The sequence below is a fragment of the Ascoidea rubescens genome (genome assembly GCF_001661345.1).
Source record: "Ascoidea rubescens DSM 1968 unplaced genomic scaffold ASCRUscaffold_8, whole genome shotgun sequence".
Classification (NCBI taxonomy): Eukaryota; Fungi; Ascomycota; class Saccharomycetes; order Ascoideales; family Ascoideaceae; genus Ascoidea; species Ascoidea rubescens.
In genome coordinates this window covers 1-134,519 of record NW_017962920.1, presented here as the reverse complement: position 1 = coordinate 134,519, position 134,519 = coordinate 1, and the positions used below count along the sequence as shown (strand labels likewise).

At 33.2% G+C, this 134,519-nt stretch overlaps 54 protein-coding genes across 54 annotated transcripts; 29 read left to right on the top strand and 25 right to left on the bottom strand.

Moving 5' to 3' along the window:
- The first annotated feature begins 1,670 nt into the window (after positions 1–1,670).
- ASCRUDRAFT_152963 (uncharacterized protein) lies at positions 1,671–4,849 on the top strand. The gene is made up of 3 exons (XM_020189308.1): positions 1,671–1,965; positions 2,364–4,560; positions 4,791–4,849. Exons 1-3 carry the CDS (start codon positions 1,963–1,965, stop codon positions 4,796–4,798), a joined length of 2,208 nt encoding a protein of 735 aa, XP_020046596.1. The 5' UTR covers positions 1,671–1,962; the 3' UTR covers positions 4,799–4,849.
- Positions 4,850–4,859: 10 nt separating this feature from the next.
- ASCRUDRAFT_76306 (uncharacterized protein) lies at positions 4,860–5,408 on the bottom strand. The gene has a single exon (XM_020193416.1). The coding sequence runs from the start codon at positions 5,145–5,147 to the stop codon at positions 4,977–4,979; it is 171 nt and encodes a 56-aa protein (XP_020046595.1). The 5' UTR covers positions 5,148–5,408; the 3' UTR covers positions 4,860–4,976.
- Positions 5,409–5,499: 91 nt separating this feature from the next.
- Positions 5,500–8,851, top strand: VMA1 (H(+)-transporting V1 sector ATPase subunit A; the record flags this gene model as incomplete). The annotated part of the gene is made up of 2 exons (XM_020191844.1): positions 5,500–5,502; positions 5,792–8,851. 2 exons carry the CDS (start codon positions 5,500–5,502, stop codon positions 8,849–8,851), a joined length of 3,063 nt encoding a protein of 1,020 aa, XP_020046594.1.
- Positions 8,852–9,195: 344 nt separating this feature from the next.
- On the bottom strand, positions 9,196–10,647 carry ASCRUDRAFT_8542 (uncharacterized protein; the record flags this gene model as incomplete). The annotated part of the gene is made up of 1 exon (XM_020194898.1): positions 9,196–10,647. The coding sequence occupies one exon, from the start codon at positions 10,645–10,647 to the stop codon at positions 9,196–9,198; it is 1,452 nt and encodes a 483-aa protein (XP_020046593.1).
- Positions 10,648–11,133: 486 nt separating this feature from the next.
- Positions 11,134–12,933, top strand: CCT4 (chaperonin-containing T-complex subunit CCT4). Its single transcript, XM_020193415.1, has 2 exons — positions 11,134–11,276; positions 11,388–12,933. Exons 1-2 carry the CDS (start codon positions 11,177–11,179, stop codon positions 12,881–12,883), a joined length of 1,596 nt encoding a protein of 531 aa, XP_020046592.1. The 5' UTR covers positions 11,134–11,176; the 3' UTR covers positions 12,884–12,933.
- Positions 12,934–13,012: 79 nt separating this feature from the next.
- Positions 13,013–14,226, bottom strand: CRD1 (cardiolipin synthase). The gene has a single exon (XM_020193414.1). It carries the CDS (start codon positions 14,155–14,157, stop codon positions 13,171–13,173), a length of 987 nt encoding a protein of 328 aa, XP_020046591.1. The 5' UTR covers positions 14,158–14,226; the 3' UTR covers positions 13,013–13,170.
- A 299-nt stretch (positions 14,227–14,525) lies between these two features.
- On the top strand, positions 14,526–16,815 carry BPL1 (biotin--[acetyl-CoA-carboxylase] ligase BPL1). Its single transcript, XM_020193413.1, has one exon. The coding sequence runs from the start codon at positions 14,596–14,598 to the stop codon at positions 16,657–16,659; it is 2,064 nt and encodes a 687-aa protein (XP_020046590.1). The 5' UTR covers positions 14,526–14,595; the 3' UTR covers positions 16,660–16,815.
- A 64-nt stretch (positions 16,816–16,879) lies between these two features.
- On the bottom strand, positions 16,880–22,680 carry RPO21 (DNA-directed RNA polymerase II subunit RPB1). The gene is made up of 4 exons (XM_020191217.1): positions 22,511–22,680; positions 22,377–22,409; positions 18,514–22,290; positions 16,880–18,453 (listed from the first exon to the last, which is right to left on the bottom strand). The coding sequence occupies exons 1-4, from the start codon at positions 22,559–22,561 to the stop codon at positions 16,927–16,929; spliced, it is 5,388 nt and encodes a 1,795-aa protein (XP_020046589.1). The 5' UTR covers positions 22,562–22,680; the 3' UTR covers positions 16,880–16,926.
- Positions 22,681–22,949: 269 nt separating this feature from the next.
- Positions 22,950–24,349, top strand: MRI1 (S-methyl-5-thioribose-1-phosphate isomerase MRI1). Its single transcript, XM_020193412.1, has one exon. The coding sequence runs from the start codon at positions 22,979–22,981 to the stop codon at positions 24,245–24,247; it is 1,269 nt and encodes a 422-aa protein (XP_020046588.1). The 5' UTR covers positions 22,950–22,978; the 3' UTR covers positions 24,248–24,349.
- ASCRUDRAFT_76297 (uncharacterized protein) lies at positions 24,270–27,065 on the bottom strand. The gene has a single exon (XM_020193411.1). It carries the CDS (start codon positions 27,038–27,040, stop codon positions 24,443–24,445), a length of 2,598 nt encoding a protein of 865 aa, XP_020046587.1. The 5' UTR covers positions 27,041–27,065; the 3' UTR covers positions 24,270–24,442.
- Positions 27,066–27,840: 775 nt separating this feature from the next.
- Positions 27,841–29,883, top strand: ASCRUDRAFT_86567 (acid protease). The gene has a single exon (XM_020194929.1). It carries the CDS (start codon positions 27,893–27,895, stop codon positions 29,867–29,869), a length of 1,977 nt encoding a protein of 658 aa, XP_020046586.1. The 5' UTR covers positions 27,841–27,892; the 3' UTR covers positions 29,870–29,883.
- Positions 29,884–30,214: 331 nt separating this feature from the next.
- CNS1 (HSP70/90 family co-chaperone CNS1) lies at positions 30,215–31,496 on the top strand. The gene has a single exon (XM_020193410.1). It carries the CDS (start codon positions 30,234–30,236, stop codon positions 31,422–31,424), a length of 1,191 nt encoding a protein of 396 aa, XP_020046585.1. The 5' UTR covers positions 30,215–30,233; the 3' UTR covers positions 31,425–31,496.
- ASCRUDRAFT_8533 (DXO/RAI1 family decapping nuclease) lies at positions 31,467–32,648 on the bottom strand (the record flags this gene model as incomplete). Its single annotated transcript, XM_020194894.1, has 1 exon — positions 31,467–32,648. The coding sequence occupies one exon, from the start codon at positions 32,646–32,648 to the stop codon at positions 31,467–31,469; it is 1,182 nt and encodes a 393-aa protein (XP_020046584.1).
- Positions 32,649–32,861: 213 nt separating this feature from the next.
- Positions 32,862–33,683, top strand: COQ11 (ubiquinone biosynthesis protein COQ11; the record flags this gene model as incomplete). The annotated part of the gene is made up of 1 exon (XM_020190647.1): positions 32,862–33,683. The coding sequence occupies one exon, from the start codon at positions 32,862–32,864 to the stop codon at positions 33,681–33,683; it is 822 nt and encodes a 273-aa protein (XP_020046583.1).
- Positions 33,684–33,858: 175 nt separating this feature from the next.
- On the bottom strand, positions 33,859–35,772 carry DBP9 (ATP-dependent DNA/RNA helicase; the record flags this gene model as incomplete). The annotated part of the gene is made up of 2 exons (XM_020190646.1): positions 33,859–35,232; positions 35,269–35,772. The coding sequence occupies 2 exons, from the start codon at positions 35,770–35,772 to the stop codon at positions 33,859–33,861; spliced, it is 1,878 nt and encodes a 625-aa protein (XP_020046582.1).
- A 339-nt stretch (positions 35,773–36,111) lies between these two features.
- Positions 36,112–38,475, top strand: HDA3 (Hda3p; the record flags this gene model as incomplete). Its single annotated transcript, XM_020191843.1, has 1 exon — positions 36,112–38,475. The coding sequence occupies one exon, from the start codon at positions 36,112–36,114 to the stop codon at positions 38,473–38,475; it is 2,364 nt and encodes a 787-aa protein (XP_020046581.1).
- A 903-nt stretch (positions 38,476–39,378) lies between these two features.
- Positions 39,379–41,739, top strand: SST2 (GTPase-activating protein SST2; the record flags this gene model as incomplete). Its single annotated transcript, XM_020189432.1, has 3 exons — positions 39,379–40,072; positions 40,193–41,317; positions 41,420–41,739. Coding segments are annotated over 3 exons (2,139 nt in total), but the record flags the coding sequence as incomplete, so codon positions are not given.
- A 331-nt stretch (positions 41,740–42,070) lies between these two features.
- On the bottom strand, positions 42,071–43,669 carry GCD11 (translation initiation factor eIF2 subunit gamma; the record flags this gene model as incomplete). The annotated part of the gene is made up of 1 exon (XM_020190640.1): positions 42,071–43,669. One exon carries the CDS (start codon positions 43,667–43,669, stop codon positions 42,071–42,073), a length of 1,599 nt encoding a protein of 532 aa, XP_020046579.1.
- A 2,194-nt stretch (positions 43,670–45,863) lies between these two features.
- On the bottom strand, positions 45,864–48,551 carry LEU3 (leucine-responsive transcriptional regulator LEU3; the record flags this gene model as incomplete). Its single annotated transcript, XM_020189923.1, has 3 exons — positions 45,864–46,075; positions 46,175–47,719; positions 48,140–48,551. Coding segments are annotated over 3 exons (2,169 nt in total), but the record flags the coding sequence as incomplete, so codon positions are not given.
- A 1,097-nt stretch (positions 48,552–49,648) lies between these two features.
- On the top strand, positions 49,649–50,242 carry MRPL27 (mitochondrial 54S ribosomal protein mL41 MRPL27; the record flags this gene model as incomplete). Its single annotated transcript, XM_020191216.1, has 1 exon — positions 49,649–50,242. One exon carries the CDS (start codon positions 49,649–49,651, stop codon positions 50,096–50,098), a length of 450 nt encoding a protein of 149 aa, XP_020046577.1. The 3' UTR covers positions 50,099–50,242.
- A 440-nt stretch (positions 50,243–50,682) lies between these two features.
- ASCRUDRAFT_47339 (uncharacterized protein) lies at positions 50,683–51,682 on the bottom strand (the record flags this gene model as incomplete). Its single annotated transcript, XM_020191061.1, has 1 exon — positions 50,683–51,682. A coding segment is annotated over exon 1 (582 nt), but the record flags the coding sequence as incomplete, so codon positions are not given.
- Positions 51,275–51,592, bottom strand: ASCRUDRAFT_17914 (DNA polymerase epsilon noncatalytic subunit; the record flags this gene model as incomplete). Its single annotated transcript, XM_020189509.1, has 1 exon — positions 51,275–51,592. A coding segment is annotated over one exon (318 nt), but the record flags the coding sequence as incomplete, so codon positions are not given.
- An 825-nt stretch (positions 51,683–52,507) lies between the features above and the next one.
- On the top strand, positions 52,508–52,938 carry ASCRUDRAFT_70804 (uncharacterized protein; the record flags this gene model as incomplete). The annotated part of the gene is made up of 2 exons (XM_020191842.1): positions 52,508–52,576; positions 52,657–52,938. The coding sequence occupies 2 exons, from the start codon at positions 52,508–52,510 to the stop codon at positions 52,936–52,938; spliced, it is 351 nt and encodes a 116-aa protein (XP_020046574.1).
- A 307-nt stretch (positions 52,939–53,245) lies between these two features.
- On the top strand, positions 53,246–53,825 carry ASCRUDRAFT_70803 (uncharacterized protein; the record flags this gene model as incomplete). The annotated part of the gene is made up of 2 exons (XM_020191841.1): positions 53,246–53,335; positions 53,424–53,825. The coding sequence occupies 2 exons, from the start codon at positions 53,246–53,248 to the stop codon at positions 53,823–53,825; spliced, it is 492 nt and encodes a 163-aa protein (XP_020046573.1).
- A 452-nt stretch (positions 53,826–54,277) lies between these two features.
- On the top strand, positions 54,278–55,339 carry ASCRUDRAFT_58784 (FAD-dependent oxidoreductase; the record flags this gene model as incomplete). Its single annotated transcript, XM_020191215.1, has 1 exon — positions 54,278–55,339. One exon carries the CDS (start codon positions 54,278–54,280, stop codon positions 55,337–55,339), a length of 1,062 nt encoding a protein of 353 aa, XP_020046572.1.
- A 242-nt stretch (positions 55,340–55,581) lies between these two features.
- NUP85 (Nup85p) lies at positions 55,582–58,566 on the top strand. Its single transcript, XM_020193408.1, has one exon. The coding sequence runs from the start codon at positions 55,612–55,614 to the stop codon at positions 58,306–58,308; it is 2,697 nt and encodes an 898-aa protein (XP_020046571.1). The 5' UTR covers positions 55,582–55,611; the 3' UTR covers positions 58,309–58,566.
- ASCRUDRAFT_152804 (uncharacterized protein) lies at positions 58,345–58,720 on the bottom strand. The gene has a single exon (XM_020189307.1). It carries the CDS (start codon positions 58,601–58,603, stop codon positions 58,382–58,384), a length of 222 nt encoding a protein of 73 aa, XP_020046570.1. The 5' UTR covers positions 58,604–58,720; the 3' UTR covers positions 58,345–58,381.
- Positions 58,721–58,771: 51 nt separating this feature from the next.
- On the bottom strand, positions 58,772–59,631 carry VMA3 (H(+)-transporting V0 sector ATPase subunit c). The gene is made up of 3 exons (XM_020193407.1): positions 59,564–59,631; positions 59,421–59,433; positions 58,772–59,294 (listed from the first exon to the last, which is right to left on the bottom strand). Exons 1-3 carry the CDS (start codon positions 59,575–59,577, stop codon positions 58,839–58,841), a joined length of 483 nt encoding a protein of 160 aa, XP_020046569.1. The 5' UTR covers positions 59,578–59,631; the 3' UTR covers positions 58,772–58,838.
- A 1,064-nt stretch (positions 59,632–60,695) lies between these two features.
- SOK1 (Sok1p) lies at positions 60,696–62,450 on the bottom strand (the record flags this gene model as incomplete). Its single annotated transcript, XM_020189976.1, has 3 exons — positions 60,696–60,851; positions 61,113–61,618; positions 61,712–62,450. Coding segments are annotated over 3 exons (1,401 nt in total), but the record flags the coding sequence as incomplete, so codon positions are not given.
- Positions 62,451–65,969: 3,519 nt separating this feature from the next.
- TOA2 (transcription initiation factor IIA subunit gamma) lies at positions 65,970–66,414 on the bottom strand. The gene has a single exon (XM_020193406.1). The coding sequence runs from the start codon at positions 66,322–66,324 to the stop codon at positions 65,992–65,994; it is 333 nt and encodes a 110-aa protein (XP_020046567.1). The 5' UTR covers positions 66,325–66,414; the 3' UTR covers positions 65,970–65,991.
- A 1,247-nt stretch (positions 66,415–67,661) lies between these two features.
- On the bottom strand, positions 67,662–72,121 carry ASCRUDRAFT_13925 (uncharacterized protein). The gene has a single exon (XM_020189149.1). The coding sequence runs from the start codon at positions 72,082–72,084 to the stop codon at positions 67,753–67,755; it is 4,332 nt and encodes a 1,443-aa protein (XP_020046566.1). The 5' UTR covers positions 72,085–72,121; the 3' UTR covers positions 67,662–67,752.
- Positions 72,122–72,469: 348 nt separating this feature from the next.
- On the top strand, positions 72,470–74,647 carry ASCRUDRAFT_70796 (uncharacterized protein; the record flags this gene model as incomplete). The annotated part of the gene is made up of 1 exon (XM_020191840.1): positions 72,470–74,647. The coding sequence occupies one exon, from the start codon at positions 72,470–72,472 to the stop codon at positions 74,645–74,647; it is 2,178 nt and encodes a 725-aa protein (XP_020046565.1).
- Positions 74,648–75,258: 611 nt separating this feature from the next.
- ASCRUDRAFT_70795 (uncharacterized protein) lies at positions 75,259–79,707 on the top strand (the record flags this gene model as incomplete). The annotated part of the gene is made up of 1 exon (XM_020191839.1): positions 75,259–79,707. One exon carries the CDS (start codon positions 75,259–75,261, stop codon positions 79,705–79,707), a length of 4,449 nt encoding a protein of 1,482 aa, XP_020046564.1.
- Positions 79,708–80,382: 675 nt separating this feature from the next.
- Positions 80,383–81,117, top strand: ASCRUDRAFT_8518 (nitrogen catabolite repression transcriptional regulator; the record flags this gene model as incomplete). Its single annotated transcript, XM_020194890.1, has 1 exon — positions 80,383–81,117. The coding sequence occupies one exon, from the start codon at positions 80,383–80,385 to the stop codon at positions 81,115–81,117; it is 735 nt and encodes a 244-aa protein (XP_020046563.1).
- Positions 81,118–81,163: 46 nt separating this feature from the next.
- Positions 81,164–82,389, top strand: ASCRUDRAFT_152786 (uncharacterized protein). The gene has a single exon (XM_020189306.1). The coding sequence runs from the start codon at positions 81,379–81,381 to the stop codon at positions 82,207–82,209; it is 831 nt and encodes a 276-aa protein (XP_020046562.1). The 5' UTR covers positions 81,164–81,378; the 3' UTR covers positions 82,210–82,389.
- Positions 82,390–82,570: 181 nt separating this feature from the next.
- THR4 (threonine synthase THR4) lies at positions 82,571–84,112 on the bottom strand (the record flags this gene model as incomplete). The annotated part of the gene is made up of 1 exon (XM_020191838.1): positions 82,571–84,112. The coding sequence occupies one exon, from the start codon at positions 84,110–84,112 to the stop codon at positions 82,571–82,573; it is 1,542 nt and encodes a 513-aa protein (XP_020046561.1).
- Positions 84,113–84,464: 352 nt separating this feature from the next.
- MRPL28 (mitochondrial 54S ribosomal protein mL40) lies at positions 84,465–84,845 on the bottom strand (the record flags this gene model as incomplete). Its single annotated transcript, XM_020189683.1, has 1 exon — positions 84,465–84,845. A coding segment is annotated over one exon (381 nt), but the record flags the coding sequence as incomplete, so codon positions are not given.
- Positions 84,846–85,447: 602 nt separating this feature from the next.
- On the bottom strand, positions 85,448–86,632 carry NFS1 (cysteine desulfurase; the record flags this gene model as incomplete). Its single annotated transcript, XM_020194595.1, has 1 exon — positions 85,448–86,632. One exon carries the CDS (start codon positions 86,630–86,632, stop codon positions 85,448–85,450), a length of 1,185 nt encoding a protein of 394 aa, XP_020046559.1.
- Positions 86,633–87,153: 521 nt separating this feature from the next.
- ASCRUDRAFT_152726 (MIND complex subunit NNF1) lies at positions 87,154–88,475 on the bottom strand. The gene has a single exon (XM_020189305.1). It carries the CDS (start codon positions 88,038–88,040, stop codon positions 87,324–87,326), a length of 717 nt encoding a protein of 238 aa, XP_020046558.1. The 5' UTR covers positions 88,041–88,475; the 3' UTR covers positions 87,154–87,323.
- Positions 88,476–90,445: 1,970 nt separating this feature from the next.
- On the bottom strand, positions 90,446–90,862 carry ASCRUDRAFT_35745 (uncharacterized protein; the record flags this gene model as incomplete). The annotated part of the gene is made up of 1 exon (XM_020190639.1): positions 90,446–90,862. A coding segment is annotated over one exon (417 nt), but the record flags the coding sequence as incomplete, so codon positions are not given.
- Positions 90,863–91,640: 778 nt separating this feature from the next.
- ASCRUDRAFT_81266 (FAD-binding oxidoreductase) lies at positions 91,641–93,155 on the top strand (the record flags this gene model as incomplete). Its single annotated transcript, XM_020194594.1, has 1 exon — positions 91,641–93,155. One exon carries the CDS (start codon positions 91,641–91,643, stop codon positions 93,153–93,155), a length of 1,515 nt encoding a protein of 504 aa, XP_020046556.1.
- A 173-nt stretch (positions 93,156–93,328) lies between these two features.
- On the bottom strand, positions 93,329–94,870 carry ASCRUDRAFT_70787 (uncharacterized protein; the record flags this gene model as incomplete). Its single annotated transcript, XM_020191836.1, has 1 exon — positions 93,329–94,870. One exon carries the CDS (start codon positions 94,868–94,870, stop codon positions 93,329–93,331), a length of 1,542 nt encoding a protein of 513 aa, XP_020046555.1.
- Positions 94,871–95,250: 380 nt separating this feature from the next.
- Positions 95,251–99,417, top strand: ASCRUDRAFT_70786 (uncharacterized protein; the record flags this gene model as incomplete). The annotated part of the gene is made up of 2 exons (XM_020191835.1): positions 95,251–95,459; positions 95,556–99,417. The coding sequence occupies 2 exons, from the start codon at positions 95,251–95,253 to the stop codon at positions 99,415–99,417; spliced, it is 4,071 nt and encodes a 1,356-aa protein (XP_020046554.1).
- Positions 99,418–99,645: 228 nt separating this feature from the next.
- On the top strand, positions 99,646–100,398 carry SVP26 (Svp26p; the record flags this gene model as incomplete). The annotated part of the gene is made up of 2 exons (XM_020190642.1): positions 99,646–100,176; positions 100,267–100,398. 2 exons carry the CDS (start codon positions 99,646–99,648, stop codon positions 100,396–100,398), a joined length of 663 nt encoding a protein of 220 aa, XP_020046553.1.
- Positions 100,399–101,048: 650 nt separating this feature from the next.
- ASCRUDRAFT_8508 (uncharacterized protein) lies at positions 101,049–104,579 on the bottom strand (the record flags this gene model as incomplete). Its single annotated transcript, XM_020194886.1, has 1 exon — positions 101,049–104,579. The coding sequence occupies one exon, from the start codon at positions 104,577–104,579 to the stop codon at positions 101,049–101,051; it is 3,531 nt and encodes a 1,176-aa protein (XP_020046552.1).
- A 457-nt stretch (positions 104,580–105,036) lies between these two features.
- On the top strand, positions 105,037–111,873 carry BRR2 (ATP-dependent RNA helicase BRR2; the record flags this gene model as incomplete). Its single annotated transcript, XM_020190657.1, has 4 exons — positions 105,037–105,585; positions 105,883–106,322; positions 106,389–110,710; positions 110,750–111,873. The coding sequence occupies 4 exons, from the start codon at positions 105,037–105,039 to the stop codon at positions 111,871–111,873; spliced, it is 6,435 nt and encodes a 2,144-aa protein (XP_020046551.1).
- Positions 111,874–112,051: 178 nt separating this feature from the next.
- On the top strand, positions 112,052–113,623 carry SNX4 (Snx4p; the record flags this gene model as incomplete). Its single annotated transcript, XM_020190637.1, has 2 exons — positions 112,052–112,928; positions 113,091–113,623. The coding sequence occupies 2 exons, from the start codon at positions 112,052–112,054 to the stop codon at positions 113,621–113,623; spliced, it is 1,410 nt and encodes a 469-aa protein (XP_020046550.1).
- Positions 113,624–114,245: 622 nt separating this feature from the next.
- On the bottom strand, positions 114,246–114,647 carry MCM21 (Mcm21p; the record flags this gene model as incomplete). Its single annotated transcript, XM_020189811.1, has 2 exons — positions 114,246–114,425; positions 114,480–114,647. Coding segments are annotated over 2 exons (348 nt in total), but the record flags the coding sequence as incomplete, so codon positions are not given.
- Positions 114,648–115,421: 774 nt separating this feature from the next.
- Positions 115,422–117,741, top strand: ASCRUDRAFT_76275 (uncharacterized protein). The gene has a single exon (XM_020193404.1). It carries the CDS (start codon positions 115,727–115,729, stop codon positions 117,629–117,631), a length of 1,905 nt encoding a protein of 634 aa, XP_020046548.1. The 5' UTR covers positions 115,422–115,726; the 3' UTR covers positions 117,632–117,741.
- Positions 117,742–117,927: 186 nt separating this feature from the next.
- On the bottom strand, positions 117,928–118,875 carry ASCRUDRAFT_8504 (uncharacterized protein; the record flags this gene model as incomplete). Its single annotated transcript, XM_020194883.1, has 1 exon — positions 117,928–118,875. The coding sequence occupies one exon, from the start codon at positions 118,873–118,875 to the stop codon at positions 117,928–117,930; it is 948 nt and encodes a 315-aa protein (XP_020046547.1).
- Positions 118,876–119,126: 251 nt separating this feature from the next.
- Positions 119,127–121,450, top strand: ECM38 (gamma-glutamyltransferase). Its single transcript, XM_020193403.1, has one exon. The coding sequence runs from the start codon at positions 119,217–119,219 to the stop codon at positions 121,176–121,178; it is 1,962 nt and encodes a 653-aa protein (XP_020046546.1). The 5' UTR covers positions 119,127–119,216; the 3' UTR covers positions 121,179–121,450.
- A 1,275-nt stretch (positions 121,451–122,725) lies between these two features.
- On the top strand, positions 122,726–127,467 carry ASCRUDRAFT_152644 (DUF1708 domain-containing protein). The gene has a single exon (XM_020189304.1). It carries the CDS (start codon positions 123,009–123,011, stop codon positions 127,173–127,175), a length of 4,167 nt encoding a protein of 1,388 aa, XP_020046545.1. The 5' UTR covers positions 122,726–123,008; the 3' UTR covers positions 127,176–127,467.
- Positions 127,468–127,758: 291 nt separating this feature from the next.
- Positions 127,759–130,855, top strand: RKM4 (ribosomal lysine N-methyltransferase; the record flags this gene model as incomplete). The annotated part of the gene is made up of 3 exons (XM_020194882.1): positions 127,759–129,213; positions 130,024–130,484; positions 130,576–130,855. The coding sequence occupies 3 exons, from the start codon at positions 127,759–127,761 to the stop codon at positions 130,853–130,855; spliced, it is 2,196 nt and encodes a 731-aa protein (XP_020046544.1).
- Positions 130,856–131,895: 1,040 nt separating this feature from the next.
- Positions 131,896–133,107, top strand: RRD2 (peptidylprolyl isomerase RRD2; the record flags this gene model as incomplete). Its single annotated transcript, XM_020190669.1, has 2 exons — positions 131,896–132,907; positions 132,989–133,107. 2 exons carry the CDS (start codon positions 131,896–131,898, stop codon positions 133,105–133,107), a joined length of 1,131 nt encoding a protein of 376 aa, XP_020046543.1.
- Between the last annotated feature and the right edge of the window lie 1,412 nt (positions 133,108–134,519).

Here is a 134,519-nt window from a genome sequence, read left to right as displayed (position 1 = left end):
ATGGGATAGAAAATATAAGGATACAATACAGTAGAGTACAATGTAATGCAATGTAATTGAATAGAATATAGTTTGGATCAGATAAGTATAAGATATATTAATGAATTGAATATATTGAGTAATTTTTTTCAGTTTTTTTGATTTTCTTCAAGAAAAAAAATATAGATTTGATATTGAATTGACAAAGATAATTAAACGCAAATCAAAGTGAAAGTGGAAACAGTGGATGAGATATGAAGGTAAGATCCGAGTAGGGCAGAGATCTTAGATGTTGAAGAGGAACAATATATCTGAGATTATTGCAGCGCAGGATAGGAGAAATATCTTTAAAGAGCGATTGATAGGGCGATGATAAATGGCAACAAGAGGATATCAAGTATTGAGAAGAATCAAGTATTAAGAAGAAACTTACGATTGAATAAATAGTACAATAGGATAAGGATAGGGATAGGGAAAAAGAAAACTTTGGAAACCTAAAAGATGAAAAGGATTACAAAAGAAGAACGAAGCTGCAACAGAATAGAAGAAAGAGGAAAACTATTGTATTGCAAGAAAGAAGAGAGAAGATATGAGGATTATATAATATAATGTCTTCCTATCTTTGAGCAAAAGTGAATATATCCACAGCAGAAAAAGTAAAAGGGGTGAGCGTGTCAAAATCGTTTCTTGTGCTTTGGCCAAAGGTTGCAAAGCTTTTTCAACTCGGCCGCTGCACGCACCCGCCCGAAATGTCGAGGTGTTCTTATCGGGGTCTAAACTGCGCGGGAGAAAGTGGCGTGCACGTGCATAGCGCGTGACTAAAATGCACACACTGCACGTGCATATTTGCAAGCGTGGGCGTATGTCCGCGTGCCGGCGGGATTGTTTTGCTACGTGTGCTGAAAAAGAGTGTTTAATAATCAATGGCGCGAGCACACAGAAACCACGCGGGGCCGCTGGGCTGTCGGCACCGAAAACAGCAGTGATGAGATAATCACGTGATAACCAACACGTGTGCAATCCGAGGTTGTGGAGTGCGCGTGTGTCTGCAGCACCCTGATGTAGACAGCGTGTGGCAGCGCTGGATCCGTGGTGGTGGTGCAGTTCTAATAATAGCGCACATAGCTGGATTGGGGGTCTGGGCCTGAGGGAAGGGATGGGCGTTGGGCGGAGGCAGCACAGGCAGCAGGAGCAGGAGCGGCCGGGGACGCCGACGCAGCAGCGGCAGCAGAAGAGGCCTCTTTTCTGGGGTCTGCTGGGGCTGGTGGATGCAAACTCTGGAAACAGGCAGCCCAGTTTCGAATTGCATGGCTTTATTTAGAATTTGCTACCCAACTTTTCCCATGTTCAATGTTCAACTTTGAGCACAACTTTATAACGCTATCAGAATTGCACTGATTGTGCTTTGATTGCACTTTAATAGTCTTTTTCCTTTTCCACTTTCAATTCCTCTTGGTTTTCTCGCTTCTCTTTTTCGTGCTTTATTGTCCATCAGCGACTTTCTTTTTTCTTTCTTTCTCTTTCTCTTTCTCTTTCTCAAGTTCAATTCAACCTGGAAAAGAGTCTTGTTTTTATTGCACTTTGCACTTGCACTCTACGCTCTGCGGTTCTTCAATTGTCGTCCTTTATAACTCTGTCAATACTCTGTCAATTGCAAGTTCAGTTTGCTCTCGTCTCCCCCATTGAACTGCAGTTATTCTTTTCTCCTGCTCGATTCAACAATTCCCACTTTCCTCCAGTTTTCACACTTTGCTCAACCCTCCTACAAGCTCTTACAATTCCCAGATTTTCATTCTCGTTTTTATTTTCACTTTCATTTTACTACATTGTTATTCTATTCTCTTTTTTCCATAATTCACAGCAGCCAATTTGTTGGAAATCTTAATCCACAGTCGACAACATCAATTCTAAATTTCTAAATTTTAAAAACATTAAAATTCAGAAAATTCAGAAAAAATTAAACAAAAAAACAAAAAACAAAAAATGGTATGTGTCATTTAATTCAATTTAATTCAATTTAATTCAATTTTGTTCAATTAAATTTACTCTCATTTCTATTATCTCATATTATTAATTCAAATAATATAAGATAATAACTTTAATAAAATAATTTTAAATATAATAAAATAAAATAAAATAAAATAAAGTAAAATTTAAATTAACTAATTAATTAATTAATTCTACTTTTGATTTGATTATTTCCAATTCATTTTATTTCATTTTATTTCATTTTATTTCAATCTATTTTATCTGATTCCATCTGATTCCATTTTATTATACCTTACTAACGACTTTTTTATCACTCGTTTTAATTCAATTTCAATTTCATTTTCAATTTCAATTTCACTTTTTTTTTTTCATTCAATTTTGTATTTTCAATGAAGGCCGAAGAATCAATAATTTTATCAAACCAAATTCTCACCAATAACAATCCTACAAACAACGATACCTCTTTTAAAAAAGATATCTCTTTTAAAAAAGAACCAATTCAATCAAATGAATTAAATCAAGATAAACCAAATGATCTAAATAAACTAAATAAACTAAATCAACTAAATCAACTAAATCAACTAAATGACCCAAATGACTCAAACGACCCAAACGACCCAAAACATCCAAACAACTTAGATAACACAAATCACCCTCAGCTCTCTCATAAAGATATCGAATCCCCCGAAAACATCTCCATCAAAAAATCAATTAAAGACCAAAAAATATCCAAAGAATCAAACAAATATGGCCTATCTGACTGTCTTGTTGGCGCCCTATTCAACGCTCGCGATAGACAATTCGTATTGGAATTGGAATCAACCCTTCTCGATTTCTCAATCTCAAACATCAACTCCTATAAACTAAAGCCAATGAACTCCTACTACAGACTACTAGCCCACCATATTGCCGATTACCATGACCTAGGCCACATTCTAAATAACGATGGCGTCTCCGTAGTTGTCTACAAAACCTTCAATCCTCCAAATAAACTGCCCCCAAAATTCAACAAAGACAGCACTAACAATAACAATAACAATAATGACTCTCAAGATATCAACAACGAAAATCACGACACAAAACCAACTGATAATGATGAAAAAATCAAAAATCAACCAAAAATTAATCTCAGCCAAATCCCTGACTTTGTCAACTCAAAACCTCTAACGACTCTAGACTACAACGAAAACTCAATTCCAAATCACAGCCACAACCACAATCATAATCACAACCATAATTATGATTTTTCGAAAAAAATCCATAATTTCAATAGCAACAACAACAATAATAATAACAACAATAATAACAATAACTCATCTTCAAATCCCTCAAATTCAAACAACTTTTCTAATTACAATAACCTTAGATCTTATAACGGCAGAAACTTAAACAACAGCATCGACCGCCATGCCTTTAAAATCATGAAGCGTAAAGAAGACGTTAAAAGATTACTCGACGAAAAAGCAAAACTAGAAAAAGAACAAAAAGAATTAAAACACCAAGACTTTCTAAACAAAAGAGACCACACCTTCCATCCAAATCACCAAATGAATTTCATCAACAACAACAACAACATCAATCCCAAAATATTCAATTCTCAATCTCCAGAAAATAAAATAGCTGATCCTAATGATACATCTGTCAGCGCTATAGACCCAATCCTCGAGTCTGAAAGAGCCTCCAAAGAAGCCTACTATTTGCAAGCGAGAGAAAGAATTTACAAAGACAATGAAGGCGATGACGATTTTGATGACGACGACTATAACGAAGATTACAATGAAGATTTCGATAATGATACTAAAAACAATATTAATATTAATAATAATAATAGTAATAGTAATAATAATAATAAATATTCCTATTCTCAAAATTACAATAACTTTAATAATAGCAATAACAATAATGATCCATATTATGACAGATATGACAATCGATTTTTAGATGCAGCCTTTGATAGATTCAATCCAACTTATTATACCGGGTTCTATTATCCCTCGGCATCAGCCAACTATTATAATCCAAATAACCAATATTATTCAATAAATCAAAACCAAAACCAAAACCAAAATCAAAATCAAAGTCAAAATAAGAAATTGCAAAATAAAAAATACAATAATCGTAATAACACCAATAACACTAATACCACTAATACTAGTATCAATGGCAATAATAACAATAACAATAACAATAATATGAACGGAAATAACAATAATAACAATATGAATGTAAAAAACTCAAATACTAATAGTTATAGTAAAAATTGGAATCCAAATTACTATTCTCAAGTCCCTTCACCACAATTCTATTCAACAACTCCACCATATGGTATGAATATCCCAATTGGAATGCTTCCAGCTACAGGACCAATAGTGCCTGGTGGTGGTTCGCCAGTAGCAACAGCCACAGGAACTTCACCGGTGGCCAATAATAACCAATTCTTTCCACAAATGCCTCCTTCAATTATAAATGGACCAACATTGGTTCATCAACACTCAATGCCTCATTTGCCTCAAAGCACACCATCCAGTTTTAATTTAATGGTGCCTCCACCACCACGTTCTAATCCCTCCACATCTCAACCAAATTCTCCAAATATTCGTCACAGCAAACCCAATCATAATCATAATTTTTATAATCGCAACAACAACAATAATAGTAATACTAATCTCACTGATCCTCAGCAATTTTATTCATCATATAATGGCAATCAATACTACCCTCCCCCATTTTCTAATTATATGATCCAACCATCACAAAGCCTCTATGTACCTACTAATGGGAATACGTATAACAATAACAATAACAATAGCAACAACAACAACAAATATAAGAGAAATTTTGCCAAAAACAGTTACAGAAATAATAATAATAATAATAATAATAATAATAATAATAATAATAATAATAATAACAATAATAACAGTAATAACATTAGTAGCTACAGCAGCAATTGCAGCAGTGCGAATAATGCCGATGGTAATTCTCCTGGGTATCATAGCAACAACAGCTCAATTGACTCCAACATTCACGATAAAACCGAGAGCCCAGGCACAGTTGATGAATTGAGCAAAACTGTGCAGGAATTGAAAATCGAAGAAAAGTAAATGGCCCACGATCCGAAGTTTGGAAGCCCAGCAGCAAGAAAGGTATTGCAGCAGCAGTCTCAGCAAAACAACCATTGCCCCAGTCCATCTGGATCAAGATCTCGACTTGCTGGCTCGAACTACAAACTCAGCGCTGCGACGTGCCAATACACCACCATGTACCACTGCATCTCATTTTTGTCTCTTCCACCTCCTTCTGTTATAGCTTTTTGTTTTATATAGTCCAGTCCTTCTTTACCACCTCTTCCTTCTCCGTCGGCATCGCACCACTTCCGACCGCGTTACCCGCCCGGCACTGACTTCCGGGTGGTTGCAGCCACTTTGAGGTGGAGCTTCTTCAAAGCTTTCTGTTGTTGTTTTCACTCCTCTCCTATCAGATTCTTCTGCTGCTGCTACTAGTATTTGATATTACAATCACTTGTCCAAAATGGTACGTTATGTTCTCCCTTCTCTTTCTCTCCCTGCTGTTCCTCAGAGCCCAGATTACCTCAATTCGTGGTAAGAACGAACACATCTTCAGGCCTGGGATCTGGCTCATTGCTTCTCGCAATTTGTCTTACCACCCATTGCTTATTGCTTTGCCATTTTGTTAATTGCGTCTCTTGATTCTCTTGATTCTCTTTTCTCCTTTCTCCTTTTTTTCTGCCCTGATTGCTTTATTTAACACATTTCACTATTTGTTGATTCACTTGAAACTAACTTCTAATTCTCTCAAATAGGCTGGCGCAATTGAAAATGCCCGTAAAGAAATCAAACGTCTTTCATTAGATGACCATGCTGAAAGCGAGTATGGCCAAATTTACTCTGTTTCTGGTCCTGTTATTGTCGCTGAAAACATGATTGGTTGTGCCATGTATGAATTGGTCAAAGTTGGTCATGACAATTTAGTCGGTGAAGTTATTAGAATTGATGGTGATAAAGCCACTATTCAAGTTTACGAAGAAACCGCTGGTGTCACTGTCGGGGATCCTGTTTTAAGAACTGGTAAACCTTTATCTGTCGAATTAGGTCCAGGTTTAATGGAAACAATTTATGATGGTATTCAAAGACCTTTAAGGGCCATCAAGGAAAAATCTCAATCCATTTATATCCCCAGAGGTATTGATGCTCCTGCTTTATCAAGATCCGTCGAATATTCCTTCACTCCTGGTTCCTTAAAAGTAGGCGACCATATCACCGGTGGTGACATATTTGGCTCCATTTATGAAAACTCTCTTTTAGATGACCATAAGATTCTCTTGCCTCCTCGTGCTAAGGGTACCATCACCTACATTGCTGAAGCTGGCTCTTATAAAGTCGATGAAACCATTTTAGAAGTCGAATTTGATGGAAACTCCCACTCTTATTCCATGATGCATACATGGCCTGTTAGAGCTCCAAGACCCGTCGCTCAAAAGTTGTCCGCAGATTATCCTTTATTAACTGGTCAAAGAGTCTTGGATGCTTTATTCCCATGTGTTCAAGGTGGTACTACATGTATTCCAGGTGCCTTTGGTTGTGGAAAAACTGTCATTTCTCAATCTTTATCCAAATATTCCAACTCAGATGTCATTATCTACGTCGGTTGTTTTGCTGAAGGTACCGAAGTCTTAATGGCCGATGGTTTCGATAAAAGAGTTGAGGATATCAACATTGGCGATCAAGTTCTTGGAAAAGATGGTAAACCAAGAGATGTCATTGCTCTCCCAAGAGGTACCGAAACAATGTACAAAATCACTCAATCCAACAAAGACAAAAATGAAAACACTTATGGTCTTACTTCATTTACTTGTAACTCAAATCATAGATTGGTCCTTCAAACTTCTCAAATTACAACAGTTTCAGAATCTACCGTCTCTTACTTTGCTCTTGAAAAGGAATACAAAGATGGCCGTTTAATTGACTTGGTCAAAGAAAACATAAAATCTTTTGAAAATCCCCAACAAGCAAATGACTTTGCCACTTCTATTGACAGCCATCCAATTGAATGGACTATCGAAGCCTGTGATTTCTCTATTCTTAATTCAAACGTTCGCAATGCAACTCAACAACTAATTGCCCCCATCTTGCTTGAAAACAACATATTACAATCTTTAGTTGAAAAATACGATTTTGATCAATCTTTTACTCAATCCATTGCTTATTTACTTGGTCTTTGGATTGGAAATGGTCATCCTTCAAAACCTTCTATTTCTGTTAACCCTGATAACCTTCAACTTATCAACCATGTTATTTCATTAGCCAACTCCCTTGGATTATCTATTACCATTGAAAAAAGTTCTTTAGAATGTTACATTACCTTCTATAAAAAGAATTCATCTATGAATACCAACGTTTTCTGGAATATCGTTAAAGACCTTGGCTTGAAACATAATAAATCAATTCCATTATTTTTCCGCTCAGAATCAATTAATGTTCGTGAACAAATTCTTGCTGGTTTAATAGACTCTAATGGAACTTTCTCAAAATCTTATACAACAATATCTACAACAGACTCTTACCTCAGAGATTCTTTGGTCTCAGTTTCCCGTTCCCTTGGTCTTTCAACTTCTGTTAATACCAAAAAAGCAAACACCTACATCATTAAATTGCTTAGCTCGGAAGTATTAAACTCGGTTCTTTCCAAATCCTGTCTTGCCCAAAGTAAAATATCTGCATCCAAAAACATTGTTCGTAAACCAGTGGCTTTTGACTTCACCATTCAAGAACTCGAACAAGCTCCATACTATGGTCTTACTCTTTCTGATGATTGTGACCATCAATTTTTATTATCCAATTTGGCACTTGTTCATAATTGTGGTGAGAGAGGTAATGAAATGGCTGAAGTTTTAATGGAGTTCCCTGAACTTTATACCACAATTGGTGACCGTAAAGAACCTATCATGAAACGTACCACTTTAGTTGCTAATACCTCTAATATGCCTGTTGCTGCTAGAGAAGCCTCCATCTATACTGGTATCACATTAGCTGAATATTTCAGAGATCAAGGTAAACATGTTGCTATGATTGCCGATTCTTCCTCTCGTTGGGCTGAAGCTTTAAGAGAAATTTCTGGTCGTCTTGGTGAAATGCCTGCTGATCAAGGTTTCCCTGCTTATCTTGGTGCTAAATTAGCTTCTTTCTATGAAAGAGCCGGTAAAGCCGTTGCTTTAGGTTCTCCTGAAAGACTTGGTTCGGTTTCTATTGTTGCTGCTGTTTCTCCAGCCGGTGGTGATTTCTCTGATCCTGTCACAACATCAACTTTGGGTATCACTCAAGTTTTCTGGGGTTTAGATAAAAAATTAGCACAAAGAAAACATTTTCCATCAATCAATACTTCAATTTCATATTCCAAATATACTAATGTTTTAAACAAATATTATGACACAAACTATCCAGAATTCCCTGTTTTGAGAGACAGAATTAAAGAAATTTTATCAAATGCTGAAGAATTAGAACAAGTCGTTCAATTAGTTGGTAAATCCGCTTTGTCTGATTCTGATAAAATTGTTTTGGATGTTTCAACATTGATTAAAGAAGATTTCTTGCAACAGAACGGTTACTCCACATATGATGCATTTTGTCCAATTTGGAAAACATATGATATGATGAAGTCGTTTGTCACTTACTTTGACGAAGCTCAAAAGGGTGTTTCCAGTGGTGTTAATTGGGCTAAATTAACTGAGGCTACTACTGGTGCAAGACATAAAGTTTCTTCCGCTAAATTCTTTGAACCAAAACTTGGAGAAGAAGCAGGAAGAGCTGAGTTTGAAAAATTACAATCTTATTTAGTCGATTCTTTTGCTGAAGCCAGCGAGTGATTTATCAAGTAACGCTTTTTTTTATATATATTTTTGTTTTACTCATTTACTTCCTCATTACTAAAAAATAATTGATTTGACTTAATTATTCTTGTAGTAAACGATGATTTTAATATTATATAATTACTGATCTAATTATTTAATTTTAAAATTTGATTAATGTAAAATTGACAATATTTTTTGAATAGAAATTGTTTATTTTCTAGATTTTGCATCTTTAAATGGAAAAAAAAATTGCAGTCTACAAACTCAAAAAATAAATACTGGATTAAAACAAAATTTTATTGAAACATATCTATAAATGTAAAAGAAGAAAAAAAAAACAGCATATAAAATTTTAATTGTTAAAAAAATACACAATTCCAACTTGAATTCCAGCTCGAATTCCAACATGATATAAATGGATTTGAGTTTAAATGGGTACTTTGATCTGAATCATGTTGAAATTTACTCAAATCTTCTGAATTCAAAGGAAACGCTTCAGGTGTTGTTGGATTTAAAGAATAAGCAGGATCACCAAGAAAAGAAGGTTGTTGGGTTCTCAAGCCATTGTTCTCATTATGAAAAATGGACGAAATCTCATCACCAAGACCGAGATGCTCACTATTAACGGATATAACAGTTAATATTGTTGAATAATCTTCTTGTTCATTTAACACATTTCTATCAGAAATACTTTTAGTTGAGTTTCCAGGACAGTTGGCGTTTTTATTTATATTGGATAATCTTTTAGGATCAATTGAATAAGATTCATTTGAGGGAGTATAAGATACTAAAGAGTTTCTATGGACTGGAGAGTTTTGTCTAATTTCTTGAATAGACAAAGTTTCGTTGAAAGTGACTCTAAACTGAGATATGCCAGTTTCAGGATTGTTTGGAGAGTTCAATTGAGAAGTAGAAGAATTGGAATTGATGTCGTTCTTAGATTGGTTTTTATTTGTAAATACGCTTTTTAAACGATCGATTCCAGAAGAATAAAAATGGGCAGGGGTCTTTTGTAAGGAGACTTGTGAATTAGGGTTATCATCATGATAATTTAATTGATAGGGATGTTTTCCATTTAGTGCATCATCAACATTATTTTGTGAAGATGGGGGTCTCCAACGAAGTAGTCTTTCTTCCATATGAGTTGTGAAAATGTCATCGTTTGGAAATATAGATGATGAGTGTCTATCAGCGGCTGCTTGTTTCAAAGATTTTTGGCCATTAAGATTTATTGGATGAGGTGGTTCATGTGGATTATCTAAATTACCATAGATGATATCCGATGATGGAGAGTCTATGTTTTGAATATCATTGTCATTTCTCTCCCAGGACTCATTTTCTTCTTTGATTTTCGATAAAATATTATTGCCTTGTTGAAATTTATTGAAAAGTGCTGAAGAAGTTTTATAAGACACTGAGGATGAACCAATGGATGGCGACGATTTATTAGATAAAGTTGTGTTTAATGTTGAATTGGATAGAGCAGAGTTGCCTCCAGTATTCTTGGAGAGAATGGAATTAGTTTTGGTGATTATTGAATTCGATGAGGTAATATGAGTATCCGAAGTGAAAAATTCCATTGAAGAGTTTCCTGAACTGATCAATGAGGAATTAAAATTTGAAGTTGAGGTTTCATTGGCCAAGCTTCTTCTATTGTTGGTGAGAGAATTTGATCTTTGGTTGTTTGAAGTTTCCAGTGAAGAAATTGATTCGATAAATGCAGAAGTTACCACACTATTGTTTGAAAGCAAAGGAATAGCAGAAGAGTTAGAAGAAGATATAATATCACTAGAAGAAGCAGATTCGTCCATTTTGCTCTGTTGTGTTGTTCAAAGCTGATTTCATTGAACAAATACCACCCAATTCGCCCCAAGACCCCCAAATCAATGTAAAAAATTCCCAGGAACCAAAAACAGCAAAAGCAGCAAAAGCAGCATCTCCAGCTCTGTCGACAGAACCTGTCTTTGTGTCAGAAAAGCACCCAGCACACAATTGCCACCTTCAATGTCTCAACACCAGCAACAAAAAAGCAGCTCAACACTTTCCCACCCCATCGTCGTGATAAAAAGCTCGAATACTTCTTTCTCTTATCTCAGAAACTGTTCTCCATCAAATCCTTCACTGTTTTGAAAGGCTTTATTGTTGTTTAGAGGTATGTACCATGTGAGTGGGGAATTTGTATGGCGAAGCTCTAATTCCCTTGATATGTCCGGTATGAACAGGGTTTTGAACACACCCAACCTTTTTTTTGAGTTGAGCTGATTTTTCAAAAGATCTTTCAGTGACATTAAACACTTCTCGCATCTTTTTATCATCCACACAACAATCATACAAACAATCATGTCGAAAGTAGCAGCCAGATCGTCTCCTTCTAATTCAACTTTCAGGGACAAGGACAAACCCCAGGAAGTTCGTAAGAGCAACATCATTGCTGCAAGAGGTATGTTTATCATCGCCTTTTTCTGTTTTTTGGGAATTCTAGAGAAAATTTTTTTAATCATTTAAGCAAACTTTTTGGAATATTGTAACTAACAGCTCAATTGTTAATTAGCGGTTGCCGATGCTATTAGAACTTCTCTTGGTCCAAAAGGTATGGACAAAATGATAAAAACTGGTAAAGGTGAAGTAATTATCTCAAATGATGGACACACCATTTTAAAACAAATGGCAATTTTGCATCCAGCTGCTAAGATGTTAGTTGATGTCTCTGCTGCTCAAGATGTTGAGGCAGGCGATGGAACAACATCTGTAGTGGTTATAACTGGCGCATTGTTGAGTGCTGCTGACAAATTATTGAAAATGGGAATTCATCCAACTATTATAGGTGAATCGTTTCAAAGAGCTGCAAAGAGAGCAGTTGAAATTTTACTTGACATGTCTGTTAAAATATCCTTTGATGATCGCGATGCATTGATTCGTGCTGCATCGACTTCTTTAAGCTCTAAAATTGTTTCTCCTTACACCTCTTTATTGGCTCCTCTTGCAGTTGATTCCGTGTTAAGAGTTGCTGATATTGAATCAAATAACGTTGATTTAAATGACATTAGATTGATCAAAAAATCTGGTGGTACAATTGAAGACACTGAGTTAGTTGAAGGTGTTGTATTAACCCAAAATGCACTTAAAAGTGCTGGTGGCCCATTTAGAATGGAAAAAGCGAGAATTGCTGTAATTCAATTTCAATTATCTCCTCCAAAACCTGATATGGAAAACACTGTTGTCATTAACGATTACAGACAAATGGACAAAATTTTCAAAGAAGAAAGAGCATATTTGTTAAATATTTGTAAAAAAATTAAAAAGGCAAAATGCAATGTTTTATTAATTCAAAAATCAATTTTAAGAGATGCAGTTAATGATTTGGCCTTGCATTTCCTCTCAAGACTAAATATTATGTGTATTAAAGATATTGAAAGAGAAGAAGTTGAATTTATCTCGAAATCCCTTGGATGTAAATTAATTGCTGATATTGATTCATTTACTGAAGATAGACTAGGTTCAGCTGATTTAGTGCAAGAAATTGAAAGTTCTGGATCAAAGATCGTTAAAATCAGTGGAATTAAATCTGCATCTAAACCAACAGTCTCTGTTATCTGTCGTGGGGCTAACGAGTTAATATTAGATGAAACTGAACGTTCAATTCATGATGCACTCTGTGTGATGCGTTGTCTTGTTAAACAAAAAGCGCTAATTGCCGGTGGTGGTGCACCAGAGATTGAAGTTTCAAGAGTATTGATGAAAGAAAGTCAATTATTGTTAGGTAGTGAACAATTTTGTTGGAAAGAATTTGCCCAAGCATTGGAGGTGATTCCGATTACATTAGCAGAAAATGCTGGTTTGAATAGTATTAAAATTGTTACTGAACTAAGAAATAGACACGAAAATGGAGAAATAAATGCAGGTATTTCAGTTCGTCGATCTGGTGTCACAGATTTATACCAAGAACATGTTTTACAACCTGTACTTGTTAATTCTAGTGAGATTTCACTTGCAGCTGAATGTGTTAAATCTATTTTACGTATTGATGATATAGTATTTGCTCGTTAATTAATCATTTAGTTTTAGTATTATATTTTAATAGAATAGTAGTAATTATAATCATAATCATAATAATCATAATAATCATAATAATCATTTTTTTTTTTTGTTTTTGATATATAATAGTGTTATTTGATACAGACATTAAAAATTGTACAAGTGTAAAAATAGAAACTAACAAAAAATCTTAGTGAATATAAACAATGAATTAAATTAAAACTTTAAAAACACCATGACTATTCAATTATTCAACCATTCAATTAACTGATTAATTAATTAATTGGCTATTTATTTATTTATTTAATTGAAGGTTTATGGAGAATTTCCACAGCGTTTTTGGAAAAAATATATGATAAACCACTTAGAACAGTAGTTGTTGCAGTCAAGTATTCTAGGCCAGTGAAAGCAGTTTTAATTAAATCGAGAGAATTCTGATCTAATAACGGATATACAACAGGCTGAACAACACAACAAGCAATATAAAGCATTTGAAAAAAGGTGTTATATTTTGAGATTGTTGTTGGATGAACCTCAGCTGAAGGAATACTAAAATCCCAAAATCGGAGAAAAGTTCTTGGAAGAGGTAGCGATATATATCTGAAATAGATAGCAGACAAACCTAGTAACCCATCTCTTCCTAGTATTAAGATAGCCAAATACAATGGAATGGTGTTTGAATAGGTCAAACATCCAGTGCAAATTATCATTAACAATTTATCAGCCATTGGATCAATGACTGAGCCTAGCACTGATCCCATATTATATTTCCTGGCAATATATCCATCGACAAAATCAGTCACACAGGAATAACCGAATAAAAGAAAAGCAGACAAAACATGTTGATTTGCAATCAAGTAACCAATAAGTGGAGCTGAAGCCAATCTGGTAAAGGTCAAGATATTGGGAATTGTGTAAATATTTTCATGTTCTGGAATAACTTTTTTCAAAGGTTTCACAATATTCTTTTGGATCTGCTTTGTCTTATCGATAATCTGTTTCTGCCTGGTCTTGAACTTCTCCTTTGTCATTTCAGCCAAGGTCTTCGAGGCAAGCTGTAAATTCCAGTTGGATGTAGCAAAAGCTCTAGAGAATGAAGCAGCTTCTGCTCTAAACAGTTGGACACAATTCCAAGAACTTCCAACTGGCCTTTTCCATTGGAGATGAAGTCCAGAAGAAAGACAAGAAGCTTTGCTTGCAAGAGAAAATGGCAAGATGCTCCTAGGCGCGATCTTCAAAAAGGTGGGTACAGCTGGATGGAGAGCAATTCCTAAGAAAGTATTCATGTTCTAAGCAACAACCACGCATCAAAGCCTCCAGCTTCCTCAACTTGAGCTGCCTGTGCTTCAACTTTTGCTTCGATTTTTGCTCCAGCTTTTGCCCAGTTGGTTGAGACCAGAGAACCACTGGAATGGGAACTTATATAGCGGTGCATGAACACACAGTTATGTGTACACCGGGTAATTTAAAATATTGACCGGTGAGATCCGGTTTTCCAGCTTTGGTATTACTCCGGTATTGCTCCTGCAGATGAGCTGCAGCAGACCCGCACTGCTGGTGCATGACTCTGAGTATTGTATCCCAAAAGGGAAAGAGCCTGAATCATCTCTTTGTGGGGACTATAAAACAGACCATTTTCTGCCTCTGCTTCTCTGCCACTTCTGCTGCTTTTATCTTGCTTCTCGTCTTGCTTCTCACACACAACACACAGCTTCTCCTTCAGAATGAACGTTCTTATCTACAGTGGTGCTGGCACCACTCCTGAGTCTGTTAAACACTGTTTAGAAACTCTTAGAAACTTTCTCTCTCCCTACTATGCTGTTACTGCTGTTACTGCAAAGACTATCATCGAAGAGCCATGGCCTGAGAAAACTTCGTTATTGGTGTTCCCTGGTGGTCAAGATCAACCAAGTTGTCGTGAGCTCAATGGCCCTGGAAACAAGAAAATTATGCAGTATATTAAAAAAGGAGGTAAGTATCTAGGTTTCTGTGCTGGTGCTTACTATGCTTCCTCGAGATGCGAGTTCGCTGTTGGTGATCCTGTTCTAGAGGTGTCTGGTCCAAGAGAATTGAGGTTTTTCTCTGATATAGCAAGAGGTCCTGCCTTTCCTGGTTTTGCTTATCATTCTGAAGCAGGAGCTAAAGCTTGTGAAGTTCTAATCAACAAAAATTCTCTAGATGGTATTGAGATTGACAGCTGTATAACCTATTTTAATGGTGGTCCAGTTTTTGTAAATGCTGATAAGTATCCAGATACTGTTGAAATTCTATCTACATATAAAGATGATTTAAATGTGTCCTGTGGAAAAAATAACGTTAAAGCTGCTTCTATTTTGTGCAAAGTAGGTAATGGTAAGGCCTTGTTATTTGGTAATCATCCAGAATTCAATCCTGTTTTAATGAAGGCGACAAAAGAAATGGAGGAATCCATTCATGATATAATCGAAATCTTAATTAAAAATTCAAAAAATAGACTCATCTATTTAAGACATTGTTTAGAAAAATTGGGTTTACAAGTCAATAAAATTTCCACCGTTAATATTCCAAGATTAACACCAATTATTTTGGTCTCAAATAAAGAAAATGTAGTTTCTAATTTAGTTTCAACTTTGGAAAAAAATATTGAAAATAAAAGTGAAGAAAATGACAAAACAGTCTTTTATGGTATCCAAGATACCTTTAGACTTCATCATGCAGATCAAGATTCCTTAAACCATTTTCTTACTAAACCCCATGAAGAATATGAAGATGCTGCTACTGCTTTAAAAGAAGTTGAATATTTTACTGATATCCTACCAAATTACAGAAAGACTCCTTATTTTAACATCATTTCTTTTTTTAAATTCTTAGAAACCAATTGGAAAAATGTTGGCCAATCTTGCGGAAGTTTTGGTTCTACTCTACTATATGCTGAAGTTATCACATCAACTTCTTCAATTCTAGATAAAAATACCAATATACTAAAATACTTGCCTGAAGGTACTTTAGCTGTTGGAACCACTCAAGTCGCTGGTCGTGGAAGAGGTGGAAACGTTTGGGTTAATCCCCCTGGTGTTATGGCTGCCTCTTCAACTTTAAAAATCCCAATTGCAAATAACAGAATATCTCCAATTGTTTTTGTTCAATATATAGTGTCTTTGGCTGTTGTGAAAGCAATTAAATCTTATGGTGGAACTGAAAACTCCGGTTATAGTGAAATTCCTGTCAAAATTAAATGGCCAAATGATGTTTACATTTTAAAACCAGAATACTTTGAAACAAGAACAAAATATGAAAATATCACTGTTAGTAACATTGATCCAGTGTATGCAAAAATTTGTGGTATTTTAATCAATACAAATGTTATTGACAAAGATTTTGTGCTTGTTGCTGGAACTGGTGTAAACGTATTTAACGCTGCTCCAACCACATCATTGAATTTAGTTCTTAAAAAGTTGAATGAACTTAGAAAATCTCAAGGAAAGGATGAACTACCCCCATTTACAATTGAGAAGTTTTTAGCAAGATACATGTTTTTTTTTGAAAAGATATTTAGAGTTTTCCTTGTCTCAGGCTTCCAAAGTTTTCTTTCTGAATATTACGATGCTTGGTTGCATTCAGATCAAGAAGTTACCTTAACCACTCATGGAAATGTTAAAGCGAGAATATCTGGAATAACACCAGACTGGGGAATGCTTATTGCTGAAGAGGTAGATAAAAATGGGTTAAGAACTGGTAAAAGATATGAATTGCAACCTGATGGTAACTCTTTTGATATGTTTAAAGGTTTGATTCTGAAAAAGTATTAGCCTGTTTTTGTGTATTTTATCTTAATAGTTATTTTCATAGTTTTTCTATCTATATCAAGATTTATCTCAAAATATCATTTATTAAAGAATTTAATATTATTTATATATTGTATATATTAGAAAACCTGCATAAAAACTTTTCTTTTGAATTAAATTTTTTACCGAAATAATTATAGAATACAAAAATTAAACATACCAAAAAAAAAAATAGAAAAAAATCAAACAAAACAAAAATAAAATTCAATAAAACCGATTTTCAAAATAAAATCATTGATCATTCTTTTTATTGGGAGAATCTGTAACGTCTTCCTGAGGGTCAGAAGAGTTAGAATTTGAAGGAGAATAGGTGGGAGAATTTGGAGAACCGTTATTGGGCGATATTGATGAAGTGTTATTAGGAGATCCAGGAGAATATGCAGGGGAGGTTGGTGAATAGTTAGGAGATGTGGGAGAATATGTTGGTGATGTTGGTGAATAACTTGCGGCTCCTGGCGAGTATGTTGGTGATGTTGGTGAATAAGTTGGTGAGGTAGGTGAGTAGTTTCTATTATTAGAATAACTTGGAGAAGTTGGTGAATAATTGGGAGAAGTAGGAGAATACGATGGGGATCTAGGAGAATATACAGGAGAAGTTGGGGAATATGATGGAGAGGTCGGTGAATAGGAAGGAGAGGTTGGTGAATATGATGGAGATGTTGGTGAGTAATTTGGGGATGTGGGTGAGTAATTTGGAGATGTGGGAGAATATGATGGGGATGTGGGAGAATATGATGGGGATGTTGGTGAATATGATGGAGATGTAGGTGAATATGATGGAGACGTAGGTGAATATGATGGAGATGTAGGTGAGTAAGATGGCGATGTTGGCGAATAGGATGGAGAAGTAGGAGAGTAAGAAGGAGAAGTGGGAGAATAGGATGGAGACGTAGGAGAGTAAGAAGGAGATGTTGGAGAGTAAGAAGGAGATGTTGTTTGATACGAAGGAGAGGTAGGATTGTAAGATGGCGATGTTGAAGAAAACAACGGCGAAGAAGGAGCATATGAACTTTGATACTGTCCGAAAGGAGATGTTGGTGTCACTCCAGCCCTATCAGGGAATGGACTTTGGAATCCACCATATTCAGTGAAACCACCCCCTTCAGTTGGTGATACATCACGAACAGGTGTAAACAGAACTGATTCTCCCATATCATCATGGAATTCATCATATAATGGAGATCTGGAGTCGTAAGGAGTTGCAGCACCATCTAAAGTGTCAGAACCCTTGACAAGAGCAGCCGAGGGTAAATTATAATTATTTGGTATAGCACTCAACATATCCTCGTCAATCAAAACATCAAATGCACCTGTTCCAATAGGAGCTATTTGTCCCAATAAAACGTTTTGTGAAACACCTGCACAGTCATCTAACTCAGCTGATGCACCAGCTTCTAATAAGATCTCAACAGTTTCTTCAAAAGAGGCACGCATAAGAGCACCAGTATCAGCTCTGTTAATTCCATGTCTTGTAATAGCCATAAGGTGACCACGGGAAGTCATTGCATCAACAAGCAAAGCCATATGACGGTAGTTTACATATGAACCATCAAATGAGATAACTTGATAAATTTCTTTAAACAATGCAGCTCGTGTAGCTTCAATACCTAAAACTTCGAGAATTTCAACAAAATCGTTTGAATAAGTTCTAGTTGAATCAATCCCGGCAACAGTCATAACCTCTGCAAGATTACAACCATCGGTTTCAAGGAAGTATTTTTTAACTTGAACATATTCGCCTCCTTCAGCTACATAATCCTTTCCTCCTTCTTCTTCATCTGCTTTGATTAACTGTCCTTTTTCTGCAATAATGTCAACCTTCTTTTTAGAAATGAACACTCTTGCAATATCAGGAACACCTCTAAGAGATAAATCAAGTATGTTTTGTTCAATCTGCTTCACAATTTTATCTTCCTCTGTGTCCTCATCAATAGCAAGTTTTTGATCACGAACAACACGACAACGTATAATTAACTTATCACTTGAAGCATCAGCAGAAAACATAACAAACAAGTCATCCCCAAATGTGCTTTTTATAGTTTCAGCAACTTGGGATAGAGTAAGTTGTTTATCAAGCAACGCTTTTCTATCAACTTCGATACGTAATAGCCAAGGTGATTGCTGATACAATGTTCTTTCAGTAGCATCATCAAGAATAGCGAAATAACCTTCAACCATCTCATAATCTTCTTCTATAAGGGTACTTCTAGGATCTGGATCATAGTAAATCTCTGTGGCTGCTGTAACACTTCTCAATGTAGTATACTGAATAGCAGATTGAATTTCTTTAGCCCTGACCTTACTATCAGCATATTCTGGTCTCAAATAAACTGTAAGTGATGGTGTTTTAATGTTTTTGGCAATATTAAGAATTTCTTTAAGACGTGGAACACCAAGAGTAACATTTTTAGAAGAGACACCTGCATAATGGAATGTGTTTAAAGTCATTTGAGTAGCAGGCTCACCAATTGACTGTGCAGCAACAACTCCCACCATTTCACCAGGATGGACTATCGATTTTTGAAATAGTGATTGAATGTCTCCCAAAATCCATTCAAAAGCTGCTTTGTTTAGCTTGAACTCTTCAATAACACGACGGGAGGCAAGTCGAGATCTAATCAAACACAGAAATAATAAAGTAGCATTTTGCTGAACTTCTTCAACCAATTTGCCCTCACCTCGAATGACAGTTAACTTGGAACACAACTCTTGAACACCCCTGACAATATCTTCCAAATTTAAATCACTTGCTTCACCGTTGTCACAATGGAAATTCTGTTGTGCATTTTGTATAACACGACGGATATTTACTGGTAATGGCCATTTATATTCACCATTTGGAAAGACACTTGTTCTCAAATATTTTCTGTCTTCTAATAGTTGATTATATTCTTCATCAAGAATAGCTTGTAATTGTGAATTACCACGAATATCATCCCCACTTTGCAAAAGAGAAGATCGAATACATTTAGACGGATCCATAAGATCAATACGGTATTTCTTTTCAAACTTATTATCAGAACCTGGGATTGTATCAATAGGTTGTTTTTCAACTTGAGTTGCATCTAGCCCATCTTCACCATAAATGAATTGAATAATAGCACCGACTGAATTACGGGTTGTTCCATCATAGTGAACCATAATATCTTCTAAAGCTTTCACTAAACGACGTTGAATATAACCAGTTTCTGCAGTTTTAACGGCGGTATCGATTAAACCCTCACGACCAGCCATAGCGTGAAAGAAAAATTCTTGGGGAGTTAATCCTCTTAGGTAAGAATTTTCAACAAAACCTTTTGATTCAGGACTGAAATCATCTTTTGTGAAATGTGGCAAAGTACGATCAGCAAAACCAAATGGAATACGTTTTCCCTCAACAATTTGCTGTCCAACACATGCCGACATTTGTGAAATATTAATAAATGAACCTTTAGAACCAGAAACAACCATCTGTTTGACATTGTTTAATTCTTTAAGATTCATTTGGGCACAATGACCAGCATCATCACGAGCTTGGTTTAAAACCCTGGAAACTTTTGATTCAAAGGACTCACGCAATGTCATACCAGGTTCTAATTCTAATCTATTTGCTTGAGCATCAAGAATTAAATCTTGAACTTTTTGTTTAGCTTCAGCGATTGTTGTTGTAATCTTTTTCATAGTATCGGCATCGGCAATAGTGTCACCGATACCAATGGAAAAACCATTGTGAAGTAGCCAATAATTTACAATTTTTTGGATATTACCGAATAAATCAGCACAAGCCTTGGAGCCCTTTTCTCTCATTACCGTGTGTATTAGACCTCCATTTGTTGCACCAACAGTTTTTTTGTTGACAATACCAAACATTATTTCTCCATTGATAATAAGCATACCATCATCATTTGGACTTAGCAAAGTTGTTTTTTCGTCGAATCTTAATAAATGGATACCCTCGGGAATCGCTAATGATAATAATTGTTTACCAGTCCATAACGGTTTTGGTTTTAATATGGCAGGTGGTGGCATAATTCCATTCCAGTCTTTGACCCAGTAGCATATTTGCATTACTTGATCATATTCAATAAATATATCACGAAGAGTCATTTTACGAATACCACATAGAGTATCTTGAACAATACCCATTACTGGCTTATTAGATTGTGGAGAAACAATCTGCAAGGGCACAGCGACCAAATTTTGTAGTTCAGCTCTCGTTTCAGCAGATTGAGGCACATGAAGATTCATCTCATCACCATCGAAATCCGCATTATAAGGAGAAGTAACAGACAAGTTGATTCTAAATGTAGAGTAGGGCATAATTTTCGCTCTATGACACATCATGGACATTTTATGCAAAGAAGGTTGACGGTTAAAGAGAACAGGATCATCGTCCATTAGATGACGTTCGACTCTCCAACCATACTGTAACTGGATATCACCAGCTTTCTTATGATATTTTAAATCAATACGATCACCAGTATCACGAATGACATGTTTTGCACCTGGATGTTCATTTGGACCGTTACGAACATACTCAGTCAAACGATGTATATTATAAGGAGTTACAATTTCTGGATAGGTTAATATTCTTGCGATACTTCTTGGGACACCAACTTGATCTAAATCTAAATTTGGATCACCAGAAATAACAGTACGAGCCGAGAAATCAACACGCTTACCCATGAGATTTCCACGCACACGACCTTCTTTACTCTTTAAACGAGCACGAATTGATTTAATTGCTCTACCGGATTTGTGCTTGGCTAATGGTTGACCAGCAATATCATTATCCATATAAGTTGCAACATGATATTGTAATAGGTTTTCAAATTCAATGATAACGTGCTGTGGGGAACCATCCAATTCTAGTTTTTGAACATTTATACTTGCTTTTAGTATATCGGCTAATTTAAAAGTCAAGTCATCCTCACCACGAGCAGATTCATTGAATGCGATAGAGGGACGAACAGGAGGTGGAGGGACAGGTAAAACGGTTATAATCATCCATTCAGGTCTTGCATAGTTTTCGTCAAAACCCAATCTACGGCAGTCTTCCAGAGATATATGTTTAAAAGCTTCTAAAACTTCAGATGGAGCCAAAGTTTTTTTTTCTGGTTGATCCATATCGTCATCGGAATCTTTCTTTTTGTATGTTGCAATTAGTTTTAAACCGTCTCTTCTGATGGTTGGTTGAGTGTGGCCACAGCCGGTTTTATGTATAATGTTTGGATTTTCAGGATCATCATCAGCTTCACAGACAGTTCTGGTTTTACATAGACGCCAAACAGCTGCAAATCTTTTTTTTGGGTCTTTGATTTTTATAGCCTTTTTCATATCAAAGTTATTTTCATCCAATAACAATTTCCCGCAATTCATGCAAATAGATTCGCAAACTTTTTTGATTTTGGGTATAAAACCAATATGGAAGACTGGTTTAGCTAATTCGATGTGACCAAAATGACCTGGACATTCACTCATGCCCTCACCACAGGTTTGACATTTAAAACTGGGGTCAATGGTGCCCAATCTGGGATCACTTAAACCACCTAGTTTGGGTTTTCTGTTTTCATCCATGATTTCAGAAAATTCAATTTTGACAACACTGATAGCTCTCTGTTAAAAAAAAAACGCGAAATTGAAATTAGCAACCCTATTCAAAAATAAAGAAATTTCTGTGGATAAGATAAAGTGATACATACAGTTTCTTCTGGAGAAAAAAGCCCAAATTGAACCTGCAAAGCAAAAGAAGGTTAGTAGGCAGTCCAGAACATCAAAGTAAAAAAAGTAGATGGGTCAATTCATGGTTGTGAATAGCGAGATAAGAATAACATACTTCCTTCACAGTACGAAGTGGAGCACTGGAGTAGGGAAATCTAGACAACATAACGAAATGCTTCTCTGTGTGATATCAGACTACCAAGCAAGTGAACTGGATATGAATGCTTAGATATATCTGCTACACTCCTTTAATCTGGTTCAGAATTAAAAGAAGGATATAACGATAGAACACCTTATACACCTACAGCCATTTCTTCAACAGCCTCTGAGATTTATTTTCAATCTTCCTCTTTCAATTTTCAGAGCACGTGATAGTGTTAATCACGTGATAATTGCGGGTCACGCGATTATTTATAATCACGGGATCATAACGTCACGTGCTGATTGCTAATTATCTGTGGATATGACGCGGATTTATAACCGGTGCTTTCCGCTGCTCGACTTTTTGGGTTTTTTGTCGATGAGATTAGTTTTGGTTTGAAGAATTGTTTCTTTTTGAACAGAATCATTGGAGAACAGTACTATGACTTTACAGGCCATCAGATTCGACCAGAACAAGCTCCAGCTTCTGGTTCTCAACCAGCTATTGATTCCCTTTCAGACCAAATACATCCGGATAAATTCAATCAGCGATGCCTTCGATGCTATTAAGAAAATGCAGGTACGAGGTGCCCCAGCTATCGCTATTGTTGGTGTGTTTTCGATTGTTGTGGAGCTAAACTACATTCTAAATGTCAGAAGTTTCTCCCAGACATACTACGACTTGAACGATATCAAAAACTTCAAAGCAAATCTCTTTGCCCGAATCCAGTTTTTGGTTTCATCGCGACCGACTGCCGTCAACTTGTCGAATGCATGCAACGATATTGTTCAAAGTTTATCAGCCAATGATCAGAACAATATCACTTTGTCTGGAATCTATCAAACCATCTACAACTATGCTGTGGATTTGGAATCCAAAGACCTAAAAAACAACTATTTGATTGGCGAAAACGGCGCTGACTTTATTTTGACTCAATTGCAAAATCAAAATTTCTCTGGCGAATTCTCTGTCTTGACCATATGTAATACTGGATCTTTGGCAACTGCTGCTTATGGGACTGCTTTGGGTATTATCAGAAAACTATGGAGCTTAAGCCCATTGAATTATGAATCCGATGAACCAACCGACGGTTCTTCCTCGAAAAAACTCAAAAGAGATTTCAATATCCCACATTTGGCTCATGTCTTTCCCTTAGAAACACGACCCTATAATCAGGGTTCGAGATTAACTTCCTACGAATTAATTGAAGAAAAGATTCCATCAACATTGATTACCGACTCAATGGTTTCCTTCTTGATCAAATCTATTAAATCAAAAAATTTAAACTTTCCTCCCATCAAATTCATCATAGTTGGTGCTGACAGAATCGCTAAAAATGGTGACACTGCCAATAAAATTGGTACTTTTCAATTGTCCCAATTGGCCTACTTGAACCCTGAAATAGGATTCATTGTTGCTGCTCCAACTACTACAATCGATCAAAGCATCGATAATGGCGATCACATTGTTGTTGAAGAAAGACCAGCAGCTGAATTTCAAAATGTAACTGGTGGTTTAATCGATCCAACAACAAATAATTTAAAACTTAACCAGGACAATGATGTAATTATTGCAAAGGTCTTAATTACTCCACAAAACATGAACGTTTGGAATCCAAGTTTTGATATAACTGAAAGCAAATTTATTGACGCTATTGTTACTGAAGAAAAATATTACACAAAGGATTCCAACAATAATTTTAACCTATGATTTGTAATCTACTATCCTGATTAATAACTTTTTATTTTAAATATTTATTTCTTAAAGACTAATATTCGCTCTCAATATATAATAAATATAAAACAACTCTCGATATTAAATTGTAATTAAAATTAAAATTAAAACTAAACTTCTGAATCCAACAATATACTCAATATTGATATAATTATCTTTTATTATTTAAATTTACTCTATCTTATTTACATTTTCTTCAAATAGCTCCAAACTTAAAGCTGCTAAAAAGCATGGAATTTGTTTTTTATCTTCAATCCAAAATTGAACCAAATTTTCACATTTTGCTTTAAAGCTATCATCGCAATCACCGGATATTTGAAATGAATTTGAAAATGGATCAATAATAATATAATTTCTTTCCAATGCCTTTTCTTCTTCTTCTTCTTCTTCTTTTGCGTCCATGTTTTCGTCTTTATCATTATTATTCTTATCACTTTTTTGTTGTTTTATTATTGAATATTTAGAAATTAATTTAACTTTTTTTGATTTGGCAAAAAACTCTAAAGTGAATCCAAATAACAGATTTATCGATTGTAAAAATTCTAAAGACTTTTTATTATAAACTTCACGTAGCCTGGTCATTCTTTTATTACTTTCTATTAATTTTCTCTCCAAGGCTTCTTGATCAAGCAAAAATCTATCCAAAACTGATATTGGTATATAATTTTTGTTTTCTTGGTCAATATTTTTATTATTGTTTTTTAATTCTTTTAATAAATCTTCATTTTCTTTTTTCAAGGTATCTAAAGTCTCTTGTTTAATTTTTTGATAATTTAGCATTGGATTATCTTTTAATTGTAATAATTGGAGTTGATTTTCTTTTTCTTTCAAACTTATAACTTCACTCAATCTATGATTTAAATCTTTATTATCTTTTGATAGATTGAATATGTCTTTTTCTTTTTCTTTTAAATCTTGATCTAATTTTAAGATTTTATTATCCAATTCTGTAATTTTATTTTGATAATTTTCAATTATTTTAGTGTCTGATTTTAAGATTTTTTGTGAAGAATCATTTAATTTCTGGCGTTTATTATTTTCATTCATTAATTCGAGGTTCTCTTGAATTGCCAAGTTTTTGTTAATACTATCTAATTGAGTTTTATATTCGGTGATTAAACCCTCCAAATTTTTTACTTGTTGATCATTTTTGTTTTTAATTTGCAAGAGTTCAATTATTTTTTGATTATTATCAGAATCTTGGTTTTCATTGGTGTTGTTTTTACCAAATTTATTTTGTTTATTTTGCTTATTGAATTTTAGATTTTTAATATTGTTATTGTTGTTGTTATTGCTATTGTTATTATTAGTATTAGTATTAGTGTTAGTATTGGTATTATTATTGCTATTGTTGTTTGTATTGTTGTTATTATTATTGTTGCCGATGTTATTGTTATTTTGATTGTTGGTTATAAATTTATCAATTAAAGAATTTAGTCTGATAATTTGACTTCTTAAATGAGAAGATTCTCTTTGAGATAAGGCTTTTTCCCTTTCGAAATTTTTCCTTAAAATTGATTCATTTTTAAGTTTTTCTTGAATTGTGATAGATTCTTTGTCTGAATTTAAAAGTTTTAAACTCAATTCATTATTTTTGGATTTCAATTCATTAATGTAATCATTAAGTAACTCAATGTGAGATTTTAGTGAATCTATTGTATTTGAGTTTCTTTTCAAGTTTAATAGAATTGATTCAATATCAAAATCCGTTTCAAGGTTCTTATTGCTTTTATTGTCATAAGATACATAGTATAAGAATTTTTGAAATTGTTGTTGATATTTGATAAGCTTTAATTTCAAAGAGTTGTAATCGTCGTTTAAGCTCGAGTATGAACTTAATTTCTTTTTTAAAGAGGATATTTTATCATTTAGTATTGATATGGTTATAGAATTTGTGTTATTATTGGCATTAGTATTGGTATTGTTATTGAGAATTTGATTAGAAGTTGAAGAAGTTGAAGATGGAGTGCTTGTACTTGATTGAGTTTGGGTTTTTAATTTGAAAGATAAATCTTTAATTTTTTTATTTAAATTGGTATTAATATTGAGTTGAGTTAGTAAATCATTTTTTAAAAATTTAATTTGAGACAATAGATCAGTGTAATTTGTTTGATTGTTTAAGATTGTAGAAGAGTTGTCAATTTTGATTTGCAAATTTGAATTTAAATCTTCTAAATGTGAGTTTTGAATAGATAATTGATTAATTTGGTCGTTAAATTCATTTTTAAAATTGTTGTTTTCATGCTGTAGATCTTTCAAGTTTTTGTATAAGTTGTCAATTTTGTTATTTAGTTCTAATATATTTGAATCCTTTTCCAAGATCAAATCGTTTTTTTCGATTAATTCTAAATTCAAGCTATTGATTTTATTGTTAAGAGATTTAGCTGTGTTTAGAGTTATTTCATTGACGTTTTTCAACTTTGTATTCAAGTCCTCATTTGTCTTGTACAAGAACTCGTTGTCGTTGTTCAAATTGACAATTTGTAGGTTCAAAGAGTCAATTTCATTTCTGGTCGAGTTCAATTCAGTCTCGTAGGTTAGTATCTCAGATTTGTGGGAGTTGTTCAATATCGCCAACTGGGATCTCAACGACTCAATCTCTGATTTCAAGTTGGCAACCTCAATTGAATCGAATCTGTGAGCAACATTGATAGAGCTGCCATGAACATTGCTCCTGGAGGAAACATGGGACATGTTGTTGTAGTGGGATAACGAGGCCCTGGACCTGTTCAACAGCTCTTCAGCAGCCTCTTGGTCGTCTAGCTCCATGTCACTTTCATTGAAGTGGCTCTCTGAACCAGATATGAAAGAATTCAACTGCTTCTTGTTCCCTGAAAACCCAAAGTCCATTTTCAGCAGCAAATAAATTCCAGCAGTTTCACAGTGTTTATATTTTCTTCTTTGCTTCTTCTTCACTTTCTTCACTTTCTTCACTTTATTCACCTCCTGTGCTGGTTTTCGGCTTTTGCGCCGGTCACGGGATTTCATTCGGTACATGCCGGATTAGAAGTGGTGTTTCCGAGTATTCCGTGGATTCGGCGTAAATTTCGGTGTTTCGACCGGAGCTGCTTTTTTCTATTGTTTGGCGAAACTCAACCACAATTAAAGCTACAGAGTCGATACCAGTATATTTCTTTGTGGTTTAAATAGATGCACGGCCCTCAAGAGCAGCTCTGTTTTTATTGGCAAGTTTTCCTCTCTCTTGCTGTTTCCAACCAAACATATTCTGAACCTGTGGATAAGACCTATTGGATGATAACTGTTCCTCTTCTTCGGCAATGACGTTCTACGGATAAGACGTAACTTCGAAACATGTACGCTTTTTTTGTTTCCGACCCGTATTTACCTTCAAGTTACTTTTAATGTACTAAGCTTCTGAGTTTATGCACAAATACGAACCGCATGCGCAACAATAATTCGTATTATACGGCAGACGAATATACGTTTTTCTGAGGCTCCTCCGCAAAAGTCCCACCAAAATGTCCTGCAAACTTTGTTCAGAAGTTGAAACTTTCAGCTTATAAATAAATAAATTAGATCCATTCATCACTATCACTATTTAGGGTGAAATGTTTCTTATATTCCACTAACAGCATATAAATCTCAATCTAATCTGTCAAAATGCTACCAAATTTCAACAGGTATCTTTCTTTCTTGCTTCTAATAAACATCTTCTCCTCCTCTACTGCTGCTGCTACCACTGACGGCTCTGGCGTAATCAAATTCCAATATAATGGTTATGAAACAGGAAAGTCTTTTATCACTTTATCTTTGGGAACTCCTCCACAAAGATTAAACGTTTCTTTAAATTTCGATTCCAATATTGTTTGGGTAATTTCTATTTTAAACCCCTACTGCTTTTATTCTGATACTCAGTACTATTTCCATGATAACAATTTTACTTATCCCAGTGGTGAGATCCTTGTGAATCATTGTTACAACTATGGTATCTTCAGAGAACATAATTCTTCCACTTTTCAATTTCTCAATTCCGTTGATGATCCAATCTTGTCATTAAATACCTCTTTCAATTTAAACTCGTCAGATCTAACCGTTGCAAGTGGATTATGGGGTAAAGATGTTCTACATTTTAGTGATGGAACAACTTTCAGTGACTTCAAGTTTGGTTTGGCTCTATCAGTTAATGAGGCCTTTGGAAGTTTTGGTATATCCTCTTTTAATATCACTGATCAAAATTCAAACTCTTACAATAGAAGTAATCTAATGGACTTATTGGTCGACCAAAATCTAATTCAAAGAAAAGTATTGGCTGAATATTTCAGATATGAGTCTTCAACTTCTTTCTACTACCAAGGATCCCTTTTAATTGGAGGTATAGATCACACAAGGTATGAAGGGCAGTTAACGACTTTCCCAATGATTAATCGATTTGACCAAAATATCAATCCCGATATCGAGCATTTAGATATCACCCTATCCTCTTTTTCTCTAAAATTTTCAACAGATGTTTTAAATAAATTTGCCAATGCCTCCTTTTCAAATCAGTTCTTTGAGTTAGCAATGCAGCAATTAAACATCACTTCAGAAACTACTTTTATAAACTCTAGTAACGAAACTAGATCCGAAGCAGAATTGTGTTTCACTGATAAATTATATCCAATATCTTTCTCTCATGATGGTTCAAGATCCTATTTCCCCCCTGACATCTATGATTCTCTTTTGTCCTCAATCTCTTTCTTCGATTCTGATTTAGTAGTCAAAAATGACAATTATTCTGATGTTTACGATATATTATACAATTTGGGTTGCTATTTATCCTTTAATTTTTCAGGCCTAATAGCAGATATCCCCATTTATAAAATATCCGTTAATTTTGATTCTCTTCGTACTTATAATGACATGAATGATGTTGAATATAATAAAACAGTCAATGAAACCTATCTTAATTTCAATTTCCGTAAAAATCCAAATGGTGACTTTTTCATTTTAGGTAACTTCTTTTTAAACTACTTTTATGCTGTCTACGATTATGATTACTATACTATATCTCTTGCTCCAACTGTCAATTCAACAAAAAATCAATTTCCAATCTTGGATGAAGAATGGAATGCTTATATTAATGATTACGAAGGCTATTCAGATGCAGACTCTGAAATCGAATTTGATGATGTCAATATTGTTTCCCAAGGTGAAGAAATATCAAGAGCAACAAAGGCAAAATATTACTCCAATTCCTATTTTCAATACATCACATCATACATCAACATTACACGATATCCTGCTACTCAAATCTACACTTACGAAAACTATACCTTATACTCTTCATATACCTCAAAATTATTCCTAGCCTCTACCCCAGTTGGGACTTATGATTTCTATACAACTACTTCAATTGGAAATGGTCCATGGACCACAACAGTAACAGCAACCATCACAGGAGGAACTGATGCACTCGCTTCCTTCAAAGAAAGTATCTATAGCTTGGGATTCACAAGAACATTTTCAACTGCATCATCGGAAAATGACACTCTTCAATTCGTTAGAGATCTCAGCAGTGGCTCAAGACTATCTCCTTTTAACTTTTCAATCCTATTTATTTTTGCTGGTTCTCTTATTTTTATCGTGCTATTAGTTTAGTCAACTAAAAAAACAGACATTTTGAATCTTTTTATTGTTATTATTTTTTTTCATTTTCATTCTCTTTCTTTTTTACACTTTTTGGTTTTTGTTTTAAATTTTCATATCTTAATTTATTTCAATTTAACTCAATTTAATTTATTTTTTTTTTTTTACTTTTACTTTTAATTAGTTATAGCTTGTTTTTATGTTCTTAGGTATTAAATCGTAATTAATTCTTTTTGATCCATTTCCCTTTTCGGTGGATCTTGCATCAATATGCATCTGCTTCAATTTTTACTGAAAAAGTTTGAATCAAAACGATTAAAATATATTTTAAAGTGTAATCAAACTTATAAAACACAACCAAAATATAACTGTAATCATGTCTAACTGGGACAAGAAGAGATACGTTCCCAAGGAAGGTGGGTCTTTTTTACCTCCTCAATTGAACGACTTTACCAACAAATCAACAGATGAAATAGTAAAAGAATTGAATAAATTGCCCTTTTTCATGACTAGTTTGAATGAAGAAAATAGTGAAGATAACATGCAATTAGAAGCCTTGAAAGCACTAGTGTACGATGGAGAACCAGAAGAAATAGCAACAAATTTCAAGAACCAGGGAAATGATTGTTTTAAATCTAAAGACTACAAAAATGCTGTCATATACTACTCCAAGGGCATTGCTGTATTGACCAATCCCGAAAATAAAACTGAATCAAATATTGTGGATTTAGATATTCTAAAAGTTTTATATTTAAATCGTTCAATAGCTAATTTCAATTTAAAAAACTACAGAAGATCCATCAATGATTCCAAAGAAGTACTAAAAATCGATATCAAAAACATAAAGGCTTATTATCGAATTGGGCTAGCTTATCTCGCATTAGACAAGTTTCAAGAGGCTAAAGAATCTGTTCAATTTGCTGAGGACTTGATGAGATCAGATACTTTGTTGAAGACTAAAACAAATGAATTATCAATAAAAGGCTTGAATGAAAAAATTAAACAAAGACAAGAGTATTTTAATCAAATTGAGAAAAACAGAAAATTAAAAGAGCTCAAGGAAAAATTTTTGTTAAAGGCCACTCAAATTAGAAATATCAAGTTGTTAAGTAGTTCAGATTCGTACATAAACAACAAGGCCTCCTTTGATGAATATTTCAAAAACTCGAATTTGAATCTCGAGTATTACCTTGAAGATTTTAAAGACATTCAATCTCAGTTAATTTTTCCTGTGATAGTGATTCATCCTATTGAAAATAAGTTTGATTTTGTTCAAGCCTTTGGAGAGTTATCCAATGCTTCAGATTTATTAAAATTGCTCTATAACGATGATAATGAACGTTATTTTAACAACATCAAGAGAAAGCAAATATTTTTAGAAACTGATAAAGGTGGTTTGATTAAGTTGGGCAAAAATGTTGAAATCTCTCAAGTTTTGCAACAACAGGAACCTAAAATTCCTTTATTTGATAAATGCTTAAGAGTATATATTGTTGATAAAAGTGATATTTCCAGTTGGATAAAACAATGGAAAGAAAACAAAGAAAAAAATGATTCTGAAAGATAAACTATATAGCCTTTACTTTTATTTATTTATTTATTTATTTATTTAACTAATTAAATTGGGATTTTTCAAGCCAATTTTAGAATCTATTTGTTTTAATGTAAGTTTTCCTACGTAAGAGTCAAATTTCAACGACCATAGTTTATCATCTTTGCCAATTTTAGTTAATATAAAATTCAAAATGAAATAATAAAACTTGGTACAAATCTCATCAAAACTACCATATGGAGTGTTTTGTTTCAAGTAATATAAAACTTCATTTCTATGGTATTTTTTCAATGCAATTAAATTGAAGTTGGAATTGTTTCTTAAACCAAAAATAATCTGATTGATATTAGCTAGAAAACATTGCGACCAAACCAAAAACAATTTTGCATTGTAGTTGCTATCAAAATCATAATGTCTCTTGTATTTGTGTGTCTTCAACTCAACATACTCATACTGGTTGCTGGATGGATTTCTTTTAATTGCACAATCAACTTCAGCTCTTATAATAACTGATATGTCGTTGAATTTTCTTTTGACAACAGTGCAAAATTGGGAATTGTCCATTTCTCTATTTTCTCGATTTGACATGTTGATTAGAAAATTTTCAAATTTGAATCCTGAGTAGATGAACTTCAAATGATTCTCTGGATAGTACTTTCTCTCAATGTCCTGATCCTCATTGTTGATGACGTACAAATTGCCCTCATGCCATTGCAAGATATAGTCAAGGGACTCTCTGTTCTTGTATGGCAACATGAACAATTTGAAGAGAGAGTTCCGAAAACCAACAATGTTCCCAGTGAGTTTGCTGGTTCTGTATTCTTCCACATTGTCGTTGCAGTAGTCAATTGACTTGACTAGCCCTTCCAACGACCAGTTCTTTACACTGAATTTCTCCTCAAGAATACCAAAGTTATACCCATTTAGCAAATTGTTGTTGGTGGCGCTGGTGGGTCTGAAGCTGTTTATCGTTGCATTGCTTACAAAACCCAACTCAGACTTATCATTAACAGAATACTCATAGCAATGGGATCGCGAATATGTGGCTATCTCTATGGGGTCTGAGACTCTTACTGCTTTGTTTTTGTCCAAGTTTTTGATAATATCACTAACAAAAATGGAGTATTCCTTTTGTTCATTCGAATTGCTCTTTTTTTGGTGTGTATGGTCATTTTTGTCTAAGCTTAACTTGCTCAACTCATCAACAGGTACTGTACTCGCTATTGTTCCCTGAATCATGCTAATATATACACTTATATTCCTTTTCGCAGTCTTCCAATAAAATTCTACAAAAAAAATAGGGCCAGAAACAAAATTAGAGAGTTTTCTTTTATATTTGAAGATTGAAGCATTTTATTTTTTTCCTCTTGGTACTTATTTTTTCCTCTCAATTCTTCAACACATCAGCTTATTCAATGCAAAACAGCTGAAAGTCCTTCACCAACTCCTAACATGTCTCTGATTGCTTCTAAAATTGCCCCCTCGATTGTTGTATTTGGTGGTAATGGCTTTGTAGGTAAAAGAATCTGCCAGGCAGGCATCAATGCTGGCTTTAGTGTCACTTCTCTCTCGTCCTCTGGGGTTCCTCCAAAACCTGTCGTTGAAGAAGACTCTCAATGGATCAGCAAAGTCGACTGGCAAAAGGCAAATGTTTTCGATCCAGATTCCTACAAGAAACACTTGAAGAACAAAACATCAGTGGTTCATTCTATCGGTATTTTGTTTGAGAATTCAAACTACAAGGACTCTTTATCTGATAGTCCATTCAGCTTTCTTAAAAAATTCAACCCATTAGGTGCAAATCCCTTGAAGAAGGCAAATGAGTCTCTCACCTATGAAAAGATGAACAAACAATCTGCTTTGATATTGGCAAAGGCATACGCTGAACAATTGCTGGAATCCAATGCTTTGCCAGAAACTAAGGTTGAGTCTCCATCCTTCGTTTATATCTCTGCAGACCAGGGATTTCCTGGTCTTTCCAAAGGTTACTTGCAAACTAAAAGAGAAGCTGAACAACAGTTGAAGCTGGATTATGAGAACATATTCAGGTCTATCATTATGAGACCCGGATTTATGTATGATGAAACTGATAAAAAAAGTGTTCGAAGCGTTTTCTCAACATTAGCTAATATTGGAAACAAAATTCCAGTTGTCGATTTATTAGTAAGACCAAGTATTTCAACACAAAAAGTTGGTATCTCTGCAATTAGAAGAATCCAAGATAAAAAATTTAGTGGAATAGTATTCTTAGATGCAATAGTCAACAACTACTAGTGTTACTAGTGTTATCTATTGAATTGTATATATAGCTATAATGCTGCAACCTACCAAGTCTTTGTGGATCTCTTTTACTTATGTATATATATACGCCTATGTTTTTAAAAAATAAAATTAATTTTTTTTCAATTGTTTATTAATATATATATATATATATATATATAATTTCATCTCAAAATTTCAAAGATTTCAAAGGATCTACTTTTTTATTCTTGTTGAAAAGTTTTTTACTGTTTTTCACAACTTTTGAGTTTTTGAATTTAAGCTTCTTCTTATTATGTTTATGAGGAACAAAAGATTTTAAGCTCAATTTCTCATCTTTTCGGAGATTAGCAGGCAATAAATAGTTTGGAACTCTTTTTAAATGAGGTTGCACTCTTGAAGGATGCAATTCTTTATCGTGTTTCAAAATATCCAAATCGTTTGGATTTTCATTGAAATGTCTTTTTAACTTTGCATTATTTAGAATTTCCAATTTGATTTCTTTAACTCTTGCCTCTCTAATAGCAACGTTTGTCACAGCTCTAAAGGCATCTTCACATCTATATCTGAAATTTTCTAAATGTTCCATATTGAAATTATAAGGATTAACTTCCAAACCGTACTTTTTTTGTTTGGCAATGATTCTTTCTAAAACTTTTTCATCATATTTAGCTGAGGCTAGTGAAGATTGCTTGTGTTTGCCATGCTCTTTGCTGTCTACAACAAACGACAATGCCATACCAGATTTATCTCCTCTAGCAGTTCTTCCAATACGATGTATATATGCAGTTGATGTTGTTGGTAGATCAAAATTTAAAACACAGGCAACGTTATGGAAGTCTACACCTCTTGAAACACTATACTCGCTGTCTGTTTTTTTAATTTTTTTATTTTGTTTATTTTGTTTATTAGATGAGGGTTCTTTTTCAGAGGTATTGTCATCTTGTTTATTATTTTCGTTATCATTTTGAGTATTATTTTTGGTGGAATTTTGAATATAGTTTGATTCATCAGTAGCAATTAACAAATGAATGATGTTTTTATTGAATTGGTTAATTATACTCAATCTTGAATTTATAGGTAATTCACTGTTTAAAATTGAAGAGCTGATAGAAAACTGTTCCAAAAATAATTTCAATCTATAAGATCTATCAATATTATTGACAAATATAAGAATTTTACCTTTAACTAGATTCAATTTTAATATTATATAAATTATTAAAAATTTGTTAAATTCATTTGATTTGATATAATATTGGAATAGCTTATTGGAATTTAAGACATTGGAATCGTTTAGCTTCAAAGTGACTGGGTTATTTGTAAACCAGGATTTTATCAATTCTAAATCATCATTAAGTGTTGCAGTCATTAAAAAGGATTGAACTGAATTTGAATTTGAAAATCGATTTGAACGGATTAGCTCTTCCAAATTATTTAAATCGTCTTTATAACCATAAGAAAACATTAAATCTACTTCGTCAATTGCTAAAAAAGAGAGATTTTTAAATATAAGGTCAGTTAAACTATTATTATCCACATTTTTTTCGTTACCAGCACCATTGTTCTTTTTGTTATTTCGATCGTTCGAGTTTCTCCTCACTATTAAATTCAATAATCTAGTTGGAGTTGAAATGATAATTTCGGGCTGATCCAATAACAAGTTGGAGAGTAATGTGTCATTGACTAAACTTGAATCAGATAAATTCAAAAACTTGATTTGATTTGAGCAAAATATTAGAATTTTATTCAATAAATCATAAACTTGATTGGATAATTCTTTTGTGGGAACTAGAATTATAGCTTTGACTTGATGATTACTGCTGTTGGACTTTGCATCAGTAAGCTGTGATTGCTGTTCCAATATGGATTGAATAATGGGTATCACATAGGCAGCAGTTTTCCCAGAACCAGTTGTTGCCTTTGCAATGACATCCTTTTTCTCATTAAGTGCCATTGAAATGACTTTTGATTGAACCAAAGTTGGGTTTTCAAATCCCAAGTGGTTTATGGCTTGGAGAAGTCGTGGGTCTAAATTGAATGAATCAAAGGTTGCATCCTGATCAATGTAGACTTTTTCTGCTGCAACTAGGGTGTTGGAAGACATAATAAGATATCAGAGAAATGGCAAAGCTGAATAGATCAAAACAGAGATCTCTTTGATTTCTTTCTGGGTTTTGAAGAGTTAAATTTCAACCCAAAAAATTTCAATTTTTTTTTTCAAAGCAGAATCCACAAACCCGGTCTCAAGCATTTGACTACGTAATCACACGTGATATTATATATTGCTTACATACTTTGAAATTACTTTCTTTAGGAATCGAACCGACGTCTCTGTCTATGATCACGTGCTTTGGAAGGTTTTGTTAAACTTAATCAGCGATGGAAAATGCCTTCCTTTTCTTCTCTGTAATATAAGTCGTCTTATAGGCAGTTTATTGATAAAATGGATTTGACCAAGATATTAGACACAACCCCAGAACCCCCAATAATAAATCCTATATACAATTTAGTCTCCCAGAATGACGTGAACCACAATTTCCACGATCCCAACAGCCTCAACAGCGCCAACAATGCGATCAATAGCTACACCATGAACAATCTTCCTGATGGGGTTTTTCACCATGAGAATGAGTATTGGTTGCCAACTCCAATGGCAGACTTTCAAAAGGAACTAACTGACCAAATTGTCTCTTTGCACTATTCTGACATATTGAAGTACTTTGAGACTGATGACAACGACCAGCTATTGATCGACTCGTTGCAGGAGCTCTACTTGAACTCTCAACTAGTTTCGAATCATCCTTATTTGCTAATTAAAAACTACATGCCAAAATCGTTAACGTCAAAAGATATTCCCAAAAAACTAAGCGAAACTAGTGGGAAATTCAGAATCTTAAGAAATTTGATTGAAATATTCAATGGAATTGCTGACCAAAAACGAAACTATTACTACAACTGGAAAACTAGAAAGAATAACTTGAATTCCTTCAATTATTTCAATAAAAATTCTGAAAATATTTCTAGTTATTCTACCACGCAGTCTAAAAAGTCCAATAGATCTCATGATTTTGAAAGAAATTTAATTATAGTAGCAAGGTCTGGCGAAACTGTGGATTTAATTGAAGCTCTACTATTAGGTTTAAAAGTTAATATTAAAAGATTCACAGGAAACTACTTGAAGGATCCTTCGAAATTGAAAAATTCAATTTTTAAAAAAATACCAAATAACAATAACAACAATACTAATATTTATAACGAAATGAATAACATTAACGGAAACAATTTAAATCACTATAATAATAGTAATTTCAATGAAAACAGTAGCAGAAGTTTTAATAACAACTTGAATTTTGTTCCAAAAAATCTTTGTAACGTTTACCTATTTGCTTCTTCTGAAGATCAAAATCAAAACATCTCAAAAACTCAACTAATCACTTTTTTCAAAGATAAAAAAATAGATCTAATTATATCCTTTGATATTACTTTTGATATTAATTTACCATTTGTTAAAACTCTAAGATCTCTAAATATCAATAACAACTATACACAATCATCTGTTTCAATAATAAGGTTGGTTCCAATTAACACAATAGAGCATATTGCTTTGTACTTTAGAAATCAATACACAATTAGAAACACAGATTATTTAATGGCAGTCACCAGTGCTGTTGTTGTGTTAAGAGGCAAAGTGGGAATTTTATCTCCAGATTTAAAACCAATATATTCTCATAACTTGACCTATCTATCAGATTGGCTACTAAATCATTCAAACCCAAATTCTAAAAATAATTACCTATACTGGCCCTTACCTAAGATGAGTTCAATTCCCAAATTTAATTCCTTGGATGTTGAAAAATCTCTACTAACAGAAGTTCATTATACTTTAGATGACGATTATTCGGATCTAGACGACTTGCTAATCGACGAAAATCTAAGAAAGCATGAAAAATTCTATTTCAATAAAAACTACTATTTTTTCTATAATTTTAAAAGATTGAATAAAAATTATTTATCAAATCCTTTGAAACAAGATTTATCATTGTTAACTGGAATCAACTCAGTTAACAATTTTAAAAACTTTTCAACAAATTTAACTCATAAGTTACTACAATCATTAAATTTAAATTATTCATATTACAATAATTTCATTTTAAATTATTTTGATTTAGAAGTTTCAAATTTTAAAAACGCAAGACAGGATGATCTAAATCTTGCTAAAAGTGAATATTCTAAATTTATCAATGATTTTAATCACTTAAGTTTAAGAAAGAAATTGAATATTAATAACCATAAAAAAAAATTAAACTTATCCAAAGAAAAAAAAGAAAAAATTAAAAAGTTAGATGAAGAATTCAGCCACATTTTAAACGAATTTGATAAAAAAGAAGAAAATAGTATGGATAAGGAAAACTCAAACTCTTTGAAAAAGTGGAAAGAAAACCAACTAAAGATTTTAACTTTGACTGAACTAAACGCTTCCAAAATTTCCAAAATAAAATCTATTAAAACAGAAAATGATTACCTCAAAGTACAATTGAGCAGTGCCGAAACATCAATAAAGGAGACTGATAGTGAAATCACTCTCACTCAAATGGAAAATGACACATTGCTTGAAAACCTAAACGTTTTCTTGGATGAGTTTAATGAGGGCAATAGAAAAGAAGATCAGCTCGAAGTTGACAAAAATGTCGAAAATAGAAATTTAGAAATCAAAAAAATAGAAAGCCAAATAACAGACGTTTTGTTGTGTATCGATGAATTAAACAAACACCAGAGAAACAGAAGCAGCCGAAGGGCACAGAGATGAAGTAAAAGGGACCGAAGTGCCAACAAGCCAATAACCACACAAGAGGAGGTGAAAGTGCTTAAAGTTTTATTCTGTTTCAACATGTTTATAGTTGGGTAAGCTAAAGATAGCAAGATATATTTGCATCAAGCATTTTGAAGATTGCCCGGAAAAACCCCAAAGCTACTGTGAAAAGTCAACAACATACTTTTTTTTTGTGTTAGTAACTGAGTTCCATTTCCATTTCCACTTCTATGTTTTCGTTCTATTTGGAATATTTCTCTGGCTTCTGCTTCTCAACTTGTTCTTAATTCTTCAAACCGATTAGTGCGTGCTTCTCAAACGCATGATGCTGCAAACCCCAAATCCTATATGGCTAACATTTCTAAAGACCTTTTAAGTTCAAAACCAAACTGTAATTTTTGTCTATAACATGGAACATAACTATTTATGATTAGGTGATTGATATCACCTCTAGCAAAAAGTATTTCTAAATGTTTTTGTTTGGCTGAAATTACTTGGAAGCTGACTGGTTTTGCTTTGAAAACTTCTATATTTTGTGTTTGGTGATTAGCGATATCCCAAATTATCTCTTCCCTGTTTCTTTTCGTCTGCAAAAAAAATCATCACAACTAATGAATCACTAACGTTTTAAAATTTTCAGAACCTTACACAATTTATCACCTTTATTTATTTCCTAAAACAAAAAAAGTAATATGATTCTGATTAATAAATCTTATTCCTTTTTGCTTTTAGCTTTATTATTTTCAAAAATGTAATATATATAAATGAACTGAACAACTAATTTTTATTTTCACTATTTCACTACTTCATATTTTTTTGTATTAAAAGTCTTTATTAACAATGATTCAAACAGTTTCTACAAATTCAGCAAAGAATTCTAATCCAAAATTAAAACAAAAAACCCTCCATGAGACAGTTTCTAGGAAAATCCATAGAACCAAGACTGGCAGAATATTCACGCAAGACCTCAAAAATATCTATTCAATACTTCTTCTTAATTTAGATTTAAGTGAGAAGCCCTCACATAATAAAAATAAAAATGGTTTGAGCTTATCACATATATTTAGTTTAAGGTCTTTTGGAAAACAGCATCCTTATTCCTTTTATATAAACGATGCCATTAACAGAATGGGAAATTTGTGCTTAGATGTCAATCTATCTCCCAGTACGAGCACATCAATCTCTTATCAAATAAAACCAGATTTGGCTTCATCTTTAGTTCAAATATTCTTCATCGCTAAACTTCTTCATACTCCATCTGATAGAACTCGTTCTAAACCAAAGGAAAATGTTGTTATGCAGCCAACACCCAAAGGCGTGGCTATTCTCTATGCTTTCTGCAAACAACATGGCATTAAGAATGACAGCTTGCCTCTTATAATCAAGTCAAATTTTAACTCAATGAACTTAACAATATTTGATAGAAATCAGTTTGATGATAGAATAGTATATTCAGATTACCTAATTCATTTATTATTTTTGAAACTTATGGGGCCTTCTCCCAACATATGGAGTCCTCAAAATGATAGTGATCCTATTCCAATTGATATAGTTGATGAATTATCTAATAGCCAAAAAAATCAAGATTTTAATAGTTTTTTAGATTTTACAAGCAATGTTCATGACCCAATAAAATTCAATAACAACAATTCAACATTGCTAGATTTTGGTGAAATAACTAAGCTGAATTCTTTTGAAAGCAGTCCCAAAAGAGATAGTGGATTTCTTAAACCAAGCAAAACTGAAAATAAAAAATACTCTAATCATAGTGCTTCAACCAAATCTTCGAAGATCTCTCCATTTGCTCATAAATTTTTTACCAATCCAGAATCTGACTCTCATGTTCAATACTATGTTTCCAGCAAGGGCGTTAGATTATATTATAATTATCGTTACTCATCAAATGAATCAACTCCAGATGTTAAAGATATAACAGTCCAATATTCGTTTATTGGCAAAGCTGCCTGGCAATGGCTAATGGACTGCACAGATATAACTTCAAAAGATCAGGCTGCTGATATCATGAGCTTATTTGTCAAGTTCAATCTAATAAAACCTGTGCTACACTATCCTTCAACTGCTCCCCAAACTGGATTTCAACTTTCAAAGACTGCTTTTTATACATTAACTGAGGAAGGCTGGGAAACAATCAAGTGGGATCGCTTGCTAAACAAAAAGCTTAGTAATGAAACCAAAATAAAAAGAATTATATCGCTTCAAGAGAGATTATCTGAATTATCTAGAAAACCTTCTTTATTAGTTTCAAACAGTAACGGATCAAATGGCTCAAATGAATCTAATGAACCATCTATAAATTCTAACATCATGGAACTTAATCAGAATCTTTCCTTGAAAAAAGTACTAAAGGATCCAGGATTGAGATATCTTTTCAGAAAACACTTGGAAAAAGAACTTTGTGTTGAAAATTTCGACTCTTATAATGAGATAATGAAGTTCAACTCTGAAATGATGAAATTAAAAAAGTATCTCAAACAAAAGGAAGAAATAAAAAAAACACTAATTAAGGACATGTCGACTATGCTATCATCCATGGGAAAAGATAATAATTGCCCCAAAAAATCAAGGTTGTCAGAAAGCAATAGAAATCGGTTGATTATCAGCATATCAAACGACTGTATGACATCTGCATACAATATATATGGCACATATTTGACAATTGGGGCTCCATATGAGCTAAATATAAATCATCTGTTAAAGCAAGAAATCAATAAAGTTATGATGCATCCAACTTCTCCCATCAATCAAAAGACCCATTCAGAGATTCTTTCTGAATTTGGTTCATCTGGATTAGATCTTTCTAACAACAATCGTAATCTAAGTTCCAGCCAGCGAGATGTTGCAACTGTGATAAAATCAAAATTCCATTCTAGTTCAAAGCTTGCTCAAGAACAAATAAAGTCTTCTAGTTTGAAAAAGAGAGCAAATCTGAACCTAAGCATTGATATTGCAAAGATAAATTTAAATAGTGAAAAGACTCACTCATTTCTCTCTGATTCTGATTCAAGTTTAGATTCTGGATCAGAAGACAACTTTTGTTCACTTAATGGTCAAGGTTATGACAAGGAATCAACATTAATCGAAAGAGAAATACCATTAACACCCACCGAGGCCACTGTAAAAGATAGTTTGTCTTTATTGAACCAGATATATCCTTTACTTAATAAAGTATCTTCACATATGTATACTTTGATGCAAATTGATTCTTTGCCCAAATTCTTCAAATCGAATATTTTTAACGACCCTAAGGATATTTGATAATTTTTCTTCACTGTTGTATTTTTAATCATTAGTTATTAATGACTTGTTTTTTTGTGTTTTTATTTTTGTTTTTGTTTTTTTTGTTTTATTTTTAAAGCTCCTTGTTATTTAATTTTAATTTTAATTTTCTGTACAGCTAAAATGGACTTAGTTTTTAGAAATAGCCTATACATAATTCAATAGACATCCACAAATATAAATTAATTATTATAATAAGAAGAGTAATTCTAATAGTTTTAATTTATTATTGACATACATACTGATTCCCAAGTATATAAACAACAGATCAGAAAAACTAAAACGACTATAATATTTAAATTGGTTGAAGAACTGTTCCTCTTTTAATTTTAGCCCAACCGATCAATCTCCAATGTTTATCAATCTTTCTTGAAAGTGCGATCTTTTCGTTAATTTCAGTACAAGCAGGTTTTGTTAAACGCAATCTTGCCATATCAGCCTTTACAGCAACGACAGTGGCACCAATTGTATTTGAACCGACATTTACCATAATAATTTCTTTATTTTCTAATTTTTTGACTTTGATTTTCCTTGTAGTTTCAGTTTTGACACCTAGCAATCTTCTTAAAAGAAAATAATTCACTTCAATTTCAATAAACACATCAGGTAAGTGACCTTTGGCACCAACAACTTGACCAATCAAACGATCAGCTCTACATAAAGCAGGATCGATTCTCGTACCAACCCCAATTAAACCACCAGGAACAGCAAATTTTAGACTATTTTCTTCTGTATTCAACGATACTATGTTTGAAAATACTCTACGACATCTAATTAAACCGGTATCAGCATCTCTGGTAACCAAACCTGGTCTTACTTCAATTTCATCGCCTATTTTGAAGACACCACTTAAAATGGAACCACCGGCAACACCACCTTTTAAATCGTCAATTTCAGTACCTGGTTTGTTGACATCAAAAGAACGAATAACTATAAGACGGGGAGGAGTCATGAAATCTCTCACAGGAACAGGAATAGTTTTACAGATGAATTCATTGACAGCATCAATATTGTATTTTAATTGAGCAGAAATTGGAACAACTGGAGCACCATCGGCAATTGTACCTCTAATGAATTTTAGAATTGATAATTGGTGCTCAAAAGCAGATTTTTTGGACATTAAATCAACTTTGTTTTGCAACACTATGATGTGCTTTAATTTCATGATTTCAATGGCAGCTAAATGTTCAGAAGTTTGAGGTTGAGGACAAGGTTCATTACCTGCGATAAGCAATAAAGCTGCGTCCATAACAGCAGCACCGGACAACATAGTACTCATTAAAATATCATGACCTGGACAATCGACAAAGGAAACATGACGAACCAATTTATAACGACCTTTACAATTTGGAGCTTCACATTTGGGGGAAACTTCTTTGTTTGAACTGAAAGATTTATAACAGCCTGGAGGAGGACAATCTGGGTTGTCACATTTATAAATTTTGGCATTAGCATAACCCAATTTAATGGTAATATTTCTCTCCAATTCGTTTTTAAAACGAACAGTATTCTTTGAAGAAATTGCCTTGACAACAGTACTCTTTCCGTGGGCAACATGGCCAATTGTACCAATATTGATGGTGGCCTGTCTGTTAATAATCACATCGGAAGAAGCAGTCAATGTTGAAAAATCAATGTTATCAGGTTGTTCGGGCAAGCCGCCTCCTTCTTCAAAGTCGCGTTTTCTTTTTACTTCCAAATCTTCAAGGTCGTCCATAGCTGCGAAGCTCACAGACTTGCCAGATGATTTGGAAAGGTTTTCATCTGCCACTTTGGATTCTTCCTTTTTGTCTAAATTTTCTTCGTCAGATTCGTCATAATATTGAGATGTTATTTCTGGCTGGTCGCCATTGATGATAATATTCGGAGTTGCATTTTGTAAATCTTCAGCCATGTTGTATAAGGATAACTGGTATAGGTCTCTCTTGGTTCAATACTTTTGAATAAGTGATATAGGAAAGCTCTTATCTGGATCAGAGCTTGTTGAAATACTTGAACTTTATGGGTTCAATAGTTGGCTTCAGTGGACTTAACTTGCTGAGGAAAGTAGCTGCGTATGGCACAAAATTGTTCTCAATTAAAAGCGTAGGGACAGGTCTCTTGTAGTCTCCACCTCTTGTTGAATGCAGTTCACGTTAGGTCTCTTCTTATAGAGTAATTCTTACTGGCGTAGAGCAGTTGGTGATATTTCAATCAAAGCTCATTAAAATTTTTCTAATGAAAAAAAAGGCGAAAAAAGGAGATCGACGCTTACGTAATCGGATGCGATGTGTCACGAAGGTGCTTTTGCTGCTTTTGCTGCTTGTGCTGCTTGTGCTGCTTCTGGGGGTACATACACGTATAAAGAGCCTGTTTGGCAGAGAAGGGCAAAAAAAGAATAAATGGTAGGTGAAAAATAATGAATATATGACGAGAAATAACGAACAAGTGAAAAAAAGAAATGTATGAAAGTAAAAAAAGAAAAATGATTAGTGAAATGGTTAATTGAAACATTGAGCAGAAGAAGCGAAAAGGGACTAATTAGTTCTGGGTCCTCTGTCGTTGTTGTAATTGAAGTTGGGCTGGTTTGGGTTTGCATTGTTCGTGCCATTTAGAGTGTTGTTGTTCATGCTGTTCATGCTGTTCATGCTGTTCATGTTGTCGCTGTTCGTGGAATTGTTGTTTTGAGCAATTGAAGTCCTTTGATTTTGCGACACTAACGAATTCAGATACTGGAACATTTGTTGTCTGTTTTGTTGCACTTGATTCTGAGTGATTCCATGGTTTTGTGGGGCAAATAACGAGCTGTTTCTATTGTTCATATTGCCCATGCCATTTAAGTTATTGTTATTGTGATTGTGATTGTTATTGTTATTGTTGTTAGTGTTTGTGTTTGTGTTTGTTTCGCTCATGTTCATGTTCATGTTCATGCTATTGTTATTGCTATTGTTGTTTATGTTTGAATTTCCAGAGAAATGATCTTCTGTATGAAACCCAAAGTTTTCCATTACTGAACTAACATCATTGACAAATGAGTTGATGTCTCCATTCCACATGTTATCTAAGTTTTCCCATCCATCTAATGGGACTTTATTGGCAAGAGGCGACTCATTGAGATACAATAATTCTCCTAAGTTGTCATTAACATTCACATTGTTATTGTTCCCATTAAAGCTCAAAGGAACACTGCTTTGATTGTTGATAAAATCTGGTGTATTATTTAGCACTACTCCATTGACATTATGGTTATTATTATTGTTGCTGTTGTTGCCATTATTAATACTGTTAGAATTGTTTATGCTCAGTAAATTGGGATTTTGGTTAAAATTATCTATCGGTTGTGTTGGAGGATTGAATTGGAGATGAAATGGAATCTGAAAATTAGAATTTTTACTGGATGTCTTTCCACCTTGTAACGACTGAAAGGTTTGTGATTTGGAATTTGTTCTTTTTCGATAAGTTCTTTTTGGCTTCTTTCCTGAATTTTTCTTATCTTTGTCCTCGAGTTTTTTCCTTCCTCTTTTCTTGGGTACTACAGCTGGTATGCCATTAGAGTTATTTTTTTCATTATTTTCCTTGAAATTTTCTTTTACCTTTTCCTTTTCTTTTTCTTTTTCCTTTTCTTTGTTTTTTATTATCTCTTTCTCTTTTCCTTTGTCTTTCTGTGTGTCTTTATCTTTGTCTTTTTGTTTCTCTTTAACCTCGGATTTTCCTGGTTTCTCTGGTTTCTCTGACTCTTTACCTTTATTCTTTAAAGATTCCTTTGCGCTCTCTTCCAATTTTACATCTCTTTTTTTTATACTCTTACTGGTATGCGTTTCTAATTCACTCTTTTTTTTTGAAAAAAGTAAATTTAAACCGTCTTTCTCTATTTCCTTTCCTTCTTCTTTTCCCACTCCTTTAAATCTCCCTTTTTTAAAATTATCTTTCATTTGAACCTCTTTATTGTTATCACCTTCAACATTTTCCTTGATCGATTCCCTGATACTCTCTCTAATGGCACTAATTGGAGGTGAATTGATCGTCGAAGAATGCAAAAATGAACTTCTTCTACTCTTGTTATAACTCACGTTATGGTTCAACAAAGCACTGATTGGCGACGAATGATCTGATGATATAACGGAAGCCTTTATAGGATCTGGATCTAGCGGTATCTTATTGATGATTTTCCTAGCTGATGTTTCTGGACACGATGGATCTGCTATTGATCTTGATTTAGTGGATTTCTTTGAGTGTGCATTGGAGTCTAGAGAATTCGGTGTTCCAATCTGGTTACTTTCTTTAAATTTCAGTGACGTCGTTGATAGTTTTATCTTTTCATCTAGCGAAGAAGAATCATCGTCGTATGAAGATGATGAATCGTCAGCTTCTTCATTAGAAAAAAAATTGGTTTCCTCCTTGTTTATATGTTCTGCAAGACCCTCAACATCGGAGTCTTCATTAGTATGCTTAGTTGGCATTACATTATTCTTTTGAGAATATTTAATCATACCGACTTTTTCTCGCAATGTCCAAAGGCAATCAAAGAAAATGCTCGCAGCCATTCTTGTCTTGATAGCCACATCTGTCTTCAATGTTCCCTTTTCATATAATGTCTCAAAAAGCTTCCATAAACTTTTCATTATACCTGCAAACCTATACGCTATATCATATTTAACAATTGACGACTTTAGTGTTAAATAAATTACAATATCATACATTGATCTGCCAAGCATGGTGTCAATGTATTTGGATATTGGAGAATGAACAATTTTACAAAGAATGATTGCAGCTTGCCATATTTCTATTAGATAAATATTTGGTAAATATTTGATGAATTTTCGATTGTTATTTTGTGAGTTTTTTGTGTGATTAATTAATAATATTGTTGAGTTATAAAGTTTTATTAAACCCTTTTTGAGTTGAAGTGAATATAATGAAGAATATGGGCTATTTAAATTGGTCAAGTCGATATTTGAACTTGGATCGATATCATTTAATAGGTCATCTAAACTATTTGAGTTAGTCGAATCAAGGAAATAATAAGTCAATAAGTGAACTTTTGCTGCTAGTAATGAAAATTTTCTAATATCATCTAATTTGTGATCATTTGAACATAATCTAATCTCTATATTATTCAATTGTTTCAAGAGTATTTGAATTAGGGACAATTTTTCATTATTGCTAACTAGACCTAAAGGATCTAAAAAATTTGAGTTTAAAGTCTTTGCGATTTGGTTTTCAAAATAAGAGATTTCTAGCATTTGGTTTAATTCTTGAGGAAAATCGTTGGTGCTCAATAATTTTTTATTATTGAGTACTCTTGAGTCAAATTGAACAAAAGCCGGATAACCAAACGTAGTTGCAATGGTTTGAGATACAACATTGCAAGAAGTCCAGGTTTTAATTTGTTCAGTTATTAAATCCAATTGTTTTGAATCAGCGGAAGCATTTGAAAAATCTATAGTGTGGCCTGGAGAATGTAAACCTATTCTTATTGCTTGAAAAATTGCTATACCTATTGTATTCCAAGAAGAATCAGCGCTTAGAGAAGAAGTTAAAGACGACCAAAAAGTGTAAATTAGAAAGGCCTGAACTGAATAAACTGAGGAGGCATTCAACACAGGCTCATCTAATTCTGAGGGAGAATATCTTGTTATTGGGCTTATAGTTAGGTCAGCTAAAATTGATTTAATATGAGGAGTTAATTTTAGTAATAGTTTTCTTGAATCGGAAGAAATTCTTCTCATTGCCACAGACATTATCACCCAGAATAATACTGGACATAGTCTATAAAGCTTTTCGGGGCCTTTTATAATGTCTATGATGGGTAAGATTGGATAATAATTGGAGGTGTATTCTTGATAGAATTCGGATATTTGAAGCGAAGACAATTCAATTTCACCCAAGGATTTAGGTTCGCATTTTAGTATTTCACCAGTTAATATTATATCGCATTTAGCAGGAACAGAAGATTCGTCCAATTCTGGGTTTAGTATTTGTGATAGGTTATTTTTACTATTAACAGAGAATAAATTTAGTGAGGAGGAGGTTATGTTTTTGATTTTAGTTAGAGGTAGTTCTGGAGATTCAAGTTTGATTTCATTTTGATTTTGATTTTGATTTTGGTTTTGGTTTTGAGATGAATCGAGAGTTTTTAAATTGTGGGCGGTTAGAGAGGATGGATGTTCTATGTCTATAGGAACAATATCATTGTTTTCGTTTATATCTTCATTAAGATTTTGATTAATATTTTCGGTATTGTTGTTGTCTTTTATAATATCAATGTTTTGGTTATTGTCCATCTCTTGGTCTTGGTCTTGGTCTTGTTCTAGTTTAAGTTGAAAGGGAGTTTCGATTTTATGCATGGAATCGATATTTGAAGAAAATGTAGGGTTGGATGAACTAGAAGCGGTTGATATGTTGGATAGGTTTGAGTTGTTTTTATTTATTAGGTTAGTTGAATTGAGGATAAGAGAGGTTATTTTTTCTAGCAATTCTGAATTTAGCGATGTATTCTTTTCGTCGTTTTCATTTTGATTCTGATTTTCAGCGTTGTTGTTATTGTTGTTATTGTTATTGTTTAATAGTAAGTCAGTTATCCCAGCTTTTTGTAGAGTTAATTTCAAGTCGTTAAATTGCTTTTCCATCTGAGCTAATCTTGCTCTCTTGTAGGTTCTTTTGTAGTTCGATTGTAAAGAGCAGATGAGATTTCTTCTCGTACATCTTGTGCAAGGTAAAGGAGCTCTTTCTTGAGCATCGCATTTTGATTTTTGCTGTCTACATTCAACACAGGCCATCCTTTTGTTTTTTGCATTTTTTTTGATATTGTTTATAGTGTTTATGCTGCTAAGGTTGTTAGAATTAGCGATGTTATGGAGATTGTTGAGGCTGTTGTAGGTGTTGAGAGTAGCAAGATTATTAACAGCCGAGAGATTATTAAAATTGCTAAGGGAATTTAAACTATTGATGTTATTTAACTGAGTAATCTGAGAGTTGTTTGACTGGTAATTTATATTTTGAGGATTATTATTGTTGGAATTGGTGTTATTGATGTTGTTATTGGGGATAGTAATGGTGTTTGCAAGGGAGTTGTTAATGGAGTTGTTAATGGAGTTGTGGATGTTTGCATGGTTGGAGGTGTTGTTGTGGGTGTTGTTGTTGTTGGGCAAGTTTGATTGAACTGATAAAGGATTAGGATTGGAGTTGGGGTTGGGGTTGTTTAGCTGGTTCAACGAGTGCAGCTGCATCTGGGACTGGATGTTGGGAGAAGATAATTGATCATTTTGCTGGGCAGAATAGGGATTTAGAGGGTACAATTGGCTGCTGTAGGAGGGAGACCTATTGTGATATGTGCTGATTTTGGCAGTATTGTTGTTTGCGCTGGAGATGCCATTGTTGGCTGGGCTGGGATTGTGAGGGTTAACACGAACGTTGGCGGAACTGGGATTAGAAATCAAATTAGCTATGTCCAAGCTGCTCAAGCTGGGATTAGACGCAGCGGGGGTCTGGGTGTTCTGGTTGGTCTGGTGGCTGTGGGTGCTGGAATTCATGGTGGGAACATGGGCACTAGAGGCAATTGGAGAAGGGATAGTGGAGCTGGTGAAGAAGACTGTGTTGGAAGCAGATAAACTGGTGCGATATAATAAATCAGACGGTTTGGGATAAAGTTCGGCCTGGAGGTCAGCAGCGTGCCCGGTGCAGCTGCTTACCTTTCGCAGCTGCGCCATTGGCCTGGGTCGCCCCTTGCCGCTCCCGCGCGCGTAAAGCTCCTCAGCGGTGGGAGCCCGTCGCATCGGCCTTTCCCGCTCCAGCACGTGCGATCACGTGCTCTGGCACTTGCTTCTTTTTAGCGTGGTCTTCAGCTCCAGCACACGCAGCAGATTCACCACACGCAGCAGATTCACCACTTGCCATGAAGGTCTCAGCTCCAGCATACTTCCACTCCTCTGCCACTGCTCAGCTCCTCAGACCCTGGGTCAAAGAGCGTTCAAACCAGTTGTTCTACGGCCAGCGTAAGTCTGGTTCGAAAAGACATGCCTTGACCACAAAACAGGGCAATAAGACCTTCTACAAAGGTACAAGATCCTCCGGTATTGGTAAACACACTCCTGGTGGTAACTATTATATAACTTGGTCCAAGGTGCGAACCTATGTTCCTCCATCTTCCGAGAATTACAACCACGATTTGAAACCTTTGGTCCCAAAATACAACTTCACTAAAGTTTCTTCAAACTCTTATAAAGGCTTTAAAAACTCTTTAGATTCAAACTTATATTATAAAAAATTGTCTGACTATATATTTTATGGAAAAGAGATAAATCCAAATGATCCAGAGCTCCCAGAATGGCTGGAACATCCTTAATAATTTAATTTTCAACTGAAGCTCAATTGATGTATTATCAATTTTCTATTTATATATAATTTCAGCAGATTTTATCTAATTCTTATGTAAATATGTAATAAAAGTTCCTTATTAATTTATATAAACTCAACTCATTTCAATATCCTCGTTATCTATAATTTCTCTATTGTCATTATCATTATTATTATCATTATCATTATTATTATCATTATCATTATTATTATTATTATCATTATTATTATTATTATTATCATTATTATGATCAATATCAATAGCACTATCGCCATTACTATCACTATCGCTTTCACTGTTTAATATACTTTTTATAGCATTGCTTTTTTTATTATGGTTTTTATTATAATTTTGATTTCGAATTTTGATTTTGTTTAACTTTCTCCTTTTATCATTAATAATAATATTACTATTACTATCATTATTAATATTTTCCGAATTTTTCTCATCTTCTTGGTTAATCATGTCTTTCAAATGAACTTTAAATTTAAATTGCCCATTCTTCAAATCAATATTATTCAATTTAATATGGTGAAACTCCTCGTTTGACTGATTGTTTCTATTGTTTTCATTAATATCATCTAAACTTGGCTTTTCATTTATTTTATCTCTGTTCAAACTGTTACTAATCTTATTTTTATCTTGACTCAAATTAAAATTCAAATTTGCATTTTTATCACTACCATTATCAGTATTACCACGAATGCCATTTCCATTTTCATTTCCATTCCCATTTACATTCTTATTATCAACACCACTATTAAAATTATTCACAGTCTTATTGAAATTATGTTTACTATGTTCAACGTTTTGACACGAGGTTTTTACATCGGAATCAACATGTTTCCCACTTCTTTGATCGTTAATTATCTCTTCATATTCTCTTTGAATAGTTTCATTGTCATCCGATCTCTCAACTTCTGATTCGATAACTAATTCACTAATAAACTTTTCCTCAGCTTTATCCGTTATCTTACCAAATGGCAATTTCAGTTGATTTTTATCAGTGTTTTTGCTCCGGTTTTTATTTTTGTTATTGAGATAACTATTATTATTAAAATCATAACTAATCTTAATCTTCCCATTTTCATCAACCAATTCCTCATTCCCATTGCTATAACTAGTTTTACCATTATTACCCACAAGTTGTTTCATGTTTTTAGTCGCTTTAGAATACCTTATAGCATCATTCCGAACTAATTTTCGAACACTTTGAGTCTTGGGTACAACATTGGTTAAAAAATTCAAATTAGAATTCACTGATGCAGCTTGCGAAAAATCCTTATACGTCAATTTTTTCCTTTTTTCTATTCGAGCATTTATTAATGCCTGCTCCGTTAGATATTGAACAAATAATTCTGTTGCAATAGCTGTAGCAAAAACAGTTGCCTCATTACATGATATATGTGAAGGATGAAATTTAAGTATTTTCTTGATTCTCGCCAACGGCAATACTGTAGTTCCCAATTCTTCTTCATCATCATCTTCACCATTATCATTATCACCATTATTATTATCATCATTTTCTTTCTTATTATTATTATTATTATTATTATTACTATCTTTATCGGTATTGGCTTTTTCAGTCTTTGGCTCTTCTTCCACTATGCTTTTAATTTTACCTTTACTCTTAATTTTGCTTTTACTTTTATTTTTACTTTTAATTTGATCGTTATTATCATTGTGTTCGTGATTTTTATCCTCTATTTCAATTTCTTCATCATCATCATCATTTTTTTTATCCTTCTTTTTGTTTTTATGTTTGGGATCATACGATATAATTGTAAAATCTCCTTCCTTTTCTTCATTATCACTTTTATCACTTTTATCACTTTTATCATTTTCGTTATTTTCGTTATTTTCGATTTCAACGAAAGATCTTTCAGACTCTTTAGTATTACTGTCATTAGTACTGCGACTGTTTATATCTATGGCACTAACACTGACACTAGTATCTGCAGTACCACTCATCTCCAATCCAACTAATCTCTTTTCTTCTGATGCTTTGCAATCTTTTCAATTTTCAATTACAACTTCCCAATAATCGCCAAAATGAATATAAATAAATGTGTCGCATCAAACTATAAATAAAAATACACGTGAACAACAATCTCTTTTTTGCTCCCCGGTCTAGATCTTTTCGATGGCCTGAATTAAAGGATGGATAAGGATGGATGAGATGGAATCTGAGGGTTTATGATTGCTTTTACTGAGCTCAAGAGATATAAAATGATTCAACATTTTATTTCTGTATTTTATCTGTACTAGTTGTTCTTTCCTTCAATTCCTTAGTTGTATTAATTGTATTTGTTGTATTCGCTGCATTTGTTTTATTCTTTGCATCCTTTTTACTCTTCTTAATTATATTTCCATATTCTGATCCAATTCAAAGCGAAAATGAATTTCAATCAATTGAGCAGCAAAATCAAAGAAAAACTTGCCCAAGAAAGTCTTTCTCCAAACTCTGTATGTATTTCGCCATTCAACAGTTTAGTTCAACTAAATAAGAAACAAAACAACTAATACATCAGTAAATGTTTCTCTAGGACTATTCTCCTCCATTGGAACCACGAAACAAGAGAGTATTTCAGGCTCAACATGGATATCTTGAGACAGAAACCAAAACCTACACATATCTGGAGCACCCAACTCCCTACAGACGACTCAACTCCCCCAATACTGCCAGTTTGTATAGAATGCAGGGCGAAGAAGCTCCAGCATCGCCAAAAAGCGACTTTTTTTCCAAACACATGAACGAACAGAACACCAAGAACTACGGCAAGAAAGCCAGCCAGTTTCTCATGAACCACATGAAAAGGAAGTTTTGAACTAAATAACCCCCCTCCCTTAATACACGACTGTTTCACCAGACCCACCTGTTTCTGTTTCGTCTTCATCTATTTTATCTGTTTCATCTGCCTCTGCTTCCCAACGCCCTCCCACACAAACGAGCCCCAGTCTACTGGCGACGAGTAGACGCTGAAACTGCTGTTTCATCCTGAGGCTGAGAACAGAGACAGAGTAAAACATATAAAAGACCGCAGGAAGCCCCTCTTTTGCTGAGCATTTTCGTCAGCACCTTTACCAAGCATAAACCTGGAAGCAGAAACACTATCGTCCCTATTCCCCATTCTAATGGATATCTCGTACCTCACCAGCAAGTTCAAGGAGAAGTCCAGAAGCACTCTCACCAGAGGCGTGGAGATGTACCACGACAGAGTTTATGTATGGATCGTTTTTTCCTTATCTTTGCCTGCACGTCTCCAGTTCTTTTTTATTAACACAGTTCTTGATAACCAATCGCTAATCGCAGTACTACCAACCTCCCCAATTGCCTGAAAACCAAACGCTTTTCGATTCCCAGCATGGCTATCAAGACCATGTCCATATCAGTAGCGACGATGAGACTATTCAAGCAAGCCAAACTGGTTCTGGTCAGTCGATTCCCAATGCTAAACCAAGATTGGCTCATTACTATTACGATAAACCAACTCCATATCGAAGACTAGGCTCGCCTGAAAATGCTAAATTGTACGCAGGAAACACCAAATCCAAGGTGTTTGATTTCATGGAAAAATTGAACATCCAAGACCAGGCTGCTGATTACGTTTCCACCCACGTAAATAAAGACCAGGCCAAATCTTTCGCTAAACAATACTCGAAGGACACTGGGAAGTATTTGTTCCAGCAAATCAAAAACAATTTCAAAAAATGATAAACTGGATCAATTGAGAATATATCGGCGATGCTAAACAGCTTGTTGCGAAAAATACAGGGTTTTTCCGGCTTCTATATAGCGATTCTCACTATCTATAGCCCACCTAAGTAGATTCCACACGCAACGTCCCGATTCTAAAAGGGGCATCTCATCAAAATGCTTCAAGCCAATAAGGCCTTCGATAAGAAAGTCGATTTGATTTCCTCTTATTGTTGGTTCAAATCAGTCTATACTTTTTTTTATTAGAGACATTGATAAAGAAATCGATTGGAAAGCACCTCCCTTGCTTCCTTGCTCTCCTGGTTTTGTATTTAAACATGCTTCTTCCCCAGTATTGTCCCCTCTAATATCTTTTGTAAATAACGTAAATAGATCAATAAATATATATATACTAAAACTAATCAATTATCTTATCCAAATACAAATCTATCAAATTCACTTCTATTAAAATGACTAAGATTGTGGTTATCGGTGCTGGTGTTGCAGGTTTGACCACCTCATATTTGCTAGCTCAAAAGGGATACGACGTCTCAATTATTGCTAAAAACCTTCCAGGTGATATTGATCCTGAATATACTTCTCCATATGCCGGCGCTGAATGGTATTCTTTAGCATCAAAGGACGAAATCTTTGAACAAGAGTTAGATAAACCAGGCTATTTCGAATTGAGAAAATTGGCCAAAGATCCAAAATCAGGTATCCATATCATTGATTCCTATGAATATATTAAATTTGAGGATGCTGATAATTATGAATTTCCATGGTTTGTAGATTTTGTTGAAGGTTTTGAAATGATCAATGACAGATCAAAATTGCCAGACGATTGTAAATTCGGTTTCAAATTTTCAGGTTTAACTGCAACAACAACTATTTACTTATACTACTTATTAAACAAATGTGTTGAGCTCGGTGTGACCTACAAAAGATATAAACTTGACCACATTAATGATGCTTTCTCTTTACATCATTCAGGTGAAAAATCGGACTATGTTATCAATTGCACAGGTTTGTTAGCTGGTAAATTAAATGGTGTTAATGATCCTTTAGTTTATCCAGTTAGAGGTCAAACTTTACTAGTTACCAATACCCCCAAAAAACAATTAACTGTCTCCAATTTCGAAGGTTATGATGATGAAATGCTATACATTATTCCCAGAAAAGAAGGTGGCACTATCCTCGGTGGATGTTTCCAAAAGCACAGCACAGTTCAAGAAGTTGATACTGCTTTGATTCAAAGAATCTCTGAAAGAGCTGTAAAATACTGCCCAGAATTGATTGATCCCTCCATCAATCACAATAAAAACTATCTCGATATTGTTAAAGTCAATGTTGGTTTCAGACCTTATAGAAAAGGTGGCCCAAGAATCGAAATCGATAAACAAAATTCAAAAATTATTCACAACTATGGTGCTGGTGGTTCAGGTTATCAAAGTTCCTATGGCATGTCTGGTAAAACAATCGAATTGCTTGAAAAAAGTATCAAACTTAACGGTTCTAAATCCAAATTATGAAAAAATAACAACCCCAATAGCCCATAATTTTATTTCTATAAAATTCAATATTCTTTTACATAGCATAAATAAAACAATTTATCTGCCGAATAAGTTGCGCAACATATATTTATCGCAAAATAAAATACAAGCCGCAATTGACTTGTTAGTCACATGATATAAACCGGATCTCGTGCAAAGATTGAAATTTGTTTTAACAAAACAAAATATAAACAGCTTTAGTTCTGAAACTGAAGAAGAGTGTTTTTTTGGTTGACAATTTGTTTTAACCAATGGATGGTTCGAGCATTAAATTGGGTGCTGCAATAAACAACAGCACCAGTAATATTACAAACAACAACAACAACGATAATGACAATAACTTTGCAACCAACAATGCTTACAGTTTTCAGCCTTTCAACTATGATCTTCAAACACCAAAAAATCAAAAAATTGTTTCTTTGAATTTTGAACCTGATAAAATTGAAGTTGATCAAGATAGTGGATCTGATGATGACCATACAATTGTGAACGATGGTTCTGCTACTTTTAATTCCAATAATGCAGGCGATTCAGTTGAAGTTGATTCTGAAACCAGTGTTGTTTTAACAAGATTAAGTCATCCTCCTATTCCAAAAAATGGTCTAGATGTCTTCATTCAAGCTAAAAGATGCCTAAAATTTAAATTTAATCCTATCGGTGCAAATGGTTTAATGTTTGTTTCCTCTTCAGATTTAAACATCTCCTCGAAAGCTTATGAATCCGATATAAGCTTATATCCAGTTCAAAACATTTCCCCGATTTTTAATGATAATTTTGATTCAATTGATTGTTATGTTGACTATATCTCACAACTCTTCAAAAATTATGAAACTTTAGGAAATTTTAAATATTACAGTAATAATAACTTTTTTCAATCTATGGGTTGTATCAACGCTTCAAATAAAAAGATTTCAAATAAAGTGTTATATGATTCATTGGATTTTATCATCCAAGAGTTGGAAATATTAATTGAAAAAAAAATTGATTTAAAAACTAAAAACACTACCAAAATATTTGATTTAAAAGATTATTTGAATATTTTAAACTGTCTTAAATCTGTTTATTTTTCAAATGATTCCAATTTAACTACAAATTTATCGATTTGGATTAACAAAGCTGATCCAGATAACCCAGCTTTAGAAACAATTAAACAAATTTTCTCTCCATCTGATTCTATCCATCCTGTTTATCGCCCCCAATTTTTTAATTTTTTAAATCAGCTATTGATTAGAGGATTGTTCAAACAAGTCTTAAATCTTTTAGAAAATCTGGAATTGGATAAATTTGAAACAAATAATATCAATATTTATTTACTTTTCCAAAACTTAATTGGTTTGGTCAACTTTTATCAAAATATTAATGCTGATATGCATTTATTCAGGGAATTTAAATTGAATTCAATTAACATTGTTAAAGAATTAACAACAACTATTAAAAACTATAAAATCAATCTTTTCAATAGTAACAACAATGATGAATATAATAATGATGATTTAAAAATTTTAGAAAATTTCAAAACTACTTTTACAATTTTGTCTGGAAACAAAAATCTTATTTTAAAAAATTCTTTAAATTGGTTTGAAGCCTTGAATGGGCTAATGTTGTTTAATTTGCCAAATATATCTTTGTTCAATGAATATTTAACTCTTATCACAAATAATAAACAACAGTACTATCATTTGCCAAATTTATCTAACGTGTGGGAATCTGCTTGTTATTCTCTAATCCAGGGAAATTTTCTTGCAGTGTTGAGCTCCTTGGAACTATTAGATAAAGACACAACACCATATGTTGCAACTTTATGTGAGGCTAAAGGTTTACTTCACGACTACACTAAACTTGATTTCTTGAATAATAAAAAAACTTTACTGTTTGAAGACAGCAAAAATTACACAAGCAGTATTAGTCAGCAAGACATTGAAATCGAAAAAATTCATGATAGTTTGATGGAAGAGGAAGAAGATGGCGATGAAACTAATACTATTTCTGAATATTTAGTATACAATCATGCGATGGATTGTTTATCAATCAGAGAATTGATCCCTGTCGGTGTTGGTCTTTTAATTTATTTGAATAAGCCAAATTTGAAAAATGTATTAACAGAATTCTTGCCAAATTATTATTGTGATACTTTTAATGATTTAGAATGGTTGTTATCAATATGTGCCGATTTAAAATTATCCGCGTTATCCAATCAATTATATAAAATACATTCAATTAATTTTTTGAATAACGGTAACATATTTGTTGGTTTAAATTATTTGGCAAAATCAGGAAGTTTGAAATTGCTAAAATTCTATTGCTGGAATATTTTTACCCAAAGTTTAATTGAAAGTGATCAAATCAACAACGAAATTATTAATTATATTGTTGGAGATGACGACGATACAATTGAAAAAAAGGATATTCATTCACAAATAATCAAAGAAAAAAAAAATCTAAATCCTGTGCTAAGGCAATGTATTTCCCCTTATAGTATATTATTTAGGTTTTTCAAATTAAAAAAAAGGGGAGATTTAAAAAGATCATTAAAAAATTTGTTGCTATTGTTCAAGTTTTCTTATTTACCAGAAGATGTGTTTCCATTGTTATTAGGTAATTTATTGCCATTTTTGAAGTCTTCAATTTTGAATAATTTGAATAGTTCATTGTTCAAACTAAAGGAATTAGTTTTAATTATTAATTTGATAGATAATTTCTATGATAATAAATTGGAAAATAAAAACAATAAAATTATTAGTGAAAAGAATGGCAAGATATTAAAAAAAGCCGAAAATTTGTATAAAAATTGTATCGCAAATAATAAAGTGGGAGAAAAAAATTGGCAAAATGAATTAGCAGAGTTGAAAATTGAAATACCAAAGAATTTGAAAGAACTAATTTACTTTTCGAGATTGTGTATAAGTGAAGAAATTAGTAGAATTTTTTTACAAAAAGATATATTTTAGATACGTTGAATAAATAGTTTTAATGGAATAATGAATATACATGACCTTCTTTTATTGAGTTGGTACGATTGGTTTACAAATCAATTGAATGTTTTAGAATAGAATAATTGTAAGAATAAATTATAATAATATCTAATATAAAGAGGATTGATGGTTGAGTTGAGTAGGGATTAAGAAGTAAAGGAATTTGAGAATAAAAGGGAGAAATTTTAAAATTATAATTATGAATAATATAAATAATTTTGAGAAAATGCACAGAGTAAATTTTTGATAATTTTGATGGTAATTTTGACATTTAATAATAAATTTAATTATATTTTAATAATAATTAATTTTAATTAGTTAAAATTAGAATTTTGAATTTGATATTATTCAAATCATTATGCTAGAAAAGTTGAGAAAAATTCTAAATTAATCTAAAACCTTTTTCAATTTTTAATTTTTTTAATATTTTTTTATATTTATTTTATTCATTTCTTTTTAAATAATTAAAACAATTATAATCATTAATAATTAAATAATCAAATTAATTAACAAGTTACATCTTGAGTAGCTCTCGAGTTTAATAATAAGGCAACAATTAAACCATAAAGACCTAAAACTTCAGCAAAAATAAGAATCAACATCATACCAACAAATAATCTTGGTTGTTGAGCAGTACCTCTTACACCTGCATCACCGACAATACCAATTGCAAAACCGGCAGCTAAACCAGATAAACCAACAGATAAGCCTGCACCTAATTGTACAAAACCTGTGTATAATGCTTGTTGTTGTTTTAGAGAATAGGAAACTAAAACCGAAACAACCAAACCATAAATGGCAATAATACCTGCCATAATAACAGGAACAATATTTTTAACAATTAAATCTGGTCTTAAAACAGAGGTGGCACAGATACCTACACCAGATTTAGCAGTACCATAAGCAGCACCAAAGCATGTGAAGACAATGGCACAGGCACAGCCAATTGAACCAAAAAATGGCTAAATAAAAATAAATAAAAATGTTAGAAAAAAATAAATAAAAATAAATAAAAATAAAAATAAAAAAACAGTGGAAACACCTAAAAGCAATCAGATTTAACCAAATTTTTTAAGATTAAAACTTACAGCATAAACCGGACTATAAATAATAAAAAACAGGTTAGTAAATTGATAATTATGATAAATAAGAAAAGAAGCTCCAAAATTGCAGCGATAACCAAGGTCAACGATCATCTTTGTAATAACGATGAGTCGCAGTCAAGACGTACCATAAATCAGTCATTGTTATTTAGTATTGAATGTTCTTTAAAAATAATAGTGGAATAAAATATGGCTAGAACTAGTCTTTTGCTAATTGACGCGATATATAACTATCAGATGAAGATGATGTTAATGGTGGAATATCTTTGCTACCCTTTCGCTCTGATTATTTTCAAGCTTCCAATTCATTTGCAGCCAACAAAACAAATCCAGGCAAAAAGCAAAACAGCAAGGAAGCACGTGCTTTTCCTTGTGCACGTAGCGGTATTTACCGTTGTACGGATTATGTAATGTACATTATCCACATTATGTAATAATATATTTTTAATTACGTAATATTACATGTGCTACATTATTTGAGCGCGCAGCATAACTTGCACGTTTTGCGCATAATGTGATGCAAGTTATCATAGGGAATATGGTACATTCTACAGTGTGCAGCTTAAAGTAATTAAAGTCTGTTGAATTAAAGTGATTTTGGTAAAAAAATTTTATAAGTATATATGTTATTAAAAGTATTTTTTTTATGAGAGCAACGTTATTGGATTATTGACAAGTAGAGAGCAATTAGAATGAAAAACAAAAAAAAGAAATAATTCAATAGTGGTAAAAAAATCCTAATACAAAACAAGAGTACAACAAAAATAAGAAACAACTTCGGAAGTTAAAACAGAATTAATCAATTTATTACATAATGATAAATTTCCTCCACAGCAAAAATAATTTGACCATGCTTAAAAATATAATAAAAACAAAAAAATTATGTTATAAGGTATGATGAACTAGTATAATCTGATTCCTTTTAATTATAACCGGAAGGCTTTCATTTTCAATAAAATCCAAATGAATTTAAATCAAAACAAAATTAATAGAAAGAGAGAATTAAAAAAAATAAAGATTTTAAAAAAATGAGAAAAATAAACGAAAAAAAAAGAAAGAAAAAACAAAATAATGAAAGAATGTTAAAAGAATGATGAAAAATGAATTGTAATAAAAAAAATAATAATAAAAGAATAGAAACAATAAAAAAATCTTTAAAGAAATTTAAAAATCTGAAATAAAACCCTTTTTCATAAAGTTGAATTTAATTTAGTTGAGGTTTAAATTATTAATGCTTTCAAGATAATCCTTTCTAATGCAATCTGCGTAATATGATCCAAAAACATTCCAATGAAACACACTTAATGTGTATAATCTACTTGATAAAGACATTAATTCTTCTCCAAAGCTATGATTGCTCAAATTATTCTCTCCACTGACATTCCTAGCCCCATCTAATTTGTTGCAATTATTTTTCTTTCCATTTTTGCCATTGCCGCTTTTTTCTTTATCATTTCCTCCATTGTCGTTATCATTATCATTATCATTGCTATTAGTATTATTACTATTAGTATTAGTTTTTGTGTTTGTGTTTGTTAAACAGGCAGAACTTCTGAATCCACTTGCTGTATTAGAAACTGATGTTTGAGATGAATTAATTGACATGTTATTACCTGTCATTGTCACCGGAACTAATTCACCAGGAATGGCATTTTTAACTGTAAATCTTTCAAATACTAATGTATTTAGTTCTGAAATAATTTTGCTCTCCATTAATCCATAAACTTTGCTTTTTGGTTGTGTTTGTTTTAATAACCATGAATGAACTAAGTTAGTTAGACTCTCTGGAGGAGTTGCAATTATATTAGACTTCTTGGAAGAATTTTCTTCAGGGTTTGATATCACTTTCTTGGCCAAGTACAACGAAATTGAAGGAATATTTCTTGTCCATTTCACGTATCCATTGTCATCTGTTATAATAGCCAATATTTCATTTTTAATGGACTTGAGAGATTCAGTTGTTAATAATTTACCTCTGTATTTTTTATCGGAATGTGTCAAGACCAACTGACGGAAAATGTACAAACAAATTTGCAAGCAAACTAATTGACGAATTTCGGCTCTTAGTAAAGCTAACCTTGAATTATCAAAGCTTAGCGTCAATGGAAATTCGCTAGTCATATTACGACAGCTTAGTAAATTCAAAATTGCACTGATACAGACTCTTTTTAGGTCAATACCAACTTTGATATATTTAGGATGTTCTATATCATCATCATCATCATCATCATCAGAATCTTCACTGTCAAGAGTTTGACTGCCTGTGACAACAAGACCTTTAGATTTTAAGTTTTCGACTTTGCTAATTGAAGTAATTTCAGGCGATGATGCATATTTCTTGTAGCTCGACTTGAACCATTCTAAGGAATCTTTTATATCAATTTTATTCACAGAAATCAATTGATTATAATAATCCTTTTCAAATTCCAAACTTGTTTCAACCAAAACAGGTCTCAAAGTTCTAATTTGATGATTGGCAATATCCAATTTCATAGCTTCTAAGATTGCAAACACCATTCTTAAACCATCAACCAATTTTGGGATAGAATGATCGGTTTCAGCTTCTAAAAACTTTAATGTCATTTCATCAACCCATGTATCTCTCATTGGAGCACAGTGATTTTTAAAAACGTTCGCCAACCAATTTGATAAAGAAATAAAATCAAGACAATTATTTCTTAGTTGCTGGATTAGTAATTCTTTATCTAAAACCTGGTTTACCAAGTTGCGATCCTTTTCTGGCAAAAGGCTTATTAGAATATCCTTTAAAGTTGTAAATAATTTTGGTAATTTGACTAGTTTAAAAGACTTTGGATCATTAATTAGACTGCAAAATTCGCCTTGAATTTCCAACCAATATTTATCAACCATTAGTTTCTTTCTGCGACCTCTGTCACCATCCAAATTTGGTCTGAATTGTAACTGAGGATCAAAGAGTATATCATGTCTGAGTTGAGGATTTTTGAGAATTTCTTGCAAGTCTATTTCCTTTAATGATTGGGTATTAACTGGTGGGTAATCATTATTGATGGAAATGGGGTTTATATTTACTTGTTTGTTGTTGTTCATGTTGTTATTATTTAAAACAGTAGGAATTAGTTTATTATTATTTTGGTTTTTCTTTGAATTGGCTAAAGTGATGTTAATCATGTTCAGAGTCAGGCCTGAATTTTTGAGGGCTGGATTTGTGTTGGTGTTATCACTGCTGGTAAGACTGTGAATGGTATTGTTATTGGCGTTGGTGTTGATTGGATTGTTGGAGCTATTGTTATTAATGATAATGCTGTTGTTGCTGTTGTTATTATTATTATTATTATTGTTGTTGTTATTGTTGTTGTTATTGTTAGTAAAGGTTGTTGTGGTTTGGTTGAAATTTTGATTGTAGCTTTGATTGAAATTTTGGGTGAAATTTATTGATATATTGATATCATGATTTGGATTCAAGTAGGATTTTAAAGCTCTTGTATCAGGTAGGGATTTTGATCTTTTTCTTGAGTAGAAATTAGGCAAACGATTAATGTTATTGAAATTGAAAGATTTAATGTTGTTGAAATTGCTGATATTTGTATTGATAATGTTGATGGTATTATTTTGGTTTTTGAGATTACCGCCCAAGGTAATTTTGTTGGACATGTTGGAGTTATTTTTGGGGATCATTATTCCAGCGGTGATATCAATTTGGTTATTAGTGTTGTTGTTTTTATTGATTTTGTCGTTATCATTAGAAGTATTTTTGTTCAAGTTTTTGTTGATGGAAGGGCTGGTGATAGAAGCGTTTGATAGGGTGATGAGGTTATCGATTACTGGGTTGTTGTATTTCTTGGAATTGTAAGTATTGAAGGCGTTAAAAGAATTGAAATTATTAGACGTGATAGCTGTTTTGTGAGTGTTGTCATTAGAGGTGGGTTTTGAGGAAGAGATGGAGTCATTATTGATGGCAGAGGTTGAATTTGAGTTTAAGTTTAAGTTTGAATTTAAGCTTGAGCTTGAGTTGTAGTTATTGTTGATAATATTCAAGTCGTTGTTGCTGGTATTGTTTTTGATAGTGTTGCTGGTTGGAATTAAACAGGTGTAATCAACGTTTGAGTTTTTTGATATTAATTTTGATATTTGGAAAGGTTTTTTGTTTAGGGAATTTCTCTTTTGATGGTTATATTTTGGATAGTACTTGTGATTGATGGAGGTTTTAGAGGAGTTGGATAGAGTAAGATGAGCCGGTCTCTTGTGAACAACAGAAGAAGGAAGGATGGGAGTAGATTTGGGGGATAATTTCAAGGGGGGAAGGGATATGAAATTCTGAGCAGCATTGGCAGCTTGAGATGAATAAGATGAATTATAGGAGGCAGATTCTGAAGAGGAGGAGGAGGAGGAAGAGGAAGAAGAAGAAGATGCTGGTGAAGATGAGGAAGAAGAGGGGGGTGGGAGTGCAGCAGAAGGTGAGGATGAAGAAGGAGAAGGACAAGGACATGCTTGTGGTTGAAGAGGCAAGTTGTAGGCATTGAGAGAGAGAGGGCGTAATACTTTTCCGGACCTAAATTTCAGTTGAGAGTCGTTTTCATCGTTGATTGCGATGGATTGGGTATTGATATTGAGGTTTAAGTTTTCATCGTTGATGATGTTATGAGAGTGGTTGTGGATTATTGTAAAGGAGTTTGATGAGGAGTTGTAGTGGTGGTGATTCATTAAAGAATCTATGGAGACGGAATTTGAATTAGGAGAACGAGAACGAGAACGAGAGCGAGAATGTGAGTGAGATAGAGGATTGCAGTCGTTGTGATTAAGGATAATCGAGTGAGGGATGTTTTGGGAGGAGGGTGGAGATGGAGAAGAGGAAAGAGATTCGTGGGATAGAGAAGGATTGTTGTTGGAGAGAAGTGAGGAAGGGTTCAAGGAGGTTGAGGACAAGGGGCCAGGAGAAGTCGAGTCAGAAGAAGAGGGGGGCAAACGGGAAGCAGAGTTCTTTGAGGATAGGGAGGATGGCGTGGCAGTGGATGTGAGAGCCGATGAAGAAGAGGAAGGCGAGGAAGAGGAATTTGGTGTGTTTGAAGAAGATGAGGCAGAGGGCAGTTGCAACTTCAAGGGACCAGTGGTGTTAGAGGTATTATTGTTGGAAGATGAGGAGGAGGAGGATGACGAGACGACAGAGACCTGGGGGAGGTTCTGTAGGGAGGTATCTAGCCTTACTCTTTTGTTGTTTTGTAGATTATCATTTGAGGAAGATGAACAGACTCTTTTGGCAGAATCGAAAAAAACCAGCCTGTATTGGTCTTCAGTTGAATAAACTTGTTCTTGGTTATCGTTTGTAGGAGTATTGTTTAGTTGGGAATTCATTTCATTTATCTGAAAGAAAAAGAAGAGGATGTAGTGAGACGATGGATGAATGTGGCAGTGTTATTTGAGATGATAGTAGATATAAATGGAGTGTTGTTGATTTATTAGAGTAAGAAAAAAGCAGCCTGTAGTTGTATGGTGAATAGGTTGAAGGATGAACGATTTTTTTTGACGAAAAACCAAAAAACGAAAAAAAAAAAAAGAAACAATTAGTAGGAGGGATTGAGAAAATTAGTGAAAATGTAGGAAGAATAAGAAACAGAAATAGAAACAGAATAAGAATAAGAATAAGAATAGTTTATAGGATATGGGATATAGGATATAGGATATAGGATATAGGATGTATACTATAGGATAGTATAATAAGGTATAGTATAATATATAAGGAAGAGTAATAACCGGAATGAGATAAAAAAACAAGAACAAATAGTGGATGGACAAAGTGAGATTTGAACCAGAAAGTGCTTGCTAATCTTTTGAATTTGAATTTGAATTTGAATTTGAATTTGCTATGGAGTATTTGTTATCTATTTATAAACAGATGATTATGATTTGAAAAAGCAGTAGAATCAGATAAGTAGCTTTTGAGTTGATTTTGTTTATTAGTTTTTGCTATGTTTTTTATTTTGAGGTGAAGGTGAGTTGGATTATTGGATAGGTTGCAAGATCGAGATTAGTGGTTGAAATGTTTAAATAGTTGGAGATATATTGGAGGAAAAACTCGTAATAATCAGATGATGGAAATAGCAGTGCTATTTGCAGGATGGGAACCAGAAGCAAGAAGCGAAAAAAAAAGGCAATGAAGATATTTGTTCCTTGAGTGGAAAAAGAAGCAAATCAGAGTATAAAAGGAAAACAACGACGTTGGAGAGGAAGTAGAAGTAAGATAAATAACGATAAGTTAATTTTTATAGATACACTTGAAAATAGTTTGAGGTGGAAAGCAGCTCAGACTCCTGAGAAAAAGAAAAGAAAAGACAAAAAGAAAAGACCAAAAGAAAGGCGGCCTGAGTCGCCCTCCCGAAAAGCGCCCTTCCGAACAGCGCTCTGTGGCCGTGTCCTGGGGTCACGATACCCACCGCACCGTCAGTGTCCAAGAGTCGGCAAGGGGCCTGGCCGCCACCCAGACAAGGCCTAAGAGTGTGCTGCACCGAGAGAAGACTGCGCTGAGAGAAGGTATTTATGCCGTATATAACGTATGTAGCGAGACCCAGCATTCCCAGACTCACTCCCCAGCTCTCTTGGAGCTGCAAGCGACGATTCGCAATTTGTCAACGCTCAATGTCTCGTTGTTGTCCAACTTGATGTCCAAATCCTTGATCTGAAAAGTCCACACATCGTCGCAGAAGTTGTAGATGCTTAAGTGGCCCTTGAAATTCAACTTGCTCTTGATGGTTTCCTTGAGCTGGTCGGAAATGACCTTGTCGAATATCGACAAGACTGCTATAGCTAACTGAGGTTGGATTCTCTGGTCCAAGATGAGATTGTCTAGCGCATCGGTAAGAGCGATGCCGATGGTGGTTCTTCTGTAGAGTTCATAGTACGCTGGGTTGTTCATGTCTGTCTCGCTCGCTTCCTCACTCACAGCTCTCCAGCAATGTATATCTGGAGCCCAAGCAACAACCACAACCAGCCCAGTTGCAGCTCTCCTCGAGGCCCATCACATGACCGCCGTCCGCAGCCTTTCTTTTTGCTGGGGAAATTGCTGCCTGTGCTTCCTCCACCAGCCTGGCGCCACGCAGCTGGTCCGTGCGTAGCTCACGGCGTCCTCCCGCACCGGCCCGCGATTGCCATCCGCCACGCTCCCACTGAAATACGCGATCCACCATACTGTCATGCTCCTGATTTCACTCCAGTCTCACGGTATCACCACAGAATCACCAGCATCATCACCAGCATCACCACCATGACTCTTTGATCCCTTTATTCGTCTCAAACAAATGATCACATCTTTCTATTATTTTGCCTTATTTTACCTCACCATATTCCTTCTTATTCCTTCTTATTCTTTCCTATTCCTTCTTATTCCATTTCCTATTTCATTTTGTTTCACTTTTCTTCTAGCTCTCCCAACAGAATCATTTCTCTCTGAATTTATAAGCCATCTCTCATTTGTCCGGACTCCCTTCTCCGGTTCCGCTTCTCGTTTAAAGTTCATATATCCACTCTTCTCTTACTCTTTTTGATTGGTCACACGATCTCCATCTCAATATTTTTTTTCCTTCTATTCTTTGTTCTCTCTTTGCTCTTCAGAACCCATACATTATTATTGTTCTATTACTTTCTATCAATCTTACTTATAATTCAACCACTTGTATGTTAATTTTAGAACCACATAATCTAAATTCTACTTTGCTTAACCTATCAAACCACTCTTTCTCAGCTTAACTTAACTTAACTCAACTTAACTCAATCTAACCCATTTTTTTTTTGTTACGTTCATATCCATCCTAATACACTCAATTAATATCTTTGAAATATTAAATCAAAATCAAAATCAAAATCAAAATCAAAAAGAAAAAACCCTTTCAAACACCCTTCAATGATTTCTCTCATTTATATCTCCTTATCATTCAACGAAAAAATCTATTCATTACAAATTTAAGTTCCTTTAAATTTTCACTTTTTATGTATGTACACATCCCTTTCAAGCGCTTCTACGCATACATTCGCGTGCACATGCGTGGTCAAATACATTCATCTGTTTTATTATTATATAACCACTCATTTCAATCTACCACTACTCGAAAAATTTAATTTAAATCCCTTTTTAATATATAATAAAAAAACTTCCACCGGCTTGTATTTATTAATTATTATTATATATATACACTTATATATAAATCAAACAATGCTACTAAAATAGTTAAAAAAATCTGAATAAAAAAAACCATGAAAAATTCACAATTATAAAGTAAATAAAAATAAAAATAAAAATAAAAAATTTAATAAAAATGCAAATGCAAATGCAAAATATTGATTACAATCATACGTCAGAGGTTAATATCCTTTCAATTGTATCATAATCTTCTCTTTTCATATAATATAAATCCCCTGTATTTTTATTTGCTTCTCCGTGCCTCTTTTTATCAAGATCCTTAATTGTACCAATCCAAACTAAATCATTATAGCTCTCATTATTAAAACAATTATTATACGCATTAAGATTGCTCTGAATCTTCTCTTGAAGTACCAAGTTTTCAATCAAAATAGGCTCTTCTATCACTTTAAACTTGAAATTCTCTTCATCAAATTGAGTTATAAATACAATCTTATTAAATAAAAAGACAATCAATCTATTATTTTTGTAATTCTTTTCAACTGAAATCATTCCAATAAATTGTAATTCTCTTAACTTGATTTGATCAAAAAATCCCAAAATATTTTTTCCTTTCTTTTCATTTAAATTTGTTTTCTCACTGTCATTATCGTTATCTTTATCATTATTATTTGAATTTGAATTTGAAGTTTTAGTATCATCTGAATTTTGATTACAATTATTATTTAAATTCTCGTTCTCATTCTCATTTTTATTCTCGTTTTCGTTTTCGTTTTCGTTTTCGTTTTCATTCTCATTCTCATTCTCATTCTCATTACTATTATTAATTAAATTTTGACTGTGATTTTGATTATGTTGATAATTCGGATCTAAACTGGATTTTCTATTTTCAAACTCAAATACTTCTTCCTTTTTATCAAATACCTCGTCCTCAAACTTAATATACTCAAATATCCTCCGGTTTCTATAATTAGTTCTAGCAATCTCAATCGTATTCTCAAACTTAATTAATAATTTCTTAATCCTTAAATATTTTTCCTTGGTTTTTTCTTCTTCCTCACAATTATTATAGTTATTATAAAATGTCTGTAACCGATAAAATGAATAAACATTCTGTGTCAAAATATACGAAAACTTATTGAGAATCTTATAAAATATATCCATTGAAATCACCCTATCAACTCTGGTCACTTTATCAATAAATTTATTGAATTCTATCAAAATATCCTTATAAATATTCTTATGTTTCGTAAAAAAGTTCCCAATCATTAAATAAATTTCCGTATATGAAAATGTTTCAATTAGCTTTATCCAAGTACTTTCGCAATTCAAAACCCATCTTTCAAAAATATCCAAATATTCTTCTCCTAGTAATATTCTATGACCCGTATTACTCGGTTTCTTACGGAAATTATTAATTATATCTAATAAAGGAAATGTCAATTTATCACGTTGGAGATCATAAAAACTACTAAATACTCTAAAACATCTTTCGTGAAATTCTTTATTATTGATTGGATAACAAATTGGCTTACAGTTGGGATCTTTGGTCAATTCATGAAACAATACACCAACTTTTAGAAATCTCCCAATACTTAGAAGATATAATGTTTGAAGCTTGATCAACTCAAATATTCTCTTTTCTTTTAACCTTGTATTAGTATCAATTGTATCCAAGTATTCTGGCGAAACATTGAAAAATTTTTCCCAACCAGTTGCCATCATTTCATAAATTTTAGATGGTGATTTATCATTTATATTTGGAATAGTATACAATTCGTTTTTACATTTTAGTCTATTAAGGTTAATTTCTTCATTATTTTTAGCCAAATCCAAAGTTAGCTCTGAGCTTGTGTTTTTGAAACTTGCACTTTCCTTAGTGTTTGACCGTGATTTTCGTTCAACCAATTCACCAGATTCTGAGTTTTTAATGAAAACTTCAAAGGATTTTTTTGTATCTGTAGGAGAAACGGAGGAGTCACTTAATTTATTGTGAATTTCGTTTGCTGATTTTGATATAACATTACCAATTGATTTTGCAAGCATTGAGAATCTTTTGCTGTTTCTTGATACTTTTGAATTTTTTAAGCCGTCTTTTTCGTTATCATTATCATTATCCCTAGGAAATTGAGAAACTGAGGTTGATAAGTTATTTAAAGAGTTTGAATTCAATAAAGAGTTATTTTGAGATTTATTGAAAGGTTTTAAATTGTTTGTTATTTTTGTTTCAAATTCGGAAAATGAAATGTTGATGACCTGAATTTTGTTTAAATTTAGTTGAGAGTTTCTGGTGTATAAGTTTTGAAAAAAATAAGAACTATTGTCAATTAAGAGCTTTATGACAAATTTTTCCAAGATGGAATCATTTTGTTTATTGGAGTCACGGAACTGATCAAGATTGATGTTTGATAATGATTGAATAAGTGTCTTTTCGCCACTAGTATTAGCAGTAATACTGTTTAGAGGAGGTAGTTGTCTTAGTAGATTTAAGTTTTCATTTAGGAAAAAGCAAGGATGAAAAATAATTGATAGGGCGTATGAATTGATTTTGGTTTCATTGAACACAGATTGATAATTTGCAGGATTAGAAAAGTGGGAAAAAAAGTCGATTAAAAAGATGGTTAAATGGAGGTTATAAAGAGGTAAATTTTTCAAAAAGAATTCAATGATGAAATCCAATACATTTGAGAATTTTAACCTTAAAAAGGGGGATAAGACGGTGTTAAATCTTTCGATACTAAACAATAGAGAGTTGTTTGATTGGAATTGGAGAAAGTATTTAATGTCGTTGTAGTAAGGGATTGATTTTAATTGTGAGATTAAGGAGGAGGATATATCCTTTGGGATAATTGAGTCAGGAAGGTGGTTGAGATATCTTTTTAGTAAGTTTGCGACATCGTAGTTTGAGATGTAGTCGTGGCAAAAACTTACCTTTGAATTGTTAAAGTTGATGTTGTCGTTAAGGAAATCGTTGAGTTTTGAGATTGAAATGTATCTGTTGGGAGCTTCAGTGTCAAAGATTTCTTGCAAGTAGGCAATATTTTTCAAGTGGCCATTTGATCTAAAAATAGCAACGGTGTTTGTAAAGTCGTTTTGAATGAGGAAATCAGCGCAGTCTTTGATGATGGCAGGGATGTAAACTTGAAAGACAGGAATTGAGTTGAGATTATTGTCGTTTTTAGAAGTAGTAAGAGTGGTAGTGATGGTAGTATCAGTTGAAGAGTCTATATTTGAAGCGGATAATCTATTCATTTCCAATTCAATTTGGTGTTGGATATCCAATTTTTCAGGAGAATTGTCAGTAGAGAGAGGTTGATCAATTTGTTGGACATTTGTTGTGATTTGGTTTGTGATGATGTTGGGATCGTTTGGAGATAGAGGAAAAGGAGATTGAAAGATCACAGGAGGACAAATTGAGGAGATTTTGTCAAGAGAAGTTCCGAATAATTTTGAGCAGGAATTTTCATAGACTAATACGGAGTGGGAAGAGGATCTTGAGAGAGTGTTTGAGAGATCGTACGCAGAGAATTCGTATTTGATTTTAGTTTTGTATTTACTGATTGGTTTGTAATCTGGACTTAAAGTGGAGAGAGAGTCAGTATTTGAAGAAGGAATAGGTAATGAATTTGAATTTGAATTTGAATTTGAATCGTTATTGTTGGTATCGTCAGGGATGATATTATTTGTAATGCTGTTATGGTAGTTGGTGAATGTTGAGTAGGCGGAGTATGAAGAAATAGAAGATTGAGAAGATGTTGAAAGGTTGTTTTGAATATTATTTGAAATATCGTTTGGAGAAAGTAAGTTTTCATTAGGGATATTATTGATATTATTTGTATTGTTTTTAGTTGTATTAATGTTAATAGAGGCGTCATTTTTGAGGTTGTAGTTATTGTTTTGTGTAATAAAAGAGATATTTGAGCTTGAGACCTTGGGATTGGGTTTGTTAATGGTTTTGTTGTAGGAATTGTTAGAGAAATGCTTTGTATTTGAGATCAAAGGGACTGGATGGTAAGGTAAAAGAGCAGAGCTTCTCGGTGGTTCTGGATTATTATTATTATTATTATTATTGTTGTTGATGTTGTTATTGTTATTGTTATTGTTATTAGTAGTTGTAGTTGTGATGCTGGTATTAATTCTAGAGGGATTTGGGGTTACAACATCGTCATTGTAGATGGGTTTCTTCCTCCTTAGATGAGAATTGGAATGAGATAATCTTGGAGGAGGATTAGTCAAAGGAGATTTGGCATTGAAGGTGATGTTGGTGCTGATGTTGGTGCTGATGTTGGTGCTGTTGGAGGGCGAGGGTTTTATGGTGGGGTTAGTGGCGACAGTGGTGTCTAGGGAGAACTGTGAGCTGGAGAGCTGGTTTCTGAAGTAGGGATGGAAGCTATTCTTGGGCACTGGAGGAGGCAGAGGAGTCTTGGGCAAGGGCTTTCTTCTCAGGAGAGAGAAGTCTGGCGGAGAGGAGGCAGCAGAGGGCGCGTTGGCAGCAGCAGCAGCAGCAGAGGGCGCGGGAAAGCTGTGGAAGTCAGACATGGCAGACAGGGCTGGAGAGGAAGCAGAGGAAGCAGAGGCAGCGGGAGCTGAAGAGTGGCATTATGCTCCAGCAGCACACGCAGCAGACCCTGCTTGGCTCCGCCCGAGGACTCCCGCCGCCGAGCGTCCAGCAGTGTGGGTGACACACGCGCGCATGTGTGGACGCGCTGAGACGCAGACATATGTGCGGTAGACAGCAAATGGGGCGAAGCAGGGCTCTGGATAGGGCTCTTAGTGGACAAATTGGTGGAGAGCTTGTGGATGGAGGTGCTGGAGCTGCTCAGGGTGCTCGCACAGGGGCTGTATATATACTGCTGTCTCTGCTGTCTCTGCTGTCTCTGATTTTCCCTGTGCCTCTCGTGCTGCCTGTTCTTCTCCCTGCCCCATGAGTTCCCCAGACCCATCATTGTTTGGCCTTGCGCTCGACAAGGTTCCTCGCGCTGACTACCTGTTGAAGTTTCTCAAGGCCAACCACACCCAGGCCATCAGGATCGTTCTCAATCTTCCCATCATCGTCATCAGCATTATAGAGTACTTGATTCTCAACAACTTCTTCCTAAAACCTGCCATATTCAGAAAGAGCGGCAACTCCCGTTCCATAACCATCCTCCAGAAATACTTCAACACCTTCTACCAGGACTTGCTCAAACAGAACATCGATCTCAACCACATCGACCCATCCATTCTCAAAAGCGTCTCAATCAACAGTATCAATGACCACCAAATCAAGTTGCAAAAGGACCTCATCCAACACAACGCCATCATCAGATCCAACACTGCTGCTCAGAACTCAAACAAGTCTGTCAACATCGAAGCCTTGAAAAACAAAAACGACTTCAAATCGAAAATCCTACTTTTCTTCTACAAATTGTTTGGTTCCAACAACAACGATTTAAACAAAACAAAATCTTCAAACTCGAATATCTCTCCCAACAACTCAGCTTCAAATTTCCAACAATACTCAATTCTCAATTCTGAAAAAGATATCATCCAGATCAACCCCTACGATGTCGCAAATCTCTTCAACAGATACTTGAACAAATTACCTTGCCCCATCATCACCAACGAAATCACCTCAGTTTTGATCCAATCCATCACTGAAAATGACAATCTTATTCACCTAACCGAATTTTTGAAAAAGAACTCAAACGTTTCGCTATCACTAAACAACTTAAATGACCAATCTTCAGCTTATTCAACCGACATTCAAAATCTCTTGGACACGATATCCTCCATTTTTTTGAAAGAATTGCCCAAACTAAACTTCCATTTGCTAATCCTCATGATCGATCTATTCTCTGGCTTCAATGGTGACTCTAGAATCAACCAAAACGATATATACCAATCCTCCAGGATGAACTCTTACAACATATCTATCATCTTCCAGCCCTGTTTTTTCACTAATAAACACTCTTTCAACACCTTTGATCTATCCAACTTTAAAAAACAGTCTCAACCATCCCAACCATCCCAGTCTCTCGTCGATAATCCTAACATCTCCATCCCACAAGAAAAGAAAAAGGTTTCATTAAAGGATCTCATTGATGCATCCAACATGGACGAGTTCAATTACCAAAAATTAATTCTAAAACTACTCATTGATAACAAATCCTATTTTTTCAATCTGATTTATAAGATTTATAAATCTGATATAAATCTTCAATCTAAAAAGCTATTTATTTTTATTGAATACGTTCTTTCCAATAATAATATCCCAAATAATAATATCCAAAATTATCGTATACATCCATCTCGTATTCCCCCAGATTATCCCGAACATCCTGATTCAAATAATAACCAAAACAACCAAAACAACCAAAACAACCCTAATTTACCTCAACTTATGGGCCAAATCAATTTAGAAACTTCATCAAACCAATTCAATAACCATGATCAATTTCAATTTGAAAAACAAAACATTAATCAAAATCAAAATCAATTTCCTACTCCAACTCCAACTCCTATCCCAATTCCAATTTTAATCCCAGCTCAAAATCAACTCACAGTTGACAATCAACATTTAAACACCTTTCAAAATCATTCGCCCATTCACACTCCAAATCAAAATCAATTTCCAAATCTCTCTCCAATTCAAACCCAAACTTCGATTCAATCTCCCATCCAACATTCAAATTATTCCTCAAGCTTAAATGATTTGATAAGCAACCAAAATCAAAATCAACACCAAAATCAAATTTATATAAATTATCCCTGCCAAAATAACTCTCAACATTTTATTCAAAACAATTCTCAAACTTTGACTCAAAGCCCAAACATTTCTCAGACTTTTACTCAAAACTCAACCCAAAACTCAATTCAATATCCAACTCAAACCCAACACCATATCCAAAACCCAATCAACGTTAACGCTCCCAATTTTGCTCCTTCCAACCCAGTCCCTGATCTGACTCATATTGGCTATCCTCCTCAGAATGATGCTCCATATTTGGCCCAGAATTCTGTTCAGAATTCTGACCACACTCCTGAGCAAACTCCTGAACAGAATCTTAACCCCCCTGCTCATCCCTCTGCTCAAGAGCCCATCCCACCAACAATACAATAATCTATGGCATCTAAATCCTGTTTTTTCTATAAATACTTTTCTATTTTTATTTATCTTCTTAATCTGTTTAACCTGTTTAGTTTTCTGTTTTGTGCTTGGTGTCTGCCGAGCTTCTATAGTGTCTATATAGTACTTGTTATTCACTGCCCTATTCCCAGTCTTTTGTTTACTGTTTACTGTTTTCCCACCTCTTGTTTCTCACTTTGGCTCTTGCTGGCAAATTGAACTGCTCTGCCAGCATCTGCCATGTCCCAGCTCTCGTCTACTCCCTTCTGTGTTCCACACTGACTCCTCCACAAACAAATAGACGGTGCAAACCGCCGGCTCCTGTTTGGGCTGCAAATATAATCACTTTGTATTGTCCTCGCTCTGTTTCTACACCACCCTTTGATTGAGCCCACCAAAACACCTCTTTCTCGCTGGCTTCACCCTGGCCCTATTTACACAACACTATCTCGACATTTGCCTGTTGTGCTGCCAAAACCAAAAACCTTTATTTATCTCTCATCTTCTCTCACATCCCTTTTTTTCCACCTTTTACTATTCTCTACCCATCACCCACCACCCACCACCCACCAACCTTTGCTAATTGACAGAAATCAATCACAGCCATGGTTGGCCCATCATCTGCTTCCAGACTAAATCAAAGAAACAACTTGGAAAGGATCACTGAAGTAAATGAATCTCAACCTGACATTGGCCTCTTTGGCGTTCCCTTATCTCAAGCCATTCTTTCGGTTTCAAAATCAGTTATCGATCCCCCAATTCCAATCCCATCACTAACTAATAGCAATGACACCAACGCAATTATCATAACCATCCCCTATATCGTCATTAATACTACAGAGTTTTTAATCGATAATGATTTTTTAACTACAATGGCCATATTCAGAAAAAATGGTAACAACCACAATATTACTTATCTTAAAAATACCTTCGATAGTAGACCTAAAGAAGATATTGGAATCAAATTTCTAAGCGATCTATTGATTGAAAGAGAGCATAAAAATGACAGCTTCAAGTCAAATAAAATCAGCCAAAATCAAAATCAATTTCTACAAAATCCACCAAATTTACAACCCCAAGATCCAAATAACCAACTTAATAATGACTCATTGCTCAATCAAAATACATTCCCTGGAATCTCGCAAACAAACAGGCAAACATCAATTAGTAATACTGTCACTTCGACTCAAAATTACTCCTCGAGTATCTTGGATGATAAAAACTCATCCACTTTATCCCTAATCTCAAAATCAGACTTGAATTTAAATGATAAAAACAAATTACAGCGTTTAATTCTCTTGATTAAACTATACCTTCAAAATTCAATCATCAAAACAAGAGCAAGACGTAAACATAACCAAAAATTAAAAAGAAGAGCTACTCTTCAAAGAAAAAATTCAATCAAAAGAAAACATTCAATTCAAAGAAAGAACTCAATCAAAAGAAATAATTCCTTAAATTTCAATCTAAAAGATAAATCAAAAAATCTCAAAAAAGTCTTTACAGTCAAGAAACATAAACCCCAAGTCAATGATGGCTTTGAATCTGTTTCGCCTTTAAACAAAAATAATAACAACAATTTTGATATCAATAATATCATCAATTCAAATGATTTCAACAACAAAAACACCCATAACAATATCGACAATCTTGATGATACTAAAAATTCTCCAAATAACCTGACCAGCACCAATCACAGCACCAATGTTAATGATGTAGTCTCTTTTCAATCAAAGGGCATATCTTCTTATGATGTCTCTGATGTCTTAAAACTATATCTAAGCTCTTTGCCTGATTCCATTATCACTCCAAAAGTTTACACCCTATTAATTGATGAATTAAAAAAAGATTACTACAATGACTTGATGCAATTCAATTCGTTAAAATTAAATAACCTCTTTTTATACTCTATTAGCCCAGCTTATCAACATACAAATTTAATAATCAAAACTAAAATTACAACTTTTTTAAACTATTTAATCGACGTCTTTTTGAAATATTTACCAATCGAAAATTTCCATCTCGTTCTTCATTTAAACAGATTTTTTTCAAAATTTTCCGATATTGATAACTACCAACAAATATTTAGACAAACTCGAATCAATTCCTACAATCTAGCAAAAATTCTTTACACATCCTTTTTCCTTGATCGTAAAAATAATACTTTTAGTTTAAACGATCACAAAAACGCCGCTGTTACTGACATCACTTTATATCAATTAATCTTAAAAATCTTGTTTGATAACAATGATTATTTTGTTAATAATTGCTACTTGAGAGATTGTATTTTAAACACAAAAAAAATCGAATTGCAACCAATGCACATTCAGGGTTTTAATGAAGTATTTCGTCGCTCAATTCCTATCCCTGTTTCTTCAATCAAAATGGTTGAAAGTACTTTTTCCAAAACCTCAGACGAAAATCTCAATCCTCAATTATCCTCCTCTCCAAATCATATTGAAAAGAAATCAATTAATAATGACAACAATGAGGAAAATACAAACCTTCAAAACTTCAACACAACTTCAACTGTTGATAGTCAATTTGTAATGGTTAAACCACCAGAAAATTTAAACTCAACTCCTCTTCCAGATCCTTTTGTTAATAAAAAAATTAATAATAACAATTTAGATTTTAAAATTAACCCCTCTCCAAATGACTATAATCCATCAAATTCACCAGCTCAAAATTCCATCAAAAACAGAGATTCCTCTCCAAATAATTATAATTCGTCGAATTCACCACTTCAAACTTCCATAAATAATATTGTTCCCTCTGCAAATAACTACAACTCTTCAAATTCACCAGCTCAAATCCCTATCAAACCCAGAGTTCCTTCTCCAAATAATTATAACTTATCAAATTCACCACTTCAAAACTTTTCCAAAAACAGAGCTTCCTCTCCAAATTATTTATCAACCCTAACTCCTAAATCTAATAATGCTCAACATTCACCAAATTTAAATTATTCATCTCCATTGCCTAGTTCATTTCAAGTTCAAAAAAGCTCAGATCCCCGGGAACAGTCTTTCTCTTCGTCTTTTAATCCTGCTTTTATTCCAAATAATCAATTTTCTCAAAAATCATTGCAGTCATATCCACAACCACAACGGTCTCCTCCACCTTTACCACAAAAAACATCTCATTATCCATCTCAACATACTCAGTATTCACCTCAATATACTCAGTATTCTTCTCAACCTTACCACACAAGAAAATCTTCATCTAAATCAACAGCACCATCAAATCAAAATAATCCTTCCAACTCTAATCCAAGATATATATCATCGCAAAATAATTATTCATCTAACCCTTCAAACAGTTTTTCAACTCCACCTAATCCATCTTTTCCTTTTAAAGAATACAAGTCACCAGTTATCGCTCTTTCTCCTGCTTCATCTTCTGTCCCTTTCAATGATTCAGCACCTGCACCTGCACCTGCACCTGTTAGTCTCCCTGTCAATTCTTCTGGGAATCCATCCATCGTCCCCTCAAGAAGTTCGTTTGTTACACCGGTTGCAGTAAATAGAGAACAAATTTCAACTCCACCACCGGCTCAATACGCTCAAAAATTTGATGGTCAACCGAAAGTTAATCAACGTAAAATTTCAAATAATTCTGCTGTTTCAGGAAATAAAAATTCTGTACCTGAATCCAAAACCAAATTCCCTAAAAAATCGACAGCTCGCAATGCAGAACTTTCAAGAAAATCAACAAATAAAAATTCAGAACTTTCAAGAAATTCTACCAATAAATCATCTAGAAGTAAAAATAGTGTTAACGTTCAAACTAACATTTCAATTAATGGTAAAACGATTCGAAGTAAAACGACACTTAATGAAAGTGTTAATTCTCGATCAGGTACAAACACGTTACGTCTGAGCAGAAATGTTAAGTTGATTGATGATGAACATTTGATATTTAATGGAGAAAAACGAAGAATAATTGATATTTGTCGCGAAATTCAAAGCGGGTGGGCGAATTATTGGAATTTAACAGATAATCAAATCAGATCAATTAAGGAGTATGATGTGACACGACAGATTAATATTTTTAATTTATTCTACACTCAAGCTGAATTTATTGAAAATTTATATCTATTTATTGATATGGGCGAAGAATTTAAAAGCCAAAACCCATTTATTGTTGCACCGTTTTCTATTGAATATTTTTATGAAAATTTCTTTTCGAATTTTCGAACACTTTTGAGATGTCATATTGAGAAAATATTGGTACCAATTTTGGAATTAATTAAATCCCAAGGTATATTTATTTCTCATGGAATTTTTATTATTTTTGAAAATTGGGCCAAAGAGGCCCCAGCCGTATGGAGTTTATTTGCTGAAGATTACGCTAGAATTGAAGTTTTTATCAAAATAGGAAGAAGTTTCTCTAGGTATGATGACGGGTACACTAATATGTTGAGAAGTTTTGAAGTATGGTCTTCCAATGTTTTTTCAAGAAATAAGAATAGAAGAGATGGGATTAGCAGAGAAATATTTGAGAAAATATTGGGATACGATTATATTTTAAAAACCACATATAATAAGATTTTAAGATTGAAGAATTTTTATTCTGAAAAGCATCCAATTTATGAAAACTATGTTAAAACACGAAATTTATTAAGAGGGTTTATTGTGAGATTTGATAATTTTCGAGGGTTTACAGAAACGAAAATTATGAGTGAATCAATAAGAGATAAACTAACTATTAATAATAGTAAAAACCGAAAAATGAAGAGATTTTATTTGATGAGTGCCGAAACATCAAGCAAACTTATAGGTAAAGATCATGTTTGTCTATTATTTTTCAATGATTATTTAATCGCTTGCAAATTCAATAGCAACCAAATAAAATTCAAAATAATCGGGGAGGCTATTTTACTTGAGAAGTTAGTCTTGTGGGTGATTTATGAAAAGAAGTCTAAAAATAAGAAACATGTTAGAATAATTATAAATGACAATTTAGAATATAGGATCAACATTAACCATTTGGGTGCAATTAAGAAAATATGCAGTAATTCAAATGGAAGATATCATGAAGCGACTATCTAGATAAGTTTTGTGTTTTATTTGTGTATGATGTGATTTTTTTTGATTTTTTGATTTTTTATTTTAATTTTTAATTTTCTATTTTTAATTTTTTATTTTTAATTTTTTATTTTTGATTAATTGATAATTTACTTTGTTTTATTCTATTTCCTGGTAATTGTTTTTCTTCATTTTTGATTTTAATCTTGATTTTAATTTTGATTTTAATCTTGATTTTAATTTTGATTTTAATTTCTGATTTTCCATATTTTTTTCACTTATTCATATTTTAAGCATTGTTGCATTTTTTAATTGGTAATTTTCATTTGGCTGGTTCAGCTGTGCATTCACTCTTTATGATTACATCTATTTACTTATCCATTCCTTTACTCAGTAATATATTCATTCATTCATCCAATGGGCTGTCCAATAGCAAGGCTCAAAGCGTAGCAATAACCAAAGGATTACTAATGGCTCATTAGTAATAAACTCAATTGCGAATCAGTATACATTAGTAATGTGTCGCAATAACTGTGTAATCGTATATAAGGGAGTGGTTTGCTTTTCCAGATATTCTTCTCTAAAATGAACACCCTATCGAGATTCTCCCTGTTGCACAGCATATTCAGAAGCACCTTCAGAAGCACATTTAGCTCCACAATCAGTTCCACACTCAGTTCCACTCGTTTCTCCTCAAAAATGTCTGGTATTTTAGTCAACGAAGGCGACCCCAAATACCCCAAGCTCGAGGCCCCCTACATCAAGCTCTACACTCTCGACACTCCCAATGGCGTCAAGGTCTCTATTCTCCTTGAGCTCTTGAAGTTGAAGTACTATGTGCGCAAGATAAACATTGCCTCTGCTGAGCAGGAGCAGAAACAGGACTGGTTCATCGAATTGAATCCCAATGGCAGAATTCCAGTGCTCAGCGACGTCAACGCTCAGGGCGAGAGAACAACCTTGATGGAAAGCGCCTCTATCTTGCTCTATCTCAGCGAGAAGTACGACCAGAAGCACCAGTACTCGTTCAAACATGGCACCAAGGAGTACTACGAGACTCTCCAGTGGCTCTTCTTCCAGATGGGAGGCATAGGCCCCATGCAAGGTCAGGCCCACCACTTCTCCTTCTACGCCAAAGAAAAGATTCCCTATGGCATCCAACGATATGTCGACGAGACCAAGAGGTTGTATGGCGTCTTGGAGATTGCCTTGAAGAAGAACAACACTGGCTACTTGGTTTCAGACCACCTCTCCATTGCTGACATTGTCTCCTTTGGCTGGGTCAGAGTTGGCACCAGACTCGACATTGATATTGCAAAGGACTTTCCTGCTGTTTACCAGTGGCTCCAGGCCATTGAGAAGCTTCCTGAGGTTCAAAGGGGATTGACTGCCTCTGCTGAGTATAACGAAAACGAAATCAACGTCAGGAACTAGCGACTCCAGCCCTAGGCACTTTACATAGCGAATCCGTAACAATAAACACCCATTGAACACCTCTTTTGTTGCATTTTCTGCAGCTGATTATATCCATCGTCGTGAACGAGCTGCTTAAACTGATTAAGCGCCAGCACTCGTTCTCTTCCGCACATTCTTTTAACCACCTCGAAACTGCTTATTTTGCTCTTTGTTGATTTTCATAATCAAACAACTCTTAATCACCAACCACTCCAGCTGCTATTCCCCTTCTCCATCATAATGAGCAGATTCAGCCCAGTAACCTCAAAGAACTTGCTCATATCAAACGACAAGTTGTTCTTCTTCAACAATAAAGTAAACAAAACCTACACTTTTTTCAACAAAAACATCGCTAGCGCTACCAAATTCAATAAACTAGTCATAAATAGATCTCTCACCTACAAAATAGTTCCAGCTAAAAATATTAATAAAACCCCCTTTTTTATCAACAACAAATACAACAAAAATAGCGGTTTCATCTTTTTCAACAATAACATCGATGCTCAGCTCTTAAGATTTACAAGATTTTACTCTTCTTCAGCCACTAACAAGAACTCTGCAACCAAAAATGATAAAACTATCCAAAACTTGAACACAACCCAAGAGGAGCCCCTAAATGATTTGAAAAATTTAGACGTTAATCGGTTTATTAACCAAGACCCATCTCTATCTCAAATGGAACAACAATTTAATAACTCATCTGAAAATAACAATAACAATAACAATAACAATAACAATAACACAAATTCTTCAACTATTGCTAGTGACAACTTGAAATCTAATCCAAACACATCTCAAATCAATCAAAATAATCTCAATCACAAGGATGAATACGATAAAGTTAGCCCTCACCTAAGGTTCTATAAATTCTTTGGCGAAACTTTTGTTAGATGCTGTTTAATGGCCTTTCTGACTTATTTTGGTTTACATTTACTATGGTCTATTCTTGATGCTACCGATGAAGAAAACTTAAAGCAAGCGCAATTAAAAGTGCAATTAAAAGCTCAAGAAAACATCACTAATAAATCTGAAAATAAATCTGAAAATAATCCCGAAAAGAAATCTCAATAACAAAAAAAAAAATGGAATAATTAGATCTAAAACTTAAATATTCTATTTTAGATTTTTGTTTCTCATTTTCTCTTGTAAATAATTCTTACAGATTTTATAAATTTTATACACCTCTCTTCTCTTTTATATTCTTTTTTGTTCAACCTTTAACCTAATCTTAATCCACGCTTTCATCATTGACTCAATAACAATAACAATAACAATAACAATAACAATAACAATAACAATAACAATAATAATAATAATAATAATAAAATAAAATTAATACTAAAAAAAACAAGCCTAATGTCAAATTTTATAATGTAAATAATGAATTTTATAATCTATATAACGTACTCTCAATTTATCAAACTAAATCAACTTAAATTTTGTTTTCTTCAGCCAATTTCTCAATAATTACTTTCTTAACTTCAGAAACACTGTTATCATCAACAAATGTCACTCTTCTTCCCTCTTTACCCAAACTCTTCAATTCTTCAGGTAACACATCATTATCAAAATTATATCCTTTATTTTCCTCCAATGCCTCATTTACTGCATCAGCAAATTTAGCTGGATGTGCTGTTGATAATGAAATGTAATACTTTTGCTCATTATTCTGTTCATCCTTTTGAATATGTCTTAATGATGAAGTAACACCAACTGATGTATGAGGATCCAAAATATATTTTTCTGCAACCTGATAAATCTCCTTTATTGTTTCTAATGTTTCTTCATTTGAAACTCTTTCCGAATCAAAATCTTTCAATGCTGCTTTTAAAACCTCACTTGGTGCTTCAATTAAATTATTTTCCTTTAAACTAACCATCCAATCATTTAAAACCTTTCCAGCTTCCAAATCATTGTTATTAGTCAAATTATCTTTGATTAAATACCATAATAATCTTTCAAAATTACTTGAAATTAAAATATCCATGGCTGGTGATAATGTCGATTTAACACCAACAGATTCCTTTTGGTATTTACCGGTTTTCATAAACCTGTCTAAAATATCATTTTCATTAGTTGCAATCACCAACTTTTCAATTGGTAATCCCATTTTTTTAGCAAAATATCCTGCAAGAACATCTCCAAAATTACCACTTGGCACAACGTATTTGATTTTTTTATTTATGTCCAAGTTTTTATTCAACTTGAAAAATGAATAAAAATAATACGTAATTTGTGCTAAAATTCTAGCCCAATTTATAGAATTAATGGCTCCAATATGATATTTATCATTGAATTCTTTATCACGAAATAATGTTTTGACGATATCTTGACAATCGTCAAAGGTTCCCAGAACTGAAAGACAATGGACATTCGCATCTAAAACAGAGGTCATTTGGAGTTCTTGAATTGATGAAATTCTATTGGTTGGGTATAAAATAAAGACCGATACATCTTTTTTACCTCTTAACCCATAAATAGCAGCAGAACCAGTATCACCACTAGTTGCACCTACCACAGTAATCTTGTGTCTTTCCTTCGAATTTTCATCTAATTTGGAATTTTTTCTTTTTAAGAAATATTCAAATAAATTACCAACAAATTGTAAAGCAACATCTTTGAAGGCAAATGTTGGACCGTGAAATAATTCTAATAAATATAAATTTTTAGACTCAATTAATGGAACTAATGGAGTAATTTCAGTTGATCTAAAAGTTGAATAAGAAGCTTGAATTAAATCTTTCAAATCAGATTCAGGGATTTCATCGTTTGAAATGTACAATTTCATTATTTCATGAGCTAGATCTTGAAATGATAAGTTTGACCATTCTTTTAATGTTTCCAATGAAACTTGGGGAATAACAGAAGGAAGAAATAAACCACCATCGGAAGCCAATCCAGTAATGACAGTTTCTTCAAAAGAAAAAGTTTCAGGTTGGGTGGAACGAGTAGAACGATACTGTTGGGAAGACATTTTTTTGACAAAAGTTTCTATTCTGATGGTGAAATTGGTGGTTAAAGGAAATAGTTGCAAGAATATCGAACCGATTTACTTTCCTTTATAATGACTCAGAAAAAAAAGAAAGGAATTCCGGACAAATCAAAAAGAATACAACCCTCGAATGACATGTAGGCACGTGTATTTTCAATGTAAAATCATTTCCGAGATGGGAAACAAAAGCGAAACAGAACTGGGTTTGGATTAAATTAGTTCGAATTTGATTGAATGTAATTGAATTTAATTGAATTTATTTAAGAGGAAGTCATTATATACAAACTATTTCATTGGTTATCTATTTAGATTTTTCTTCTGGTACTTCGTCAGAGTATTCGTAATTCCAAATTTGGTTTGGGGGAAAATCCGTTGGAACTCTTAATTCAATAGGAAATCTATTTGGTGATTTAGATTTTGTTTTATTTACATTTGTTATTGAGGATTCATATAATTTAGGATAAAGAGACTTTAAATCATTTGCAGCATCGAGAATTGAATCATATCTATCTTTCAAGTTTTTTCTTAACAATTCTTTTTTTTTCTGTTGATATAACTTCCATGCAGAATCAACAGTAATATGTCTGACAATATCTTCTTTGGACAATTTCAAAACTTTTGGCTGTTTACGGTTAGCACTTAAGACAGACATTTGAGTAACTGCTCTTAAAGTAGAAGAAGAAGCTTGAGATTTCGTTCTCTTTCCACGAATAAATTGTGATGAGCCATTATTAGATTTATTTATGGAGATCGCAGATAAAAATGGTTGTTGGTTGTAGATTAAAGTAGACAAAGCCGAAACAGACTTGAAGGTTTTATTTCTAACCAGTAGCATCTTGAAAATTGGCGTTATTTAAATATTTATTAATTATTGTGTTATTTGAGCAAGATAACCAGTGATAGCTTTCTGTTGATTGATTATTGATAATTTTTTGAATTTCCTTTTAAAAAACTGCAGAGAGGCACGTGCTCGAATTTGACCAAACACAAAAAGAAGAAATGAATATTATTTTGGTGATTTTGGTGATTTTGAGTCTCAGATCTGTAGTTAATGAGTAATTGGGGTTCTTATGGACAATGAGAGATGTAGATGTTAATTTATACAAAAATAAAGCTGCAAAATATAAGATAAGTTAAGATAGAGCAGAATAGAATATAGAATTATATATAAACAATTATATATTTAAATAATTTATTAAATTCATTTCATTACGTTGCATTTAAATTCATTTGAAATCATTTAATTTAAGTTATTTTTTTGATTTTTTTGGTTGTTGTTGTTGTTGTTGTTGTTGTTGTTGTTGTTGTTGTTGTTGTTTAATGACCAGACCATTCGATAGTATCTAAATCAATTCCTTCTTTAACCATTTCCCATAATGGACTTAATTCTCTTAAGAAATCAACTCTATGAGTAATTGCATCAATAACGTAATCAACTTCATCTTCAGTTGTAAATCTACCTAAACCGAATCTGATAGAGGAATGAGCTAAAGCGTCATCTTTACCTAAGGCATGCAAGACATAGGAGGGTTCTAGAGAAGCTGAAGTGCAAGCAGAACCAGAAGATAAAGCGATATCCTTTAAAGCCATTAATAAAGATTCACCTTCAATGTAGGCAAAAGATATGTTGACACAGCCCGGATAATGATGTTCAGGAGAACCGTTTAAGGTAGTGTGCTCTATTGATAATAGAGCGTTTTTCAATTTATTCGATAACTTTGAGATGTGACTGGAGTCATAATCGTATTCCTCCATCATTAATCTAGCAGCTTCACCAAAGCCAGCAATTAAAGGAGGAGCTAGAGTACCAGATCTTAAACCTCTTTCTTGGCCACCGCCGGTTATAATTGGATCTAATCTAACTCTTGGTCTTCTTCTAACGTAGACTGCACCCATACCTTTTGGACCATAAATTTTATGGGAGGAGATACTCATTAAATCAATGTTCATTTTATTGACATCTAATGGGATTTTGCCATATGCCTGAGCACAATCTGAGTGAAAATAGACTTTGTGTTTTTTGCAAATTCTACCAATTTCTTCAATTGGTTGAACGACACCGATTTCATTATTGACGGACATGATTGATACTAAACAAGTATCTTTTCTAATTGATTTTTCTAATAACTCTAAATCAACTAACCCATCTGGTTTAACAGGTAAATAAGTGACTTCAAAGCCTTCATCTTGAAGATGACGAGCAGAGTTAAGGATGCATTTATGTTCAGTTTGGGCGGTTATGATATGTTTTTTAGTTGATTTATAGAATCTTGGAACCCCTTTGATACACATGTTATTAGATTCAGTTGCACCAGAAGTGAAGATGATTTCCTTTGGATCAGCGTTTATAACATCAGCGATATGTTTTCTTGCTTTTTCAACCTCGATATCAGTTTCCCAGCCATAAGCATGGGTTCTTGAGTGAGGGTTTCCATATAAACCAGTGAAGAAATTCAACATGACATCAAGGACCCTTGGATCGGTGGGAGTGGTAGCTTGCATATCCAAATAGATTGGTCTTGCTTCAAGGGCAGGGTCTAAATCAAGGTTTTTATTTGGAGCAACACCTAAGAGTTTGCTTGGATTATTTAAGATTTTTTTTTCATCGATATTAATTGAACCAATGTTCAAGTCATTTTCTCTTTGAATTTTAGTACTGGTTGTGGAAGATATATTGGGTATTATATTCGAGATGTTGTTATTTTTTTGGTTGAAATTGAAAGAACTTTTAGTTGATATGTATCTCGAGAAGAAAGGAACAACAGATAAAACAGAAAGAGAAGCTGGGGTAAGCCTTAAAGAGGATTTGCAAATTAGATTGAGTTGAGTTGACTTAAGCGATCTAGTGAACATGGCAGCTATAAGAAACGCAGAGAATACAATTAAGATAATTAAAGGAATTAAACGGATTAAAGTAGTTAGGACGATATAAGAACACTGTGATAGTAAAAAGATACAGCAAATACAGCGATCACAGAGATTGGAAAGGTGATGAGAAGGATGAGAGAGAATTATTAATTGAGTTCTTTTCTATTGATAAATCCACAGAAAAAATCTTTGCTTTATCTCCATTGGGAAATTTACAACACCGCTCCGCACGCCGCACTCCGGAGGCAGGATGAAACGGGGTTTTTTTAGCAAGGAGGCAAAAACAGCACAAGCAGCACAAGCAGCACAAGCAGCACAAACAATGCTAGAGCTCGCTTTGACAGAGGCGCGCAAACAACCCGTCGTAGGGCCCAAGCGCCAGCATCTCCTCGTCGCCAGCGTATCCCATCTCCTGGTTGATACGCTGCAACTCCTCGAATTTTGAGTCTAATTCACCAACTGTTTGGGTGGATATTTGGCTTATTGTTACAATTTGACGAGCAGTCTCCTTGTTTTTTTCTTTGATTTCCATGTACTTGGAGATGAGCTCGTTGTAGTAGTGAACCTTGTTCTGGTATAGATTGTTCAAAAGAACATCATCTGGCTTCAAGTCCTCAATCACCAATTTCCCATTTTCACTCTTATTGTTGAAATTTTGGAGACTTTCGCGAATGATCTGATCTAGTTCGTCAAGCTTGGTTTTAACACTTTTTTCTTGGAATATGTTATTAAATTCATTTTGGCTATTTTTGAACCAAAACTCCTTCACCTGCAACTCAGCGTTCTTGAGAGCCTTGAGCCCTTCTTCATTACTGGCCAATGTTGGATAGCAGGTAGATAGCTTCTCTAACGTAAGAACGTCCATTGATTTTTTCAATGCAATTATCGCTGCTCTCTCTAGCAATTTAAATCGCGTAGTCTGGTCGTCTTCACTGACACTCTCTTCATCTCTTTCGCCACTTTTCTTATTCTGGCGAGCATTCTCTTCCCTGTCCATCTTCTTTCTGGCGTTAAGATTCCAAGTATCAGCTAATTTTTCCATCCGCTGAAACAAAAACAAACGCTCACCATCGTTGTTTATGATCTAAAATTGCCGTTTTGGAAGTTTCCGCGATAACGATAAAAACATCGATGTCTGTCTGACGTCGGTAAAGAAGGAAAAGAGCCAAAATGTTGCCAAACACAACTATGTATCTAATAATCGAGGACGACAAGTTGATCAGAACCATTATCAGGCCGACGACCAGTAAGAGAGGGATTTCTCTGTTCAAAAGAGCAAGAAAGTAATAGAATACACAAAGTTGTTTTCATGCATGTAAATGCACAGAATTTTAATAATTGCCGTCACTTATTCAGAAACATAGTTTTATACATATGATTGTATATTAATATTTTTCTCTAGTTTTGTTCAAATTCTGATTCTTGATATTGCTTATGTTACACACTACATATCAAAAATGGACTATAACAGCAAAACAATTCTACTGGACACACTCCCACCCCACATCGTTAGNATTCTTGATATTGCTTATGTTACACACTACATATCAAAAATGGACTATAACAGCAAAACAATTCTACTGGACACACTCCCACCCCACATCGTTAGCTCAATTACAACAAAACTCTATATCAAGCAAATAATCTTGTTGTGTTCAGCTAAGAATGCAATGGTTAAAATCGCTCCATTGAAAGCACTATTTGAAAACATAGAAGTCTACTCAGGTTCCATTAAAATATGGTTCAATGAAAGAAAAAAAATTCATATTGTTTCAGGAAAACCTGTATTATTGATTAATCTTCAAACAATTACCGTTTTAACAAAGTATATCAAACAATTCTCCAGAAACATATACTTTAGACTAATTTTGCCAGATCAAACTCTAATAACATTAGATAAATATATAACTACCATGTTTTGTTTTGTAGAGAAAATGTCTATTGTGGTCAAATGGATTTCGTTTGCTAGAGTACTTCAAAGTATTCCACAAAAAGGGCCAGATGGATTTTTCAAATGCTTATCATTATTAAAACAGTTACTACCTTTTCACAAAAACACATTGAAAGCAATTCAAAATGATTTTGGCAACTTAATTCTTTGCAATAATTGGGATGCAGAATATCAGCTTCAAAGACAGCTGAATGATGATAATTCTATACATCATATAATCAATTCTAAATCTTTTTTTTCACATTCATTTTTTCATACATTTAAACTAACAACACTAGAATTGAATGTTGAATGGAATATATTTATCGAAAAGAAACTGTGGAGCATTACACAAAAAATACTTAAAAACGCTTAATATAAGGAATAACAACTTTGGAAATTTGGAAACTTTGAAATTTCCTACTCAATTTCCCAGTTTAGTGAGACAATTTCCCAGTTTAGTGAGAGTCGACTTAGCAGGAAACAAAATTGCAAAAATTGAGAACTTAGATAAAACAAATAATATAAAAGTGCTGGATTTATCAGATAATAAAATTGAAGAAATTGAGACTTTGGACCAGATGATAAATTTAGTTGATCTCAATCTATTCCGGAACAATATCCTGAAAATTGAAAACATTGAAAATTTACTTGATTTAAATAGTATTGATTGATTTGTGTTGTAACCAAATCACTGACATGATGATTGCAGACAATGGGAAATATCCAAGTAATTTAAAGTCGTTGAACTTATCTTGTAATTGTATTAAAACATTACACATCACTGAACAATTGAGTAGTTGCTTAGACGTAAATTTAAGCTATAACAAGATAAAGAAAACTCAAAGGGTTATCTCAATGGAGCACTTTGACTCATTTGGTTTTACCTTTGACGTTGCCAGAAATGAATTGTGAATATATTCAACAATGGCCTAACACAAGCGAAATTTGATTGGAAAGAAGGTCATGGAACCACTTTGACCTTATTAATAAGTATAGAAAAGAATTTCCCAAGTTAAGATTTACTTTCTTTGAAGATAGCAAATTAATCAGAGCACATACCAATAGAATTTGAATTATATGATGTATATGATGTATATGATGTATATGATGTATATGATGTATATGATGTATATGATGTATATGATGTATATGATGTATATAATGTATATGATGTGCAATTTTACAGTAGGTCCGGATTGATGCCAATTAAACAGTTGTTTGAATACTCCATTTTGATAAATAGTGATAATAAATATTAGTGTTAGATAAATGATTTGAGCTTAGCGGAAACTGATAGCATTAAATAGCGAGTTGGGCAGAATATAGACATTAATTATGATTATAACAAGTTCAAAGAAATAATAAAAAAAATTCAAGGAAGATAAAAAATAGAAGAATGAAATATTAGAATGAAATATTAGAATGAAATATTAGAATGAAATATTAGAATGAAATATTAGAATGAAATATTAGAATGAAATATTAGTGAGAAGCAGAAGCGAAATGCAATCAAATTACCAATCAAATTTCAATTTTTTAGCTGATTGACACTCAACCTGTTTGCATAATTCATCCAATTCCTGAGATGTTTTTGATGGAGCTTTACCACCCACAAACGCCGGATTAATAGGACTTCCGTTTTTATTTTCCAACTCAAAGTGATTTTTAGTTTGTTGAAACACAATGGACTCATCTCGAGCATCGCTTGAATGTGCCATCTTCAAGCAGTGGTTGAACTTGCGTAGTTCATATTGTTTAATAAATTCGATAAATTCGTTTTTCTTGAAATCCGATATGTCATTTTTGGAGTATATATCATATTGTAGTGTGGTTTTATTGTGCGAGACAGGAGAAATCTTCAACGAATACCAAGCAGGACCAAACACATTGATTGAAGAGAGAGGAAATAGGATGAATGAAGTGCCAGTAAATATGTCAGTTTTGGATTCTGATTGGGTTACGAGATTACCCCTTAAATTGATAGTTATGCTTTCCACAGAGAATAATACTTTACATGTCCAGCTCCAGTATGTCTTTTATTTCCTAATAATCACCAGTTAATGCCTTTCGATAAGAAACTAACTCTTCTTATATCTTGATGTTCTGCCTTTCTCATTTTCTTGTATCATGATCTATCAAAGATCATGTTTGTTATAAATTTTTTATTTATTGAGCTCCAATTTGGCGATTTTCAATCTGTTAATCAAACTACCTCAAGCATTACAAGACCGAGTGGAGGTGATCCAAATGATAGCAAAAAAGGGATCCATTATGAAGGATGACTTAGTGTGGGTATAGAAATGAAAATCATTTAACCAACGCTAACTAGTACTACTCATCTCATTGTAATGGTAAACACTATGCTCGAGATGTAAACATAATACTCAGTTTGCTACTCTGATGATCTGCTCTTATCTTCCCAATTCTCCCATCCTATAGTTGATAAGCAAAATACTGTTGGTGATAAACGTCGAAACCTTAAATGTTAATTTCTTCTTACTTATTTTTTTTTTCATTTCATTTTCTATCTTTTAATAATATTCAATTATACTATTTGATAATATTGCCAAAATGAATCGAATTTTTCGAGTATTTCTAAATTCAAATCGAACATTTGCTATTCCATTCTTTTCCTTTTCGACTGGAATAACACTTTCTGCAGTATATTTCAATTATTACAAATGCAACAATAATAATAATAATAATAATATGGCTAGTGGTGATAACTATAATAACTTAAACTGCAAGTCAACACTAAATTTATTTGACTTAAATTCTCCTGTTTACTGCTCAAATCACAAATTGCCTGAAGCTCTTCAAAAAATCGCTGACATAGTTGGTATTGAGAATGTAACCAATTCGGAAAATGAAATTCAATCTCATCGAGATTCACTTGGAAATTCTTTTAAACCTTTAAAGAATGAATACTCAAATCTAATCGTTTATCCAACTTCGACTGAACAAATATCAAAAGTTGTCCGAGTTTGCAATGAATATCGTTTACCAATTGTTCCTTATGCTGGTGGCACCTCATTAGAAGGTCAGTATGTTCCAACAAGAAATGGTATATGTCTTGACACTTCAAAGATGGCTAAAATCATTAGACTTAACCAAGATGATCTTGATATTGTGGTTCAACCTGGCGTAACGTGGCAGGATTTAAATGCTTTTTTGCAACCCTATAACCTTTTTTTTGGACCTGATCCTGGCCCTGGTGCTCAGATTGGTGGAATGGTTGCGACTTCATGTTCAGGAACAAATGCTTTTAGATATGGTACAATGAAGGATAACGTTTTATCAATGAAAATAGTTCTTCCTGATGGCACTTTAATTAAAACTAAAAATCGACCAAGGAAATCTTCGGCAGGCTACAATTTGACAAATTTGTTTATTGGTAGTGAAGGTACTTTGGGTATTTGTACTGAGGTTACATTGAAACTAAACATCATTCCTAAACATGAAATTATTGCACTTTCTTATTTTGATTCAATTAAGGATGCTTCGAAAACCGTATCGGATCTTTTTAAAAATGGGATTCAATTAAATGCAATTGAATTAATGGATTCAAGACAAATGAAAGTCATTAATCAGTTTAGTTATACAGATAGAAAATGGTCAGAAAATAATTTACTAATTTGTAAAATCGGCGGTCCAACTAAGAATATTTTAAACGATACAATTGATATATTTGAAAAGATTTCATCGCAAAACAATGGATTCAATTTCGAAATCGCCACTAATGAGCGAGAAAAGACAGAATTATGGTCTGCTAGAAAGACAAATCTTTGGTCTTCAATAGATTGGGCAAAATCAATGGATCCCGATATGAAATACTGGACTACCGATGTTGCTGTGCCTGTCTCAAAATTACCAAATGTTATTGAAGAGACTGCTATTGATATCGAGAATTCAGGATTAAATACCACTATAGTCGGTCATGTTGGTGATGGAAATTATCATGCGTTGATTATTTTCCCACCAGAGAAGGAGCAAATCGCAAAACAAGTTTTAAATAGAATGATAAAAAGAGCAATAGACAATGAAGGAACCGTATCGGGTGAGCATGGAATTGGGTTAAGTAAAAGAGACTTTTTGATTGATGAATTAGGTCAGGATACTATAAATACAATGAGAAAGATAAAGTTAGCTTTGGATCCTTTAAGAATCATGAATCCCGATAAAATTTTTAAAATTGATCCAAATGATGTGAAAACAAGCCATTAAGCAAAAACCGAAGGTAGAATGAAATAGAATGAAAAAAATAATGAAACATAGCTGAACAGAATGAAATAGAAAACCAAGATAATTTATATGATATGATATGAATAAGACAGGGAAAAAAAATTGATCACATCAATTTTTTAGTGTTTTTTTTTCATTTTTTTTTTTGAATGTAATTATTCTTTATAGTCATAAACTTCTTTGCACTTTTGTTCTAGATAATGACCTAAAACCAGATTACTCAATTTTTTTCGTAGAAAAACGTAGTTATATAAAAAATCGTAATCTCTATTGATTAAAAAGTAAAAAAACTTTGATGTTATTACATTTTTTTTCAAAAGATCATTGATTTTTTCCATAATTATATCATATTTTTCTTCTTTTGTTTTACCCAATTCAATTATCAGATCTAGGTTGGTTGTGATTTGGTTAATTTTTTTTTCATCATAGAATATGGAAGCAAAATAATTCTCAACAGGATTCTCAGTTTTTGGAGAATCATTTTTTCTTTGTTTGGATATTTTAAAATTATTTTTTAGTAAAGAATAATTGGATGGTAATAGTAATTGATCGTCATTGGGATTCAGTATATTATGGGAATTGGAAAGACCAGAATTGAAATTGTAGTTTTGATAGAGAGTTGGAGTATTTTGAAATAAGTGCGGATTTAATTGAGATTGATTATGTGGGTGGAAATGAATGTTGTTATAAGGATTGAAACAGTTTTCATGAGAGGAAGTAATTGTTTTACTCTTTTTTTTATTTTTATTCTGCAAGTCAGTATCTTTGTCGTTAGGGTTAGTGTGGTTCTCATTTGGATTATCGTTATCGATTTGAGTTTCTATATCAAGTTCTGTTTTCTTATTTTTCAATTCATTTATTTTAGTATTGACAATATTTAGGCTTTGTTTAGTTTTATCGATTCGATTTTCTTTATCATCATTTTCACTTTCACTTTCACTTTCACTTTCACTTTCATTTCTACTTTCGTTTTCAAGTTTCTGTATATTTTCTATCTTATCCATGATGTTATCAGTGTTTGAAGCAGAATTCTTTGCGATGGTATTATTTGAAATTGATTTTGAGTTAGAGTTCAAATTTTGGAATAAATCCAATTGTAAATTAGAGATTGAGTTTATAGTGGAAGAATTTCTGGATGATTCATGAATTGCTTCGTTGAACTGAAATAATCTGAAATAGCTCGAAAAGTTTTTCTTTCTGTTTTTATAAAAGGATAAATTGGAGCCTACCTTATCCTCTAATCTGTCCCATTCATCTTGATCGAACTTGAACATTTTTCTCTCTGGGTCCCACTTGTCGTTCCTGGCCCTCCTTATTAGCATTGTGTATGTGTTTAGGTTTCTCAAGATGTTTTCCTTTTTGTACTGAATGTTTTTTTTTGTGTAGTTTTTGGAGAATCTTTTGTTGATGTTGTGGGCGATGGTGGTATAGGTCTCAATGGCAAATCTGGAGCCATAAATGGAGGGTCTTTCACTGTCTGGGGTACGAGAGTCGTTGAGATGCTTGATAAAGAGCTCAACCAAGTACAACTCCTCCTCGTCAGTCCAGGAAGCTGTGGTCTTCTCCATCTTGCGTCGTTTGGTGGAGCTCAGCTCGTCCAGACTGAGCTTTCTGACTGGCGTCGTGGAGCCTGAGGTGCTTTCGAAGCCGGTGCTGCTGTTGAAGGCAATTAGGTGGGTGAAGCCGTCGCTGCTCATTGACGCTGGTGGCGAGGGAGGGCTGCAAAGTACACGAAGAAGAAGCACAGGAAGGAGAGGAAGCACAGGACGCACGTGTGGAATAAATCACGTGAACTGTAATATCATGTGACTTTGTTGACACACGTGAATACAACGTGATCTGTAGCCCTAGGGCTTGAGTGTTTTGTAATTGATATAATACCTTCATGTTTTGTTTCTTCCTGTATTATTCTCCTGTGTACTATTCTCCTGTGTATTATTCTCCTGTGTGGGTTTTGTTGGTTGTGGTTTTGTATTGCTTTACTTTTTTTTTTGGGTGTTATTTTTAAATGGACTTGGACCTGTGCAGATTTCCTGATTGTTGACTGACTTTTGTTTACCCAAATTAACCACACAGAATGAACGAGTTTTGGGTCTTGAACCTCACAAAGAACAAGAACAACAGCACTCTAATTCCTGGTTCTTCCAAATGGATTGCCTCTCAATTGAGCCAGATGAACTCTGACGCTCAGAGCTTGGCTGAGACTTTCCTGAATTCTGTTAACTCGAATATAAACTGGTTAAACAACCAGATGCTTGAGATTTTATCCAATAAAGAATACGATGAGTATGTTGCCTTTTTAATTTCCTGGAGTTTCTCTCTTTTTTTTTTCTTTTTTTACCCAAGAAACTAGTACTTTTACTAACCAAAATCACACTTCAGAAATCAATTACAGATACCAAAATCACAAAATATCTCAGATAATGATTTATCGATTTCAATTAATCCGAGCAGTAGCTTTTCAATCGATAACTATACCAGTGTAATAGACATTTCTGATGACGAAGATCAAGACCAACTTCAAATCAATTACCAAAATTTCAACCATTATCAGACTCGTAATAAAACTCAAAATTTAAACCAAACTCATCAAGAATTCCATGATATAAAAAATTCGGATGTTGACATTGATTTCGATCTCACTCTAGATCTTGATGATCAGACAATAATTAATACAACTAGAAACATAATTAACCAATTTTCATCTCCATTTTATAGCCAAAATTTTCATACTCATAATATTCAGAATACTCGAAATATTTCAAAAAATAACAACACTGAAGATCAAATCCAAAATAAAAATGAAAATAGGACTGATAATAAAATTAAATCTGTTAAATTTAAAAATAATTCAAACCAGTCAATAATAAATCATTCCAATCACTCACAACATTCAAGCATAAGCTCTCCTTTAAATATAAGTATTTCAGATATCTCTCAATCTTTTAGTATGGTATCTTCCAAAAGAGTTATTCATTCATCTCCATCGAAAATTAACATAAATAATCAAACAAGTAATGAAATAAATGACAAAATAAATGAAGAAATAACTGACAAAATAACTGACAAAATAAATCATGAAATAAATCATGGAATAAATAATCAATCAGATAACAAATCAGATAAAAAATTAGATAACACTAACCATAATCATATCATTGAAAATGCAAAAAATTTTATTCAAAAAATCGATAACAATAATAATGAAATTAATAATAAAATTGATAATAAAATTGATAATAGAATTGAAAATTCATTGAATAAAGAAAATTACTTCGAAAATCAAACTAAAATTGTAGAAAAAAATCAAAATTCAATACGAAATCAAATTGAAAAGCAGAAAAAAATTGAGATTGAAATTGAAAATAACAACAAAATTGACAACAAAATTGATAAAATAGATAGCGAAATTGATTTCCAAAGAGAGCATGTTATTGAACTCGAAAACCAGAGAGAAAACGAAAACGTGAGGAAAATACCTTATAAATTCGCTCCCTTACCTACTCGTTTACCATTAAAAAGATTAAGTAGTCCCTCTCGCAAAAGAAATAAAAAATTTCATGTTAATAAAACTTTTACAAATATAACTACATTAGATTCAAATATACCATCTTCTTTTCAAGTATTCAGAGATAAACCCGATTTCAAATTATCAAAAAGTGCAGGTGATATTTCATCAAATCATAATCTCTTGAATCAATCTTCAAAAATAAGTTTAATTGATATTTCGAAAAGATTCGAAAATCAAAAAAGTATGCCAAGAATTGAACTACAAAACCAGAAAAAACGCAATTCAATCACCGAAAGGATAAATGATATTCAAATGGATAATATTAAACACCGCGAAACCATGCCTTTACAAGACAATCAAAACGATATCTCAAAATCAGAACATAAAAATATACCAAGTTTTTCAAGGTCACAGTTGCGTGAGAAAAGCATTCTAGCCGATCACTCTTCAAATAAATCTACCAATATCAACCCTGGAAATAAAAGAGTAAATGGTCAACAAGCTTCCTTGGTTTCTACTAATAAAAAGGTAGAAAAAAATTTACCTTCTCCTAAAAATTCTGACATAGAGCCAAATAGAAACTCAATTCAGCCAAAACAAAATGAATTTTTAGGAAATGTCAATGAAGAGATAGTATTAATTCTAAAACAAGAAACAAATAAAAATCACCCAATTGATTTGGAAAAAACTCACAATAAAAATACGTTTGAAGAAACTGAAAAAGCAAAAGAAAAGATTTGTTTTTCCAATAATTCTCAAATATCAAAACTGAACCATAAACTTGAAGATAATTTTCAAAAGTTTGAAAATCATAAAATTTTACGTACTTCACCTAAAAATGAATTGTTTACTAATCCTAATCTATTAAATCTCAAAAATAAAATGCCAAAATTTTCTGAAATTAATAATAAAAAAGATGAGCCAATTATTGAAAGTGAAAAAAGGTTGACAAATGAAAAATTGGTACCCCTCTTAGATCGTGCTGCTCTTCAATTAGAAAACAACAAAAAAGATGAAATGGATATCATACAAAACAAAAACTTTGAATATATTCAAGAACTTCAAAGGAAACAAGAAACTATAAAAACCATTTTAAACATCGATTCTAATCTAGAATTGGAAAAAAATAATAAAACCGACTTTTTAGAAAAACGAGATGAGAAAAATAAAAACCAAAAAAATGAAGCTAATTATGTTCTTCAGAAAAAAGAAGAGTTGGAGAGAATTAAGAAACTAGCTAAAGAAAGAATCGAAAAGCTTGAAGTGGAAAAGGAAAAAATTCAAAAAGAGGAGGTTAGAAAATTGATGGGCGAAAAGAAACTATTTGAAGATATTAAAAAAAGAATGATTGAGCAGCAAAAAACAGAAGAGATAAAGCAGCAAAAAATAGAAGAATTAAAACAACAAAAACTAAAACTTGAAAAGGAAAAATTAAAATTGGAAAAATTGAGATTAGAAAAATTAAAGAAAGAAAAATTAACTAGATCAAACAATACCACAAGTGAAAGAAAAATAGATCATAAAAGCAGCAACAGATTTTTGTTTAAAAATCTTCTGTCAAGCAGTCACAATACTAAAATTCTAGCCGACATTGACCATAGCAATATTACCAGTTCTAATCGACAGGCAATGATGCAGGAGAATGAAAAGATAGTAAAACCTACGTTAATAGATAGTAATAGGAAATCTAGTTTGGACAAAAACCTGGTTGGGCATTCCAAGATCGAATCAAATTCAAATAAAGCTGATTTGATTTCTCGATTACTTGTGCCTACTAAGTCTAGCACAGCAAAAGCTTTGAATAATTATAGTAATTATTTGTCTTTCACCGAGAGTCCTTTACTGGCTAAGACTACAAGAAGCTCAAAGCTTAAGAGTCTGTCTCCACTTAAAAAGAAAAGTTTTATTGAAATGAATAACATAAAACCAAAGCTTTCACTGCTTTCAAATAAAAATCAAGAAAGACAGCCGTCGTTTTTATTAAAAAAATTTGAAAGAAGTTCATTAAATCCTACTATTTTTGAAAACACAAATCACGAAAATAAATTGGAAATAAAACAAGCTCGTCAAACTTTTAATAAAGAACTGATGGCTAGAAAAAGGGATTTTCCAAATGAATCGGTTTCTAAAGCTCTAAATGATGTGCTAGAGGTGAACAAAAAACAAAAAACAAACGACACCTTTCACTCAAATATTTTGTTTGGAAAACAAAGTGACAAAAGAGTTTCTAAAATAATGTTGCTGCCATTTCAGCCTTCTTCTCATGCACTGTCAGATTTGAATCAAGATCCTCAAACAGTATCTTTGAATGCTACCCAAAAATCAAAAGTTCAATCAAACTTGCAAAAAAGCAATCCGTTTGCCAAAATTCCTTCACTGAAAAAGACTCCGGTTACGCCTCGCTTTATAAGCCTTATCCAAAACCAGCGGGAGAAACCTTTCAGTCCTACTGTTTTGCCTGACATCAATTCCGAATCAGAAGATGACCACAATGGAAATGTGTTAAAAAACTGGGCCAACTCTCCCGAATTGAAACAGTTGTTGCTCAGGCAGCAGCAGATGGACCCTGAGAAGTTGTTTGGGCCAATCCAGCCTCTAAGAATGGACGAGATCTTCCAGGGCTCAAGGGCCTCGAGATTCAAGGGTCGATCTTCGTCAGGAAGATGGCTTGCAAAGGACAATGCCTCGACCCAAGAGACTCACAGCTACAAGAAACAAATGGGATACAAATAGCCTACGACTATTTAATGACTTTGTAATATATCTTATGTTTCCCCACAAATCGGCTTTTTGCTTCAAAGAATCTAGACCCTGTCCTCGTAAGTGATTATGCACGTGCATACTACCGGAACTCGGCTGATCTGATTTTGAGTGAACAACATGTTCTTTCTTCAGAAGCTGTTCTTTCCAGCAGAAGCTGTTGTATCTTTGATGTCTGCACCAGAAAAAGCTGCTGTTTAAATGATTCTCGATATATTGTCTTACTTTGGGATCTCCTTTGGCTTTATATTTCTAACATTAGCCATTGCCTCCGGGTTGTACTATCTCAGTGAGCTTGTGGAGGAGCATTCGGAACCAACAAAGAGAATCTTGCAAAAAATCACCTATTCAGTAATTATAATATTAATATTGTTGTTTGTGGTGGATGGCTTTCCACTATGGCTTATTTTATTTGGAATTGGCTTGAACATATTGTATCTAAGAGATTTGAAGAAGTTCCCATATTTAAATTTGGACGATTATGAATTTCTTCTTTCGTTGGGCCTAACTCTATTAAACCACTATTTATGGTTCAGATATTTCAACAACGTGAACAAGAACATTCCTTCAATTGAAGAGAGGATGAGAGCTGACTACAAGCCGCCACATATTCCATCATTCAGTGAAATATCGAGTTTTTTTGCATTGTGTGTATGGCTCATTCCTTTCTCCTTATTTGTTTCCCTATCTGCTGGTGAAAATATACTACCAATTACTAGCACAAATGATCCAGTAATATCAGGTTCCCATCATACTTCCGGCTCAAGCTCTGGATTGAATAATAAGATTTTCTTGGATAACTATGATGATGCTCCAACTCAGGTTTTCAGAAAAAAGAGTGTAGGTTTACTAAAGGTCCTTATAGCTAAATTAAGAGATTTTTGTATTGAGGTGTCTAGAACTTTGGGAATAAAATTCGGTTCTAGTTCCAATAGGCATGATAGATATGTTTAGGTTTTTAAGGAAATAAAGAAATACAAATAAATCCAACAAAATTAATTCTAAAAATTAATTAAAATTTCATACAAAAGTTACAAATAATTCTCCAAACTATTGTAACAAAGGGTTACTTTGACTCATATTAGATTTTATTTCAAATGCATCAAGGGGTTGTATCAATATCAATATTAAATCTGCAGGTTTTTGTTCACTAGAATAACGTTTCATTCTACTTATTCATTTTATTCATTGAATTTTGTCATCCATTTTTACTGATTGTTAGCTTAAGGTCTATGTATTTGTTTATAATAAATTATTTGGTTGTTAGAAATAGGAAAATATAATTGTTAATTAAATTATAAAGGCTAACAAAGCAAAATCTCTACTAAAATGTATTAAGTCAACACAAACATAACCAATGTTAAATAAAATAAGCAATCCCATTACATGAACAAAAAAAATTAAATCACAAAAAAATTAAAAAATACTGAGTTAAAAAAATGAAAGAAAAAATGAAAGGAAAAATATGAAATTCTTTTTTTTGAAGACCAGCCTATATAAGCACTTAAATATTGAACTGAACAACAACTAGTATACCACTAATAGAACAAATAAAGTATTCAAAAATGTAAAATTTAAATCACAAATAAAACAAAAACACATGCCTACTCTGGTTGGCTATAATTAACTTTGATCATGCTGATGCTTCTTGATCTCAATGTTCTGTTCGATGATTTTGAACTGGCCCTACCTCTCATTTTTAAAGGCTTCAAGGTCTGATTTTGACTCTTTTTGGTGGGAGATCCATCTGGAGAAGTACTTGGGGAGTTATGAGCAGATAATCCAAATTTTCTTAACGGAAGACCATCGACAATAATTGTGGGAGCGTTAATTGAAGGAACTTTTGAAAATTTGCTTATTTGTTCAGCATCTGATTCAGTTGGAGATGATGTTGGTATTGTCAATGACTGAGTTTGCATAATATGTAAAGAAGAGGTCAGATTTGTTGAAGAACTGAATCTTTTTAAATTATTTTTTGTTAAGGTTGCGAATGCGTTTTGATTGACAATTTTTTTTATACTTTCCTTTTCTTTATTTAATTTATTTTGTTCTCTTTTAATATTGTTGTATTCTAGTTCAATTAAAAGATCGTTTAATTTTTTTAAATTTTCTTCAAACATTAAATCTTTCATAAATGACCTTAGAAAAAATTGGTATTTTTTATTAACTGGTTTGCAATCAACGTTAAAACTTGCGATTGATGATGGTCTTAATAAAAGGTGAGCCAAGGGCACTCCACCTTGAATTGTGCTGACTGGGTTTAACAAATTTTCTTGAAATTTGGCTTGGATCAAATTATAAGTTGTTTTTTCCTCCTCAGTTTCTGCGGTTTGAATACCTTGTTTAGAGATATCAGCTAAGTACTCAAGAGTAGAAATTAAACATGATAAATTTGATCTAGGTATTGAACCCAAAATTCTAAGAATTGGTGAAAATCTTTCTTCATTATAGGAAACCTCAAATTTGTTATCATTTTGAATTTCTTCAGCTAGGCTTTCATACAAAGAATAATAAATATTTTTTAAAGACTCAAAAGAAAACACCGGAATTATACTATCTGGCAATTCTAGTAACCACAATTTCAAACCACAAATGATGTCAGCTGTTGGATATGAGTTGAATAGTTTGAAGACAACTTCATCGACAAGATTGGCCTCAATACTTAAACCATTAAATTTGACATCAAGAGAAAGACGTTTTGATTTTTGGTTGGGAGGTGTTGTAAATTGTTCGTCCTTAAGATTTTGATCATTTAATCCATTTTCTTCATTTAAGAATTTAGTCTCTAAATTTGAAAAAGTATTTAGAATAAATCTTTTTAATTCATAAGCCTTTAAAATATTTAAAGGCTGTAACCATGAATCTCTAGAGGTATTTGATAAATCGAGAGATTCTTGTTTTGATAGAGCTTCAAATTTTAGGGACAGACGTAATAGTAATAATATTTTACTTAAGAATAATGGTAAAGATTTTGTTTTTAAATCGTTTTGATTATTAACTTTGATTAACAAAGACACGTCGCTTCCGAATAAGGGAGTATTAACAAGTGTAGAATAATTTGCAGATGCTGAGTTACTGATGATATTTTTTTCGAATTTATATTCAATAAAGGGGGTATAATAACTTAAAGAGTTGGTTCTTAAGATTTCGTTCATTTCAAAGGTGACACCATCAAGGTTATTTGAATCAGTTAATAGATCGTTTAAGATTGAAAATCTTTTCATTTCATATTCAGATTGTTTCATTAGAAGAAAGCTTAAATAATTCAAGGAATCTAAGATTTTTGCGATTCTGTTTTTCTCTAAAGTTTCGTACTGGATTAAAATATTGAAAAAGTTTGCTTCAAAGAATTTTTTGGAGCTTTCTAAATTGACAATTGAATTTTTAAAGTTTTCTTCTGATTTGATCAAGTTTTCTTTAACCAATTGTTTTTTAACGATTGGGTTTGTTAGTGATTGAAATTGTTTTGTGAATAGAGAGCCAAATTTGTTTGTGTTTGGACTTAGAGCTTGGTTGTCTTTTGGGGAAGTTATATTGTTGTAGGAATCGATGGTGCTATTATTTGAGTTAATTGGGGTGAGATTATTGACAAAAGAAAGAGAAGATCTTTTGGGGGTATTTGCAGTGAGAGTTTTGTGATTATCTATTGTGGTGTGTTGATTGGTATTTGAAACAATGGTTGTATTTTGATTGGGATGGGTGAGTGAGGAGGTGTAATTGATAATTTTTAAGGACAAGTCAGTAAATTCGTACCAAAGTAATGCTTGTTCATCATAAATCTGGAAGTTTGACGAAAGAGCGACAGTTGAGAAGATATTATTTTTGAAATAGGAGACTTTAATTAGTTTCAAGTTGATTAGAGACTGGCCGAACGATTCAATTTCCTTGATGGTGTTTTCAGTGTCGATTCTATTTAATTTGAGCCAATCGGATAGATCTTTATTACTAAAGACAATTGAAGAGGAGATTTTGTTTGCTTTGAATAAAGATAGAGTTTTGTTTGCATTTGGAAGGCTTTTGCTTTGATTGAGAATCAAAAAGTCATTGTGTAGATGGGTTAGGAGAGATTTAAGTGAATTGAAATCGTTGAAGTGAGAAAAGCCAATGGATAAGGGGAATTTGAAAGAGGTTTTTATGGTGTCATTTTCGATGTTGATATGGGGGTTATTGTTGATATTGTTTGTTACGTTTCTTATCAGTTTATTGATATCAATGTTTGTTAGGGTTTTTGCTAGAGAGAAATCATTGGAGGGAGAGTTTGAGTGATTAGGAGAAGTAGAAGCAGAAGCAGAAGCAGAAGCAGAAGTGGAGTTTGTAGAGGTGTTATTTGAGGTTGGATCCAAGTTATTAATGTTTAGAGGGCTTGAATTTTTGTTGATTGTTTCTAGTTCTTCGTAATTTTTAGATTTATTAAAGTAGTCTATTTGATTTGAATTTGATATTTTCAAATTGTTTGAATAATTTTTGAGACAGGAATTTAATTTTGATTTGGCATTTGTCTCAAAATCTAAAAAGTTATTTCTGAAGAAGACCAAGTCGTTGAGAAATTTATTATCGATTTGCAAAATCAAGGAATCCTTTGAATAGTCAATTTCGTTGAGATGGTTTAAATGCAATTCAAAGTTGGAGTATAGGGACCTGATGTTTTTCTTTTTTTCTGGTTGGTTACTATTATCGTCAGAGTGATTATTATTGTTATTGTTATTGTTATTGTTATTGTTATTACTATCAGTTTTTGGTTTAGTGGTGGTGCTGTTGATGAAGGATTTTGAATTTGAGTCTATTATATTGAGGTTGTTGTGATTTAAAGGAAAGCCATTAAAATCAGATCGATCTATGATGTTTGCAGTGTTCTGGATCAGACTATGGCCATTGGCGCTAAAGGCAGAGTTGTTGGGAAATCTTTGGTTGTATTCGTTGTAGAAGGCAGATTTGGTCTTGAGTAGAACAGGAGAGGAGTTCTTGATAATGGCCTTCAAGTTGTCAGAGTTCTTTGTGTTGTATATCTTGACATTGTTGATGTAGTTGATTATCTCGTCGAGTTCCTTCAACGAGAGATCCAATCTGGAATACAAATTGTCTAGCTGGTATTTGTAGTCTTTGTTGGAGGACCAAAAACAGTTGGAAAAGTGCATTTTGAAGACAGAAAGACAGCAAGAACGGTAGGAATGTTGTGAGCAGTCAAAAAAACACCACAGACAGAAGCAAAAACAGCAGAAACAGCAGAAACAGCAGAAACAGCAGAAGAGCTGGCAGAGATCAGAGCTGGTTTCAACGAGCAATTACCAGAATTTGGCGCTCTGCCCAAGTTAAATTTAGCCCGCAGCACCACACTGGCGGTCTCAGCTGCACACGTGTCTTTCCAGCGACAAAATTTGGGTCTCGTTTTTTGTGAACAGAAGAGGAAGCAGAAACAACAGAAGCAGCAGAAGCAGCAGCAGCAGCAGAATGGACAACTTGAGCTCCTACAAGTACGACGAAATGTCCAACAAGGTTCTCCGGGCCGACAGGCGCTTTGTTTCCCGCCGGGACGAGGAGGACGCTGTCAAATCTGCGCCCAAGTCGTTGGTAGGTACTATCTCCATGGCCCAGATGGGCTCCTCCATCAAGAACAGAGCTGGTCTCGAAGAAGACCAGCTGGGGGTCGAGAGTGCCAGGAAGAGCTTTGCAAAGCAGCAGCAGGAGGTTGCCAGCTCTCGAGCAGTGCCTGATTTCACAAGTTCCAACAATAATATTAACAACTATTCTCTTCTAGACAATGACATTGAAGGCTTGAACTATTTCCCCAAAACCACTGAAAACTCAATGCTGTTTGACCAAATAATGGCCTGGGTCTCCTCTCAATTGGGCCACGACTCTTCCCATGATGTTATTAGAAGTGCCTCTGATTCTCTACTATCCATCCTCAAAGATGAAAACACGAACAACCATTCAAAACTCAAAAGCTTGCAATCTTTACTATTCGACATCACCATCCCCACCGATAAATTCAATCACGTCTTAAATCTTGCAAACGAAATCTCCGATTTTGAATTCGATAAAAAAGAGAAAAACAAAAAGAATGAAAGTGACGACGACGACGACGATGATGATGATCTGGACCAAAATATGGACAGTGACAATGATTTTGAAAAACAATTGGTTTCAAACCATAATGAAAATAACGAAGAAGAAGAAGAAGAAGAAGAAGAAGAGCAGGTAATAGCGGTCAATTTCGACGATGATGAAAATGAAGACGACGAAGATGACGATAATATTAATCTCATAAACGGCCATTTAGATGAAGAAAATGAAGACCAATTGGACAACATCTTTCCACCGATTGACGACAACGACAACGAAAGTGACGATAATAAAAACATTAATGAGAACATTAATGAAAACATTGAAAGTAACGAAATAATAAAATTCGATAATGCATCTCAAATCAACCAACAGAATCTTAAAAACAAATCCCTAAAAAATTCTTTTTTCTCCTCAAATCGCAATAATCTTATCAACAATAAAAATATCTCTAAAACTTCCATTCCACTATACAAAATCGGCTCAAATTGGCTACAAACAGAAATAAGAAAATTATACGATTCATCCACTTCATCTTCCTTTACCGACAATCTAACTACCAAGACACTCACTTTATTAAACAACTTTGATATTTTAGACAATAGAACCCTAGAAAATGAACTAGTCGAATTATTTAACTTCCAACACTTCAAATTTATCGAATTGCTAATCCTAAATCGTTACAAAATTGTCTTTATACTAAAACTATTAAATATAAATGAATCAAAAATTCAAAATTTGCCTCAAGAAAGAAGAAGAATTTTTCAAAAAATGGATTCACTAAAACTATATGACCTTATTGATGAATTTAAACAGTTTCAATCCTTAGATAATATTGATTCAAACAATGAAGTTATTAAAAATAACGAACTTTCTGAAAGCATTTCAAAAAATCAAAAATTCGTTCAAAATAACAAAATTACTCAAGACACCCATATGGTTGATTTGATTAACGATTTCATGAGCAAAAATAAACTAAAAAGAGCACCAAGATTAGTAGATCTTGATTCCTTAAAATTCGATCAAGGCTCCCATTTAATGACGGTTTCAAAAGTTTCTCTACCTCAAGGCTCTTTTAAAAAAACAAAAAAATCTTATGAAGAAATTCATATTCCTCCTCCGGTTTCAATGTTCAACACCTCTAGATCTTCTTTAATCTCAATATCTTTCCTACCTGAATGGTCCCAAATCGCCTTTCCTGATTCGGAAACCTCAAGCTTAAATATAATTCAATCAACTGTATTTCCAATTGCTTTCAACACTAACCAGAATTTACTCTTATGCGCTCCAACTGGTGGTGGTAAAACAAATGTTGCAATGTTATCAATATTGAAAACAATCGATAATTTTAGAAACAAAGCTAATAACTCAATAGATAAAGACGCCTTTAAAATGGTTTACATTGCTCCTTTAAAAGCCTTGGTCCAAGAACAAGTCAGAGAATTTCAAAGAAGATTATCTCCTTTGGGAATCAATGTCAGCGAATTGACTGGTGATTCCTCCTTAACTAAACAACAAATAACTGAAACCCAACTAATCATAACAACTCCTGAAAAATGGGACGTCATCACCAGAAAAAATACAGATTTAAGTTATACTAATTTAGTTCGTTTGATAATTTTTGATGAAATCCATCTTTTACACGACGAAAGAGGTCCTGTTTTGGAAAGTATCATAGCTAGAACTTTAAGACAATCTGAATCCTTATACGATTCAACTGATGATTTAAAAATAAGATTGATTGGTTTATCAGCTACTTTACCAAATTACAAAGATGTAGCTCAACTTTTAAATGTCAAATCCAACGGCTTATTTTATTTTGATTCAAGTTATAGACCATGTCCTCTCGCCCAACAGTTTATTGGAATAACAGAAAAAAAAGTATTAAAAAAAGTTCAGGCAATGAATGATGCCTGTTATGAAAAAATTTTAGAAAACGTGGGAAGAAATCAAGTTATCATATTTGTGCATTCTAGAAAAGAAACTGCAAAGACTGCAAAGTTTATAAGAGACAAGTTATTAGAAGAGGAAAAATTAAGCTCATTGTTGAAAAGTGATTCTGGTTCACGAGAAATATTAAAGCAAGAGGCTCAAAATCGTAAAAATTTGGATTTAAAAGATTTGATTCCTACCGGGTTTGGTATCCATCATGCCGGTTTAAATAGAGATGATAGATCTATTGTGGAAGACTTGTTTGCTGAAGGTTATATTCAAGTTTTGGTTTCAACAGCGACACTTGCTTGGGGTGTTAATTTACCTGCACATACTGTTATAATTAAAGGAACAGAAATTTATTCTCCTGTCAAAGGTGCTTGGACACAAATATCTGCACAGGATATTCTTCAGATGTTAGGTAGAGCTGGTAGACCAAGATATGATAAAAGCGGTGAGGGGATTATTATAACATCACAAAATGAAGTTCAATATTATTTGGCGATTCTTAATCAGCAATTACCTATTGAGTCTCAATTGATTTCAAAACTAGCGGATAATTTGAATGCTGAAGTAGTGTCAGGGACAGTCAAATCTCTTGACGATGGAATTAAATGGCTTGGTTATACATATTTATATGTTAGAATGACTCGCTCACCAAAGCTATATAATGTGGGTCCTGAATACAAAGATGATGATGATTTGTATAATAAAAGAATGGATTTGATACATTCATCTTTTATCACCTTGGCCAAAAATAACTTGATACTATATGATCAAAACACAAAATTCGTTCAACCAACAGATTTGGGCAGAATTGCTTCACATTACTATATTACGAATGAAACCATGGCCATTTATAACCAACAGTTGAAGTTTTACTTATCTCCTATAGAAGTTTTGAGTATATTCTCCATGTCTTCTGAGTTCAAATACATTCCGATTCGACAAGAAGAGAAGCTAGAAATTAATCGATTGTTAGAAAAGGCTCCAATACCCATAAGAGAGTCTGCTGATGTTCCATTATCAAAGGTTAATATACTTTTACAAGCTTATATTTCCAGACTAAGATTGGAAGGGTTTGCTTTAATGTCAGATATGATTTTTATAACGCAATCGGCAGGAAGATTATTAAGAGCAATATATGAAATTTCATTGAAAAAAGGTTGGTCAAACTTAACAAAAATTGTTTTGAATTTATGCAAGATGGTGGAGCAAAGAATATGGTCTTCTAATTCTTTGTTTAGACAATTTCCAAATTGTCCATATGAAATTATTAGAAAAACTGAAAATTCTCAATTACCATGGTCTCATTATTTCACGTTAGAAAATCCCGAAGAAGTCAGTCAAGCTATTCGTTCAGAAAAGTTTGGAAAATTGGCGTTTGATTTACTTCAAAAATTTCCTAAAGTCGAAATAGAATGTAATATTTTTCCTATAACACCTAGTTTGCTTAAATTTGAACTTGTGCTTACACCTAACTGGAACTGGGATTACTCTCTCCATGGAGCTTCACAATTATTTTTATTGTTGGTTGAGGATTGCGATGGTGAAAACATTTTATATGATGATGTGTTTATTGTGAGACAGAAATATATAAACCAAGAGCATTATTTGGAATTTACTGTTTCACTACCTGAAAATGTTCTACCTCCAAATTATTTCATAACGTTAGTTTCAGATAAGTGGTTAAACAGTGAAAGCAGAAAGGCTGTATCCTTCAATAACTTATATTTACCCAAGAAATTTCTGTCACCTACTGAATTATTAGATTTGCGATTGGTTTCAACATCTCAATTGGGAGTTAAGTCTTTTAAAGACTACTTTGATTTTGAACACTTCAACAAATTTCAATCACAAGTATTTGAATGTTTGTACAATTCAAATGAAAATATTTTTATTGGTTCATCCAAGGGTTCAGGAAAGACAGTTTGTGCCGAGTTAGCGTTGTTTCAACATTGGGACAATGGTGGTGGAAGAGCAGTTTATATTCATCCTTGTGAAGAAAAACTTGAAATTTTATATTCGAAATGGAAAAAAGATTTTTCTGATATTGCTGGTGGGAAAACCATTGGCAAAATTTCAGGAGAATTGTCAAATGATTTGAAAATTTTAGCTGAAAGTCACTTAATTTTAGCTACACCTGAAAAATTTGATTTAGTTTCTCGTAGGTGGAGACAAAGAAAAAACATTCGTTCTATTGAATTGTTAATCGCAGATGATTGTCATTTACTAGATGAGGGATACGAAGGTGCTGTTTATGAGATTATTCTTTCAAGAATGCGATTCATTTCTGCTCAATTGGATGATTCCAGATTAAGAATTGTTGCATTAGGATCGTCAATAGCAAATGGAAAAGATTTTGGGGAATGGTTAGGAGTTGATAAAGTGAATAATTTTAATTTCAAGCCGACAGAAAGATTTAAACCCTTGGAGATTCATCTCAAGTCATTTAATATTAAACATAATCCTTCATTAATTTTATCAATGATAAAGCCTACGTATCAATCAATTAAAGATTATGTGTCTGAAGAAGGGAAATGTGTGGTTTTTATTCCTTCAAGAAAGCAGTGTGTTGAAATAGGATTTGAATTAATTAAATTGGCAAATAAAGAAGAAAGATCGTTTTTAAAGGAGGAATTGAGAGAAGGTACAGTTGAAGGAATTTCTGATATTACATTGAAGGAATGTTTAAATAACGGTATTGGATTTTTTTACAAGAACATGAATGACAATGACAGACTGATAGTTGAAAAGTTGTTTAAAGATAATGTAATAAGCGTATTACTATCAACAAGAGAGACATGTTTTTATAGTCCGAGTGCTGATTTAGTTGTGATATTAAGTACACAATACTATGATGGAAGTGAGCATCATTATGTTGATTATTCTATTCATGAAATTTTGGAGATGATTGGATCGGCTAAATCGAAAGATGAAGAAGGAGTTGGAAGATCAGTGATATTGACCAATTCTACGAAAAGAGAGTATTATAAACGATTTTTAAATTTCGGGATACCAATTGAAAGTCAGATGAAGAATGTTCTTCATGATTCATTTCTTAATGAGATTAGTATTCAGATTATTGAAAATCAGCAAAATTGCATTGATTGGTTGACATATTCATTTTTTTATAGAAGATTGCAATATAATCCAACGTATTATGGTGTTGAAGATACGTCTAATTTAGGGCTATCAGAATATCTATCCGAATTGGTAGAGAACACATTAAAAGATTTATCAGAAGCGAAATTAATTTTGATCGAGGAAAGTGGAGAAGATAAAGATGGAGATGAGAAAGAAAATGAAGATAAAGATAAAGATATGGAGGATGAGGAGGAAGATGAAGAAGAGCATATTGTTCCACTCAATGGAGCAATGATAGCAGCATATTATAATATTTCGTTTAATACTATGCAAACTTTTATGTTGTCACTTAATAATAAGATCAATTTGAAAACACTTTTGGAGATTATTACATTATCAGTTGAATTTGATAACTTGACTATAAGAAACCATGAAGATGAGATTCTTGAAAGAATTTACAATAGATTACCACTTAAATCTACGTCGATGGGGAAACAAAGAAACTCGTTTGAGTCGCCACATTTCAAGGCATTTATATTATTGCAGGCGCACTTTTCAAGAATCAATTTACCACCAGATTTAGTGTCGGATCAAAAGTTTGTTTTGTCTAAAATTTTGAGTCTATTGAATGCAGCAATCGATATATTGTCGAGCGATGGGTATCTTACAGCATTGAATGGGATGTATTTGAGTCAAATGATTGTGCAGGCTGTTTGGGACAAAGACAGTCCGTTGAAACAAATACCATTTATAAACGATGGTATTCTTAGCAGGTGTAAAGAAAATGACATTGAAAATGTTTCGGATTTGGTTTCGCTAGAAGACGATGACGAAAAACTCAGGATATTGAGCTTGGTCAATAATAATGAGCTACATCAGGCAGTTGAGTTTCTCAACAAGTATCCATTCATTGAAATAAGTTGCGAGTTGGGTTCAGAGGACCCCATAATCGCGAATGAATCAACGATTATCAACGTTACAATAACGCGAGATGAGGATGTGGAGGATGCAAGTGTGGTAGCACCCTACTATCCCTTCAGCAAGATGGAGAGCTGGTGGATAGTCATTGGTGATTTGAAAACGAAGCAGTTCTACGCCTTTAAAAAGGCGAGCTTGAACAAGGAAGAACAGACATTTGAGTTGGATGTGGCGATTCCGCAGCCTGGACACCACCAGCTCACAGTGTGGTGTTTGTGTGACTCTTACGCTGATGCTGATAGCGACGTGGTGTTGGAAGTGGATGTGGAACAAGGAGAAGAAGAGGAAGAGGAAGAGGAAGAGGAAGAGGAAGAAGCAGAAGAAGCAGATGCGGAGATGCTGGATGTGTCCGCACGCGAGCGGCGCTGAGCGTCGGCAGTTTGCCACTGCCGCAGAGAGCAACAGAGGAATGGCTGTGGTTTCTTCTGCTTCAGGGTTTGTTGCAACTGCTGCCTTGGAGTCAGAAGCAATTCACACAACGCCTTCTGTTGCTTACCACCTAGAGATGGCCAGCCAGTATCCTCCAGCCAGCTGGAGCCCCAGCAATATGCAAAGCATCCCTGGCTCATCTGCCCAGAACCAGGTCTCTGCCTCTCTATCTGCTCCAAAGATAAATGTCAGTCAGTTGGACAGCATTCTTGCCTCAAAGGCCTCGGAAATCGTTGACGACGAGACCATCTATATCAATTCCATAGTGTCCAGCCCTCAAAAGGAGAGCGATGGCCAAAATGCCTTTATTTCTTATCTTATCGAGACCCACACAAACAATCCTGTTTTCCAATCCAAAAATATCAAGGTCAGAAGAAGATTCTCTGATTTCTACTTGCTCTACCAATGTCTCCTAAACGACTATCCAGCCAGTATCGTACCTCCATTGCCTGATAAACAGAGACTTGAGTACATCAAGGGTGATCGTTTTGGCTACGATTTCACAAATAAAAGATGTTCATCTTTAAACAGATTCTTGAAAAGATTGTCTTTGCATCCTGTACTAAAAAGAGCAAAAATTTACCTTATTTTCCTAGAAAGTGCTGATTGGAACTCCTACAAGAAAAACCTCAATTTAAAACACTCCATATACTCTTCATCAAAATCAACTAACGATAATGACAAAAATTTAATATTTGAATCCATCTCGTCAGCCCCCTCAATGGTTGATACCTTATCCGACGCATTAATGAACGCTTTTAAATCCCCTCAACAACAGCCAAATAAAGAATTTCTAGAAATCAATGAAAGATGCAATAAGTTGAATGAAAATATCACCAAAATCGACAAAGTGTTTCAAAAATACGTTAAAAAAATTGGCGACTTGGACACTAATTATCTCAATTTCTCTAAACAAGTTTTAAGACTAAACGAACTAGAAATAGACAATGATTTAACTTTTGATTCAATTTTAAATCCACCACCTATAAACAATAGTATCTCCAAAAATAACACTTCTAATAACAACAATAACAGAAACTTCAATACTACCAACTTTAATAACTCTACCAATAATTTTAACTACTACAAAGCTTTACAAAACTCAAATTCTCAACCTAGTATTACTAATTTCGAAAAATTCTCAAAGGGTTTGGAAGAACTATCGTATGGCTTAAACAAATTGAAAACTTATATTGATAATGACTACATAACTTCATTAAAGGACTTGGAAAATTATATATATTCAATCAAAAGTATAATGAAACTAAAAGAACAAAAACAACTAGACTATGAAGCATTGACCGAATATCTAAGCAAAGCAATTAACGAAAAAAATACAATCACAAATGGTGGCTCCACTGGTAGCTTTTTAAGTTCAAAATTTGATGACTTGAGAGGTGTCAATACTCAATTACAAAAAAAGGAAAAACTAATCAAATTAAACTCAAAAATTGAACTACTAGAAAAAGAAGTGGCAAAAACTAAAAAAATCACTGAAATTTTTGAAAATGAAATATTACACGAAGTTCAATACTTTGATGTAATCAAAAATAACGAAATTAAAGATAATCTAATTAATCTCGGTGATAATTACATTACTTTTTATAAGGATATGATTTCAACTTGGGAAGATGTTGAAAAAGGTTTGGAGAAGGATATATATGAATATGAAAGAAATTTAAGACAATAAAAACGTTTTAATATTAATATCAATCTTTTTTTTTCACATCCAATTCTTCTATATTTATACTCTGTTATAATATTTTGCTAATTTTATTTCTCAATTTCTTGGTCACTATTTAATCTTATTTAGATTCATTTGTTTTTTGTCTTTCGTATTATGATAATAAATGAATAATTTTCTCGAGTTTTTCTTCAAAATTATTTATATTTCCTTTTAAAATGTTTTCACATTTTAACTTTATTGTTGGATTAAGCTGATAATTTCTATTATCCACATTATTACTCGTAGTACTATTGTCATTTATAGTGCTTTTTAAATCTTTTGATAAAAATAATTGATTTGAATTAATATTGGATTGAATTATTATAACATTTTCAATAATGTTATAATAGTTTAAAATCAATTGAAATTTTATATTGTTAAATTGAATTAGAATCTTGGTGAATGATAAATTTTTGTCAATTACTTTAAAAGAATAAACATTTGAAATTATTATGGCGTCATTTAAAAAAAGTGTTCTTCTTAAATTTAAGAAATTTAATTTTTTATAAACAATTTTACTAAAATCGAATAAGTTTTTATAACTTAAATTACTCAAATTGTTTAAATAACTTTTCTCCAAATAAATTAGATTGATAAAAATTGGTATTGTGTGTTTATAAATAAAATATATTCCATTTTTGGGGTTTTTCTTTAGTATGATATAATGGGGGATCTCGAATTGATTTTTCTTGGGGTTAAAGAAATCAAACCGAATGCCTAGTAGTGATTCATCGGCTTTGGAATCTTGAGTTGAAGAGTCAATTGACTCTTCAATCAAAGATATTTGGGATGTTTGGTTATTATTCTGGTTTTGATCGACCAATTTTGATAAAGTTGAATCACTCAAAGGGAAAAAAGTCACACCAAACATTCGATATACGCTTTCCATATTAAACTTATTTATTATTGATTTTTTCTTTAAACTTTTCAACACATCTTCAATTACTAGATTTTGCGATTTGCTGTCTCTATCAGGTAATAAGGCAGTCTTTGACTGGAGATTATTGTCTTTGTTATTACCTTTAATAATCTCAAAGACGTCCACTTTGGTATTTAGTAGATTGATAACTGAATCATTAAGGCTGTTGTCTAAAATGTCGTTTATATCATTGGATTCTTGTTTATCATTTGGGTTTTCAGTATCAACTTGGTTCATATCATTCCAAATATCGTCAGGATATAAATCATTCAATAGAATTGATACCAGGTTCTGATTGTTCATGGATTTAATTTGATTTATCAACTTTAGATTATCATCTTTCAACAGCCTCACTTTCTTTTCTAGTGAGCTAAGCTCATCTCCAGATATCTTTCTAATCTTTCTTTTTCTTCGTGAACCGCCACTGGAAAGAAGAGACACATCAAACTGCGGAAGCTTTACTGGCGAGAAACCAACTGCTTCCTCCATGCCAGCAACATCATCTACTTGCACCATTTTGGCAACACCAACAAGCCCACAACTCCACCAGCTCTTTCTTCGTGTTCCATTTTTTGTGTGTAGAAAAATCAGACCAGAGTGGTGGAAGCTGTGAGTGCATGCACATAATGCATAAAAACTGTGGATCAATGCGCATTACGCATAACTCCAGTGAGACCATTTGGACGTTTCTTGAAAATTAGTCATGTTTTGTATTGCCTTTTTGGGCGCCAAAGAGGGCGTTCCGTGCTCTGATTGGGTGTGCTGCGATATATTTAGATATAGCCATAGCTCTGATGTTGGAACTTCTGTGTGGTATTCTATGGCTGTAGTCGCCATTTTGATCTTTCTCTAGTCCCACCAGTAGGTTTTTTTTGCGAATTGTTTTATCTTGGGCTTAGCAGCTTATTGCTTCCTAGAATAGTGCTCACATAATCCGAGTATTGCTGCTTTTTTCGTTCCCAATTCCATACTAGGAAATATCCTGCATTGCTGATGCTTTTTCAGCCGGTTATTGTATTGGTAACTCATATATATACTGCTTGTTGTTTCCTATCTATCTATCTGTTTACTCAGAAAATTCATTCTCACTTTGAAAATAGAAACAAGAAACAAACTATCTATCTCACTGTGGTATAATAGGGCCCGAAATGTTGAAATTACTTTCACTTGTTCCGATAACTTTCCATCTCTTCGATTTTTCAAATGCCTGGTCGCCAACTGATTCATATGCTCCAGGAACTGTTCAATGTCCCTCCTCAAACGTCTCTCTAATTCGTGATTCTAGCTCAATCAGTGAAGAAGAAGAAAGTTGGCTATCAAAAAGAGATGATATTACTTTTGAAAATTTGAAAAAGTTCTTGAAATATAACACTGAGTTACCTGAAGAACTTCTTGATGGTTTTGACGAACCAATTAAAATCGCATTTGCCTTTTCAGGTGGTGGTTTAAGATCTACATTAACAAGTACTGGTCAATTAGCTGCCTTTGATAATAGAACTACTGATGCTTTTGAAAATGGATTGGGTGGGTTGTTGGATGCCGTAACTTATATTGCTGGGATTTCTGGTGCTAGTTGGCTAGTTACTTCTCTTTCAATGTACAATTGGACAAGTACTCAGCATTTGATTTTTGAACAAGATGAACTTTGGGATTTGTATAATTCGATTTTAAATTTCAGCATTTTAGATTTAAATTCAACTTCAACTTTACTTTCCTTATACTCTGTCTTTAATGAAGTCAATTCTGATCTTAGTGCCAAAAAAGACGCCGGTTTTGATATCACTTTAACTGATGCTTGGGGCAGATTACTCTCAAGGATATTTTTGAGCAATTACACAGATTACGCTGATTCCCTAACTTGGTCTACTTTAAGAGAATTTGATGTTTTCAAAAACGCTGAAATGCCATTCCCAATTATTATCGCCAATGGTAGAATGCCTGACACAAAAATTATCAATTTAAACTCAACAGTCTTTGAAGTTAATCCTTTTGAAATTGGTTCTTGGGATTCAAGTCTTCAATCATTTGCTGATATCAAATACTTGGGCTCAAACCTAACAAATGGTTATCCAAACAATAATGAATCGTGTATTTCTGGTTTTGATAACACAGGTTTCTTGATTGGAACTTCGTCATCTTTATTCAATTTCTTTAACGTTACCCAATTATTTTCCACTTTGAATCTAGGTCCAACTATTTCAACTGTTTTCAATGATTTCTTAAGTAATTTAGGTGAAGCTGATGGCATAAATAATGACATTGCTATTTATGGTCCAAATCCATTCTATGGGTCTTCTTATGGTACAAGTAAATCACTATCCGAATCAGACTCTCTTTATTTAGTTGATGGTGGGTTAGATAATCAAAATATTCCTTTTGCTCCATTTATTCAACCCGAAAGAAATGTCGATGTAATTTTTGGTTTTGATAACAGTGCTAATACTGAAGATAATTGGCCAAATGGTACTTCTCTAATTAGAACTTATCAAAGACAATTTGGTTCTCAAGCCAATGCAACTGTTTTCCCCTATGTTCCAGATGCTGAAACATTTTTAAAAGAAAACTTAACAACTAGTCCAATTTTCTTTGGTTGTGATTCCTCAAACTTTACCAATTCAAGCAATATTCCTCCTTTAATTGTTTATCTTGCAAACCATAGAAATAGTTATGATTCTAATAAGCCAACTTTATTGACTTATTATACTAGAGAGGAAAAACTTTCAATGGTTAAAAATGGATTTGAAATCTCAACCAACGGAAATGATACTGACCACTGGCCAACTTGTGTTGGGTGTGCTATATTGAAACGATCCTTTGATAGAAATAATGATGCTTTGCCCGATGTTTGTGAAGAATGTTTTGAAAATTATTGTTATAATTATGAAGTCAAATCTACTTTAACAAATGATACAAACTCTAGTTCAAGTCCAAGTTCAAGTTTAGATTCAAAATCAAGTTCAGATACTGGTTTGGCCTCAGGTGCTAAAAAGAATTACGATTTAACAACATTTGGTCAAATCTTAGCTTTTTTCATTGTTGCATTGTGCATATAGAACTTACATTAATACCCAGAATATGTTCAATTTGTTCATTTCTAGCTTTCGTTTGTTCGTTCTCATAAATGTTCATAAAGTTTCATAAATTTCAATATATAGATGTGTAATTATAGCCAATATCATTATCTAAAAATTATTTTTTTTTCTTTATTCTATTATTAGCAGTAGTGACTTCAGTTTAGTAGTTAGTAAATTTAAACGGATATATAAGTAATGAAAGCTCACATCATAATCTTATAAAAATAACTAATTAACGAGTGCCTGGACAAATCAGAAACAATTTATTATATAAATCAATTAATCAAATGTTTTCTTATTGACTCTTTTGATTTTCCTTTCAGTAAATCATCATTAGAATTAATAAAATTGTTTTCTTCTTCATCAGAAGAATATTCAGAATCATCGTTAAAAAAGCGCATGAATTCAGGTTTATTGTTATTTGTTTCAAATTTTGAATTTTTTTGTTGGCTTGTTCCAGTTTCGTTTATGTCTTTCATATCATTTATATAATCACTGCCATCATCATCTAATCTCTTTTCAAAATCGCTCATATCAGATAAAGAAAACAAATCCTCATCATCATCATCATCATCATCATCATCATCATCATCATCATCATCATCATCATAGTCATAATTACTTCCAATGACTTGGTCTAATGTTGTGCATAAATCATTTATCGCTTCATCAGACTCTCTCATGAATTTGATTCCTTCATGATTTTTAAGCGAAATTTTATTTGGATTTTTATTTATTTTAGCGAGCAATTTTTTTTTCTTTTCTTCAAGTAGTTTTTTCTTTAAAGCTGGTAAGCTACTAATGTAGGTTTTCAACTGTTGAGTGTTTTTAATGTTCTTGATTCTTTTTCCATTTAGTGTCCTGCAAAGATCATTTGAATTAACTAGAGATTTTGAGGACTTTGTTTTGTTTTGAGTTCTTAAAGTAGACCCAAATCCACCTTTACCACCAAGTAATCGATGACATAGTCGCAAGCTGAAAAAACCTTTGCTGGTTGAGTTACAATTTTCAATTTGAATGAGCTCTAGTAATGTATTATAGCTCGATATCAACCTGTTTGAAGAAGTCACAAAATATGAGTTGAGATTGTTTATTGATGAAGGGAGAAGAGAGAAAATATGATTTTGTAAATGAGATATGAAAGTATTGGAGGGCGCTGAAAGGAGGATCTGGCTATTGCCAAACACTGAGCTAAGCTCTATCGTGAATTGTACAGGAATCATTATAATATAGGAGTTGCTGAGTGTTGAAGTTGTGGTATATCTGTTGTAATGAATATGAAGTTATATTATATTTTATTATATGGCATTATATTTTAATATTTCTGCGTCTTGTTTTGAAACGGCAAAAATCTCGATAAGAAGTGCGTGGGAGCCGCTCAGAAGACGCAGCGTCGTGAATTGCGACGCGCAGCTTATCTATGAGACAATTCGCCATAGTTTTGATCAGACTATGGCTTTTGATGAGGATATTTCGACCATAGAACTGTGTTGTGGTTGTTATTCTCTAAAGGACAGAGAGCATGAAAATTAAGGACAAACAAAACATAAAAAAACTGCAGAAAATGGCTAAAGAATCTTCTGTTGCTGAAAAGAATCCAGCAGAAGCTATTGCATTCAATAGAAGAGCCTTTGGACGTACAAATTACAAATTTTCGATTTCCTTAGTGGTTGCTATTTTATTGGTTTGGAGTTTTAAATTTTTGCATCAAAATTTTTTTTATTTAGATGATTTTTCATACTTTAAGAGGATTTCTAGTAAACTCTTGGAAAATAGAGGACATATATTAGATGGATTTGGAGAGTTTAGTTCTACTTTTGAGCCGGATGAAACACATTTGAAAACCGGAGAACATGGAGCAGTGACTAGCGATGTTGAAGTCTGTTCGAAATTGGGGGTATCGATCTTAAGAGACCATGAAGGAAATGCAGCCGATGCAGCAGTTACAGTTGGTTTATGTATTGGGTTAATTGAATCGTTTAGTGCTGGTATTGGGGGAGGAGGATTTATTTTGTCGTCGAACTACGATAAAGATGAAGTTATAACGATCAATGCAAGGGAAATGGCACCAAGAAAAGCATATAAAGATATGTTTAATTACCAAGAAGACAAAGCTAAGTTTGGAGGGCTAGCTATAGCTATTCCAGGGGAGTTGAAAGGGTTGTATACGTTGTATGAAAAGCATGGCTCGGGAAATGTTTCGTGGAGGGAGTTGATATTGCCTGTGATTGAATTGGCTGAGAATGGATGGAATGCTAGTGTTGTTTTAGAAAAAGTTGCATTAAGATTAGGTGAAGCTATATTAAAGAATCCAGATGATTGGGATTTTCTAATTAATAAAGACAATGAGAATAATTTAATTAAAGAAGGCGATTTAATTCAAAGGAAGAATTTTGCCAATACATTAAGGTTGATTGCCAATAATGGAAGTGATTTAATTTTTTATGATCCTGAGGGACCAATAGTCAATTCATTGATTAATGTTATAGAAAGACATGGAGGGATTATAACGAAAGAAGACTTTGAGAATTATTATGTTAAAGTTGAGCCAGCATTAAAGACATCTTTTAAGAAATCACGATATGATGTATATACAACCTCATCCAGTGCATGTAGTGGAGCAGCCTTGATTGCTGCGATTAATATTCTTGACGGGTTTCCTCTAGAAGATTTGGAAGAACAATATGATTTAGAACCAATCGCTACACAGAGATTGGTTGAGACAATGAAATGGTTGGCATCAGCTAGATCGTTGATGGGGGATAATGATGATGATGACAAAGTAGGTAAACAGAGAATTGAGGAGGTTTTGAGTGAAGACTGGTCGGACAAAGCTCGAATGAAGATTAATGATAACTTTACACTAAGTAGCTGGAAAGATTATAAGCCTGCGTATGAAATCAATGAGCCCCATGGAACAACCAGTTTTTCGATAGTTGATAAATATGACAATGCGATTTCCATGATATCAACAGTCAATTTATATTTTGGGTCTATGGTTATTGACCGTAAAACTGGAATTATATTGAATGATGAGATGGACGATTTTTCAATACCAACAAAAGAAAACGAGTTCAAATTACAGCCTTCGATATTCAATTTCATTAAACCATTCAAAAGACCATTATCATCATCGGCACCAGTGATAATTAAAGACAAAAAGAATGGGAATTTGCCAGATTTAGTTTTATCAGCTAGTGGCGGCAGTAGAATTACAACGTCGATTTTACAGGCTATTATAAGAATATACCATTACGATATGACATTGTTAGAAAGCATATCCTTCCCCAGATTGCACCACCAACTACTTCCCAACGAGATATTGGTTGAAAAAGAGACGGATTATTTTAGGTTCAATAGCAGCGATGAGAAGTATAAAAGAATGATTAAGGAAATGAGAGAAAAGGGACACAAGATTGAGCTCATCAGCTCAGTTAGTGCGATGAATGGAATCAAAAGAAGGCAGACCAAGTTGGAGGCAGTTGCCGATTGGTGGAGGAAAAGAGGTGGTGGATGGTGCTACTGAACGAAAAACCATGTAATTTATGTTTATGGTTGTGATTTGAGTTTGTGCAGACTTTTTTTTCGATTTTCGACTTTTTGAATTTTCCAGCCAAACTTTTCATTTTGGTTTTGTTGTGAAATTGATCAATGTTTTTTTTAGATAGTTTAAGGTTGGTAGATCTCTGTTCAGGCCCGCTGATTTATGCGTATTTTCAGCAGGAACTGCTGCGGGAAAAAGAGTCCCGCATATTTTTAATCAAACATACAATTGAATTGATATTTCAGTGATTTTCGGCTGTTCAAATTCCCAGAAATATTGACAAATATTGACAAATATTGAAAAGTAAATAACGCGGAGAAAAAATGCATCGCAGATTCTAGACCTCTAGACACAGTTTTTATTAACCAAGTTATAGGTGTGCTTAGCAATTCTACTAGAAAACACAGTCTCGAATCAGGTAAAAAACCTTTATTAGGAAATGAAGGTATCCAGTTTCTGGATTTCCAGGTTTATTCACCAACATTGAAATTCAAGAATAAAAAAAAGGAATGGGATGGTTGCTTTTTTTTTTGATTTGGATCTTAACACACCTCAAATTAAAGCAATAATATTTCTATTGTTGGATATGATTGGTATTGCAAAAAAATAATAATAATATGTGGAAAAAAATTCCTGCCTGATTATTTGGAATCTGTGCCACTGCATGAAATGTATATTTCTTTTATCCCGCATCCTTTGAACGATACGAGGAAAATGAGCTGAAGCTATGCATTGTGTCTTCGGAGAGTTCCTGGCGTGGACTGGCTGTTCCTCTGTTGGGATTGTCTGCTTTTGGTTTCTGATCCACCATAGTGTAAACACCTGATTTCGACAACAAATCGGTTTCAGAATCAGTACTGAGTTCAGTGCGGCCCGTTCGTGTCGCAAAGCTGCCACCGTGCCCTAGCTGTCAGCAGCCGGAAAACCCGTTTTACTGGGCACGGACCGCGCTGTGCACGCTGCACACCGCCGGAAACGCCTGAAGCACGCGCAACGCACACCACGGTGCCTCTCAGCTTGCACGCGAGATGCAATGCATCCGGCTGCACAGGTGCATACACGGGGCACTCCCGAAGTCGAGCACGAAAGATAAACACAAGCGAACGCTGGAGCGAACGTACACCCTGCCTCCAGCACCGGGCCCTTCTCAGCGCTTTTCTCGCTGTTTCGAGCACTAGACGAAGTATTTGATTGTTCCTTTTGCTTTATTGTCTCTGAAAAGTTTTTGTCCAAGAATCGCAGCATTGTTTTCTGGTGTTTTCTTTGTTGTTGAATCAGCACCTATCTTTTTATCTGAGCAGGTCCTTCAATTGGTATCAGAAACAGAAAAATCGTTGTTGTTATTGTATTTCTGGCTTTGTGCTGTGTTGGTTCATTTCGTTAACTTTTTTGCCAATCTTATATCGCTTCTTTTGTTTATGTTTTTATTTTAAGCATTATTGATCACTAATCTAAACCATAAAAGTTACCTTGGCTCCTGTTTGATTTTATTATATATCATTTTCCTTTTCTTTCAAATCAAAATTAAAAAAAAAAAAATTAAATTAAATACAGCAACCAATATACACAACCATCTGAAAACGATCCACTTCATTCACTTATTGTTTCAATCTCATATTCTCATCCACTTCAATTCTTTCTCAACAGCTGCTTCCACCATTGATCCACCTCCCTATCCAATTTTCATATATATAAAAAACAAAGCTCTCTACTCCATAATACATTCGAATCTTGAAAATACTAGTAAATCAATAGGCCAATAGATCAAAGCAAAAAGCAAAAAGCTGAGTTATCTTACAAATTTATCAAACAATGAACAAAGTGAGAAATCCCTCAAGATTTCCTTCTTTTACTCAGAAACAATATCATACTCCCTCCAATCTCCAATCTTCATCTTTACTGGACATAGACTCAATCCACGATTTGGATTCAATAGAATCTCTTCAGGAATTTCACACATCAACTGTACGTGAGTTGATCCATCTACTAACCTCTGAAATTAAAAAACATGGTTCACAGACTCCCTACATTTTTTTGCCCTTTCGATCCCAAAATGACGACAAAAAACTATCTTTTTTTCTAAAAAATGTGTTGCAAAATATAAACAACAAACCCCTTATTAAGTCAGTGATATCAAAAACCGATGTCTTCACTTTAATCTCCTCTTTGAAATACTTGTGGTCAAGACTACCAAATCAATCAATAATAGAGTGGGATGCATACCTCAAGTTCAAAGAACAAGAAAGAATGCAGGGTTATCCCAGGACTGCTTTCTTAGATATAATGCCCTCTTGCTTATCAACTCCTGATTCAGCTTCAATAGTTTACGATTTTCTAGATTTGTTAGTAAGAATCGCTGCTTATACAAAAGAAAACAAACTAAGTGGAAGAAAAGTTGCACGATTAGCTGGCTTGTGGGTTTTTAATGGTCCTCCTCCTAACGACTCAAATCTAATCAACGATTACAACAGAAATCAACCTTCTTTTTCTAATGGTCTAAAGGTTTGGTCTCCTGCAGCTGATGCCACTTTCCATTTACTTTTATCCTTTATCAGAGGAATGGCTCAAAATGATAAGCAAAAAAACAAAACAACAGAAAAATCCCTACTCTCTCTAATAGAAAGAAACTCTTATCCACCCAAAAACTCTTCCTCTTCCTCTCATCTAACCTCAATTCCAATCGTCACTATATACTCTCAGGTCCTATCATCTGATCCACTTGAACTAATCGAAAGCGCTAGCAAAACTTTATCCTTTGATAGACCAGAATTATATGATGACGCTAATCACTACAAAATCTTGAGATCTCTATTCAGAGATCCAAAACTAGACATCCAAGATAAACTAACCAACGAATCCTCAAAAATCCTTGTAAAATTATCAAAAGATAACGAGTATCCCTTATTGAAAAACGGCTGGTATCCTCAATTCGCTCCCCTTAATTCAAGTATTTTATCATCAGACGACGAAGATGAAGATATAAATCCAAACTTGCCTTTGCACAAAGCTACTGTATCAAAAATCTTAATAGACGATTATTACATTTGGGCTTGGATGGCTTCACTATCTCCTGAATCTTCAGATTCAAAAAGAGCTTTATTCGGCAACACAATCATAGCTGAGTTCACTTACGCTAAAAACCAAGTTAAATGGTTAGCTATTCAAGAATGCAAATTGTCTGATCCTAAAAACGATACAATTCCCAATTCCCTGAAAACAAGAAATGTCATTGTTGATGATTTCGATAAACCTCTTTTAAACCCATCTAAAGGCGGTGATGTTACGAGATCAAGTAGCCACTATACTACAAATACAATTGATAGTGTCTCATCATCTAAAAGTGCCAGATCTTTTTCCGGTGCTAAATTCAAAAACATGTTCAAGTTTGGTAAAAAAAATAAAATTGAAAAGGATAAAAACGACGACTTCAGATTATCCAGATTTATTGTAGCTGAGAATATCGGCCTGTTGCCAGAAATTGAAACTAATGATTATAGATTAAGTATGCCTTTAGGTGCTTTTACCTTTGATGATATTCCAAAGACTGCCGAAAATTCACAATCCAAACATGAATCCACTCTTTCAGCTAATAATAAAAACACTAATAGTATGGTTCCTGAAAGCAGTAATCAAAGCACCTTAACTATAACTGAAAAATTAGCCGTCTCAGGTAATGAATCACCTACAAAATCAATGATTGATAACTATTACGCACCAAGTGATCTAATGATCTCTCCACCTGTTTCACCTGGTCGAATTAAATCTCAATTTTATGACGATATTAGCAGTAAAAATAGTCGAAACAGCTTGAGAGAAATTGTCAATTTAATTGATAATTTGAATTTTCAAACCGATGAAGTTGAAAAGCAGTTAAAATCTTCCTCCTCAAATATAAATTCTATTAAAAGTAAAAGATCAACATTAAATACATTCAATGATGACAAAGGTTTAAATGAACCAATAAATACAGCTAGAACGTCTGTTTCTTCTTTAAAAAATCCTAGTTTGGTTGGCGCCACTGCAATCCCAAATCCTTATTCCGATGAAAAAATAGAAACATATCCTGAACCAACAGTCTCACCTGTTGATCCTAATTTCGATAAAAAATTCATTCAAACACTAGATACTAATAACGTGCCCAATTTTTATCCACAAAATTCTAGTCCAAAAAGAAACAGTCGTCAACTGGCTAGAAACAGCTCGCCACTTCGAAATAACATAAATTTTACTGAACAAGATGATAGTATTGATGATGATGATGATTCACATAATAATTTAAGCATAATAGATAAATATAGATCTACGGTATCAGTCAATTCCAATAAAAGAATTTCAAATAATTCAAATCAACCCCCATCACACAATTCTATGAATTCTAATCAACTTCAAAATATCAATTCTATACCTTCCAATAAATATCCCGGATCAATTAACTCTAATCGTCATTCCAACGCCAGACAATCCAATTTATCAATTAACTCTGTGCAATCCAAAACAAGTTCATTCCAACAAGTAGCCCCACTAGCATATGCTGCACAGAAGGAACCACAACCAAATATTCAACCTATTAACGAAAGAGGTGAATATGAAAATGGAAATAGAATGGGAGATGTTAACAATTCATTTGATTCTACTGGTAGTGTACATAACATTGATGGAAGCACACCTGGAACAAGTCCATATGGACAATATGATCAAGCTGGATACAATCAGTATAATGGAAACGTTGGGAAAAATGTAAATAATGGACCAAATCGATCGTCATCGCCTTCAAAAAGACCTGCAAATTATAATCAAGATGTTCCACAGAACGCTAATATCGAAGAAAGAAAACCACCAATTCGAGGACCACCACCAGTCCCAACTGCTAACCCACCAGCACCACCTGTTGGGATGAATAATTATTCCCCACAGCAACCTCACCAAGAGCAATATTATGGAGATGTTAACGATGGATACGGAGATAATTATAATCAAATTCCTCAACAAATGAATGCTCCTCCTCAGGGTGCACAATATTACAATAATAATACGAACAATTCAAGTAATAGATCATTGCCAAATTCTCAAAGAAATTCAAGAACTCGTGGATTTGCACCAAATCAAGGTCAAGTTCAAGGACCAATACCAGGACCAATACCAAATCAAAACGTTCAAACTCCACAACAAGCTCCACAACAAGATTATTTTGAAGACAATTATTATGATAACGGATACTATGATAACAACGGGAATTATTATAATAATGACAATTACTATCAACAACAAGCTCCTATGCAACAGCCTGTCCAACCACAATCAATGCCACCAATGGGTTCTCCAATTCAACAAGGTGGTTTGCCTCCTCCATCAGGACCGCCACCACCACCACCCCCTCAACATCAGTATAATGGACAATATAACAATCAATACCGAGGCCCCAATCTGCCACAAACAGTCAATTACAACAATCAAGCAGTCAATTATAATAATCAAGCAGTATCACCTGGACAATCTCAACCATATAGAGGAGCTATTAGATATCCAGTTGCAAGAAATGCTAATGACAGCTCAAATTCGCTTAATAATAATACTAATTATGATCAAAGGTATTATCAACAGCCAATTCCACCAGCACAACAACAGGGTCAAGGTCAAGCAATGGGCATGGGTCAGCCAATGCCAGCTCCAATTAATACACAAATGTATGGACCTCCAAGCCAACCACAGTCGCAAAATCAATCACCTATTAGTCCATCAGGAAGGTTTCAAACTCCAAATTCGAGACCCCAGCCCAGATTTAGAGGATCGGGAGGTTATGGAGGATCTCCAAAAATGAATGGCAATACTAGTCCAACCAATCCCCCAAAGACAACTAGTGATTTAGCTATTTCAGGAATGCCAATAGTTTCTGGATTTAATAAATTACATGGGCCAGGAAGTAAACAAACGGATAAAAAAAATTTACGGGCAGCTTTGATGAGTAATAATATGCTTTGATGAACAAATTTTTAAAGCAAGTGAAAAAAGTAAGGAAAGAAAAAAACGATATGATCATTCTGATTGTAATCATATCACATTTTTTTGATTTTAATTATTGTATTTTTTTTTTCGAGATCAAAATTAATATTGGTTTTGTTTATTAAATTTTTTAAAAAAATTTTAGTTTTAGTTTTTTGTGTTTTTTGTTTCTGTTCTCAACTATTCTTTAATACTTTTTGATTTTCTTTTACTGATTTTATTGTTTCTTTATTATATTACTGAAAGCTTCAAAATTTCTTATTAAATGACATACAATTGTTATTTTCTGTTTTCTGTTTTCTATTATTTTCTATTATTATCTATTATTTTCTATTATTATCTATTTTATTTTAACTAATCAATTATTTTGTTCTTTTCTATTCATATTTAATACAAATTTTTACATTGTTCTCAAACTTTTACTTCTCTCTCTCGTCCGGATTAGGTAGCTTCAAGCGACCCGTGCTAGATTTTCCAAAGAGTGAAATATTTTGAAGAAAAAAACAGAAAATAGGTGGTGAAAGAAAAGAATTAGTGAGAAGAGAAGTAAAAACAGTGGAAGATGGCGACTAACAGTAAAATAGATCAATTTAAAGACTGGTTAAACTGTTGTGGTATCCAATTGTCACCAAAGATAAAAATTGTTGATTTCGAAACACACAATCGGACCAATGGTTTTGGCATAGGTCTAATAGCTAGTCAGGATATTCCCAATGATGAAGTGTTATTTACTATTCCAAGAAATTTGATATTGAATATTGATACCTGCAGCTTATCCAAGTTCAAAGATGGTAATCAGAACAAATTGCTGAAAAACTATGATTCATGGTCTGGTTTGATTATATGTTTGATTTATGAATATCATTTGGGAGAACAAAGTCCATGGTATCATTATCTTAGTATACTACCAGACATTTACAATGGAAATGATAACTTTTTTAATAAATTTCCAATGTTTTGGTCACAAAATGAATTGGATAATTTGAAACCTTCGTTGGTTTTGGAGAGAATTGGGAAAAGAGAAGCTGAGGAAATGTACCATAACTTATTTCCAAGCTGTTTACGTGATCTAGGGATTGAATCTTTAAAACCACAAGAATACTCCATAGAATTATTTCATAGGATTGCCACAATTATTATGTCATACTCATTCGATATCGACATGGGGAATAAAAGTGATGAAGATGATGATAATGATGATGATGAAAAAATGCACGATGAAAATAAACAGGAATTAAAGGATATTGATTTGCAAAAAAACCATTCCAAGCAGGATGATGATTTTAATGACTATGAAGTCGAAGAAGAAAATGAAACATTTTTAAAAAGCATGGTTTGTGTAGCCGATTTATTGAATGCAGACAGCACCCTTGTTAATGCTAATTTGGTTTATGACAATAGAACCCATCTAGTAATGAAATCTGTCAAGGAAATTAAAGGCCAAGAACAAATATACAACACCTATGGAGAATATCCAAATTCTGAAATATTAAGAAGATATGGATATGTTGAGTCACCCGTTACATGCAGATTTGATATTGGAGAAATACCTTTATGTTTAGTGAAAGATTATTATATTGATATAATTAACAATTCTAATGATAATAGCAATTCCAATGATAATAGCAATTCCAAGCATAAAAATACAACTAAAATTAGTAATACAAAGTTGAATAGAATATTAGATATAATTAGGAATTCTGACTTAGATGAATTTTTGAATGAAGAAGTAATTTTGGATAGTTATGAAGTTTATAAATCCACAGAAAAGGGTATTCAAGTCGAGTTTGTGTTTTTAAATCAATTTTTGACTGTATTAGCAATAATTGTGGTAGAGTATGATAGAAATTACATCAATGTGACAAATTTGGTAAAAAACGTCAATAGACTATTAAAAAAATGTTACCAGTTGGTGGAATCGAATAAATTAACAGAACAAACTTTGAAACATATTTCAAATATTATAAACGTCCGAAAGAATGAGTATCCTGCAACAGTAAAAAGTAACTTGAGCCAGGTAAACTGCATGCACCAAGACAATAAATCCATTGATCAATATGACAAACAAGAACTAGCGAACATTGTGCTATGTTCCGAATTAAACAGTTTTAACTGTTGCCTAAATCTGTCGCCAAACAAACTTCCATACCATATAATCAAAGATGAAAAATTGATCAGAAACGTTTTGAAGCCGAAGACAAGCAGAAAAGAACCTTCTCTGTTCAAAAGAGCAAGAAAACGATAGAAAATGCAAAGTTGCTATGAAAACGATAAAAAGCATTGTTTTATTCGTTTGATTTCATGCATGTCAATGTGTGGAACTTAAATAATTGTGCATATGATATATATTTCTTAGAAACTTCACTGTGTATATATAGATATTTGGGCCTGTTTTGGTAGAAATAAATCTTCTTGATATTACTTAAATTACAAAAAATATATCAAAAATTAAGGATAAAATATTTAAGCAACACAGATCCAATCTATTAAAGGGATTACCACTTCATATCATCAACGCTATTTTCTCGAAACTCTCTTTCAAACAAACATTTTTGTTTATTTTCTCGACCAATCAAGTACTTAAAATAGCTTCTTTGCAAATTATATATAAAAATCTTCAACTAATTTATGATCCTTCTAATCGTTCCTATCGGTTTCCATATCATTGAGCCATCCCGGATCCTGTTCTAACATTAACGCTTACAGATACTAAAATATTTACTAAATATTTGAATATGTTTTCCAAAAACATATATCTTAAAATAATGTATTCAAACCCAAATTTAATACAAAAAAATGTTATATTATATATGCTAGGCCTAATTAGAAAATTGTAGCTCAATCTCTCATCTCAGACAAATATGTTACTAATAATTTACTCGGCTTAACTAGATTAGAATTAAAAAGAATAAATATATTGGAGGTGAGACGTTTTGTATCAAAATTAATAAGTTTAAAGCATCTTAACATGCAAAGAAATGGTTGTTCCAAATTGGAAAATATCAAGTTCCCTGACATGTTAGAGTATTTGAATTTATCATTGAATAGAATTGAAATTATAGAAAATGTGTTATTTTCTAAACACTTGGCTACTTTGAACTTATGTTATAATAAAATAAAATTATTTTCAAATCTTGATAGGTGTGGACAATTAGTAAAACTTGAGTTAGATTACAATTTAATTTCCAAGCTTGATCTGTCCAAGCTCAAAAATCTAAAGATTCTTCAGTTGGAAGATAATTGTAGAAAGTCCATTGAAAATTTAAATACATTGTTGAGTTTGAAAGGGTTGCATTTTATAGCTAACTCGATTCCGAATATTAACAAGCTAAAAAGGTTGTCAAATTTAAAAATATTATATTTCTCATAATCTCAACAGAAATACTGATGACGCCTTTGAAAGTTTTTTCAATTTAAAGAAATTAAATTTAAAACAAAACTTCATTACAGCTATTAGTAAACTTGTTTCAACATTGCTAAATTTAGTAAAAATTGATTTGTCCTATAACGATATATCAAAAATTAAAAATGTGGACCAAATAATCAATCTCTTCGAAATAGATTTATTATATAACAGAATAAAAACTGTCAAAAACATTGAAAAATTAGTGAACTTGAGTATGATAAACTTATCAAAGAACAGTATTACTGGGTTGTAAATTACCAAAGAAAGTCAATGTTTAGAAATATTAACTAAAATGAATTTATCTAATAACAAAATAACAGAACTAACAAATTTGAATTGTTTAAGCAATTTGAAAATTTTGAATCTTCGGAATAACAAAACTAAAACATGAATAGCTTTAAAACAATTGAACAGTTGTTCATATTTAGATTTGAGCAACAATAAAATAAAAAGAATTAATCAAAATTAATCAAAATATTTTGGAATAAATTCTATTTTCAAAACAGTGTTCAACAAACAGTTCAGTTTGTTATTGGAAGAAAGACATAATATGAAATTGGATTTGTCGTTAAATCCATTAGAAAATGCCAATCAATTACCTGTATGGAGCAATATAAGTCATTTAATTTTGCCTAATAGCATTTCATTTTTTAGCAAGTGAAATGTCCAGAGATTGGCCAACATTAAAGAAATTTCATTTCAAAGTAGTCTTCAATCGCCCAAAATACATTGAAATTATTTCGAGCTTATTTTTGTAGATTTTTTAGTTTGTTTCCACTTTATAATTTATATAATTAGTTATTTATTGTTTATTGCATATACTGTGTTTTACGTTGTGTTGAGTTGTATTGCTTTTAGGGAAAGAAGCTTTACTAGCTTTTGTTGCCCAACCGGATTGTGAGATCCAAGCACCTTACAACACGAAGAATCTTTTATAGGGACTGAGGTTAACCGGAAGTAATACCGGCACTAAGCCAGATCACATGTTCTGGGTAATAACCGAGAGGCCGCTTACCAACGGCTTACTAATCCAGTTAACATCTAACAGTTTTTAATTATTTGACATTTTTAATTAATCATGCCTTTATCTTTAACAATAACTTGGTCTATTAAAATCTTAGAACCAGCATGTCGGAGTACGCAATTGTATGTTTATTCATGCACTTATATATATATGCGTCTACATACGCATATCACGTGCTTTAAACAGAGATGTGCAGCTGATTGGAAACTCTTCTTTATCACCAGAAAAGTTACTCTAAACTCTGCTTCAGTTTCTGCTCCAATTGAAAAATGATTTCCCAATCGATAGCAATTACAAAGCCTGCTGGTGGATATATAAAGCCCGTTAGAAGGGTTTTGTCTCCAGATGATTTGAACAAGTGGATTGGTTCCCTTTCTTATACTCAGGTGGTCGATTTTGTTGAGCAGCTCAGTCTCGCAGTTAAGGGAAAGGAAAACGATGCACCATGCAACGTATCCGAATCTGTCAACCAAATATTACATATATTGGATAAAGTAGGCGATATAATTGAGCTGCATCCTGTGATTCAAGATAAAGAAACTTCAAGGTTTGGGAAAATTGAATTTAGGGATTTTTATGATGAGATAACACTTAAATCCAACGATTTGCTACTAGGAATATCTGATCTTGGACCTCTTATCGACTCCACTCAGGATCCACGGATAGAATTATGTGTGTATTTCAATGAATCATGGGGAAATAGAACTAGAATCGATTATGGATCAGGTCATGAGTTAAATTTCATTTGTTTTTTATTATGTTTAAAGAACCTAAATATTTTAAATTTAGATTGGGATGCAACTGCAATTGTTTTGAAAATATTTATTAAATATCTTTCTGTTATGAGAATATTACAAAAGAAATATTGGTTGGAGCCAGCAGGTTCCCATGGTGTTTGGGGATTAGATGATTATCATTTTTTGCCATTTTTATTTGGTGCCTCTCAGTTGAGTTTGCATAAGCATTTGAAACCAAAGTCTATTCATGATAAAGATTACATTGAAATGTTTGAAAATAAATACATGTATTTCCATTGTATTGCATTTATCAACGATGTTAAAACTGCCTCCTTAAGATGGCATTCACCAATGCTAGATGATATATCTGGGGTCAAGACATGGAAAAAAGTTGCAGAAGGCATGGTTAAAATGTATAAAGGTGAGGTATTGAACAGATTACCAATTATTCAACATTTTTTCTTTGGTAATATAATTAAAGCACCAGAAGGTGTATCAAAGAATAGGGTAACGAAATATGATTATGAGAGTGATCATAAAAATAGTCACAATCATACTGATGACGAATATGATAATCAAGAAAGTGATAATATCAAAAAGGGATTAGATCCCCACTCTGAAGGAGGACTACCTGGTGGCCATATTCATACATGGGGCGATTGCTGCGGTATTAAAATTCCTAGTGCAATCGCAGCTTCTGAGATGCTGAAAAAAAAAGAAGGACACAGAATACCATTTGACTAAGTGATACATTTGGGTTTAATGGAGTCTCATTGTATCTGATTATGCTTTTTGCAGAATATAGACATTGATCAGAATTATCACAGAATTACAGAAAAACTAAATAAAACTAAATAACATTAAATAACATTAAATAACATTAAATAAAATTAAATAAAATTACAAAATAATTACAAAATAATTACAAACAGAAATCAGACATAGAAGAAAGAAATATCATAAACAGAAAAAGCTAAATTAAAACTAATTTCCTATTGAATTTCAATTTTCTAACAGCTTAGCATTCCACTCTTTTGCATAATTCATCCAATTCCTGAGATGTTTTTGACGGAGCTTTACTACCCACAAACACCGGATTAATAGGACCTACATTTTTATTTTCCAATTCAAAATAATTTTTAGTTAGGTTAAATAAAATTGATTCTTTTCAGGTGTTGTTCAAATAGATTCAATTCAAGACAAAATTCAACTGTTGTAATTGATATTGTTTGATAAATTTAATAAATTCGTTTGGTTTAAACTCCAGCTATTAAATTTTAAAGTAAATATTGTGTTGCAATATCATCTCATCATGTAAAACAGGGGCAATATTCAAAAAATACCAAACAGACAATAAAAAGTGTCATGTAAAGGAAAAATTGCTAAAAAAAGCAATGGAAACTCATTTTAAAATCATATAAAATTCTATTTAATTTGAACTTCAATTCGAGGGCTAAGAAGAAATTTGTAGCCAATTAAAATCAACTCCTCAATGCACCGCTGAAATGGAGCAATAGTATTTTTGGAATAATACAATATTTTTGGAGTCACACAATATTTTGAACAAATAATCTTTCAGTAAACATACCCATGAGCCAAATTTATATTGAATTGCATCAATTATGAGATAAACTGGGAAAATAAAATATAATCATTTTTTGTCTGTTTCCAAACATGGTTTTGTATTTTGCAGTTTTATTTTATTCTTTTTTTCAAACAGCTTTAAGCAATCTGCTCTGCATTTTCAAAGAGCGAACAATTGTGAAGGAAAATGGAGAGTGAAAGAGAAGTAAAAGGGCTTAAATCTGTTGCCAAACAAACTTCCATACCAGATAATCAAAGACCAAAAGTTGACCAGCAACGTTTTAAAGTTAAAAACCGACAGGAAATAGTCTTCTCTGCTCAATAAAGCAAGAAAACAATAGAAAACGCAAAGTTGCTATGAAAACGATAAAAAGCATTGTTTTATTCGTTTGATCTCATGCATGTCAATGCGTGGCACTAAACATGAAAACCTTAATATATATTTGGCTATTTCACTTTATTTTTGTAGAAACCCACATTCTTGATATTGCTTATGTTACACACTACATATCAAAAATGGACTATAACAGCAAAACAATTCTACTGGACACACTCCCACCCCACATCGTTAG

What these genes read in the sequence shown, in the direction of transcription:
- ASCRUDRAFT_76306 (XM_020193416.1), bottom strand. Translation starts at nt 5,147, where the DNA reads ATGGTTGTTTTGCTGAGACTGCTGCTGCAATACCTTTCTTGCTGCTGG.
- CCT4 (XM_020193415.1), top strand. Translation starts at nt 11,177, where the DNA reads ATGTCGAAAGTAGCAGCCAGATCGTCTCCTTCTAATTCAACTTTCAGG. An exon ending in CAACATCATTGCTGCAAGAG is followed by an intron (nt 11,277 to 11,387) that starts GTATGTTTATCA and finishes ATTGTTAATTAG; the next exon opens with CGGTTGCCGATGCTATTAGA.
- CRD1 (XM_020193414.1), bottom strand. Translation starts at nt 14,157, where the DNA reads ATGAATACTTTCTTAGGAATTGCTCTCCATCCAGCTGTACCCACCTTT.
- BPL1 (XM_020193413.1), top strand. Translation starts at nt 14,596, where the DNA reads ATGAACGTTCTTATCTACAGTGGTGCTGGCACCACTCCTGAGTCTGTT.
- RPO21 (XM_020191217.1), bottom strand. Translation starts at nt 22,561, where the DNA reads ATGTTGTCTAGATTTCCCTACTCCAGTGCTCCACTTCGTACTGTGAAG. An exon ending in CACTTCGTACTGTGAAGGAA is followed by an intron (nt 22,410 to 22,510) that starts GTATGTTATTCT and finishes TTTGCTTTGCAG; the next exon opens with GTTCAATTTGGGCTTTTTTC. An exon ending in TTTTTTCTCCAGAAGAAACT is followed by an intron (nt 22,291 to 22,376) that starts GTATGTATCACT and finishes TTTTTTTAACAG; the next exon opens with AGAGCTATCAGTGTTGTCAA.
- MRI1 (XM_020193412.1), top strand. Translation starts at nt 22,979, where the DNA reads ATGACTTTACAGGCCATCAGATTCGACCAGAACAAGCTCCAGCTTCTG.
- ASCRUDRAFT_76297 (XM_020193411.1), bottom strand. Translation starts at nt 27,040, where the DNA reads ATGGAGCTAGACGACCAAGAGGCTGCTGAAGAGCTGTTGAACAGGTCC.
- ASCRUDRAFT_86567 (XM_020194929.1), top strand. Translation starts at nt 27,893, where the DNA reads ATGCTACCAAATTTCAACAGGTATCTTTCTTTCTTGCTTCTAATAAAC.
- CNS1 (XM_020193410.1), top strand. Translation starts at nt 30,234, where the DNA reads ATGTCTAACTGGGACAAGAAGAGATACGTTCCCAAGGAAGGTGGGTCT.
- NUP85 (XM_020193408.1), top strand. Translation starts at nt 55,612, where the DNA reads ATGGATGGTTCGAGCATTAAATTGGGTGCTGCAATAAACAACAGCACC.
- ASCRUDRAFT_152804 (XM_020189307.1), bottom strand. Translation starts at nt 58,603, where the DNA reads ATGTCAAAATTACCATCAAAATTATCAAAAATTTACTCTGTGCATTTT.
- TOA2 (XM_020193406.1), bottom strand. Translation starts at nt 66,324, where the DNA reads ATGAACAACCCAGCGTACTATGAACTCTACAGAAGAACCACCATCGGC.
- ASCRUDRAFT_13925 (XM_020189149.1), bottom strand. Translation starts at nt 72,084, where the DNA reads ATGTCTGACTTCCACAGCTTTCCCGCGCCCTCTGCTGCTGCTGCTGCT.
- ASCRUDRAFT_152786 (XM_020189306.1), top strand. Translation starts at nt 81,379, where the DNA reads ATGAGCAGATTCAGCCCAGTAACCTCAAAGAACTTGCTCATATCAAAC.
- ASCRUDRAFT_152726 (XM_020189305.1), bottom strand. Translation starts at nt 88,040, where the DNA reads ATGGAAAAATTAGCTGATACTTGGAATCTTAACGCCAGAAAGAAGATG.
- ASCRUDRAFT_76275 (XM_020193404.1), top strand. Translation starts at nt 115,727, where the DNA reads ATGTTGAAATTACTTTCACTTGTTCCGATAACTTTCCATCTCTTCGAT.
- ECM38 (XM_020193403.1), top strand. Translation starts at nt 119,217, where the DNA reads ATGGCTAAAGAATCTTCTGTTGCTGAAAAGAATCCAGCAGAAGCTATT.
- ASCRUDRAFT_152644 (XM_020189304.1), top strand. Translation starts at nt 123,009, where the DNA reads ATGAACAAAGTGAGAAATCCCTCAAGATTTCCTTCTTTTACTCAGAAA.